Source organism: Schistocerca gregaria, chromosome 1 (assembly GCF_023897955.1).
Source record: "Schistocerca gregaria isolate iqSchGreg1 chromosome 1, iqSchGreg1.2, whole genome shotgun sequence".
Classification (NCBI taxonomy): Eukaryota; Metazoa; Arthropoda; class Insecta; order Orthoptera; family Acrididae; genus Schistocerca; species Schistocerca gregaria.
The window spans coordinates 731,613,090-731,757,268 of NC_064920.1; the positions used below are offsets into that span (position 1 = coordinate 731,613,090).

Genomic DNA, 144,179 nt, shown 5'->3' on the forward strand with positions numbered 1-144,179 from the left:
GACCGCACAGTAGGTGGCCCCACTGTTGTTGCATTTTGATACTGTCAACACTGTGGTAGGGCAACAGCATAATGCCACATTGTAGACGCACACAATAGTTAGGTTGTGACAGTGGTTTTTGGCGCACTAACCTAGTGTGTTTGTCCAGATGTTGACATGGAGGCAAGGAAAAGAGAAGAGAGGTGTGGTTTGTTTTCTGGTGGCTGAGGGTGCTGGTGTACAGGACATTCACTGTCACATGTCTACTGTGCATGGTGAACACTGCATGTCCCTGACATGCCGATACATGCACAAGTGGCAGAGGAGATGCCAGGAAGGGTTCACATAAGTGCAAGACAATCTGCACCTGCGCATCAAACTATTACTACTGATGTGATGACGTGAATTGATGACCTAATCCTGGTAGACCAATGATTTCAGTCAGAGCGGGAAATGCAGGAGTGAGTGTGATTGTGGATCTGTCAGTGGCTGACTGTGTTCTACAGAACAGAAATTGATTGTTTTGGCTCCCAGTCATTTAACTGCCCCTCTTACTAATTTTTATCACTACCCACTTTATCTAAACTGTACTTATCTTAGTCTTTCATTGTGCTATCCAAAAATTCACTACATTGGAGGGTAAAGTGCATTATCCTCTGGACTGAGTATTTAACTCTATTATATATCTTTGCAGACATCTTTTCAGGACCTGACCGTCATCTCCTGTAAACATGGAAACTTTCCTGACATGGGGACTGAGATTATGACGTGATGGGTATTGTTTATTCGGCATCTTTTCAGGACCTGACCATCATCTCCAGTAAACATGGAAACTTTTCTGACATGGGGACTGAGATTATGACATGATGGGGTATGGCTTATTCATTATACTATAGGAGTTGATCTTTCTACTGGGGCTAGTAGCAGCATCAAACCACCTCACATTGTGTAACAGCTTGCAACATTGCACTGATGGTGCTGATGGATCATAAACTGAGAACGTTTAGACCATACACTAAATGGCTGCCTGTGATAGACGGTAGTTGTCTCAACATTCACATGATGAGATCTAACACACACAAAAAAAAATTACTGAAATAGTTAGTCAACATTCATAAAAATCCTACAATTCAGAATATTCCAAACAGAAGAAATGGGCTAAAATGAATATATAAAAGATGTGAAAAGATACTGATAAAACTTCGAGCACTTTATCATATTTAGGCACATAGGTGGTGTAACACAGTAGAAATTACTACTGTGTCTGAAAGTTAATGTTCAAACAAATCTCCATCCATTGTTAAGTTACTCAGAATGTAAATTTTTAACTGGAGTTTGTGACAATCTGGTACAAAACAATAGAAAACTTGGAAGCTATTTCAGTTTAGTCAGTGGCGAGTTGTGAAATGAGCAAGGTCTATGTCTATCAGTATGGGATAATATACTGCAGTCAATTTCATAGAGATTACAAGTTGGAAAATGTACCACATTTTATCTAAATTTCATGTCTGGGCATTTATTCAATAATTTAGTGACTGTTTTAAATGTACTGGACTGTTAATGTATAATTATTCTCATGTGAACTGTGTTAAACTTCAGCAAAGATTATCACAAACAGTGATGCTGGAGCTAGGTCATGAACAGTGTGTTTTCGAAATCATAATTACTGAGCACATAGTTTTCATACTGATATGACTATTAGATCTGAAAGGCAGTGCTTTACAAGTTTTATTCAACTACTGTGTCAATTATTTATTTGCCATATGTAAAATTTGTGATTTATTATATTATGGATAGATTACTCCATTTGAGCAATATTATGGGAAATCGACCAAGTAGTTACTCATTTAAATATAAATAGATGAGACTTAAAGGGACCACAAACAGTAGTTCATTCAACATCATAATGCAAGTAAAGAGTTTGTACTTTGGTTTTGGTGTGGACTACATTATTAACAGTAGATTATTCCTATCACCAACTTTCAGCTGGCTTTGACGGAGGTGTACCTACCAACGGCAAATCTGTACAGGTAAAAATGGGTAAGCCACAACTGCAAGGAAATAGTTTTTGACATCGTTGTAGAACCACAGTTTTTATAAAAACCAGTTGAAATCACAGTACATGATGTGAGGAGATAGTTCACAGACTTGCTGAGTACTACCTACTGGTACCTGTAGCAACTGACATCGGAAGTTCACTGAGGCTTTTTGCAGATGATGCTGTGGTGTATCGAGAGGTTGCAACAATGGAAAATTGTACTGAAATGCAGGAGGATCTTGACGCATGGTGCACGGAATGGCAATTGAATCTCAATGTAGAGAAGTGTAATGTGATGCGAATACATAGAAAGATAGGTCCCTTATCATTTAGCTACAAAATAGCAGGTCAGCAACTGGAAGCAGTTAATTCCATAAATTATCTGGGAGTACGCATTAGGAGTGATTTAAAATGGAATGATCATATAAAGTTGATCGTCGGTAAAGCAGATGCCAGACTGAGATTCATTGGAAGAATCCTAAGGAAATGCAATCCGACAACAAAGGAAGTAGGTTACAGTACGCTTGTTCGCCCAATGCTTGAATACTGCTCAGCAGTGTGGGATCCGCACCAGGTAGGGTTGATAGAAGAGATAGAGAAGATCCAATGGAGAGCAGCGCGCTTCGTTACAGGATCATTTAGTAATTGCGAAAGCGTTACGGAGATGATAGATAAACTCCAGTGGAAGACTCTGCAGGAGAGACGCTCAGTAGCTCGGTACGGGCTTTTGTTGAAGTTTCGAGAACATACCTTCACTGAAGAGTCAAGCAGTATATTGCTCCCTCCTACGTATATCTCGCGAAGAGACCATGAGGATAAAATCAGAGAGATTAGAGCCCACACAGAAGCATACCGACAATCCTTCTTTCCACGTACAATATGAGACTGGAATAGAAGGGAGAACCGATAGAGGTACTCAGGGTACCCTCCGCCACACACCGTCAGGTGGTTTGCGGAGTACGGATGTAGATGTAGATGTAGTAGAACTGCAGGTATTACTCAGCAGCTCTGTTAACTGATTCCTCACATTACCTGGAACTCCTGGTCTGAAGATGATCTAGACCTAAACTGGTTACCAGAATCAAACATAAATGAATTATTTTGATTCGGATCAGTTTTCATTAAAATATGGTTGCAAGGAGTTTGATCTGTGTAACAACTCAGGGCGGCGTAGTGACAGGTGTTCTTGACTCCAACTTTGTTGCTCTTTGGCATAATTAGACATTTCTGGACAGGGGTTTGCATCCTCATGTTGTTCCTCAAGGCACCCCAATAACCTCTCAATGCCTGCTGTTATATTTTTGTTATGCCTTGTAAATGGCCGGTTGATCACGTAGTGTTCATGATGAACCTACCACTTACATATTAAAATCTCCTTCCTGCTATTTTGAGGAGGAGTTGTGCCAACTCACAAAACTTTAAAATGCATGTTACACATGTCCCATAATGACTTAAAACGCCAATCAGTAATTTTTTTTTTTTTTATTACTGAGAGCAGTATATTTTGAAGTCCCGCAAGCAGGTGGAGTGTGATTAACACATTGGGATGAGCCAACTTTGTCCCTTACTTGTAGCAGAATGGAAGAAGTGCAAGATCTGGTTTAAGGCTTCACATGTCACAACTTAGTACCCCTCACAGCTAGTCATTCATCATAAAATTAGAAAATCTCTGTGACTTTAGAGCACTGTAATTGTATGCTTCAGGATACAACATTGAGGGGCATTTGGCTCCCATTATATAATAAAGTCCAGTATTTTATGTAACTACCGATGCCATTGGGTATCGACAACTTTTTCCAAGTATGAGTGATGTAAATTCGAGCTTTTGCATTCATTTTTTATTGATTAAATAATGTCGATACCAAATTATTTCAAAACAAAATTATGTAAAACTTATACTAGAAGTTACAATAATATTTTCTATTACTTTTATACAAGGGGCACTCAATAAGTGAAGCAACAATTTCTTTTCTGAAAGCAGGTTGGTTTTATTCAAGATTCCAATGCACCATATTATTTCCCACTCTTTTGGCTACATAACCCCATGTTTCAACATAATCACTGTTCAATGCGACAACCTTACATTACCTACTGGGAAGGCCTGTAAGCCCACACACTACCACTCTACTAATTGACGTCAGAGCCAATGTCTTGCTGCATCAGTAACCTTCCTATCATCCAAATACTGCTTCCCATGGAGTGCATCATTCACTGGACAAAACAGATGGAATCGGAAGGTGCTTGATCCACGCTGTACGATGGATGAGGGCAAATAGTTCAATGGTGTCTTATGAGCTCTTGGGTGTGCAGACTTGTTTGAGGTGTTGCGTTGTCAGGAAGTAGTTAAAAGCTCGTTTGCATTTTTTTGGTGATGAATATGCTGAAGTCGTTTCTTCAGTTTCCTGAGGATAGCACAATACACTTCAGAGTTGATTTTTGCACCATGAGGGAGGACACCAAACAGCATAACCCTTTCAGAGTCCCAGAAGACTGTCACCATGACTTTACACGAGGGTATGGTTTGAACTTTTTCTTCGGAGGAAATGTGGTGTGGTGCCACTTCATGGGTTGTCATTTTGTTTCTGGACGAAGAAATGAACGCATGTTTCATCGCTTGTCATGATGTTTGACGAAAAATTGTCACCATCATCCCTGTAACATGCAAGCAATTCCACGCAGACGGTCCAATATTGCTCTGTATGATCAAGGAACCCAGTGGGCACACACCTTTGAGTATCTCAAATGGTGGATGAGTGTATTAGCACCATCAGCACAGACATTTAGTTGTGCAGCGAGTTGTCCGATTGTGATCTGTCGATTACTTCGAATGAAAGTGTCCGCATTTTCCAATATTGCAGGAGTCACAGCAGTGTGCAGTTGGTGTTCAAGTGGGAGATGGGACAGGTTTGTGTGAGCTTACTGTGATGATGACAGATGTCTTGCCCAACAACTCACCCTGCTTTTGTTCTCTGCCAGTTCTCTGTAGACATTCTGAAAGCACCTATGAATATCTGTGATGTTACTGTTTTCTGCCAAAAGAAACTCAATGACAGCTCTCTGCTTGGAAAAATCACCATTACAGATTTCATTTTGAAGCCTACATATAGCGTCACCACCTATTGGAACTTCATGAAACTATAGGTGCTGAAGCGGGGTTATTCCACACTGCCCCACTACAAATTCTGCATTTCCTCAACCAAAACTGGCCAAGAAAAAAATGTGTTAAAGGAAAAGGAACTCTCCAATTGAGAAGTTCAGAGAGTTCTGTGTTCCTGTTTCGATCTGCTTCCTTGACTATAGGAAAGCCTTTGACTGTGTTGTCCGGGAAAAGCTGTAACATGTGCTCACAGTGTTTGGTGTCCCATGTCATCTGACAGCACTGATCAGAAGTCTACACAATAATCTCATAAATGTAAAGACAAGTGCCCCTTCTGATTTTTTCAGCATATCAAAAGGTGTCAGTTGTAATGGTTGTTAACAACCACTACCAGTCACAAAATTTTTTAACTAATTTGTTATTTATTTATTGTGTGGCTTGTTTCGAGGGGTTCATCACCAGGCTACATGACATTACAAAAACAATTTCACATAAGGATCAGATGTTAAAGAGTCTGTTCATAAATGCTGTGGTTATCCTGTGGAAGAAGAGAAAACCTAGTAAAAGGCAATGTGAGTTTGTAAGCTGGACTGGTGTTTGCATGAAAATGTTTTGTAACAGTCACTCACTTTGTTCATGTGGCATGGCAGTCTCATTGTGACAAGCTGAGGTGTTTCCATTTCTGTGGCTCTCTTGATCACTGTTCACAAATTTACACAAAAGTGCCAGTAACTTGGAAACATGGTCACAAAAACAAATCCATAGTGCAGTGGACAAGACGGCAGTCAAAATACAGCTTGTTTCGATTTGGCTATCAATCTGTCGATCTATGTGGTGTCAGATTTTTTGATGTTTTATGTTTTTAATTTTGTTTCTGAGCCTGCCAATGTCAGTGTCTCTACAATTTGGTGATAAGATAAAATACTAATAGATTACTTGGGGATGGACAGAAGCAGAACTGGAGCCAATTATGGGTCAGTGTTGGATTGATTGGTGATCAAGATTGGCATGTTACATGCCCTTTCATCAGGGAATCCCTGCCCCTAAACAGTGCCAGTCACAACATCAAAAGTGCAGATCTGTAGATTTAGTTCTAAGCAACTTTTCCTTGTTCCTGAAGTAGTGGGGAAAATATTTCAAGGAACTGATTATTGCCACCAATGAACATTTCACGTACTCCAATAAAACTTATTGTATTTATCCTTATTTTTTTTAACGGATTATCTGCATGCATGGGAACATCACATTCGGTTGGGTGTGCATATGTGTAAGGGAATAAAAGTGACCTCCCACATATCTTTTTGAAAATATGTGATAATGTATTTAAAAAAAAAAAGCTTTTAAATAACAACAAAACTTGGTCAGTCACAATCAGTCTGTTTCCATTTTCAAATTCTTTTCGTCATTGTTTTCAGTTTTTTTGCTTGCAGTACCTTCTTCTTCATCTTCCTCTTCATCATCCTCATCCTCATCCTCATCTTCATCTTCATCCTCCTCCTCTTCATCACCACTTTCATCCGATTCACTGTCTGAAGCAATCCATTCTTGTGTGGCTAAGTCACTTGCTATGAGGGTTTTCCATTCATCCAGCTTATGGAGGTCTGAAAAATTAGAAAGAAAATGTATCATGATCCTAGTTAATTCAATGAAATGATGTAAATGATATTCTGAAATTGATTGAAGGATCAGTTTTTACATTTTACAGGTTAGAGAACATTCCATTTATCATAACTATTGAACATCATGGTACTATAGTACTATAATCTCTAACTGCTTCCCAATCAACTAATCATTACACAGACCATTCATACTGTTACTTATCTAGTAAATTAACTGCAATGGCTGTGTAATCATCAGACAAACAAGCACAAAATAGAAGATTAGGAAAGAATATAACAGTGAAATGGCAGGTAAGGTTACCCTAAGTGTAGGCATGCCGTTAAATGTAGGGTATTTTCACTAAATTACGGCCTTACCGGTAGATTCTCTGACTCCTGGATGGCTGTCACACTTCAGTAGCACATTTAACTGACAAAGAAACTACACTTTTTTTGTCTGAATTACTTTCACAGAATTCACAAATACACTAACCTGAAAGTCCGTGGCCCTGGTACAATGGTACCTTCAATCACGGGTTTCACAGAAGATATGAACAGAAGAAGCAGCCATTTCTATTACATTACTCAGCCTTTTCTGAAAATAAGCTGGCATTAGGGATATTATATGTACCCATTTTTGGATGCCATTGTTTCATTGGTCCTCCTGCTATGCTCCCAATACAAAGTTTAGTGAACAGTTTACGTAAGTAACTGTTTCCTGTGATACAAATATCTGATAACAGATACACTGTGTTCCACAATGGTAATGCCTTTGCATATGCACTGCTCATGTACAAGACGATGAACAAGCAGATGAACCCCATGCCCAAGATTTTGCTCTTGCTACAGGCAAGAAATTTCTATGTAATGATCTTTTATTTATCTTTTCATTTTTGCTATCTGTGTAGACCATTTTTAATATTTTCCCTGGTTTCTGTAATATTTGTTTAAAACCATGAAGATGGAGCACAAGCACACTTCCAGAAGGAAATCAGCTATGTCCTTTTCAGAGGAATAATCCCAGCACTTCCCTTAAGCAATTTAGGGAACACATGGAAAATTTAAATCTGGATGGCCATATGAAAATTTGAACAATGGCCTTCTAGTATGGAAGTTCAGTGTTTCCCAATGTCACATTACTCAGTCAGAATAAGATGATTCCATCTTCAGAGAACCATAAAGGATAATCTCCACAAGCTAAAATTCTCTCAAAAAAACCAAGTTGAAAGCATGCACACTCATAACTAGGGAGTACTCTGTAATACTGCTTCAGTCAATGAATTCAAACACAATGAATTCACAATTAGTACTACTCTCTTCAACACAGTGTAAAAATAGAGGATACTCCATGTTGGAGCAATAAGTAATATTAGGGAAAGGCAACCACTTGCCCATAGTGGATCAATGCATGGGGCACAGGAAAACATAATTAAAAAAAAGAACAGCATTCATACTAGCTTTCAAGCACTAGCTCTTTTTCTAACAATAGTACACACATTCACTCACACCACCACACAGACACCCAAGGGAACACTCAGCAGTGTCTATTTGGGTGTGTGCACACACTTGTGTGTGCACACACTTGTGTGTGTGTGAATGTGTCAACACACTTGGGTGTGTGTGTGTGTGTACTATTGCTACAAAAAGAGCTAGTGCTCAAAAGTTTGAGTGAATACTGCTTGCTGTTATTTCTTCCTGTGCTTTTCAACATAGGTAACTTTTACGGGACGAATGTTACTATTAGTAACGAAACTGGCAGTGATCCTAGTACAAGATGGATACATGAAACTTTTCTGTTTTCTTGTGAATTCTTGATTACTATGAACACCTGTCTAGATGGAATCATACAATTCAGACATCAATTTCAGTAGAAAGTCAATTAAATAAATAAATAATCGTCAATAAGTCCCAAGGACCATGCAATTCTGACCAGTTTCCATTTTGTCATTTGACAATAGTCTCATTCAGATGCTGTATGAATGTATGGAGTGGATGGGGTCAGCACACCATTCTGACAGCTGCAGTAATCTTCCAGACATTGGAGCCACTAGCTCTTATGCAGTTCACGAGCCTGTTCCAGTCCTTGCAGCAAGGAAAAATCCTGACAGCAGCGAGAACTGAATTCGCATTTTCCACACCGAATGCTTTGCTATGCATGCAGATGTATAAGAATAGCAGAATAAATAAAACAGCTGACAGGAAAGTCTACTTTTTATGCAACACAGAATTAAGTGAGGATGGAGATGATAAACACCTGTAGACATCTGTCAGAGGTAAGGCAACTGAAACTGATGCTGCATCTATTCCATTCTATACTGAATATGCAGAAGAATTGGTCCCTCTTCTAGCAATAATCTACTGTAGGGTGCTAGAACAACAGAGTATCCATGTGATTGGAAAAACGGTGCAGATTATTCCAGTATTTAAGAAGTGTCACATGATATATGTATTAGTGATGTCAAATTATGGAATATATTTTCTGCTTGTGTAAGAAAATCTTTTTCAAAGCAACTGCTCAGCAGAAACGTGAATTCTACAAGCATTAATCATGGCTAACCAAGCTTCCTTTGTTTGTTCAGGAGATCCGGAAGGTTGTAAATAATGGAGCCCAAATTTTCGTAGCATTTCTTCACACCCAGAAAGCCTTTGGACTGTTCTGCACCTTAACAAATACATGCTCATGCAATATGACAGGAATAAACTATTTACTATTTAACCAGTATTTTATTTTTAATGGGAAGACAATGCCAGAAGTGAAAATAATCTCCAGTGTTATATATGAAAGTATTGTAAAGTAAAGCAATTACACACACAGATTTGTGATATATTGTTACAAACATCTAAAATACTTCAAAGTAAATCCCTTTTGGTATATATACCAGCTCAAGATTAGGCAGGCTAGCATAGCATCACCAAGCTGCAATTGGCCAGAAACTCCCTGACATGCAGAAATACATGTCGTGGTTTACCTGCAAGGTTATGGCAATTTCCATTTTGCAATGAGCAAAGAGCTATCTCAAATAATAATAATTTTTCTTAATCTTTCCAGCACACACATCTGTACTAGGCAAAATTGAGTGACTGACCTTTGCATAGAGTCTTATAATGAACCACACACTAGGTTTGAAAAAGACAATTAGCACAGTTTTCAATTTTTGATTGCTAATTCTTGCCTTCTATAGATGAGGGTAATGATATCAGCTGATTGAAATTTTGTCTTGGGTGTGTTCTCAAATACTCATATTTTATAGCAATTTTTAAGAAAGATGTCCAGTTTGCAAACCTTTCATAAGTTCATTTGCAATCACCACTTCGTTGTTCTTGTGATTGACAGTCAACAGTTTGGGAAGCAGTTGGGCATACTTCCCACGTGTTCAAATTGAGAATAATTATGTTGGTCACAGTCATTTTTAAAATACTGGGAGTCTCTGTTGTGATCCACATATTCATTCCAGTGTTCAAAATATATATGAGACACATGTTTCCTGGTCGACTGTTGTCCAGAGCAGTATTTACTGCCTTTTCTTCCTAGCCCAGCTCGAATGTCTTCTTCACCTTGAAACCAGAGATTCCAACAAAGCAGAACACCTGTAGGCTTTCTGGATTGTTTAGTAGATTTCATCCTTTTGAGTTTTGAATCCATTACGCATTGTGGCTCTTGAACTATCAGGAGCTTCATGAAAATATCCGCCCTGATGTTCCCATAGCTCAGAGTGTACTGAGCTAACAACATTGAAAAACTAACATAATTTTACAATTACATTTTTAAATGAATGCTAACAAAAAGTTAAAACATGCAAATATTACCCATACCTAAGGTGTAAAAATCTGACAATGTAAACTCCTTATCTCCATCTTCCACCATGCCACCGTACAAGTAGAGCACACTTCGCTTAATGGCAAGGCCACAATTAATTCTAGGCGAAGGAAAAAAAGTGTTAGTTTCATTAACAATTGTTTCTTCTGTTGTACTGTGAACAGAGGGCACAGGTTTCCCAATAGTAACTTTGAAAACGCCATCATCAGCAACAGTAGTGCACTCCTGAAACATCATTATTATTATTATCATCATCATCATCATCATCTTACAAGTACAGATTTTTCTTTGAATTACTACACAGAACATTAATGGAGGGGCTACCTCATTTACTTCTGTCTCTGTTGGGGAAACATCCATTTCTTCTGCACTCTCTCCTTCACTTTCTACTTCATCACCACCAGCAACATCTTTTTCCTTTTTTCTTCTTCTTTTTGATGTTGTCATATCTTTCTTACATAAAGTAACTGAAATACAAAATAGTTGAAAATATAAATATTTCTTTAAATTAGAGATGGGAAACTTAAATGTACATCTTGGTTTCTTTCACTACGTGAAACAGTACAACAGGGAACACAACTGCTTTCGTGGAATTCTGATTGGTGCAACTGGTGATAGGCAGTACTTTTGTACTCATAGGGTCCCCTAAATTGGCCAGGTGTGTACTACCCATCAGACACTGCTACCCAGGCAGCTGACTCTGTGTGGGTGCATACATAGCTTTTTTTCTTTTTTTATTAAAATTCCAAGGGGTAACATGCTGAAGCATTCACAACTAAGTGCCAGAGTTTGAAGTGTTCCTGAAAAGTAGTCAAGCTCACATAATGCTAGGTACAGAAATCTGGTAGCAACCTGAAATTGATAGCAGTGAGACTTTTAGGGAAAATTACGTGCATGTAGAAAGTATAGGCTAATGGGAAATGGAGGTAGTGTAATTTTTGCAGTAGGCAAGAAACTCAAATCCACCAAGATAGAAACTAAAGCTGCATGTAAGATTATTTGGACAGGACTCAGTATCAGGGGTGGACATAAAATGATAATTGGATCCTTCTATCAAGACTAATCTTTTGACGTAACTGAAACCTTTCCAGGAAACCTCAGTTTGTTTGTACTTAAGTTCCTCAATCATACTGTACTCATCTGTGGAGACTTTATTCATCCAACAATCAATTTGGAAAAATATAGTTTTGTTAATGGTGGGCATGATAAGACATCCTGTGAAACATTACTAAAACCCTTCTCTGAAAACTACCTAGAACAGGTAGTTCAGAACCCCACTATGAAGGAAATATATTTGATCTAATGGCAACAAATAAACCTGACCTCTTTGAAGATGTCCACATCGAAACTGGAATCAGTGACCATAGCGTGGTTGTGACAACAATGATTACCAAAGAAAAAAGGACAACTAATACAAGCAGAAAGATTTATATGTTCAGTAAAATACAGGTAGATAAAATTTCAGTAGTGTCATATCTCAATATGGAACTTCAGACTCTCAGCACAGGCCAGGAGCATGTGCTCATGTTTAAAAGAATAGTTGATCATGCACTGGATACATATTTACCCAGTAGAACAGTTCATAATGGGAAGGACCCTCCATGGTATACAGTTATTGTAAAGAAACTTCTAAAGAAACAGAGACTACTGCATAATATGTGTAAACCAAAAGATAGGACTATAGATAGATGAGATGCAGAATGGAACATGTTTGGCTGTCATGAGAGCAATGCATAAAGTTTTCAATGAGTACTGTAGCAGAATATTGTAGAATGATCTTTCATAAAACTGAAAGAAATTCTGGTCATATGGAAATGCTGTTAGTGGTACCAAAGTTAGTGTCCAGTTCCTAGCAAAAGAGACAGGAAGTGAAACTGAGAGTAACAAAGCAAAAGCTGAATGCTTAACTACATTTTCAAATATTCCTTTACAAATGAAAAGCCAGGAGACTTGCCCCAAAATCTTTGTACTACTGAAAACATGAGTGAGGTAAGTATTAATGTTGGTGGTGTTGAGAAACAGTTGACATCACTAAAATTGAACAAAGCTTCAGCGCCTGATGGAATCACTGTCAGATTCTATACTGAATCTGTGCCTGAGTTAGCCCCTCTTCTAACTATAATCTACCATAGACCCCTTGAACAAAGAACTGTGCCCAACAGTTGGAAGAAAGCACAGGTCACTTTTATTTAAAAGAAGGGTAACAGAAGTGATCCCACCATACTACTGTACAATATTCTTAACACTGATTTGTTGCAGAATCTTAGAACATATTCCAAGCTCAAACATAATGAGGTATCGTAAAGAATAACCTCCTCCTTGCCAACCACCATGAATTCTGAAAACATTGATCATGTGAAACCCAACTCACGCTTTTCCCATATGACATATTGAAAGCTTTGGATCAAGGCACTCAGATAGATGCAGTATTTCTTGATTTCCAATAAGTACCACACCTACACTTACATCAAAAATTCAATTTTATGGTGAATCAAGTGAAATTTGTGACTGGATTGGGCCTTTTTGGTAGAGTGTATGCAGCAAGTTATCTTGGATGGAAAATCATCAGTGGTAGAAATAACTTTGGGTGTGCCCCATCCTTGCTTTTCATGTTGTATATTAATGAACTTGCGGGTGATATTAATAGTAACTGCAGACTTTTTGCAGATGATGCAGTTACCTATAATAAAGTACTGTCTGAAAGAGTACCTGCATAAATATTCATTCAGAATTTGATAAGATTTCAAAGTGGTGCAAAGATTGGTAACTTGCGTTAACTGTTCAGAAATGTATTGTGCACTTCACAAACTGAAAAAAAAACATAGTATCGTATGAGTATAATATCACTGAGTCACAGCTGGAACAGGCAAACTCATACAAGTACCCGTTTGCTAAATTTTGGATTGATCACACAGGCTCAGTTGTGGGTAGAATACTGGGGAAGCAAATCAGTCAACAAGGAGATTGTGCTTATTGCGAGAAACGATAATGATGTAGGCCACAGCAATCATTTAAAATTTGTAGCAGTGCTGGGATTTGAACCCATATCTCCCACTTATGAAGCAGATGCTTTATCCATTGAACCACACTGGTACCATAGATACCAAAGAGTGGCCTAATGGACAACACATCTGCCTAATGAGCATGAGACCTGAGTTCAACTCATGGCGCTGGTACAAATTTTAATTCACTGCTTTGGCCTACATCATCAATAACGATGACACTCAATATGTCTCATGAATACCAACCAATAACATCTCCAGAAAATCTAATAACAAAGTTTCAAGGGCCAGCTTTAAATAATGACTCTGTGAATATACTACAACCCCCTACATATTGCTCACACATGTATTGTGAGGACGCACAGAGACATTCAGTCATTCTACCCAAGTTCCATACATGAATGGAATGGAAAGAGACCCTAATAACTGGTACAATGCGATCTACTCTCTGCCATGCACTTCACAATGGATGCAGATGTAATAATATATTTCCACTGATTGTTTACTAATACTTACAACACTTTAAAAAGGTACAACTTTGATAGAAATGTACCAGGCAGCTGGTTTCACAACTTTACATCTAATCTGAGCAACTAACAGGAGATCTGCTATAATCTGTAGCAGTTGGATGGGTACAACTTGTTTTTGTTTCTTGGCCTATTATTTAGATTAATAACTACTAAAAAAAATGGACTGAAGAATGCCAAACAAGGTTTTGTCTTGACTGAATGTGGCAAACAGGTGACATTCTAGGTGTATTCTAGAATTTTGAGTAAAGGGTGTCTTACATTTGGTCATGAGTTGAAAAATTCTTCTGAAGATGTAATTAAACTGCAAAAGCCAATGGTGAATATAGTGTTGTGATCAGTGTACTTCAGGAGACATGCTGCTCTGAACTAAGAGTCAGTCTCCACCTGACATAAAATGAAAGATCACCGGAATTTCATAGAGATATTTCAAGCTCTGTCACCAGCAACATGTGCCTCTTATACCAGTGGAGCGACATGCTTGATAAAGTGAACAGCAGTAAACTATGATTCATTCACTTGAGCAAACTGCAGGTGCCATGCAAGGTGGACAGAAATCTAAAAATCTTCTATTGAAGTTAGTGTCCTTGACTGGGACAATATATGGGGTAGGTAACTTCTACATGAAAAAAGTAGCTTGCACAAAAGAATTATGCAATTTATCTTTGAGGATTACTTTACTGCCTGGAAGCCTTATGAAGTTAAATCTGTAAACAATTTCAACACGACTTGTGCACTTTATCATAGGTACATTTGGATGAACACTATCATGGTGATAACATTAGTGAGGATGGGAAAGGAACAAATGCTGCAGTTTAGTATCACACTGACAATGCTATTACCTACAGAAAGCTCGCTCTTTTGGATAATGGTCGGTGGAAACGGGAAGAAAATTGGTTGTCATCTTTTCACAGGAATCACAAAAGTATCTGCCTCAAGAGACCTAAATGTGGATAGCCATACAGGGATTTGACTCTCCTCTTTTGCAATACGGATTCAGTGTCTTATCCACTACACCACCTGGCTTGGTAGCCCTCAGTGAGATGAGGGCACATACCAACACTCCTGGCAGTCATTTTCCCTGTGCGTCATTTGTGAATGGACCAGACGAGAAACGGAGAGGGGTTGGATTAAAGTAACACTAATCAACTGTTTTCAATACACTGTTCCATTATTTGCTGAGTATGGATGTACATGAATATGTAAAATAACCCAAATTATCTGATTTTGTGGCTAGTGTTCCTTCTAGGGGAACAGTCTAGGCATGCCCCAATGATAGAGCCAAAACTTCCACCTGGAAATGAAATAAGTCATAATGGGTTCGTCCCTAGAACTGATGAAAGTTCTCATCTGTCAGCAGATGGCACGGATCCAGATTCACAGTATACTATAATGCTCATGTTTATGTAATTTGTTTAGGAACACGGTCAGGTGAACAGTTTTGATTTTAAAAGTTCTGGTGTGCATTTCAAAACATTATGATGAAGATTCCTTGTTTTTATCGATATGTGGATGACAAGTATGTTGTAAAAGTGAATTTTTTGTCTAGAAACAGCATCCACAGTCAATGTGTGGGAATCCTTAATGCAATTATGGGTATAGTGATTTCTAGGTTAACCAGGAATTTGATAATCACCATTAAGAGAGTGCTCTGTAAGATACAGAAAACCAGCAGAAATACATCTAAGAGGGATTGCTAAGTCATGTTAAGAATGTATCCCATGGGTTCCACGTCATAAGGGTTATCAATAATGTATGTGTCATATGAATAATTTGCAAATCACAACAGACATGACATAATTCACTACGTAGCCCAAATACAATTTTTGAGGAAGAGTATCAGTTTCTGTGTTGCTTATGATCTATGGGGCGTATATGAATGGTTTTTATGCAAAAGTACTACAAATGACATGCAGCTGGCAGTGCTGGAGTACAGATCAGATGCCCAGCTCTAACATGTCACAGGTGTTCCACTTGGTTAAAATGCTAAAAAACAGGATGTAAGTGCTAGTTTATCTCCTATGAAAGTACTTGAGCCTAAATAATTATATACAAACTGTTGGTGTTACTAGTTATGTAACTGACAGTCACTTAATATTTCACAACACATCAGGATAAAAAATAATAAAAAAAATATTAAAATTGCACCAGCCTGATATGCTCTTAAAGTTATATGAAGTATTATTGGCTAGATTTAAATTTTTGTGAAAGTGGATGACTTCATGTAAGATTACCTTTCCTCCATGACATTTTCTCAAGATCAATTGCATGCAGATCATTGTAGAATGTGCCAGCCAATTCTTCCTCTGTTTCTTCAGTATCACACACACCACCAAATGTATAAGCCTTATTTCCTGTGGCCATTGCAACAGAGACACCACATCTCATAGGCACTGATCCTGATTGTTTTATTGGCTGCCACTTCCACTTTGTGCCACTTTGGTCATGTTCTAGAAAAACGTGCTTGGTCTTATTTTGAAGTTTGTACATAGTCTTGTGATTACAAACTTACAAGCACACAGTCTTCACAGAAAATAAACAAACATTCACACACACTTTCTGTAGACGTTACAACTGCATGTCATCCAGTGTGGTATTGTACTGCTCACATTAAGAAATGTGAATATCAAGAACAGCTTGAATTAACCCACCTGGCATTTTATTTCATGCTTATATTAGTTTTACAGAGAAATAAAAATTAAAACATGCCAACAATAACATGGAAAAATACAACTGTATCATACAGAGGTAAACTGTCACAATGCTACTAGTTATGAGGTGTATACAGAGATCTCAGCAACATGAACCGATGGCCATCGCTTATGAATATAAAACAATGTACATGAATTTTTGAATGTTCTCATTATTAATGCTCGATGAGTGATTTTTAATGTAAAATTCCCTTTCTTTTTCAGCTTGAGTAGTAATACGAGGCTTTTTTTTTCAAGTACCATTTTGAAATTAAAAAAAGACGCACTAAGTATCTCAATAATTTTGTTTTTTCATGAAAGCCTGTACCTTAATCTATGCACTGACACCATTACAATCTGATTCTTCCTTGTTTACGTTGTGTACTGAGTGTTTAAGATGCCTCCAATAATCGTGAGTCCCACCGACTGTGAAGCACGGGCTGTTATAAGATTTCTTAGTGCTAAAGGGCTAAAAGCAATCGATATTCATCGTGAGATCTGTGCAGTTTACGGAGAAAACATTAAGAGTGATGGAATGGTAAGAAAGTGGGCGAGAGCATTTAAAGACAGTTGCACAAATGTGCATGATGAACAATGGAGTGGGCATCCATCGGTCATTAATGAAAGTTTGGTGCAGGAAGTGGACAATAAGGTGGGAGAAAACAGACGCTTTACGATTTCCTCCTTGTGAGATGACTTTCCTAATATGAAACTTCCTGGCAGATTAAAACTGTGTGCCCGACTGAGACTCGAACTCGGGAGCTTTGCCTTTCGCGGGCAAGTGCTCTACCATCTGAGCTACCGAAGCACGACTCACGCCCGGTACTCACAGCTTTACTTCTGCCAGTATCTCGTCTCCTACCTTCCAAACTTTACAGAAGCTCTTCTGCGAACCTTGCAGAACTAGCACTCCTGAAAGAAAGTATATAGCGGAGACATGGCTTAGCCACAGCCTGGGGGATGTTTCCAGAATGAGATTTTCACTCTGCAGCGGAGTGTGCGATGATATGAAACTGGCAGAAGTAAAGCTGTGAGTACCGGGCGTGAGTCGTGCTTCGGTAGCTCAGATGGTAGAGCACTTGCCCGCGAAAGGCAAAGGTCCCGAGTTCGAGTCTCGGTCGGGCACACAGTTTTAATCTGCCAGGAAGTTTCATATCAGCGCACACTCTGCTGCAGACTGAAAATCTCATTCTGGACTTTCCTAATGTTTCTCATAGTGTTTTCTATGGCATTGCGACCAAGCACTTGAATTACGGAAAATTGTGCGCATGTTGGGTACCGAAAATGTTGACAGATATGCACAAAACCAAATGTTTAGACAGTGCATTGACTTTCCTTGAGCGGTACCACAATGACGGTGATGATTTCTTAAGCCAAATTGTTATGGACGATGAAACATGAATGGCCCCGTCACACCAGAATCAAAGCAACAGTCCATGAAGTTGAGCAAGGGCATCGTTTTGCTGCAAGACAATGCTCGTCCACATGTGGCGAATCAGACCAAAGATCTCATCACGTCTTTTCAATGGGAAACTCTCTTATCATCCTCCGTACAGCCCCGATCTTGCGCCCAGTAACTACCATCTGTTCCTGCACTTGAAGAAACACCTGGGTGGTCAGCATCTTCAAGGTGATGACCAAGTCAAAACAGTGGTGATGCAGTGGTTAACAAGTCAGGTGGCAGACTTCTATGAGGAGGGTATTCAAAAACTGGTACAACGTTATGACAAGTGCCTCAATAGTGACAGAAATTATGTAGCAAAGTAGATTAAGGAACAGGCTTTCATGTAAAAATAAAATTTCAAAACAGTACTTACTTAAAAAACACGCCTTGTAGTAGTATTAGCACTGTCAGAGGATATAATAAAAAAAAGTTGTAACCTGGATATCAAGTGTGGTCAATCATAAATGCAAACAGCCTCAATGTGTTGTTGCAATTGGTTTACACAACAGTAGCTATTAATAAGGTATTAACACAGGAAAAAACTGGAATGATTTTATTGGCTATGTTAATATATGAATACAGCAACAACAGAAAATATTTTAGAAAAAATCATGCTCAACAACACTGCATGAAAAGGCATCAACATTCCAGGTTATTTGAAAATGTTTCAAAAAATGTGTGGTTCATAGTAGAATCTAATCAGCTCCAACTATGATACAAATTTGGTTTTTCATTTTTTACAATTCCAAATGAAGCAAAAGTGAAGGCTCTGACAATACATCTATTGGTGAGAAGATCTGCACATTTTATAGCAGAAGAAAACAAAACAAATAATCATGCCACCAGTCGATTCCTCCCCCCTCCAAATCTCTCCACAAGACAGGAAAATAAAAGACCACATGCACTTTTCAAAAGTGAATACCTTCTAGTGCCAAAATAATCCCATTTATTTAATCTTTATTTTTAGAAGGAAATCTGCTACTGTAAGCTATTCGTACCAGGAGTGGCACACAGTAAGGTATATACACACAAAGAATGTATATTGTTTATGAGAATTACAGATGTTTAATACAGATATTATAATTTGTTTTGTTGGTGTATGGAGAGACTTCTTGTGGTAGTGACGAGAACCAAAACTTGGTTGGCTACAGAGGTAGCCGTGTATGTTGGTAAGTAAAGAAACCAGCCCCTGTGAGAAATGAAGCTGGACCAGAATATTATACAAGGTGTATCATAACTAATGGCATAAACACATACAGTTGGAAGTACATGATACTAGAAGCAAAAAACTCTCGGTAAACACAGGGTTGAAAATGCATACCTTAAGAGTTACGAGTAATTTTTCTATCTTCGATACTGTGAAACAAATCACTTTTAATGAAAGCTCTCTGCTTTCCATATTTTAGGAAATGGTAATGTTGACCAAAACAAGAAAAAAATGTCCAGTAAACATGTGCTCTAAAATGCATACGTTAAGAGCTATGAGCACGTGCTCAACTTCACTACTTGGAAACACAACTCTTCTAATGAACTCTTGCTAATAACTTTTAAGGTATGCATTTTAGAGCAAATGTTTACTGGACATGTTTTCTTGTTTTGGTCCACAATGTGGAAAGCAAAGAGATTGCAGCAGAAGAGATTTGCTTCACAGTATCGAAGATGACAAATTGCACATAGCTCTTAAGGTATGCATTTTTGACCTTATGTTTACAGAGACTTTTTTCCTTCTAGTATTGTGTACTTTCAACTGTATGCATTTACACTATTAATTATGATACACCGTGTATAAATCATGAATTGGCTTGACCGAAAGTAACACTTCATTTGTATGATGTTACAATAAAATGTATTGTTCTAATGGGGTCAAAGCATTTTTCAATTTGACCAAATTAAAAATTAGTGGTTATTTATTGTCTGATGTCTGGAGAAGACCTGGACCGAGCAAGACTCACACTTCTGTAATATTTTTGCAGTAATATACGGCAAACTAAAATGGTTTGCCTATCCTGAGGTCCAGTGGGTAACATTTGAACTGAATAGTTTGTACTTCAATTTTGGGATGAGATTAGACAGATTGCACCTGAAGCAGAACGGTTAAATTTTGTTGGGTGGTTTAAAAGTGGCACCTCTGATTAGAATTCATTTATGCTAATAATTTCCCTGTATGGCAGCTATGAGGCAATAGGTTTAAGTGGGAATACAATTGTTAGGTTGCTCAGAATGACACTCTGTGGTTGTAAGTAACAGAAGTAATGAACATATTTTTTGTTTAATGTAGGAAATCTGAATTTTTAATAAGAGATAGCAAACATGGACATTTCATTATTGACTTCTTCAGAAATATGGGCTGTGAGATGACACTTATATTTTAATTAATTCTGATAGTTTGATCTAAAATATGAGAAAAATTGTATAACATTATTACCATTATGAGCCTTTATATGATGAAATATTAAAAAAACAAAATTAAATTTGCCCACTGTAACCTGGTTTAGTTGAAAAGGAAACGAATGTGTGGAAAGATAAACTCTAATATCTACTTAAGTGTTTTTATACACAAAAAAATGTTTATTAATGAAACACAAGATAACGATTCATAAAAATTTAGTTGCTGGTAAACAACATCATGAAATATTTCAGGTTCTTACAGCAAAATTAGTTTCATTCAAATATCTGTGTCAACTTTTACAAAAAGATTAGCCAGATACATTTTTCTTGTTAGGCTGAGTGGACTTAGCTTTAAAATTTTGTTATGTACAGGGAGGAAGTGTCAGATGACGATTGCTGGTGTGATATTTTAATGATAAGAGTGCAGCTATTTGAAATATTGTTACCAATTGATCCAATATTATCACTGGCTTGTGTAATGTGCATATAATTACATTGTACATGTACATCGACAAGTAAAAAAAAACTTAGATAGCAGTCTTAAATAACCATAACCAGCAATTAGTTCCCCTGACTAGTGTTATAACATATTCGTGAAATATTACAATGGCAGTGATACATTTCTATGTCATGTAATTTCTTGCTGACTAAATTCACAAAGCTTAGCTCCCATGACACATTGGATTAACTTTGCACACTAAAAATAAAAATAAGAAATAGAGGGTCCAACAACATCAAAATAGTGAAAATGAATCAACTGTTTATTTGCAGTTTTTTCAACAGTTCTCCAAGCCGTAAGATTTCATAGCCCTGGAAATTCCACTTTTACTGTAGTTTGTCACCATTCCATGTTACTGGGCTATAACCTCAAGTACACGAGAATTCCTAACAGGAAAATGCTTCTAACTACTGTCACTGCAATATAATTTCAATAGACTTTCATAATAATGAGGCATCAAGTTTCAAACTGAATGCACTATGGTCATTATTGGCTTGAAGAATGACACTATGAGAAAGTCAGCAAAGTATTACTTTGCACTGAAGTAACTAAAAAAGAACCAAAGCCTGAATATTCAATGGTTATCTACGAAATGTATGTTCAAAATATGGATATGGAAATCAAAAACCTGCTTTGCTTTTGTGCAAATTAAGAATTTACAGCTGCATGTTAAAGACTGACATGGGCCTTACACTCTGTCACACTCAGAATCATGCAATAAGAAACAAATATGGAGCCCAAGAACTCACAGACAATAAAAAATATTCCTCCAGTTCGGTGAATGCCCTGAAGGTAAATCTGACTGAGAAACAAACATTACAACAATTTATTGCCCTTCTTCATTTTTCCTTACGTGACTCTGCAAATGATTGTTTCTGAAGCATAATGTTAAGAGTGATTTGTAACCATAGGATTCGGCACTTTTCAACTCCCCACAGTCTCTGAATTTTCCTGGGAAAATTTGTTTCTCTGAGAATTCTCAGTTTTCCAGAGAAGTTGCTACCTTGCATAGTAAGGAAATGGACAAGGGTGTTGAACATGGCATAAAACAAGTATACATGAAATACATTGAATGAGGCACCCCGACAGAAATATTCGAATGGGACAGAAATCAGTAGATGTGAGATGTACATGTGCAGACAAATGATTGTCATTTCAGAAAAATTGGATGTTTTATTCAAGACAAAGAGCTTCACAAATTGGGCAAGTTAACACGTTGGTCCACTTCTTGTCCTAGTGCAAGCAGTTATTCAGCTTGGCATTGACTGGCAGAGTTGTTGGCTGTCCTCCTGAGGGTTACTGTGCCAAATTCTATTCAATTGGTGTGTGAGATCTTGAAAATCCTGAACTGGTTGAAGGCCCTGCCATTAAAGCTCAGAATCTGCACGATTGTGGAGAGACCCAGTGACCTTGCTGGCCGAGGTAGGGTTTGGCAAGCACGAAGACAAGCAATAGCAACTATTAATGTGTGCACACAGGCATTATCTTACTGAAATGTAAGCACAGGATGGCTGGCTTTGAAGGGCAACAAAATGAGGTATAGAATATTGTTGATGTGGTGCTGTGCTGTACGAGTGTCATGTACGACAAGCAAAGGAGTCCTGATATGAAAAAAAATGGCACCCCAGACTGTCACTTCTGGTCGTCTTGTCCATTTCGCTGGCCATTGGGGCTAAATTTGAAGTGGGACTCACCACTGAAGACAATTCTATTCAATCAACGAAGGCTGAAGACGAAGCTGGGGATGCCCTGGACAGCTGTGGGATATCAACCCGAATATCACCCACAACATGGCCTGACAACCAAGAGTGATGGTCTGGGGTGCCACTTCTTTTCCTATCTGGATCCCTTCGGTTGTCATCTGAAACCTTTAACGTGCAGTGTTAATTCACCACCTGCTGACTCCATCTGTGTGGAGACTGACATGCCATTACCTATTAAATGAAACTATGTTTCAGTTTTCCTTTCACTCGCATCCATGAGGACTATTTCACTTAGGATCTGTGGAAATATATTAGCATAGCTCTCTTATTTTTAAAAAATACACACGAAGGTAAAAAATGGTGCTCCACAAATGACAACATTTTACATTCCATTTTGTTGCCCTTCATGGCTAGCCATCCTGGGCTTCCATTTCAGTAAGATAATGCCCACCCGCACATGGTGAGAGTATCCAGTGCTTGTCCCTGTGCTTGCCAAACCCCACCTTGGCCAGGAAGGTCACTTGATCTCTCCCCAACTGATAGTATTTGGAGCAGTAAGGCAGGGCCCTTTACAAAGCTCCAGATTTTGAAGACCTATGTGGCATCTGTCCACCTCCAAAGCGTTCTTCCCCGGTTTCAGAATGGGGACAACAAGACTTCCCCGCCATTGCGACGGAAACTCACCCTCGACCCAAATGCAGTTGTAAAGATCGAGGAGGCGTCGTTGGCAGTCCACTGAAAGGTGTTTCAGCATCTGAGAGTGGATGCTATCTGGCCCAGGAGCGGTATCAGGACAAGCGGCGAGGGCACTTCGAAATTCCCACTCACTGAATGGAACATTGTACAATTCAGGATGGTGAGTGCGAAAAGAAAGACTCCGACGTTCTATCCGCTCCTTAATGGAGCGGAAGCCCAAGGGGTAGTTGGCAGAAGCGGAATTCATAGCAAAGTGCTTTGCCAAGCGGTTTGCAAAGACGTCGGAGTCAGTACAAACTACTCCATTCAGTGACAGCGCAGGGACACTGACAGGGGTCCGATAGCCATAGAGGTGGCGAATCTTGGCCCAGACCTGCAATGGAGTGACATGGAGGCCAATGGTGGACACATACCGCTCCCAGCACTCCTGCTTGCGTTGGCGGATAATGCAGCGGGCTCACGCACACAGCCGTTTGAAGGCGATAAGGTGGTCGATTGAGGGATGTCGCTTGTGACGCTGGAGCACCCGCCGGCGAGCTTTAATCGCTCCAGCGATCTCAGGCGACCAGCAAGGCACAGTCCGCCGCCGAAGGGACCCAGAAGAACGGGCAATGGCAGATTCGGCGGCAGTAACGATGCCGGTGGTGACCGATTGAACCACTGCATCAATGGCATCGTTAGAGAGAGGCTCAATAGCGGCAGCGGAGGAGAACAAGTCCCAGTCAGCCTGATTCATAGCCCATCTGCTAGGGCGCCCAGAAGACAGACGCTGTGGCAGTGACAGAAAGATCGGAAAGTGGTCACTACCACACAGGTCGTCATGCACTCTCCACTGGACAGACGGTAAGAGGCTAGGGCTACAGATGGAAAGGTCAATGGCGGGGTATGTGCCATGCACCACACTGAAGTGTGTGAAGGCACCATCATTTAAGATCGAGAGATCGAGCTGCGCCAATAAATGCTCAACGATGGCGCCTCGACCTGTTGCCACTGACCCACCCCACAGATGGTTATGGGCGTTAAAGTCGCCCAGTAACAGGAAAGGTGGAGGCAACTGAGCTATCAGAGCAGCCAGGACATGCTGCGCGACATCACCATCCGGTGGAAGGTAAAGACTGCAGACGGTAACAGCCTGTGGCATCCACACCCGAACAGCAACAGCCTCTAAAGGTGTGTGGAGAGGTACAGACTCTCTGTGAAGAGAGTTCAGGACATAGATGCAGACACCACCAGACACCCTTTCATAGGCTGCCCGGTTCTTATAATAACCCCGATAGCCACGGAGGGCGGGGGTTCGTATTGCCGGAAACCAAGTTTCCTGCAGAGCAATGCAGAGGAAAGGGTGAAGGCTGATAAGTTGGCGGCGCTCAGCTAGATGGTGGAAGAAACCGCTGCAGTTCCACTGGAGGATGGTGTTGTCCATGGCTGAGAAAGGCGTGACGGGACTGGGAAGGAGATTACGCCACTGGGTCACCTGCTGCCTCCGATTTAGCACCTGTCATAGTGCTTTCCATGGCGTCTGATGGACCGGCGAGATCGAGGTACTCAGCGGACGCCAGAATCTCCACCGCATCCTCAGCGCAGAGCTGGAAGGTTGCGGTGTGATGGCTGCCACCGTGAGTTCCTTGGGCTGAGAGCTATTCTTGGGTTTCTCACGCCGTTACTTGTGTCGCACCGGCTGGGAGGGCTTCACCGTTTCAGTCTCCAGGACGGAGGAGGATCGTGAAGCCTACGACCAGCTGATTGCGGGCACTTACGCCATTGTCGGTCGTCAGGCTTCTCGCTGGCGGAAACCTGGGAAGAGAGGGACCCAAGGGACCCCTTGCGAGCGTGAGAAGCCGAAGAAGTTGGACACTTCTCCGGCTTAGAAGTGGGGACGGATGTCCCCGATGGGTGGGATGGTGTTGCTCCTGAGGTAGGTGGCGCAGGAGCAACCCGGTGGTTAGAGCCCCCCACTGGCGAGGGGGCAGGAGTAGTTGTACTACTCGTCGATCCGGCCACAATTGGAGAAACAGACGGGGCTAGCACAGGTGTTGTAGGAGCAGCGTAGGAAGATGTCATTCTCACAGGATGGAGTCGGTCGTATAACCTCAGTATAAGTTAGTCGATCCAGGGTCTTGTATTCCATGATTTTACGCTCTTTCTGGAAAATTCGGCAGTCTGGTGAGCAAGGTGAATGGTGCTCCCCGCAGATGACACAGATGGGAGGCGGGGCACATGGAGTATTGGGAGGAGTATCTCGACATGTGAGGCTGGAAGTGCAGCGAGAAGACATATGGCCGAACTTCCAGCACTTAAAGCACTGCATCGGGGGAGGGATATAGGGCTTAACGTCACATCGGTAGACCATCACCTTGACTTTTTCCGGTAATGTATCCCCTTCGAAGGCCAAGATGAAGGCACCGGTAGCAATCTGATTTTCCTTCGGACCCCGATGAATGCGCCGGACGAAATGTACACCTCGGCGCTCTAAATTGGCGCGCAGCTCTTCATCAGACTGCAAAAGAAGATCCCTATGGTAAATAACTCCCTGGACCATATTTAAACTCTTATGGGGTGTGATCATAACGGCAACATCCCCCAACTTGTCACAAGCGAGTAACCGTCGTGACTGGGCAGAGGATGCCGTTTGTAGCAGGACTGACCCAGAGCGCATTTTTGACAAGCCCTCCACCTCCCCAAAGTTGTCCTCTAAATGCTCGACGAAGAACTGAGGCTTTGTGGAGAGAAAAAACTCCCCATCAACCCTGGTACAAACTAAGAAGCGAGGCGAATAACTGCTACTGCCATCCTGAGACTTACGTTCCTCCCACGGTGTCGCCAGGGAGGAGAATGTTTTCGGATCGTACTTCTGAGCGTTAAACTGAGCCGGAGAACGCTTAGAGACTGCTGGCGGCTGGCCACCAGCGAGAGACGATGTACCACGCTTCATTGCGGGTCATCCGCCCTGATGCCACCTACTCCGACCAAGGGACCTCCCCACGGGCGCCACCCAGCCACGGCAAGAGCCACCTGGCAGGATGGACGTTGCCGGGAGTCCCGATACCCCAGGAGGATAGGCATCTACTCCTTGGCATACGTGGGGAGTTAATGGCGCAGGCATCAGTAGAGCGATCCCTGTGTTGTCAGGGGGCTACAACCAACAGGGTACATGGCGGCCCCACCACAATGGACTGGCTACCATGCTGGATGTTAGGTAACATGTGGTCCATGGTCGCCGTCGGTGCAGAAAGAGGCACTGCACAGTGCAAGGTGTTATCTGCACGCAGAAAAAGAGTCATGCCCAAGAGATGGAGAGCGGACAGGACTGCAGTTCAACGGTGTATAAGCTGGAGAAAGGTCTGATCGCAAGATGGACACAATGCACCAAGTAAGGCACCCTTCCTCAATCGGCTCACTCTTCGGAAAATTTTGAGAGATAGAGGTCAAACCCAACAGGGGACCATCATACAAGGCCGAAAAGTTTGAGACTCCTTTTAGTCGCCTCTTACGACAGGCAGGAATACCGCGAGCCTATTCTAACCCTCGAACCCGCAGGCGGATTCCTACAAGTCAGTCAGGGGGCCTCAAGATGGTGTAATATAATGCAAAAACTGGTTGTTCAATAAAATAATGATTTGAAAATTTAGACAGCTGATAGGTGTTCTGATTCAACATTCTGTAATAAAAAACTTGCTGCAAACATGTAAATGTATATACACTAATAATTCTTATGCTATCTCAGTCAGACATCATCAAAAAGAAAGCAATTTTGCTCTACTTTTTTACACCAATTACATTACCATACTGAAAATTGCTTCCTCTGTAATATTTACACAATGTTTAAATAAAATGTCCAATATCTTGATTCATTCAACTGTTCTTACTATTCACATTTCTTAATATAAACAGTATATTTAATGGATTTAACGCTCTACATATACCAAATGGTCTACTAAGAAACTTACAAACCCTTTAAGCTCCTCTTAAACTTCACTTCATTAGCAGCTAAAATTTATTATTGCTCTTGGTAAATTACTGAAATGAGTATATTTGAATAACCTTTCTGGACCGAGATATGCAACTAAATTTTTATATAGATAACTCTTATTTCTATTATTGATTCCATGAACTTAGCTGTCCTTTTCAAAAGAGATATATTATTTATAATGACAGTTTATGAAAAGACAGGTACAACAAAGAGACTGCTAAACAAGTAAGCTTTTGGCCTTGTGTGTGTGCGTGTGTAATATACCTTTTTACGGAAAGCTTGCTTGTTTAACAGTCGTTTTGTTCCATCTGCCTGAGACTCAATATCTTCACTATACAGTGAGTAGCAATCTATCCTTTTCATAATATTGTCATTGTTCCATTCAAGGTTTTAAATTATTTATAAGAAGCTTCTCCATGGAATAAACATACTGGGAAGCAGTAGTTAATATTGCCAGTAAATTGAACAGACCTCTGTAGGACACTCTTGAGTTCATACTATCAATAATTTGTATTACACATTTTTGGATTCAGAAAACTAGTTTAGCTTGGCTTGATGAGGTGCCCCAAAAATAATTCTATATGACATTACAGAATGAAAGTAAGTGAAATATGAAACTTTTTCTAAATTTTTAATCACCAATGCCTGACATTTGAATTTGGTTACACACTTCAGCAGTTCTGTAGGATGCTCCCCGAAAATTGTATTTATTACAAGTCACAATACCAAGGATTTTCCACTGTCAGTTTCATATTTTAGACACAATATTGGGATGGCAGGAGGGGCAGGACACTTCTTTCCAGCTCTGTACTGCATACAGTGTGTCTTTTCAAAGGTTAGTGACAAAGTATTGCCTCCAAACATTTATTAATATTTGTGGAAATTTCATTAGCCACTATTTCTAAAACATGCTTTGCTGTTTATTGCAAAGTTTGTGTATATAAAAGAAGGCATCTTGTAATGTTACTGATGAATGGTCACTAACACACACAAAGAAAAAGTAAGAGCCCTAAGAAGGAGTATTGTGTGACACCACATCAATTACTCCCCAGCTGGATGACAGCTGATAGCTCAATGCAAGACACTTTCCTATTGTAACCGTATGCTTCCTGTCAGAGAGATAAGATCTGAACAATGTGATGGCATCTTTTGCTACACTATAATATTGTAATTTATTTAAAAGGACATTGTGATTGACACAGTCAAACCATCTTTAACACATCACGCTATGCCAGCAACCTTTAATTTGTTGTTCTATGAATTAAGTACATTTTCACTGCATGTGTAAACAGCCTTCTCAGTATATGAACCCTTTAGATACCCACGCTGTGACTTTAAATGTATTATTTGCAGTCATGTTGTTAAGAGGGCACCTGTATACTACCTTTTTCAAGGTGGATAAAAGATGTATGGTACGTCTATTTCTCCTTTCTTATACAGAAGATTAACTTTAGCTTATTTCAACCAGTCGAGAAATGTTTCAGTTTTAAATGACTGGTTACACAAATAACTGTGTGTGTTACAAAATTCATCATTACCACTAGTTTTTTTAAAAGATATTGTGGATATTACTTTTTCTGGTGTAATGAGAGTCACACTCATACCAGTAAAGTTACTGTTTGTAATGGCCTGTCAGATTCCAGGGCAGTATCTACTGAACCCTATGTGATGACTATCTTTTCAGTAAGTCATGAAATGCTTGTTACACAGTTTTGTGACATTGCACACATCTGTTACGAATGTATCACTTGCTCTTAAAGGTATTTGCTTCTCCTCATCTCTGGTTTTAACAACGTCCTTCTCTGCTGTATCCTGTGGTGTTAATTTATGTGACTATCTTTTTCTCATAATGCATTTGATTTGAAGTCTGTATTACTACCTTCAAAATTTGCAGTACATGTTGTAATGAGTTATAGTATGAACACTGTCTCTGCCTGACATACACAGTTTCCGTTTGTCTTCAAGATTCTTTCATTTCTTGAGAAACTATGGTTTCTTTTGTAGACTTTGGTCTAACTTGAGTTACTTTTGGTGGAAAACAGTCTCCAAACAAGTTGTGAAATCAGCTATTTTTTAACTAAATGTCATGGAAAATAGCATTTTTCCCTGCTCCTCGATAAAAAAATTGTAAATCTGACTTGTCAGGGCCAATTGTTGCATATGACTTAGTTTAAATTAATAGTTCATTTCCTGTGTTAAGAAATGAGACTAGAGGTATTTTGTGTCTGCTTGCTGCCAACCTTAGTGATTAAACAATATTGTGTGCAATGGTAAGGTGGTAGTCATGGTTGAATGGTATGTTTTACTGCTGTTAGTGTGTATTTCTATAACATTTTCAAAAATTTAAATATATTATGCAATTTATATTTCGATTAGATGAAACCTTTCAGCATTTGTTGCTTGATTAAAAGCAAGACAAACTCTTATCCATCACAAAGTAAACTCAGCTCATAATACACTCCTGGAAATGGAAAAAAAGAACACATTGACACCGGTGTGTCAGACCCACCATACTTGCTCCGGACACTGCGAGAGGGCTGTACAAGCAATGATCACACGCACGGCACAGCGGACACACCAGGAACCGCGGTGTTGGCCGTCGACGGACTTTGAGCGAGGGCGTATAGTGGGCATGCGGGAGGCCGGGTGGACGTACCGCCGAATTGCTCAACACGTGGGGCGTGAGGTCTCCACAGTACATCGATGTTGTCGCCAGTGGTCGGCGGAAGGTGCGCGTGCCCGTCAACCTGGGACCGGACCGCAGCGACGCACGGATGCACGCCAAGACCGTAGAATCCTACGCAGTGCCGTAGGGACAGCACCGCCACTTCCCAGCAAATTAGGGACACTGTTGCTCCTGGGGTATCAGCGAGGACCATTCGCAACCGCCTCCATGAAGCTGGGCTACGGTCCCGCACACCGTTAGGCCGTCTTCCGCTCATGCCCCAATATCGTGCAGCCCGCCTCCAGTGGTGTCGCGACAGACGTGAATGGAGGGACGAATGGAGACGTGTCGTCTTCAGCGATGAGAGTCGCTTCTGCCTTGGTGCCAATGATGGTCGTATGCGTTTTTGGCGCCGTGCAGGTGAGCGCCACAATCAGGACTGCATACGACTGAGGCACACAGGGCCAACACCCGGCATCATGGTGTGGGGAGCGATCTCCTACACTGGCCGTACACCTCTGGTGATCGTCGAGGGGACACTGAATAGTGCACGGTACATCCAAACCGTCATCGAACCCATCGTTCTACCATTCCTAGACCGGCAAGGGAACTTGTTGTTCCAACAGGACAATGCACGTCCGCATGTATCCCGTGCCACCCAACGTGCTCTAGAAGGTGTAAGTCAACTACCCTGGCCAGCAAGATCTCCGGATCTGTCCCCCATTGAGCATGTTTGGGACTGGATGAAGCATCGTCTCACGTGGTCTGCACGTCCAGCAGGAACGCTGGTCCAACTGAGGCGCCAGGTGGAAATGGCATGGCAAGCCGTTCCACAGGACTACATCCAGCATCTCTACGATCGTCTCCATGGGAGAATAGCAGGCTGCATTGCTGCGAAAGGTGGATATACACTGCACTAGTGCCGACATTGTGCATGCTCTGTTGCCTGTGTCTATGTGCCTGTGGTTCTGTCAGTGTGATCATGTGATGTATCTGACCCCAGGAATGTGTCAATAAAGTTTCCCCTTCCTGGGACAATGAATTCACGGTGTTCTTATTTCAATTTCCAGGAGTGTATGTATTAACTTACAAATATATTATATAGTATTGCCATAATTATTTGAATATAGCTTTTAAAAGTTGTTGGAACAGTTTCTGAAGTCAAATCAAAACTATGCAATTATTTAGTCAGTCATAATTTGTATTGCTAGACACTTTTGGTCATGCAGCTGTTCACAGATGTTCAAAGTTGGCAGCTATTGATACTATCCCTTTCCTGCGAAATCTTGTGTGAGAGCAAATGCTGGCTCTGTTCTGTGTATCTTAAACTCAGTGATGAACACATGTGCTTAAGTAATTCACAATTATGAAAATGCCAAAGCCGCTGTGACCAGTGGCGGATACAGAAGGGGGGGCGCGCGTCCCCCCCCTTTGCGGGGCCACTACCAGGAAGAATGGGCACACCGAATTCATCGTTCAATGAAGAGAATCACAACTGTAACCTTTTTATATCATAAGATGGCATTGTCCTGTATATGTGTACAATCAGTTTAAATAAAACTTTCTTAAACTTTGCACGTGACTATTATTTTTTATTACAGTAAAAGTAAAGGTACCTCAAGATATCTTTAGTGTCCCCTCCTTGAGGTTTTTCTGTATCCGTTACTGGCTGTGACTGCTGACCATAGAGCATGGGAATTTGGAACTGAAGCATTTTATGCTTCTTATAAATCAATGACTTTTTATAAATACTGTGATAGTAGAATTTCATGGTAGTGTAAAAACAGTATTTTGTCATGTGCAGAATGAAAAGCATAATGACAACATAAAGAAGCAGTCCAGTTTGCCAATAAAGTGGTAATTTTCAATTAGCAGCAGCTTTGAAGCTACAAAAAAGAAGAAAAATGTGTGTGGATACATCACCCAGAGGACTGTGAAAAAATTTTTGAGGGCAAATATTCCACCCAAAAAATGGAATATAAAGATTTTTGGCAATGAGTGAAGGAATTCACTGAAGGTGAGCACTGTTTTATTAACAGTAAAAATACAGTTTGACCTTCACACTATCTTTTTAATAAAGTAACAAACAACTGTTTGAATGGATTCAGTATACTACAATTATGCTGGTCAGTTTCTGTTCTCCCTAACCTAAGGTAGGTGCTGTGCTGCTGACATAACGCAAGTATCTTCCCTCTTCTAAATAAAGCTGTTACTTACTGTCCATGGACAACAAGAACATGTCTGTATGGATCACTCCTTTATCAACATCTTTTTTGAGTTTTTCTTTATGATAACCTCCAAAGATCAATATTCTGTTGTCAAAGAGTGCAAGCATCTGACATCCTGATCGTGGAACAGGAGCAGTACCTGTATAAAGAAATAATGAGTTTAAACAATGTATTGAATAGGCTGATTAGTTCTTTACATAAGTGACATTGGTTATACTATTAGAAGCTGTACATTATTACCTGATGGTTCTAATTTTTTCCATGTGTAATCCTCCATATTAAAAGCATAAATATCATTAAAATATTGGTAATCTCTTACATTGTCTCTGAAACCACCAAACACTATGAGTTTTTTCTTCACATTTACCATTCTATGTCCACTTCTAGCACTTGGTCCTCCAGGAGCACTAAAAGAACCAAATATTTATTGTGTCATGTCTGTACACGTGAAAACAATGTAGAAATAGTTATTGTACAAGCGTAAGCACTACTCATAGTATAAGTGATGGAAGATCAACATTTAATATTCCATCACAGTGACAAGATCATTAGAGATGGAACAGAAGCCTGGATTTCAAAGAAATCACTCTGGAAATGGCGCTAAATTACATAGGAAAACCATGGAAAATCTAAATCAGGATCGAAAGAAAATAAGAATTTGTCACGTGAAATGGGAAGATGACAATTTGGATACAGAGTCTGAACAACAATAGTAAATGGATAGAGATGGTCATTGTCAGAATGAGGAATAACCAACATTTATTACTGGAGGATTAGGTAGAGTAAAGGCATGTTTTATAGGTAAGTGCAAATTAAAAAAAAGAAATAGTTCCAAGGAAAAGCTTAACTCAAATGAAATTTCTTGCTGACATGTGGGAACTAGTTATGGAATGACAGGATATAGGGAAAAATATGTGCATAACGAGTGATAATGTTCACAAAACTGTTATGCAATACATTTTTAGCTGAACTTCATGCAGCAGATTTTTCCCCATTCGTATGTTTTCAAGACAAGTGATGAAGCGTATATTAACAGACTCTGTCCACAATATAAATTATAGTGAAGCTCTATAACAACATCTATACATATAGTAAAATTTTAACTGGCCAGTGCCTGTACATAGGAGATATTTCATAAAACTTAATATGGGGCACTTTATAACAGCAACAGAATCAAAAACAATTGCTTTTAGAATTTTTGTTTGTCTGTCCGTGTGTTTGTATATAATGCAAGAACTACTCCACAAAATTGGATGCATTTTTCACAGTTAAGTTGTTGGAGGTCTAACTTAAAATCTGGTGCACATTTTACCTTGTTATGCCACCTAGAAGCCAACTTATCTATATATAAGCAGTATTTTCTTTAACTGGGTCAGTATGGAGAAACTGCGACCCACGGGAGGTAAAGGGAAATTCTCTTAGGAAATTTAAGGTGCTTTTTTGTTAAGACAAATATTCAGATAAAATGAGCGAAATTGGCAATTTTCTTCTCTCTTTTTTATGTGGACCAACTCAGTTTTGTTTAAGGATCATTTCATTACACTGGAAGGAAAAAAGTCGGGACAGCGGAAGTTTTATAAAGCTAAACTAAACAAACCAGGACAGAATTGATAGAATCTGTAAAAAGTTGTATTTTGGAACATTTTATCATAAAACAATAATGTTAACAGTTTAATTCATACTTCAAATGCCTGTATGTGTGCTTACAAACACATCAGTTCTTTACTCTGGCATATTTTTCACAGCTTTGCCTTCAGTCTTTTATGTCTCTTTTTCTCACTGATAATAATCTTAAGGAATTTTTAAAATTCACGCGTGTTCAAGATCCGTGTGGAAGAAATGGTGGGCAAAAGCTTTTGTTAGAATTATTTCAGACAACCAACAAAAAACAATACAGAATGTCTGCAAAGGTGATGAGGACCAGTGATGGGTCTCTCTCTCTCTTTTTTTTTCTTTTTTTTTTTTTTTTTTTTTTTTTTTTTTTTTTTTTTACAATAGACATCATACAATTTTGCAGTGAAACCAAATTCAAAATCTTAAGAGAAAGAGAGAGAGAGAGAGAGAGAGAGAGAGAGAGAGAGAGAGAGAGAGAGAGAGGGTGGGGGGGGAGGGGCATCTATAATTACTATCGTGCATGCTTACATATTAGAGGCCATTTTCTGTGCAATCCCTGGTAATATCAAAACAGTTCCTTAAACGAGTAACATTCAAATTCCATCCCCAATCTTGTCAAAGTGAGCTAATTCTATTTTTTTAATGGCCTTAACACTGATTCATTAACTTCTACAATTCTTAACCTTCCTCCGTCAGTTTGAAGCAACATTATAATCAGTGTACTGACATTCAGTTGAATTAGTCTTTTTATATTCAGCTTGGTATACCTGAATAAATGACCCTAAATGTATGCAGTGATTATGTTAAGATATGAAGGTTGGTATTTAAAATGGAGAGAGATTAAAAATGATTAAAATAATGTAAAGTAGCATAGATTATATTGATTTCACCATGAACTAAATTAAGAATCAAGCCAGCTTTGAATTAATGGTTCACAAAGTGGCTCATTAGTGTTACTCATGAAGTGTAATATTTTATAAATAACACATTTTGGTGTAGCTCAAATGCTGATGTAATGAAGAATTTCAAGATCAAGTATAATGGACACTGAAATTAAGCTATCAATTTTTGTTAAAGGATTATATACCAGCTGGATGCAGCTACTGAAAAGCTGAATATTAATTCTACAATTTGTCTCAATGACACCGACAATAGAGCTTGAGTCATAAATCAGAGTACAATCTTTTGTGAAAGAACATTTTTATTTTTAAACAGTCAGTTACTAAGTTATGAGTATGAAATGTCTGCAAGCTTTAGGGGATGCAAAACAATGTTACACAAATCATGTTTTATTAAAAGTGTATTCCAATAAATGCACCCAATATATCCCTGACACTGCTATGCTTGGACAACATATAACGGATTCATCATTTGGGAACCAGAGATTGCTATACGCAGAAAATAGTCTTGTGTCCAGCTGTTACGACTCTAGTGAGCAGAAAATGATACTTGGAAGAAAAAGGCAGAGAACAAAGATGCATGGAGGCAGAGTGTTGTAGAGGCCTTGGCCCATCAAGGGCTATTGTGTTGAAGAAGAAACTGAAAGTAACTGATAAGTAAGCAGAAGTACAGGTCTTATAAAACTATTACCAACAAGTTAGATAAGGTAGTCTCTCCCCGTATGTGACATAAGCTGCATTTTAACCTTAAACCTCAGATACATATAAATTGCGTACACTTCGGTCTCTGCTGTGTCTAAGATTGAAACCGATATCCAAGTCGCATGGCAGAGGTTAATAATCTGAATTTCTGTCATTAAGCATTATCTCAATCGGAACCGACATTTAGAGCTTTTCTCATTTATAGCTAAAATCAAGCACTGCATGACTTCATGTATTGGTACGCTTACCATGCGCCTGAAATTGGCCCAGACAGTCCTAGTTCTTTAGAGCTGTCCAGGGTTGCAAAAACGTCTGGGGACAGAGAATGTTTTGACTGGCGATGATTTATTTTAATTTTAGACCTATATGTTTAGCATCACATTTTTAAACATTCTCTTATGGCCGTGCCTCTCTCAGCTGACATTGGAGCAACCAGTGACATCAATGGGAAAGTGTAGCAACCAGTTATGCCACAACTTTTCACTTACTATTAGTCATTCGGCAGCACATTAGGTGCAATGTGTTTGTGCTGTTTTTGTGTGTGAAGTAACTTGTTTACACTTTCTGATCATTTTCTCTCTACTTGTTTTGTCTTATCATGTGACTATGGGTAAAAGAAAGTGTGCTTTTAATTTTAACTTGCAAGTGAAATACAAATTTTTGAAATTGTGTATTGACAGCAACAATGAGTATTGCAGACTACGTACTGGAGAATTTTCTGTTGCATATGAAGACCATGTGAAAACAGCTAAACATAGTAGTGCTATTGATGCTACTACTCCACCAAACATATGATAATTTTTTAAACCGAAGGCTGCGAATTGTGGTCTGGAGTGTATTGCTCACAAGGTTACATTTTCATACCACACTGTTAGGTATAAACTCAAATTTCAAAACATCAGGATGCACATGTAAACTAGTTAAAACATTATATGAACTAAAATTTTCAACTGCTCGAACTGAAACAGAGGTAATTATCACCTTTGTTTTGCAATTTTTTGTGCTCTTTGGGAAACATTAATTATGTAACAGAAGTGAAGTAAAACTTGCTCCGGTTGTTGCATGTCATTTCAGTCTGAAGGAGGGAATTCAAGTCAAACTTTTAAATTTGAAACTTTTCGGTCATAAATGATAACTTGTAAGTTTTGACAATGTGTCAGGTGATACTACTGAAATTTTGATTTGGCGTCTTTTGCAGTGCGTAAAGAAATATGAACCTGAAGAAAAGTTGATTTATTATACTCCTTATAACACTAACAGTAATGATGGTGGTGGGAAGAGAAAGGGGGATGAAAATGTGTTTAGAAAAGTTAAAAGTGATTTAGAGAGACTTGGTTAGGCAGCCCACACTGTACATAAGCCATTTCTGAAAAACACCATGTCTAGTGAAAAGTGCAGCTCAATAAACAAAATTTAATGTTTCAGTAAACTTATTACGCTTTTAAATAATTTCTAAAATATGTTAAGGGTTAGACTAAAAAAAATGGTAATACATCCTGAGTTGGACACACAAAATATGGTAAGCTTATATGTTAGCATTACGCAGGTTACAGTGCAGTTAATCTAATTTCTCTTAAATTCCCAATATTCATGTGGTAGTTATCACCTTTATATTTGGCCAGGTGAAAGTATAATAAATGTTTGAACACTGTATTGTATAATTCTTTGGTAAATTTCTGGATTTGTAGCACTGAGGCCATTTAGTTCATTGGTTCCACAGGAGCACAGGACAAGATATCAGTTTGGCAGGAAGCAATTAGTTTTCTGATCATTACTCACCAATATATTTGATATGTTTTATAACACCTTTGCTTTTATTACACCTTTACCAGAAATGACATTCATTTCTCTCCATAACGTCTGGTTTTTATACAAAATAAGAATTTATCATTTATTACTTTTGCTTAATCCAGTGCACATATTGGAATGATATTGAGATAAGAAGCATCATATATTAGAAAATGGTGATCAGAGAGAAAATTCGTGCCAAGATGTGCTGGCCGTGCACCAAGGCATGTTTAGCCACAGGGTGATCCTCATTACCAACAAACACTGTCTGCCTGTGTCCATTCATGCGAATGGACAGTTTGTTGCTGGTCATTCCCACATAGAAAGCGTCACAGTGTAGGCAGGTCAGTTGGTAAATCACGTGGGTGCTTTGACACGTGGCTCTGCCTTTGATCGTGTACACCTTCTGGGTTACAGGACTGGAGTAGGTGGTGGTGGTGGTGGGAGGGTGCATAGGACAGGTTTTACACCGGGGGCAGTTGCAAGGGTAGGAGCCAGAGGGTGGAAGGTGGTTTGGGGATTTCATAGGGATGAACCAAGAGGTTACGAAGGTTAGGTGGACGGCGGAAAGACACTCTTGGTGGAGTGGGGAGGATTTCATGAAGGATGGATCTCATTTTGGGGGCAGGATTTTAGGAAGTCGTATCCCTGCTGGAGAGCCACATTCAGAGTCTGATCCAGTCCCGGGAAGTATCCTGTCACAAGTGGGGCACTCTTGGGGTTCTTCTGTGAGAGGTTCTGGGTTTGAGGGGATGAGGAAGTGGCTCTGGTTATCTGCTTCTGTACCAGGCTGGGAGGGTAGTTGCGGGATGCGAAAGCTGTTTTCAGGTTGTTGGTGTACTGGTCGAGGGATTCAGGACTGGAGCAGATTCGTTTGCCACGAAGGCCTAGGCTGTAGGGAAGGGACCGTTTGATATGGAATGGGTGGCAGCTGTCATAATGGAGGTACTGTTGCTTGTTGGTAGGTTTGATGTGGACGGATGTGTGCAGCTGGCCATTGGACAGATGGAGGTCAACGTCTAGGAAAGTGGCATGGGATTTGGAGTAGGACCAGGTGAATCTGATGGAACCAAAGGAGTTGAGGTTGGAGAGGAAATTCTAGAGTTGTTCTTCACTGTGAGTCCAGATCATGAAGATGTCATCAATAAATCTGTACCAAACTTTGGGTTGGCAGGCTTGGGTAACCAAGAAGGCTTCCTCTAAGCGACCCATAAATAGGTTGGCATACGAGGGGGCCATCCTGGTACCCATGGCTGTTCCCTTTAATTGTTGGTATGTCTGGCCTTCAAAAGTGAAGAAGTTGTGGGTCAGGATGAAGCTGGCTAAGGTGACGGAAAGAGGTTTTAGGTAGGGTGGCAGGTGATCGGCGTGAAAGGAAGTGCTCCATTGCAGCGAGGCCCTGGACGTGCAGGATATTTGTGTATAGGGAAGTGGCATCAATGGTTACAAGGATGGTATCCGGGGGTAACGGCCAGCACATCTTGGCACAGTGTTACACCGTCCGAGTTATCTGGATACTTCCCACCAACACCAACCTATCCGAACTCCGGAGATGGGACCTTGCCCTTCAATATATCCTCTCTTCTCGTTATCCACCAGGCCTCAATCTCTGCTAATTTCAAGTTGCCGCCACTCATACCTCACCTGTCATTCAACATCATCTTTGCCTCCACACTTCCGCCTCGACTTACATCTCTGCCCCTACTCTTTGCCTTTAAATATGTCTGTTTGTGTGTGTGTGTGTGTGTGTGTGTGTGTGTGTGTGTGTGTGTGTGTGTGTGTGTGTGTGTGTGAGCGCGCGCGCGAGTATATACCTATCCTTTTTTCCCCCTAAGGTAAGTCTTTCTGCTCCCGGGATTGGAATGACTCCTTACCCTCTCCTTTAAAACCCACATCCTTTCATCTTTCCTTTTCCTTCCCTCTTTCCTGATGAAGCAGCCACCGGTTGCGAAAACTCAAAATTCTGTGTGTGTGTTTGTGTGTTTTATTTATTATGCCTATCTACCAGCGCTTTCCCGCTTGGTAAGTCTTGGAATCTTTGTTTTTAATATAATTCTTGTAATGAGTTAGATATAAATGTTCTTTCATCTCAAATCTTCGCCAGTCATCTGGTTTTAGATTGAGGATCACTGTGTTTTTACAAGATAGATATATAATGATCCATATCATTCAGTTAATACTTTTAGACACAAATACATACTCTCAAATATAATATCTTTCGCATATGCTTTGTGATGATATCATTTTTTACCTTCCGCCTGAAAGCTCACCGAGTTAATATTGAAAAACGGGTCACAATTTTTATTTTTATTGTGTATTAACTTTACCTGTAGAATTAAATATTACTTCTTTTCACATACATTTTAAGCAACCAAATACTGCACAAAATTCCATCTTTTAATAAAGAAACATTTACTAAAAAAACATCAAAACTAAATTGATCAGTGTTGCAGCAGTCACCTGCAAGTGGTTGCCTCCAACAGTCAGCTGATCGAGATGCTGGTTTCAATATAATGATGTTATCTATGGTCTAAGTTTGTAACGTGTGAGGGAGACAGCAACACTAGCATTTGAATGAAGAAACCATAGCACAATTTGCTTACACTATAGATAAAATTGATTAGTTTTGACTTAGTCTTCATTCCATACACCCCAAAATGAGATGATTCTCATGGGTGTGGAACATGTCATCAGAAAGTATAACATAAAAAACATAGAACATTTGAACATAATAATCCACTTCCCTGAGCATTTGCCAGGAGATGTGAGTTCATTATAGTAAACTGGAACTGATAATATTTACAGGATTAATACACCGTCAGAATGAAACAGTCATGCACTTTTAATAAATTTATCATACGTAAAATACCTAATCTTGACTGTTGCAACTAAGTACTTTCAAAACTGAAATCTAACAGAAATTTTTCCTTTAAACTTTGCTTTATATGAAGTCAAGCTTTTAATGGTCGTTGGTAATTTACTGAAAATGTTGTTCCTGAATATTGGAGCCTTTTTGGACAAAGGTAAGTGGATTTATGTAGTTACATAGATTGTTCTTATTCCCAGTACTGATACTATGAATCGAGCTATTGGTTGGAAAGAGATTTATTATTTGCAACAAATTTCATTAAGGAATAAATATACTGAGAATCAGTAGTTAATTCTGAGCTGTGTATAGTGGGTATTTTCGAAGTTTAATGACAGTGAATTAGCTTTAACCCATTTATTAATGCCAGCGAAAAATTGATTAACTGCCATTTTTAAATATGTATGTGACTTGCTATTTACTGTAATGTTTGCATCGTCTGCAAAGAAAACAAACTTAGCATCTAGTAATGTAACAAACGAGAGATCATTAATGCACAAGAGAAAAAGCACTGGACCCAAGATGGAACCTTGAGGAACACCACATGTACTTAATTCCCAATTAGTTGAAGACAGATTGCTTACTACACAGGTATTTCCCAAGGGCACCAACTTTACCTGTTCGGCAGGTAAGAGCTGAAGCATATTGCAGCACTGCCAGTCACATCATAATATTCTAATTGACTTAAAAGAATTCTGTGATTCACACAGTCAAAGGCTTTTTACAGGTTGCAAAAAATCCAAGTAGCCTCTAATTTGTCATCCAATGAATTAAGTACAGTACATTCTCACTGTGTGAGTAAATAGCCTTCTCTGTGTTGGAACCTTTAAGAAACCCAAACTGTGACTTGGAAAAAAACATTATTTGCAGCCAAACGCTTAAGACAATTCTTGAACACAACTTTACAGATATTTTTGAAAAAGCTGGCAAAAGCGAAATTGGTCAACAGTTTGATGGTATCTCTGTATCTCCCTTCTCGTAAAGAGGCTTATCTTCAGCATATTTTAGCCATTCTGCAAATGTTCCACTAATAAAGAGATATATTTCACAAATAACTTCGATAGAACACAACTTGCATGATCACTCTTTGATTAACTTTGCTGATATGTTATCATAACCACAAGAATACTTTGATTTTAAGGATTTCACAATGGGTGCTACTTCTTTGGGAAAAGTGAGAGTCATTTCCATATTACTGAAGCAATTTGTAGAGACTGGTCTCAGACATTCCATTGCATTGCTTACTGAGTCTGATAACACCAACTTGTCAGTAACAGAAACAAAGTACTTGTTTAAGATGTTTGCAACACTGCACACCCATGTTACCAATGTCTCATTTATTTTTAGAGCTATTTGTTCCTTCCTGGTCCCATCTGTCTCTGTCTTCAGTATATCCCATTTAGTTTTTATTCTGTTGCCTGATGTAATGATCTTTTTGTCACAATAAAGCTGCTTAGATTTCTGGATTCCTTGCTTCAGTATTTTGAAGTATTCTTTGCGATGTATAACAATGTTAAAATCAGAGCTGTTCCTAAATATTAGATAGTTTCCTTTTTTCCACGTATCTTTATTCCTTGTGTAATCCATGATTTATTTTTAGACTTCTGTTTGAGTTGAGTAACCGTTAGGGAAAAACAATTTTCAAATTAGAAAGTAACTTTATAAATGAGTGGTTGTATTTTTCATTTGAGTCAGAAGTATTGTAAACATCTATCCAGTTCATGTTTTTGAGTAACAATCTAAAATTCTCAATTTTTGACTACTTTATTATCCTCCCATGCTCAGATTTAATAGATTTTATATCCTGACAAGTTTCCGCAGCTCGCGGTAGCGTTCTTGCTTCCCGAGCATGGGGTCCTGGGATCGATACCCGGCGGGGTCGGGATTTTTCCTGCCTCGAGATGACTGGGTGTTGTTGTGTCGTCTTCATCATCATCATTCGTCCCTATTATGGTTGGAGGAAGGCAATGGCAAACCACCTCTACTAGGACCTTGTCTAGTACAGTGGTGCGGGTCTCCCGCATCGTTCCCCTACGCTCCGACTCGGAGTATGGGACATCATCATCATAATCATCGACAAGTTTCAACATTTAACATAAGATACTACATGTCAGATGAGATAGCCCATTTACTGTTTCTTTTGTGATTTGACTATTTCCCCTTAGATTTGTCTACAGAAATATTATCAACAGCAGTCTCAAATTGTTACTGATGGCAATAATTGCTCACTGACAGAGCTTTCCAGTAACTCTCCATTAAAATCACCAGCAACCACTACTTCCTTGTTTTTTTACTGTAAGTTGGGATAGTATAGCTTCCAGATTTTTTACGAAGAGGCTAAAGTTTCCTGAAGGTTATGTGTGTCTATTTACAAACATAAAAACTCATCATGAAATTGTGGTTCCTTTGCCCAAGTTCGTAAGTGCTGCTCTGAGCAAAATTTATTAATACAGTGTTCTTAAAATTAAAACAGTTTCTGACAAATGTGGCAACTCCTCTTTCTCCACATTTTCTCTATAGATGTAAGAGGCTAACATAAATGCTGTAACAGTCACATATCTATACCAATGGTCATATGATGTTTGGAGAAGAGATTATATTAGTTGGTTTGCACAAATCTAATTCTTCAACACAAATAAGCAACTCATTAAATTTATCCCTAAGTCCTCAGATATTATGATGCAATAAGAATAACTAATTTTGTGCACTGGCTCGATTACAACTGGAAGCTCCTAATTTTTCTGTCAGTTTCTGAAAATCTCCAGTTTCAATTAGAGGCTGTTTGCATGAAATGTGTATATTAAAATTTGCTTTCTGGTTGCCTGTTTTCCAACACCAGCATGTCTTGTTGCTGAAGCTATCTTTACCAGGTCAGCCTCAATTGAATAATTAGGGTCCCTGTCTATGTTGCTGCCCACTTGCCACAATTACCACAGTGTCTTCCTTTGTGAATGGTCCTTGTACATGAAATTCTTGAAGGTGATAGATGTTTAGGTTGTATACCTGTATATCTTACAAATATTTTTGTGTCTTGAGCCCATGGCATGTGCAATACCATGCATATTGCTTACACCTTCCCTTAGAAAATTAACTGAATACAAGTGTGTATATTTTTATAAAGTTTGTATTAAGACAGACGAATTGTATAAATTCATTAAATGCTAAAATTGGATCTGCTTGACCAACATCCACAAAAAAGTCATTGAGTCACAATCATTCTAAAAAGCCAATTTATCAAGGGTGAAAGTATTAGGAAACATGGAAAAACCAAAAATGTGATAGTGATTTCTTCACCTTTCATTTTTTATTAACTGCATTTTATTTTGTAGTTTCCTCTAGCCTCTCATGTGTCAGGGTCTCTAAATTTTAGGATAGAAATGACTTATCTATTTCATAGCTTTTTGTAGTGTCTTGTTAATACGACTCCCGCCTCGCCGCTCTCCCCCTATTTTAATGGCCCAATCTGTATTCCTGTTCTGGTCATTAACATCTGATTGCTTTTTAAGTAAGTGAATTACCTCTGTTGAATAATGTGGACCTTCATTTACAGCATGCATATTTTGAGTGGACATTTTCTAAGATACATTAGATTCCTTACTTTCAGTTTTTCCCCTCACTGCAGTAATAAACAAAATCTGAATTTTATTGCATGCAACTGATTGCTACATTTCCTTCATGAAATATATCTATTAACTCTGTTACCTTATCTTCTCCCACTTTTTTGTAGCTAAATGGTAAACCCAAAGGTCTCTGTAATGATAGAACTGAGACTGTGAAGGGCTGGCATATTCCCCACCAAAAATCCACAGCTGCCCTTTCCCAGCTGCTACAGCAACAGCCTGGTGACCACTGCGTGGTGGAGGAGCTCCTGGTGACTTAACTAACACCCACTCATTGCGTGGGATGTTGTAAAAGAAGAGATCATTGTACATCTCCGTCTGGAAAATTAAAAATTGCGGACATCAGAAAGATTGTGATAAAGATAAATATTCATATAATAAGTAAGACACAGCATTCACATTACAGTCTTATGTATTGAAATCTAATCAAACAAACTGTCATAATGACAATGCACTTAAGATGATAGCGTCAGCTTCAGCAATAAAACTGAACCAGAAATTCAGCAAAGAGCAAATGAGTTAGAAAATATAAAATGAACAAAGAATGTTTCAAAATACGGGCTTTCCTCAAATTAAGGTTTCTGACAGTTTACTTACACTATATGTTAGGTGCAGAATCGTTCTTTCAGCCCGCTATATACATAATGACGTGCTGTTTCTGCATTCTGTGTTTGTCAGTAACTTATAATTTTCCTATAATATCTGTTCCATGCAATATTTTAACAAGGGAAAGAAAACACTAGCAGGTACAGAACTATCAGGTACCATTTTAATTTGGAATGTGCTAGACAAGCTATAGATCTATCACTTAACTGAATAAAGTGACGTGACAGAAGAAATGTGCAAAATTGTGCACCCAGTTAATGGTAATTGTTGAACATCAAAAATAAATTGCAAGAAAATAATGTATGATGATTTGCTCATTAACAAAGCAAGCTAGCACAAAAACCAGTGCTTAGAGTAATGGATAGGAATGATACTACATATGTTAGACTTGATATACATGGCCTAACAAATAAAAGTGAAGCACCTAGAAGAAGAGGAGGAAATGAAATGAAACTTCATGGGTTGAGAGGACACATGATGTTATTGCAGTGATTACAAAATCAAGTCAAATTTATATAGAACAAGGCAGTATGGGCTCACTTATCAATACGGCGTTGCACCCCCTCTAGCTTGGATGCACGCACTGTTTTGGCAGGGAAGGGTGTTATAAAGCTATTGTATCCTCTCCTGAGGCAAGCTGACCAACAACAGTTGTAATTCGTCCTAGATATCCTGGATACTGGCACTGGAGTGGAGTTGATTCCTGAGTTGGTCCCACATATGTTCTACTGGGAGCAGTTCTGGGAATCTTGCTGGCTGTGGCAGTACCTTAACATTATGCACACAGTTCTTAGAAACATATGATGTGTGTGAACAAGCAACGTCTTGTTAAAAATGGCACTTAGTACTGTCGCATGAGGAGTAATGTATGAGGACATAGGATGTCAATGACATACTGTTGTGTTGTGAGAGTTCCCTCAATCTTTACCAGGCATGACCTGAAATAATATTGGATGGCTCCCTGTTCTCCACACCATGATATCAGCAGTTACACCATTGTGCCTCTCCAGACCATTGGAAGAATAGGATCTCTCCCGAGACCACTGCTGTACCTGCTGATATGGTCATTTAGTAGTGCAGAACCACGATCCAATGCTGAACACTATCTGAGGTCATTCATCAGCATTTCATTCTTCAAAATCACTGCATCACTCCAAAAGCTGCTGCATGGAATGGCAATTCTCTAGTCTGCCAGCTGCTAGTCTCCAACCAATGGTGCACAATATTAAGAAAGCTGCAGGGAGTCTATTACTCTGGCAGACACAGATGTGAAAGGGTTGCAATGAACAATGGATGACTGTCACAACTGAATGCTCCACAAATCTGAATATTGCCAAAGTCAAGCAGTCAGCCAAATGGATTCCACTTTCATATTCTATTAGGTGCTGACCATGCTGTCTTACATGAAATTGTGGTATCTCCACGTACTAGATGTTCTATTTATCTGATGACCGTCTGAGTGGCGTAGTAGATGTTGTGAATAGAACATTCCATTGCCCAGTGATCAGATGCTGTGTCGCCTGTCTACTGGTACAGTACGACATGACAACATTTAAAATATAACCAAATAAATTTTGTACTCACCCATGTCAAGCAAGGAGATGCTGGAACACTCTGCCATTATTTTCCACACATTTATATCTACTCAAGAAATTATCAATCACATGATGTAATTCTCTACGAGATATTGAATTAATTGATTCCTTGAGTTCCTCTATCGTGTGAGGATTTGTTGTGTACACTTTGTCCTTCAGTGCACCCCAGAAATGAAACTAAGCAATAAGGCACAATTGTATCAAGTGCCTTCTGGAAGACAAGGTACATGGCATCAACATAGGAACCATTATCTATGGCCCTCTGGATCTTATGGACAAGAGACTTTTTCCTTCAAAAAGGTTATAATATGAACGCATAAAACATTTTCCATCAGTCTACAACAGACTGAAGCAAGTAATATGGGGCTGTTAGATAATATGAGAACTCAGGTATATAGGGGCAGTCTGAATGCTAAATAACAACTGGCAATTATTGTTTGTAATCAGCAAGCAAACTGATCATTTTGAACTCTGGCTCTGAGATTTAGAAGCACTCTGACCTCCATGGAGAATGCTTCCAGTATCTCTCTGTCAGGGTGCAGATTCATTGCAAATTCTTCATATACTGTCAAGGCAGTGTACCATTGGTAGCATTGTAGGAGGTCATACTATTACGTACATATTTTCTGGGATGTTGGTATTCCATCTGGGCTGAAAGAATACCAGGAGTAGTGGATTGTGGGAGATCAGCAATGGCTCAAGCCCATTGGGCAGGAACAGTAACTTCTGTGACCACACTTGGCAATAAGATGATTGGCTAAGTAGTCAAGTAATCGAATCTTGGAAATCCCATTGTTTCTACAACTATATGTTTAAAGGCAATAAACAGCAGAACTTTTGGAGCTGAAGATATATTACGGAACTGGTAGAGGAGCGCAATATGGAATAATCTTTCTTATGCTTGGATCTAGACACTAATAAACAAATTGAAAGAAATCATTTTCCTCCATCACCCAGTTTTCATATCAAACAATAAATAAACAGACTTATCGAAGCAGGAAGGTGCTCTTTCAAGACGATCAAATGGGGTGTACTAGGAGTATGAGAAGTGTGAAGAAGAAGATAAAATAGAATTATAATCAGGATTTACACGGTGTATTAAAAAGAGTCATGGGAATATTGCAATTTTGCAAGCTGCATTAGACCAATTCATTGATTTCTTTGTTGTTATGTTAGCAAACTTATCTGACAAGCATGTGCACAATGTTAGCATGATTAGATGTTTAATGTGTTCTCAGCTATCAAAACGGTTACATGTGTTTTGGTGATATCAGGGACTATTTAGTGTGTATGAAAATTGATCAGAGAATTCACAATAAATTTTTCTATAAGAACTGAATTAAGTGCAGCAAAGTTTTAGAAAAGTTAAATACAGCTTTTCGTGAGCGTGTTGCGAGTAAGAAAGTGTCGATGTGTGATCTAAACATTTTGAAAAAGGCCATGAAGATGATGATGACAGCGAGCACCCTGGATCCCTCTGCGCATCAACAACAAATGAAATTGTGGAAAAACGGAAAGAAATGGATTATGAATGACCACCGAATAACAATCAGAGAACTCTTATATAATACCGGCATATCAAATGCGTGAAATTTTTTCAGAGGTTCTGAATTAAAACTGTAACAGCAAAATCTGTCGCACAGTGGTTGACTTTTAGACAAAAACAGCAGTGAAAGCAAGTTATCTGCGATCATTAGATTAAATCAATAATGATGTCGAACTACTAAAATGCCATAATAGGTGATGAAGCATGCATTTACATATATGACATCGAGCCCATGGTTGACCAGTCCCAGCAGTAGCATTCTTAATCCCCCAGAAAAAACAACTTGATAAATATGGTCAAATGTTATGCTTATACTCCCTGTATGTTTTGATTTTAATGGTATAGTGCACAATGACGTCTGACCCAAGGTTGAATGACATATAAGAGGTACTACTTACAAATTCAAATGCACGTGTGAAGCAATGTGGGAGGGGAGAGAGGGGGGAGGGGTGAGGCCAGGTTTTCAACAAAACAATTAATTGAATTTTCTCATTAGGAGAGTGTTGATGGCTGATCAGTTTTGATCGTTAAAAACCATTCAAAAGCCAAGATCGTACAAAATATTTTTTTATTCAAGACAACCACTTTCAACAATCTGAACTGTCGTCTTCAGGTCTTAAACATTTTTTTGTAGTAAAATATGTTCATTTTATGCTGAACCTCATGCACAAGGTGTCAAATGCTACGCTTTATCCAGTTAACATCTTGTGCATGAAGTTCAGTGTAAAATGAACATATTTTCCTACAAAAAGATCTGAAGATGACAGCTAAGACTTATGAAACCAGTTGTTGAAAAGAAAAAAATACTTTGTGCAATCTTGGCTTTTGAATGGTTTTTAAAACATTTCATAGCTTTTGCACAAAAATACTGCACCTGCTCAAACTTTGTTGCTTTTTTGTGAATTGTTGATCAGAAACAATACTGTAATGAGGAGTCAGCCTCTATACTCACCAGACATGGCCCAATGTGACTTTTTTTCTGTTCTCAAAAACAAAGGATTACCTTGTTTTAAGCATAGATGAGATTAAAGATGTATCAGTGAGAGAGCTAAAAGCTATCTCAAAAATCAAGCTCCAAAATGGTTTTGAGACTCGGAAAAAGTGCTGGAGTAAGTGTAACATCTAACACGAATTGTTTTGAAAGGGATAACTTTGATGTAGATGAATTAAAAAAAAAAAATCCCTCAAAAAAGAATTCTGTTACATTCTCAAAGCACTACATAACTTTTATTACAGAGGTACAGATGGTGGAATAAATTAAGATGATAACTATGCTGTAATCAAGAAAATTAAAAACAATATTACAAATAGTGAGGGAATCTTAGATAGGATAGCAACACTTTTCTCAAAAATAAACAAAATATGCTCCATGTAAATTATCCAAGTCTGCGCACCAATGTGCTCACACAAACCTTTATGGTGAGTTACAGAAACTAACACATGAAAGCAACTCCCGACACAGCGATAATGTGGTATTTTAAAGCACAAGTAGGACAAAACAAAGTATTATACTTTGGTAGGAAACTGACTTGGCAAGGACAAAAACTGTACATAAAACTGACTAACTTTTAAGTAACAATACAGAAACTGTTCAGGATAAGCTGATTTTATACCAACTGGAAACTGCAAGTGATCAGAAACTCTGAGGTAACACACAGATACAAAGATGAAAAGAAACAGACTCATCAGTCAGGAAGCCGGAAGTGCAGATTATGAGAAAGTATTTAATTCTTGTGAGGTAATAACAATAATAATAATCCCGTTTATCATCCACTTCTGGATACAGGCCTCTTCAAGAATTTTCCATACATTACAGTTTTCAACTTTCCACAACCAAGTATGTCCTGTAATTTCCTTAAGGCCATCCTCAAATTTTTTTTTTTAGTCCACCTCCCATCATTTCATCTCACTACTGCCCAAGTCCATCTCCATTGCACACATCCTCAACAGCCTTCTTTTCTCATAGCTGTGTCTGTTTTTCTGTTCCATTTTTGTACATTAACTTTAATTAAACAAGTTCAGCACATTAAAAAACGCATGTTATATGTAGAAAAAAAGTGTATTTTTTTTAAAACAAAGGCACTTACGCACCGCCAAAAGAGTTGTAAGCAATAAGAAAACGAAATAAAGTAAAATGGACCAAGGAAAAAGTTAAAGAAAAGGCAAAAATTGGAAAGAATAATAGGAATATTGTACAATAGGCTGAATTAAATGAAATTATTTGGAAACTTCTTGGAGAGGATAAGAGTGAAGGATATCATAAAAATATCTATGGAATGTCAGCAGAGGAATACGTCCTCGAAAGTGGAATATTTATGCAATTTTTTTTTTTATAGGGTATTCTAACTGCCTTATTTAGTGAAAAAATGCAGTGATCTGCAGATATTGTAAATGATTTTGTAGGTACACCTGAAGTGAAAATGGATCGATTTTAGTCTTGAAACAAACATTTAATTATTTTCCAGTTGCACTGGACAACATTGTCACACATGAAAAACGATTTGTCTGTAGTACGCCTCGTGAAATAAAGCCGCACATAACTGGAATAGTGCACATTGGCAGGCTTTATTGTAACGTTCTTCATACGCTCATTAATTTATAACAAGCTTTTATAATACTGTAAAAACTATAGGGAATTCCAAATAATGCACAATCCACGAACATAAGAATGCCAAATGACGTCTTACATCTCTCTGAAACAAAATGCCTAGTTTCTTACATATACTTGGGATAGTTTGCATGCTGAAATCTTACTTTTTGTCCATTATAATATTCTCCGCCAAATAAAATTAGTTCATCCTTTTCAGGATGGGGAACAAAAGAAAAGTTCACTCTTCTGCTTGGTGGGCCGACACGCAGTTCCACAGTTTGCATTTTCTTCTGCTCTTCTTTTTCGATTTGGGCAACAATTTTTTCAATATCATCCTAGCAAGAAGATATATTAAAAGTTATTTCAGGAAACAGAAACGTTTTTATGGCGCATAACTGAAAATGAGCTTTTAGCGGCATTACTTCACCAATTGCAGCGAGTTCTTTCTTCTGTTTCTGAGACAGCTTCTTCTCTGTCTTCGCAGCGGTTTTCTCAGCTCCCTTCCCCTTTTTCTTATTTTTATCTTTCTTGCCCATGACACACGGTTATTACTGTTACTATTCCTCAAACAATTTACGCTACTACACTACGATTGCATACCATGTGGGCCATAACAAAACATACACAAACATAACACTCACGTTTCGCTATTCGATTGTTTCATGTCTGCCACTGGTCTGCTAAACATACAAGCAGATCGGACGGAGCGACGGTGTTCTTTGAGTGACTGACTTCCGTATGTATCTACATCTATACTCTGCAAACAACAGTGAGATGCATGGCAGAGGGTACGTCCCACTGAATCGGTTAATAGGACTTCTTCCCGTTCCATTCACGTATGAAGCGCGGGAAAACTGATTGTTTGAATTCCTCTGTGCGTGAATTCCTCTGTGATATAATTTCATCGCCACGATCCGTATGTGAGCAATACGTACGGGACTGCATAACCTCGGTTCCGAGTGTTCCAGGAACCTATACGGAAAACGGGAATAGAGATCAACATAAACATCATTTCCGACCTTTTTATTGCTCAAGAAAACCACACATTGCATGTTGTACCACCATACAGCGAGACCTTCATGGGTGGTGGTCCAGATTGCTGTACACACCGGTACGTCTAATACCCAGTAGCTCGTCTTCTTGCATTGATGCATGCCTGTATTCATCTTGGCATACTATTCAAGACACTGTTGATCCAGATTGTCCCACTCCTCAACGGCGATTCGGCGTAGATACCTCAGAGTGGTTGGTGGGTCACGTCGTCTATAAACAGCCCTTTTCACTCTATCCCAGGCATGTTCAATAGGTTTCATGTCTGGGGAGATGCTGGCCACTCTAGTCGAGAAAAGTCGTTATCCTGAAGGCAGTCATTTACAAGATGTGCAAGATGGGGGCGCTTATTGTTGTCCATGAAGACGAATGCCTCGCCAGTATGCTGCCGATATGGTTGCACTATCAGTCGGAGGATGGCATTCACGTACAGCCATAATGACGGCTTCCATGACCACCAGCGGCGAACACCGGCCCCATATAACGCCACTCCAAAACGTCAGGGAACCTCCACCTTGCTACACTCGCTGCACAATGTGTCTAAGGCCTCCAAACACGTCTCCGACGATTTTCTGGTTTAAGGTATATGCGACACTCATCGGTGAAGAGAATGTGATGCCAACCCTCTGTGGTCCATTCGGCATGTTATTGAGCCCATCTGTTCTGCGCTACATGTTGTCGAGGTTGCAAAGATGGACCACGCTGTGGGCGTCGGGGGTGAAGTTGAGCATCATGCAGCCTATTGTGCAGCCTGTTGTGCACCACGACGTCCTGTGGTTGCACGAAAATCATCATTCGACATGGTGGCGATGCTGCCAGGGTTCCTCCGAGCCATAAGCTGTAGGTAGCGGACATCCACTGCAGTAGTAGCCCTTGAGCGGCCTGTGCGAGGCATGTTACCAACAGTTCCTGTCTCTCTCTATCTCCTCCATGTCCGATTACTTCCCTTCTTGATAACCCTTCCTGACACAAAGTAACAATGCGGACGCGATCGGACCGCGGTATTGACGGTCTTGGCATACTTCAACTACAGACAACATGAGCTGTTTGCTTCCTTCCTGGCGGAATGACTGGAACTGATCGGCTGTCGGACCCTCTTCGTCTAATAGGAGCTGCTCAAGGATAGTTGTTTACATCTTTGGGCGGATATGGTGACATCTCTGAACGGTCAAAGGGACTGTGTCTTTGATACAATATCAACAGTCAACGTCTATCCTCAGGAATTCTGGGAACTGGGGTGTTGCAAAACTTTTTTTGATGTGTGTATGTTCCTAAGTTATCATTTAAGGCCAGTTCTTGAAACTTTGTTAATAGACTTTTTCGGGATAGTTTATTCCTGTCTTCCAGTTCAGTTCCGTCAGTATCTCTGTGACACTCTCCCACGGATCAAACAAAACTGTGATTATTTGCTCTACCCTATTCTTTATACATTTAATACCCTGTGTTAGTCCAATTTGGTCAGCGCCTATACACTTAAACATATTCTAGAACTGGTCACACGGGTGATTTGTAAGCAATCTCCTTTCTAGGCTGACTGCACTTTCCCAGCATTCTGCCAATAAACCGAAGTCTACTACCTGCCTTACTGGGCCTATGTGATAATTCCATTTCATATTCCTACAAAGTGTTACACCCATGTATGAGTTTCCCGATTCCAACAGTGATTCACTGATAGTCATAGGTTACTACGTTTTTTCGTTTTGTGAAGTGCACAATTTTAGGTTTCTGAACATTTAAAAGCAAGTTGCTAGTCTTTGCACAACTTTGAAATCTAAAAAACGCGTATGTGCACCCTACACTCAGCCAGCTATCTGAGTAGCAGCTTCTCATATGCACAGCACATCTGACCCATTTAGGGGGCCCCTACAGTTCTCAACCCTGGGATGCAAGTCGTGGAAGTCGCAGCAAGCTTTTCACAGAACCTTCACAGGTTCCTGTCCAGTCTTTCTGCTCGACTCAGAACCAAAGGCCCGAGATCAGTTCTGGGAACAATGCAACAAATTGTGAGCTTTGTTGAAACTCCACGAGCAATGCTGAACTTCTCAACCTTCTCTGCCAATCGATGGAATGACACAAGTATAACCGCAGAGCCCATACGACATGCATCATTTGTTCCAACGCTACAGTATGGAACCGCGAGACCGCTACGGTCGCAGGTTCGAATCCTGCCTCGGGCATGGATGTGTGTGATGTCCTTAGGTTAGTTAAGTTTAAGTAGTTCTAAGTTCTAGGGGACTGATGACCTCAAAAGTCAAGTCCCATAGTGCTCAGAGCCATTTTTGAGCCCACAATTTGAGCCCAGCTGGTTGCACATGTTCCCCCAGTGGCTAGTCTACTGGAATGAGTCCCCCAGGCATACACAGTGAGTGCATTGGGTGTCCTTTCCTGTCTCTTGATGCCATTTCCCTAAGGTGTACCATCATTTGCTGTACATTTGAGCTGCCAACAATTAAAAGATATTTGCTAACGTGCACATACGACCCTTCTGTTACGTGCTACAATTGATAATTCTCTCTATTTGATCGTAGCCAAATAATAAATTGATAATACAGGGTGTTTCAAAAATGACCGGTATATTTAAAACGGCAATAAAAACTAAACGAGCAGCGATAGAAATACACCGTTTGTTGCAATATGCTTGGGACAACAGTACATTTTCAGGCGGACAAACTTTCGAAATTACAGTAGTTACAATTTTCAACAACAGATGGCGCTGCAAGTGATGTGAAAGATATAGAAGACAACGCAGTCTGTGGGTGCGCCATTCTGTACGTCGTCTTTCTGCTGTAAGCGTGTGCTGTTCACAACGTGAAAGTGCGCTTTTGACAACATGGTTTATTCCTTAGAACAGAGGATTTTTCTGGTGTTGGAATTCCACCGCCTAGAACACAGTGTTGTTGCAACAAGACGAAGTTTTCAATGGAGGTTTAATGTAACCAAAGGACCGAAAAGCAATACAATAAAGGATCTGTTTGAAAAATTTCATCGGACTGGGAACGTGACTGATGAACGTGCTGGAAAGGTAGGGTGGCCGCGTATGGCAACCACAGAGGGCAACGCGCAGCTAGTGCAGCAGGTGATCCAACAGCGGCCTCGGGTTTCTGTTCGCCGTGTTGCAGCTGCGGTCCAAATGACGCCAACGTCCACGTATCGTCTCATGCGCCAGAGTTTACACCTCTATCCATACAAAATTCAAACGCGGCAACCCCTCAGTGCCGCTACCATTGCTGCACGAGAGACATTCGCTAACAATATAGTGTACAGGATTGATGATGGCAATATGCATGTGGGCAGCACTTGGTTTACTGACGAAGCTTATTTTTACCTGGACGGCTTCGTCAATAAACAGAACTGGCGCATATGGGGAACTGAAAAACCCCATGTTGCAGTCCCATCGTCCCTGCATCCTCAAAAAGTACTGGTCTGGGCCGCCATTTCTTCCAAAGGAATCATTGGCCCATTTTTCAGATCCGAAATGATTACTGCATCACGATATCTGGACATTCTTCGTGAATTTGTGGCGGTACAAACTGCCTTAGACGACACTGCGAACACCTCGTGGTTTATGCAAGATGGTGCCCGGCCACATCGCACGGCCGACGTCTTTAATCTCCTGAATGAATATTTCGATGATCGTGTGATTGCTTTGGGCTATCCGAAACATACAGGAGGCGGCGTGGATTGGCCTCTCTATTCGCCAGACATGAACCCCTGTGAATTCTTTCTGTGGGTACACTTGAAAGACCAGGTGTACCGCCAGAATCCAGAAACAATTGAAAAGCTGAAGCAGTACATCTCATCTGCATGTGAAGCCATTCCGCCAGACACGCTGTCAAAGGTTTCGGGTAATTTCATTCAGAGACTACGCCATATTATTGCTACACATGGTGGATATGTGGAAAATATCGTACTATAGAGTTTCCCAGACCGCAGCGCCATCTGTTGTTGACAATTGTAACTAATGTAATTTCGAAAGTTAGTCCGCCTGAAAATGTAGTTGTCCCAAGCATATTGCAACAAACGGTGTATTTCTATCGCTGCTCGTTTAGTTTGTATTGCCGTTTCAAATATACCGGTCATTTTTGAAACACCCTGTATACGGTTGTCAACGAGAATCGCTCATAAATTTATAGTCTTGGTTGTCACAAATATTTGGCTGTTTTCTCAACTATGTGCTGTCTCATTTCATGAGGCACACACTGTATAATTTTTCATATATATGTAGAGCATTACGCTGCGAGTACAACATGAAAACTACTAATTTCTGAGGCTGTGGATGGGTTGGACCTAATGGTACAGCTAAAGTATCTATGGGTGCTACGAGCACCAATGAAATTCATAATGTCTACCTATTTTTTTGGAATATGTTGCTATTTACAAGGTGGTGTTAAGGTGAGAACCGAGAGCTAAGCTCATCACAGATGTGTGCAGTTACTTTTATCGAAACATTTCGCTATTTTTCTGTGATAGGTTTATCACTATTTACAAAGCGATGGTTAGGGCAGAACCTGACAGCCAGCTTAAGCTGGCATGAGTGAAACAGAATACTTGCTCAATCATTAAGCATAGGAAATTACGAATGAGCGATGTGATTGGCTATCGACACTCCACTCCTTATTCATCGTGTTCGCCAGTACAATAATGTAATAGAAGTAGAGCCCTTCCACGCCCATATGGTGACCGCCACAAAGAGTTATACTGTCACTTCTGCAAACGGTTTGAAGTCACAGGATGTGGGTCTGTAATGTTGCCCGCACGTCTGGGTGTGCTCACCCACTAATACGGTCCCATCTAGGAGGTAGTAGACATAAAGTGTTTAACAGTAGCAGATTTTATGGGCAGACGAGAAAAAAATGTCATGGCAAGACCCATGGGGAAAGAAACCTCTGTGACAGTATGAACGGGCAGTAGGACTGCTGGCGGATTTGTACCAGCAGCAATAGTTATGTGTGGACGTTGGAAAGGTTAGTAGAGGGGCATTACCCCTTGTAGCTACTGTCTGGTGACGTTTTCTGGGCTACCTGCAGCATCAGACTACCTGTGACATTCCATATCATCATCTGAGTGGTCAATTGGTCGTAAATCGGCCGCTCGTCATGTTGGGTCGTGTGGGGTTTGTTCGTGTTCCGTGTGTTTGGCTTCTCTGTCTGTGCCATTTGGTAAGCTGTATGCATAGATGGGAGAGCCAGTCAGTTTTGCTGTGATACAGGGGTTCGCCGAAATTGCTATGTTTGTGTGTTTAATTTAGCCTGTCATAGGTGGGTAGTATCCCCAAGAAAAAGTGTTTCTGGGCGGTTGTGCTTTCACCTATGGTTGTCGTCTTAGTTCCACAGATTCAGGATGAAGGGATTGTTCGAGTGTCTCGAGTTTTTGTACAGTCTTGTAGCGAGTTCTTTGGATATTTCCTTGAGAGTTTCGAGTCCGAATTCTTTATGTAAATCGATGGTGCACGTGTATCTTGGGGCATTGCTTATAATTCATAGCACCTTGTTCTCTATCATCAGCAGGCGGCACAGACGTATTGGAGCTGCATAGCTCCAGACTGAAACTGCATACTTGTCTGACAAGTGTCATGTACATCGACCTCGACGTCCTCCTATTCACTGTGCCTTGCCTGTTAAACATCTGTTTGAACCTCATGTATGCGTTACTAACTACGTGTTGTATGTGGTCCCCACAAGTGAGTTTTTGGTCCAGCCAGACACCGAGGGATTTGACTTTCACATGGAAACGTATCGGGAGTGTCTGTAGTGTGATTTGTCTACAGTTTGATGTTTATGGAGTTGTTTTAGTCTACATGTGAATGGAACTGCCTCACACTTGGTGTTGGTGATGTCGTTTCTCCAACCAAAGCTCGACAGTTCTGAGTGTTGTCTATAGTCATGAATTTATGTTTGATGGTTTACACTCTTGCAGTGAGATGGCTGTGTCACATGAATAGAAGGTGGCCATCGTGTTGTGCTGGAATACTGGTAATGTAGAAATTATAGAAGAGCGGTATCCTGCCCTGGGGTAAGCTACTCTGGCTTGTATACCATGTTGTGTTGATTGGTTACCCTGAATGCCAATGCAGAAAATTTTGCTTGTGTTGTATAAGGATATGAGATTTTTTGAGTCTCTCTGTATGAGATGTACGAATCTGTCGGGGAATCCTACATTACTGAGTTTACTAACCAGGCCGTTATGCCATAGACGATGGAAGGCTTTTTTGATGTCTAGGAACAGTCCCGGTTGCTTTGCTTGTGTTGTATCTGTCTGTTACGTATTCAATTATGTGGAAGAGTTGTAGTGTTGCGGCGTGGTGATTCCTGCAGCCAAAATACTCCGGTCCAATGTTACTGATACAGTGCCTAGTGAGTCGTTATCGAATCACCTTTTCAACACTCTTTCTGAGCGAACTCAGCAAGCTGCTGGGCTGGTAATTTTGTGGGAGGAAGTGGTGTTTTCCTGGTTTCTGGAACATCAGGATCCCTGGCCGCCTTCCAAAAGGCAGGGAAGTGTTGGTGTCTCAGGATGACATTCGTGATGTTTGACAGATATTCTGTAGCCTTATCTGTAAACTCCTTGAGGGCATTGTTTTGAATGCCCTCAGGACCAAGGACTTATCTAGATGAGTGATTTCATGTATGCTAGCATGTCTGATTCTGCTGCCGGTGGGTTGGGCTAAAAGTCGCGTAACCTCCTCGTCTGTTTCAAGATCGAATGGTGGGTCTGAGGGAGCCAGTCTCGGAGTGAATGACGCTGCTAGTGTTCTAGCCACCAGTTTCGCCTTCTCCTTCATAAAGTGAGTGGGTCTGTCAGGTTCTTGTACAGTGGGTGTTCAGTGTCACTCGAGCTAGATTCTACTCTTCTGGTCAGGTGATAAACAGCTCAGCGAGTTTCTGATCCCAGTGCCTGTTTTGATGTGTTTGTATCTTCTTCTTTATATGTTCAAATGTGTGTGAAATCTTATGGGACTTAACTGCTAAGGTCATCAGTCCCTAAGTTTACACACTACTTAACCTATATTATCCTAAGGACAAACACACACACACCCATGCCTGAGGACAAACACACACACACCCATCCCTGAATGAGTACTCGAACCTCCGTGGGTCTTATTTATAATCCCCTGGAGCTTATTAACGTGCTGTTTATACAACGGTTGTCTGGTGTGCTGTCAGTGTCTCCTGAGACAGTTTCTTATTGTGTTCACCAGATGGGTGAAATGCATCTAGGGATTCCTGGTAACCCGAATTTGGTTCGCTGTCAGGCCAGTTAGAGTGCTGTAAGTTTATCGATCCTAAGTCGTCTCGTTTTCGTATTGGGTGATTTAGTCATCCACTTGTAGTAAACAGAAGTTGGTTTCGTCGCAGTATGTTCCTGTAACGACTTTTTGTGTTTATTGCACTTTCTGAATAGTATTGTAAATATGTTGCTTGTATTCTGCCTGATTTTTGCTCATATCTGTAATATTGGGAGAAGTAAATGATTCCATATCTGTTTTTTGTTGATACAGGGTGACAATTACTGAACTATATGAAAAAAAACTTAAATCAGTTATAAATTATGACATGCACACACTTCATTCAACATGTAAACGTCACTACAGATATTAGGATTTAGATTATGACATGTACGATATGCTAGCCATCATTGGCGATGATCTGGCGCAGACGAATAGCGAAATTCTGCATGACTCGCTGAAGTGTCGGAACATCGATGCTGTCGATAACCTCCTGCATGGCTGTTTTCATCTCAGCAATGCTTTTGCGGTCATTGCTGCACACCTTCTCATCAATATTTTTTTTTTTTTGGTCATCAGTCTACTGACTGGTTTGATGCGGCCCGCCACGAATTCCTTTCCTGTGCTAACCTCTTCATCTCAGAGTAGCACTTGCAAACTACGTCCTCAATTATTTGCTTGACGTATTCCAATCTCTGTCTTCCTCTACAGTTTTTGCCCTCTACAGCTCCCTCTAGTACCATGGAAGTCATTCCCTCATGTCTTAGCAGATGTCCTATCATCCTGTCCCTTCTCCTTATCAGTGTTTTCCACATATTCCTTTCCTCTCCGATTCTGCGTAGAACCTCCTCATTCCTTACCTTATCAGTCCACCTAATTTTCAACATTCGTCTATAGCACCACATCTCAAATGCTTCGATTCTCTTCTGTTCCGGTTTTCCCACAGTCCATGTTTCACTACCATACAATGCCGTATTCCAGACGTACATCCTCAGAAACTTCTTCCTCAAATTAAGGCCTTTATTTGATATTAGTAGACTTCTCTTGGCCAGAAATTCCTTTTTTTGCCATAGCGAGTCTGCATTTGATGTCCTCCTTGCTCCGTCCGTCACTGGTTATTTTACTGCCTAGGTAGCAGAATTCCTTAACTTCATTGACTTCATGACCATCAATCCTGATGTTAAGTTTCTCGCTGTTCTCATTTCTACTACTTCTCATTACCTTCGTCTTTCTCCGATTTACTGTCAAACCATACTGCGTACTCATTAGACTGTTCATTCCATTCAGCAGATCATTTAATTCTTCTTCACTTTCACTCAGGATAGCAATGTCATCAGCGAATCGTATCATTGATATCCTTTCACCTTGTATTTTAATTCCTCTCCTGAACCTTTCTTTTATTTCCACCATTGCTTCCTCGATGTACAGATTGAAGAGTAGGGGCGAAAGGCTACAGCCTTGTCTTACTCCTTTCTTAATATGAGCACATCGTTCTTGATCGTCCACTCTTATTATTCCCTCTTGGTTGTTGTACATATTGTATATGACCCGTCTCTCCCTATAGCTTACCCCAACTTTTTTCAGAATCTCGAACAGCTTGCACCATTTTATATTGTCGAACGCTTTTTCCAAGTCGACAAATCCTATGAACGTGTCTTGATTTTTCTTTAGCCTTGCTTCCAATATTAGCCGTAACGTCAGAATTGCCTGTCTCGTGCCTTTACTTTTCCTAAAGCCAAACTGATCGTCACGTAGCGCATTATCAATTTTCTTTTCCATTCTTCTGTATATTATTCTTGTAAGCAGCTTCGATGCATGAGCTGTTAAGCTTATTGTGCGATAATTCTCGCACTTGTCAGCTCTTGCTGTCTTCGGAATTGTGTGGATGATGCTTTTCCGAAAGTCAGATGGTATGTCGCCAGACTCATATATTCTACACACCAACGTGAATAGTCGTTTTGTTGCCACTTCCCCTAATGATTTTAGAAATTCTGACGGAATGTTATCTATCCCTTCTGCCTTATTTGACCGTAAGTCCTCCAAAGCTCTTTTAAATTCCGATTCTAATACTGGATCCCAATCTCTTCTAAATCGACCCCTGTTTCTTCTTCTATCACATCAGACAAATCTTCACCCTCATAGAGGCTTTCGATGTATTCTTTCCACCTATCTGCTCTCTCCTCTGCATTTAACAGTGGAATTCCCGTTGCACTCTTAATGTTACCACCGTTGCTTTTAATGTCACCAAAGGTTGTTTTGACTTTCTTGCATGCTGAGTCTGTCCTTCCGACAATCATATCTTTTTCGATGTCTTCACATTTTTCCTGCAGCCATTTCGTCTTAGCTTCCCTGCACTTTCTATTTATTTCATTCCTCAGCGACTTGTATTTCTGTATTCCTGATTTTACCGGAACATGTTTGGTTCGCAGGAGAGCTTCTGTAAAGTTTTGAAGGTAGGAGACGAGATACTGGCAGAAGTAAAGCTGTGAGTACCGGGCTCAGTTGGTAGAGCACTTGCCCGCGTAAGGCAAATGTCCCGAGTTCGAGTCTCGGTCGGGCACACAGTTTTAATCTGCCAGGAAGTTTCATATCAGCGCACACTCCGCTGCAGAGTGAAAATCTCATTCTGGAAACATCCCCCAGGCTGTGACTAAGCCATGTCTCCGCTAAGCCATGTCTTTCAGGAGTGCTAGTTCTGCAAGGTTCGCAGGAGAGCTTCTGTAAAGTTTGGAAGGTAGGCGTGAGTCGTGCTTCGGTAGCTCAGTTGGTAGTGCACTTGCCCGCGAAAGGCAAAGGTCCCGAGTTCAAGTCTCGGTCGGGCACATAGTTTTAATCTGCCAGGAAGTTTCATGTTTGTACTTCCTCCTTTCATCAATCAACTGAAGTATTTCTTCTGTTACCCATGGCTTCTTCGCAGCTACCTTCTTTGTACCTATGTTTTCCTTCCCAACTTCTGTGATGGCCCTTTTTCGAGATGTCCATTCCTCTTCAACTGTCTTCAATATAGCCCCCCCCCCCCCCCCCAAAAAAAAGAAGTCGCGTGTGTTCAGATCAGGAGAATATGGTGGCCAATCGGGGCCCATGCCACTGACCTCTGGGTACCCCAGTGACAGAATGTGCTCCAGGACATCAAACACTTTCCTGCTTCATTGGGGTCCAGCTCCGTTTTGCATAAACTACACATTGTCGAAATCAGGGTCACTTTGGATAATGGGGATGAAAAAAAAGTGAAGCATGGACATATATTGTACATTTAGTTTTCTATGCACTATGAATAAGGCAAGTTGGCAAGTTTTAGTGATCAGCGGATCTCATGATGACAGAAAAAGGAAACAGGAACATAAAGCTTGACATCAAGAGATGGAGGAAGCCATTGGTTTGGTAATCATATGAGCCATTATTATTGTGTATACATTGATAATTTTTTTCTCTTTTGAGTTGGCATCTGGTCAATGTGTATGTAGAAAGCACCCCTTGTGCTCTGCTCAGGATAAGACATGTGATACTCAGTTCACTTTTGGTAGTCTTGTTTTGTGCCTCAGAAAAAAGTTCACAGGTAGTTCGGCTGACATACTACGACAAGTACTATGCCGCCAATGGGCTGCCACATGTAGCAGCTGGGTTGTAATTGATAGTTGGGACACAGTTTATGGTACCTCATCAGGTGGCAGTTATTTCTTACTAGGTCTGTACTCACTTTATTGCATGTTAAGTTGTACATTTTCTTATCCCACATTTGAATATGGTAAATAATAAATTAAATTTAATTATTTTGGTAACAGTAATTATTATGTACTAACTAGTGTAACAGCATGCACTCATACTGATTTGGTAGTCTAAGATGGGCCCAGTAGGATTAGTCACGTAACATAAGAGGATTTTTATACTACACTTTCAACACCTTGGCAATAATTTTGTATGTCTATTGTTATATAGTGCAAGAGGTTTTATTTATATACGTACTGTATTTTGAAACAGCATAAAGATAACCATTTTATCATAAGTAATGTGGTAGTATGTATTATTCGCATATTTGTAAAGTTTGGTTTCTTATTTTCTATTTTTTGTATGTTGTACTGTCATTGTACTCGTATTATGTATAAACCACACTTGCATAAGAACTGTGCCGGCCCAGCCCAGAGATGTGAGACAACACGAATGGGACACAGACTGGTTTCTAAAGAACAGAGGCAGGAGCTGGCGCATCTGCAGAGGAATGTACGGGGCAGCCGTCAGCTCATCTGAGCGTGGGAGCAGGCGACCCACATTCTGGTCGGCTTACAGTCGTGTTCAGGCGAGCAGCCGAAGGACGAGAGATCTACCACTGTGGCAGCCCACTTCATGGTAAATTCCAGTGCGGTAGACAGTCTGACGCCTGATCAGATGCTGACAGCAGAAACAGCCCTGCACTTTGAAAGTGTTCGATAACACTACATTTCAAATGTTTCCAGTTTTTTCTCTGGATTTCCGATGGTCCACATTTCGCTCAATGCATTACTATGACAGAGAGAGGTGGCGCAGTGGTTAGCACTCTGGACTCGCATTCGGGAGGACGACGGTTCAAACCCACGTCCAGCCATCCTGATTTAGGTTTTCTGCGATTTCCCTAAATCGCTTCAGCCAAATGCCAGGATGGTTCCTTTGAAAAAGGACATGGTCGACTTCCTTTCCCGTCCTTCCCTAAGTCGATGGGACTGATGATCTTGCTGTTTGGTCCTCTCAGCCAACCAACCAACCAACCACACTGGCGTCCACCTTAGGAACGTATTCCTTTCTCTACACTCACAAACGTTATGAAATTATCCTTATTTTTCCTTCAATTGAATTGTTTCACTGGTACTTTTTATATTCCCCGAGCAAAACTGGCCTTCATCCAGAACGTCTGCAGTTTTTCTTACAATTTTTCTGTTTATTATGCTCGTCATCAGTTCAGAAGAGTACTTGTGACTCAGAACAATCATTCAATATTTTTACATTTATGTAACGATAATATTTCTCCGAAAATTTTATGGTAATCACACGTTTCATCGATCTTTGACACCAACCCAAGTAACCTAGTTCCTACATCTCTCACAGATTTCAGCAACTCCGAAGATATGTCATCGATTCTTTTGAGGTCAGATGTTTCAGTGCTCTGTCAAACGCTGATCGCATTACTGGATCGTCAAATGTCTTCCACATCAACTTGCTCCTCTAGTCACACTTCAGGACGATTCTTTCAACCGCTTAGGCTTTCGATGTACCATCATCCGCCTATCCTGTCAACTGCATTTAATAGAGATTTTCCATCTCCAGCTACAGTACTTCATGTCTGGAAACAAATACTGTGATGGAAGAGCCACATTCCATTGGGGTGGGGTGATGGACAAAATAGGATGACATAGGAAACAGACAGGGAGAGGGAGAGGAAGAGATGGACAGAGAGAAAGAGATGGACAGAGAGAGCAGAGAGGAGGAATGGGACAGAGTGAGGAGGAGATGAACAGAGAGAAGGGGAGGGAAGAGGTGGACTGAGAGAGATGGGACAGATAGAAAGAGGGGAGAGGAGAAGGTGGACAGAGAGAGAGGGAGAAGGAAATGGACAGAGAGAGGGGGAAGGGGAGCTGGACAGAGAGAGGGGGTGGGAACACAACAGAGAGGGCGAGGAGGAGATGGACAAAGAGGGGGAAGAGAAGATGGAAAGAGAGAGATGGGGGAAGCGAGATGGATATAGAGAGGAGTGAGGAGATGAGGAGGAGGAGGAGAGTTGTGCAGTATATTTGACAAATGTATAAGTGGATGAAGTGCAGATAAAAAGCTAGTTCTGTTATAAATATGTGGTATTCCATATCACTTTTTTTTTTCTTTAGGCTGTTAAAATTCAAGACTGTTCGTAGCTACAAGATTACAGTCTATGTCCACACCTGGGCAAGTTCTGCGGTTCAGGATTCGATTCTTAAATCTTTGTCTAAGGGTAATACTGTACACAGAAATTGTGCCACAGTTCTGTGTTTCAATATATTAGTATTAGTGATATGGTATTATAGATAAAAATATCTTTCTGAATAGTTTAAAATGAGAATGACCTACGCCTTTTTTCCAGTTCCTTGGAGTGCTTAATTAATTCATTGGTATACAATAAGCTACTGAAAGAAAGAGAACATTTTCTTTTGCATAATGAGTGATCGTCATAAAAAGAGATGCACTGAGAAGGACCTGCAAACTGGGTCGGTGTGTTGCACACCATCAGTTATGCGGATGATTACTTTTGCACAGTTGGCAGTAGAGTCAGAGAACGAGAGGGTGGGGGGGGGGCATGATATCGTACACACCTGTCGGTATAATAGGGTCCCAAACAGCCATGCCAGCCAGTCAGCCAGTACGGCACTGGTAGCGTCACCAGAGCATCACCTGAATGCGCACTACGCTCAGGCGACTCGTTCGACAGCGAGTTGCCCAGCTAGGCAAGTTAGAGAGGGCCCGCATCATGGGGCTGCAGGAGGCTGGATGGTTCAGTCATTGTACTGCATGACACACCAGTCGTAGAACTGATGTGCAACGATGCTGGTATCAGTGGTCTCGTGAATATTCTCACATCGGTAAACGAGATTCTGGATGTGCATGCGCCAGGATCGTCGTATTTTAAGGGCACCAGTGACAGATCGTACAGCTACCACAGCACGGGTAAGAGGGCTTGTGAGCCCAGACGTGTCAACACGAATTGTTGCGAACTGATTATTAGCAGCGTGGCTACGGGCAAATGCACCTCTAACCTGTCTTCCACTCACGCCGCATCATCGAGGTGCATTCCTTGACTGATGCCGTCACTGCATCACTTGGAAGATGGACTGGCGCGCCATGGTCCCCATAGATGAAAGCAGATTCTGCCTCCATGCAAGTGATGGTTGTTTGCACGTACAACATAAATCTCGTCAGCGCTGCCTCACAGTGTGCATTAGCCCAACTCAAGCCTGCCCCGCCCAGACCAAAGGTCTGGGGTGCGACAAGCTATAATACTTGTTCATCTCTGGTGTTTCTGGAGAAGACGCTAACCAGCCCTCGGTACGTACAAAATGTGGTCAGATCCATTATTTTGGCATTCTTGCAACAGGAAGTGATGTGTGGTTTCAACAGGATAAAGCACGCCCTGACACTGCACGTGAAACTCGACGTGCTCTGCAAGGTGTGCAGTTAGTTCCCTCACCATCATGATCAGCAGGCTTGTCTCCAATCGAGCAAGTGTGGGATGTGGTGAAAGGGAAAGTGACTCGTGCCGCTCATCAACCAAAAACTGTTACAGAACTACCCGAACAGGTCGAGCAGGCCTGCAATAATGTACCCCAGTACAGCATTCGCCATCTGTGCTATCGGCTGGACGGCAGAATCAGTACCTGCATTGGCGCCCTTGGAGGCTACACCACGTACTAATATGGGTGTTTCAGCATGGGTTGGTTCCTGGTATCTCAAAAACGCTTTTGATATTAATCGATAAATGTAATCATTTTATGTGCTCTAAATACACTGGTGCAAAAATAAATCATGAGTGAAATGGAAACCTTTGAAAGGGTGAACTATATATATATTTTGGCAGTGTGTATTCCCAAATTATATCACTGAGAATGACAGTAGCATGGTTCATTCACCGAACGAATGCAGAAATGACAAATATTGCGATAAGCAACCATGCTATAAAAATCAGCTAAAATTTCAGATCAGAGGAACATCTTCATGAGCTCTAAAGATATATGTTCGATTCTACACTGATTGTCATTAAAAGAGCTGCACTCAGAAGAACAAGGAAGATTGTGCTCATTATTGTCACACAAGTAGATGGTACCACACATACGAAATGATTACACTCACAAAACATGTGTGTTACTATGGCGTCGGTCTCACATGGTTCTTAATAAAAGCATCCAGATGTCATTGAATGGTGCTGTATCGGTCATGGATGTAATCCTGTGCTACCCCACCTCATGCTACTTGCACCCGAGCGTGCAGTTCCCTCGTACTTGTGGGTAGAGGTTGATTCCTGAAAACACGATCAATGGCACCCAACTGATTCACGATTGGAGAGAGATCAAGCGATGTGGCTGACCATGGCACACTACCCACAGCTGCAAAGAGCGCTCAGGAGGTGACAGTGGTATTAGGACGGAAGTTGTTCTGTTAAAACATGGCATGGGGGTGGGCATTCATGAAAGACAGAGACACCAGTTGCCGTCTCTCCTCCATGTACCATGCAGCTGTCACAGAGCACTTTTGGAATGCTAACAGTGAATGGGCACCATAAGATATCGCTTCCCACGCCATCATACCAGGCTGGCGGAGTGTGTGGTGGGAGACCAGAAACCACTCTTGGTGGCACTCTCCACTGCACCTCCAGACACGAACGCTGTCGTCGTCGCCCCCAAAGCACAAGCGGTACTCATTACTAAAGATGACTCACTACCTGCCTGCAGGACTCCATGTCCAGAGCTGCCCATGCCAGCCGAGTTGGGTGCAATGCTGCGTGGGTGTTGAGAGGCAGGCATTGCAACAGTCAGTGAGTGGTGAGCCCTGTAACATGCTAACATCTGCCAGTAGTACTATCACTTAGAGGTTGTTGCATAGAAGGAAGAAAATCCCGCTGAATGGCCAGTTCGTTTCCGCTGGATCTGTTTCTACATGGCAGACGATATGTGGGTCTTTTGTCTTTGTATTGGATGTTCAGATCCTACATGTCATGAATACATGCATTCCTCTATCCACTGACATGACAGACCAGTCGTAGGACTGGGCTCACAAGCCCTCTTATCCGTGCTGTAGTAGCTGTGCGATATGTCATCGCTGCCCTTAAAATACGACGACCCTGGCGGACGTCCGTGCCGCATGCGCATGCAGAACCTCGTTTACCGATGTGAGAATATTCACAAGATTACTGATACCAGCATTGTTGCACAGCTGATGCAGCATGTCCAGTTGTATGGCAATTCTCCGAAAGGACCATCCCGCCAGTCTGAAGGTCACAATTTGACCTCCTTTAAGCCTGATCAGTAGGCTATAGAAACCAGGGGTGTGTTTCTGTGGAATAATTACCACTTTGCTTCATACATTTGCACCACACTGAGCCTTCTGGTTTTTTCTTGTGGGTGCTGGTAACGAAGTCCTACCGTCTTTGTGGCTGGACTCCCTTTGTAGATGATGGTCAAGGCTTAATTTTATTTTTATTGCAGTACAGGTAAGAGCGCTGAACTTTGTGTAATTTGGCCCTTATAGTATATAGGTGAAAGGTGAGGTTGGCTAGTCACTGGAGGACTTTGAGGCACCTGACCTTAGTGTCAGTTCCCAGGAGCTACTGATCCAACATATTCTAGGATACATGATGTCGGTCAGAGGGCTTCTATTTTGTCCATGAGCTTGGGTGAGTGTTGGATGATATATTGCTGGATGGTTGGTTGGTTAAGCTCCTCTTGTTCACTTTTGAAAGTCTGGACGATTTTCAAATTAAAGGGCTGTTTGTTCCCTAGGAGGCACACCAGTATAAAACAGAAGGGAGGACTGTTGCCCAGAAAGGGCAAATATTTGTATTGATGTTCCTCTGTGAGCTGGCTGGTAAGCGGTATATTTGGCAGATGAGCTCTTATCCTGTACATGCAGTTTGGAAAGTAACTTATTGGCGAATGTGACTCCAAGATACTTGATGTGATTGCTCCGTGGGATTTCCTGACGGGAATGAATCAGTCTGTCTCTCAAATCTGGGTGGCGTTGGGTAAACGTCATCGCTCTCGTCTTGTCTGCATTGATAGTAATTGTATTTTCCTTGGCCCACTCTTCTTTAATCTTGAGTTGACGTTGTTCAAGAGCGATGACTGCGTTAATCCTCTGGCTATCCTCTGGCTACTGTTCAGCAAGGCTGTGTCGTTCGCGAATTGGGCAAGCACCACCTGTGGTAATAGCGGAATGCTATTGACATAGATAGCAAAGAGCAGTGGAGACAACACAGAACCTCAAGGGATGTCATCTATGAGGATCTGAGGCTAGAGTGCTGTCCCTTGGTCTTCACTTGTATTTGCCTATTGCGCAAAAAGCTGTCGATGATTTTGAGCATGTAGTTCGGGAGTAATTGCAAGTTAGCCAATTTGAGCAGTAATTTGTCCCGCCAGATTCGATCGTATGCCGTTTCGAAGTCAAAATGGTCTGCCACTGTGTAACTGGACACATTAAGGTTGTGTGCGATATAAATTTTGAGACCTGGATGAATTGCCCTCTGCCCTTGAAAGGAAAATTGGTCTGGACGTATAATGTCGTTATCGAGTGTGTGTTGTCGAATTCTCTTCAATAGTAGCTTTCGAGGATATTGGAGAGGGTTGAAAGTAAACGTACTGGAAGGTACATTCCGGGCGTGTCAAGTCATTCCCTGACTTTGGTATTGGGACCAACTAGGCAATCTTACATGCAGTCAGGAAATATTCTTGTAGCATACAGTTATTACACATATGCGTTAAGGGCACAGTTGGCTTCGTCGAAAGATGTTTGAGTTGATTACTGGTAATTTCATCTGGAGCTAGGGCTGAGTGATTCCCAAGCTGAGCGATGATTTGTGATACTTTTTCCAGGGTAGTAAGGTCTGGTTCTAGGCGTCGAACTTCCTGATGGTTCAGACGGCTCTAAGCACTATTGGACTTAACATCTGAGCTCACCAGTCCCCCTAGACTTAGAACTACTTAAACCTAACTAACCTAAGGACGTCACACACATCCATGCCCGAGGCACGATTCGAACCTGCAACCATAGCAGCAGAGCGGCTCTGGACTGAAGTGCGTAGAACCGCTCGGCTACAGTGGCTGGTATCGAACTTCCTCTCAGAATATATGTGCTGGATGTTTAGTCAGAGCCACAAAGTCGTCGTCATCATCCAAGTGCAAAGTGTTTTGAGCCTCACATGTTGCTCCAAAAACTTCTGCGCGGTCCATAGGATCACAGTATTGACCGTTTGGGTTCAAAAATGGTTCAAATGGCTCTGAGCACTATGGGACTCAACTTCTGAGGTCATCAATCCCCTAGAACTTAGAACTACTTAAACCTAACTAACCTAAGGACATCACACACATCCATGCCCGAGGCAAGATTCGAACCTGCGACCGTAGCGTTCGCGCGGTTCTGGACTGTAGCGCCTAGAACCGCTCGGCCATCCCGGCCGGCGACCGTTTGGACCTTGGATAGCTAGCTTCGGTGGTCGAGTTTGGCGTAACGATCAAAATGGTTCAAATGGCTCTTAGCACTATGGGACTTAACATCCAGTCCTCTAGAACTTAGAACTACTTAAACCTAACTAACCTAAGGACATCACACACATCCATGCTCGAGGCAGGATTCGAACCTGGGACCGTAGCGATCGCGAGGTTCCAGACTGAAGCGCCTAGAACCGTGTAACGATCAGACAAGGTGCCACTCATTGCGAGACTTAAGTATGAGGGTCTCCATTTCGTCTTCCTACAATTCCTGCCTATGTCCAAGAGCTCGAAGTGGAGTTCGCATGCCAGTCTCTTCATTTCTCTGTAGTGTTCATGGTTATGGATTCTTTGACACTGCCTGCCAGCTCTGTTTCTGAGAGACTTGAGGTCCTGAGACAGAGGGGAAAAGGTTTCATACTGGTTTAGAGTATGTGTCTTTCTGAGCGACGCCTGTCGAAATGTTCTTTTGATCTTGCCATCACTGTTGAAAGGGCGTCATCGATGGAAGCTGAGGTTGAGACGTCTTTGTCGGTCGAACATTGTTGTTCAGCCAGAAACCGATCTCAAGCCAGTTGGTGGTTACTATGTGGCGGAAGTGGTCCAATGCCTCGCTAATGCAGTAGACGATGGGGTTGTGATCGGATGATAAGTCCTCAGTGGTGACAAACTGGAGATCAATGCGGATATTCTTGAGCATAGCCACATTGAGGAGTTACAGTTTTCTGGAATTTGCGTTGCATCTTCAGGTCCATGAGTGAGTGCCCCCAGGCTACCCTCTAAGTCATCGTGCAGCCTCTCACCTCGAGGGTTGTTACATCGGGAATTCCAAGTGTAGTGTTAGATATTGAGGCTACCACACAGGAGGACCTTGCCGAAGGCGTCGAATATGGAGGTAAAGTCCTGTTCTCGAACTGTCTGACTGGAGTTAAGTAGCGTGAAATCAGTGTGATGACGCTATAAGAAGTCGATATATTTAGCGCCGTTGTCTCAAGGGAAATAAGCAGTGGGAGAGTGACTGGAACGTGTGTTATGTCTGTTGATTAAGATGGCCATACCTCTCCCCAGGCCACTATGTCGATCTGTCTGGTACCCCACCACGTTCTTAAGTTTGTATGACTATACAGAACGCAGGTGTGTCTCCGTCAGGAAGATGATGTCCACTTCGTATCTGTCGATGAAATCCTCCAGTTCTATTCTCTTGTTGCTGATTCCATTGGTGTTGTATAAACTGAGTGAACTTTGGGTGGAGCGGCGGTGACGGCGGATTATTGCTCATGCGCCAGTGCAGCTTGCCTGTAGACTGTGTAAGGCTTCAGGGCTCGTTGAAACGTTGCTCCTTCACAGTTCACACACTTTGGTTTTTGTGCCTTGGCACATTTCTTCGCCAGGTGGTGAGTGGTGAATTTTACACAGCGTGGTGCTGGCTACAGTAGTTTTCCATGTGAAAGAAATGCTGGCAGTGTTTGCACCGCGGCGGTCCCTCTTTTGGCCAGTAAGTTTCAATATGCACCTTAGTGTCTAACAAGTTACGAACATCATAGATAGAGTCACTGGTTGGTCCTGCGAGAAGGGTAACACAGTACATCGGTTTGTTTGTTAGTTTGTCGGTGGTTTCATCCCTCTACTTGAATTGGTAAACGGAGGCTTGATGAAATCCTAGTGTTTGTAGTTCCAGTTCGATATATTTTGCTGATATCTCACCTGGTAGGTATTTGATGACTACTTTCCAGTTCTTCTCTGTCGATGGCGTATATGTTAAAAAAGGTATTTTCGCCCCTTGGAAGAACCAGAGGCGGCTACTAGTCTCTCATTTGGTAGTTTCCTTTCCTCTGCTGAACTATTTTAGTTGAGTTTTCTGTTCTACAATCGCTTACCTCAGTAACTATCATTTGACCGTTCGTGTGATGATTGAAAGCCACAACGAAGCAATTTTGGAAAACAGAATTCAGAATGCCCCCGTTTTCTCTGTCAATTTTCGTTTCAGTCCAAGGACGATCACCAGTGACTCTATAGATTATTTCCGCTCCTTTGGTGACTTTACCCAACTCCAAAACCGCTAAGGATTTTTCAAAAGATGACGCCAAAATTTTACTTCTTAGTTGTTTGCACTCTTCTTGTATTCTTCTTATTAGGCTCATTACTGTGTATTTCACCTTTCATTTGTCAAAAAGAGTTCGACCTCGTTTGCATCATGGACGAAACTCTTTTTGTTTTCATAGCAATGTTCGATTACGACAGAACAACGCTAGGTCATGCCCATCTATAACAGCCTTGCTCGGCATATACTTACCCCAGGCGAAATGCGCAACACTTTTGAAATTTATTCCCTGATACTCCATATCTTCGTCCCCTAATTTGAATGTCTGATGTTTATTCGAATAATCTGCATACTGTTTTCTGTTACACTTGCTAAGAAAAGTATTTTGTTACCTTCCGTAACAATTCTTTTAATAACTGGAGCTATTGTTGGTATAATAAGCTTTATGATACGTGGCAACTGAATTGAAAAAGTTCTTGTCTATGGATTACTAAGAGATCTAAGATGTTGCCTTCAAGAGTCGAGTCTCAACTTTCTCAAGGTAATTTTTATGAAAGAGTATCAAAACATTATCACTCGAATTTCTGTCCCTGGCGCCTATTTTAATCACGTAACAGTTCGCGGGTTGCGATGTCCCCCTGCTACAAAAGAATAATTAGGAAATTTACGCACATTATTCCCTACATTTTCTCTGAAGTGTTCTATCACTACACACCTGAGACAAGTGATCTATAAAATCATCCGAGCACCCTCTGTTAAAGCATAAAAATACTTATTAGTTTCTTTAAAAAGAAGATAATTTAAAAAATTGTTTACTGCGAATAGGTGCCCTCAAATGACAATACAGCATACCTAAAGGTTCTCGATACAGTGAATAATATTATCATAGTACCTCGTCGCTACTCTCGGCATTGCTGGACAAGTATCATTAGGAGGATAGCAAAGGTGTTGGTGGTGGTGTTGAGTCTGTGAACTTTCAGAATGAGTGTCTCATGCGCGTTCAGTCGGATACGGGTCCAGAGAGATAGCAGGCGCGCGATATTCACACATGTTGCAGGAACCCGTCCATTAGGCCAACACTGTCTGGTTGTGCAGTGTTGTCCATCAGATGGAACGTAAGTCCATTTGCACCACGTTGTGTGCGATTTGTCCCTAGAGGCCATAGAGGACACAGTAACCGCAGCAGATAAATACAGTGCTGAATATGCTGTTAACATGTCAACTCTCAGCCTACTTTGTGGACGTCTAATCTCCCGCTGACATGGTCTCACATATCTATATATGTAAACAACCAGAACGGTTAAGCCACATCCGAAGTGGGTTATAGTCAGTGGTGGGATTGCAAACCTATCGGTGGAAGCGAATGTGACTACTGATCGTGCAGCTGTTCCCTTATGCTCTATAAATAGATACGAAGCTAGGGCATGACCACCTTTGGCAAGCTAACATACATCCACAGGCGACAACATCGGGAAGCCCCTGCATAACAACAACATTGACTGGATATGACGGCTGCTATTAAAGCTGACCAACAGGCTACAGCAGGGAAACCGACAAGTCCGCATACTGAAGCACAAACAAACGGACCCTACACTGTGAATCTGATATATGACCTATCGGACACAAAACGATGATGTAACTGTTACAAGTTTGCTGACGCTGACCGAGCAATCAAGACCGGCACCTAACGACAGTTCCCAAATAACACTACAGCACAACAACGAAGGTATCGACCTGCATGATAGCCTCCTATAACAAAGCCTACCTTTGCATGGCCTGTCGCAGGCAGCAAGAAAACCGCTACAGCTCTTAAAACCAGACCCAACCGTAGCACAGGCTTTTTTCCCTTGGCTCTTGCTTTGGCACTTTTTTTTCCTCTGCCTCTCAAATCCCTACCCTTAGTTCAACTTTTGACGCAATCTATCTCCAGACGAGCGTGTATTAATGGTTAACACTAACCAGACGCAAGCAAGCAACGCAGGACCCACATCCTGCGACACCTCACGTTAGTGAAAACTAACCATTCTGCAGAAATGGCAGCAGACCTATTGTGGTGGCCATTAATAGTACGTCTGAGCTAGCACAGCCTGTGTCATATGTTGGGCCTTGGGCTGATCTTCCAGCGAAGTACAGACAAACCCATATGATGAGTAAGCTGCTGTGGACTTTGGCAACTTCAGCGTTGGGTGAATAATGGAGGCCCTCAGGGAGATGGTTGGAATGTCGGAAAGGAAGATCAAAAATCAAATGGCTCTGAGCACTATGGGACTTAACTTCTGAATTCATCAGTCCCCTAGAACTTAGAGCTACTTAAACCTAACTAACATAAGGACATCACACACATCCATGACCGAGACAGGATTCGAACCTGCGACCGTAGCGGTAGCGCGGTTCCAGACTGTAGCGCCTAGAACCGCTCGGCCACCCCGGCCAGCGAAGGAAGATCAGTGTGCGCTCTGTACGTCCACTAAGACACTTACTATGAGATGTGGACGAACCTCTGACGGCAGCTATGAACACGGTGGGTACACTCGGCTACAAATCGTAACTTAGTGGACACGAAAGACGCCTACCACGAAATCTTAAATTCCAAATTGAATATACAGGGTGTTACAAAAAGGTACGGCCAAACTTTCAGGAAACATTCCTCACACACAAAGAAAGAAAATATGTTATGTGGCCATGTGTCCGGAAAAGCTTACTTTCCATGTTAGAGCTCATTTTATTATTTCTCTTCAAATCACATTAATCATGGAATGGAAACACACAGCAACAGAACGTACCAGCGTGACTTCAAACACTTTGTTACAGGAAATGTTCAAAATGTCCTCCGTTAGCGAGGATAGATGCATCCACCCTCCGTCGCATGGAATCCCTGATGCGCTGATGCTGCCGTGGAGAATGGCGTATTGTATCTCAGCCGTCCACAATACGAGCACGAAGACTCTCTACATTTGGTAGCGGGGTTGCGTAGACAAGAGCTTTCAAATGTCCCCATAAATGAAAGTCACGAGGATTGAGGTCAGGAGAGCGTGGAGGCCATGGAATTTGTCCGCCTCTACCAATCCATCGGTCACCGAATCTGTTGTTGAGAAGCGTACGAACACTTCGACTGAAATGTGCAGGAGCTCCATCGTCCATGAACCACATGTTGTTGTACTTGTAAAGGCACATGTTCTAGCAGCACAGCTAGAGTACCCCGTATGAAATCATGATAACGTGCTCCATTGAGCGTAGGTGGAAGAACATGGGACCCAATCAAGACATCACCAACAATGCGTGCACAAACGTTCAAGGAAAATCTGTGTTGATGACGTGATTGCACAATTGCGTGGGGATTCTCGTCAGCCCACACATGTTGATTGTGAAAATTTACAATTTGATCACGTTGGAATGAAGCATCATCCGTAAAATATGGTTCAAATGGCTCTGAGCACTATGGAACTTAACATCTGAGGTCATCAGTCCCCTAGAACTTAGAACTATTTAAACCTAACTAACCTGAGTACATCACTCACATCCATGCCCGAAACAGGATTCGAATCTGCGACCGTAGCAGTAGCGCGGTTCTGCACTGAAGCGCCTGGAACCGCTGGGCCACCGCGGCCGGCCTCGTCCGTAAAGAGAACATTTGCACTGAAATGAGGATTGACACATTGTTGGATGAACCATTCGCAGGAGTGTACCCGTGAAGGCCGATCAGCTGCTGATAGTGCCCTGCACACGCTGCACATGGTACGGAAACAACTGGTTCTCCCGTCGCACTCTCCATACAGTGACGTGGTCAACGTTACCTTGTACAGCAGCAACTTCTCTGACGCTGACACTAGGGTTATCGTCAACTGCACGAAGAATTGCCTCGTCCATTGCAGGTGTCCTCGTCGTTCTAGGTCTTCCCCAGTCACGAGTCATAGGCTGGAATGTTCCGTGCTCCCTAAGAAGCCGATCAATTGCTTCAAACGTCTTCCTGTCGAGACACCTTCGTTCTGGAAATCTGTCTCGATACAAACGTACCGCGCCACGGCTATTGCTCCGTGCAAATCCATACATCAAATGGGCATCTGCCAAATCCGCATTTGTAAACGTTGCACTGACTGCAAAACCACGTTCGTGATGAACACTAACCTGTTGATGCTACGTACTGATGTGCTTGATGCTAGTACTGTTGAGCAATGAGTCGCATGTCAACACAAGCACCGAAGTCAACATTTCCTTCATTCAGCTGGGCCAACTGGTGGTGAATCGAGGAAGTACAGTACATACTGAGCTCTAACATGGAAATTAAGCGTTTCCGGACACATTTCCACATAACATCTTTCCTTTATTTGTGTGTGAGGAATGTTTCCTGAAAGTTTGGCCATACCTTTTTGTAACGTCCTGTATAACACAAGGATAGTCTGGACGTCAATGGTGGCATTGTATTTATTGCGAGATTCTGAACGTTAAATAATGTGGGCGAAGGAGAGCAAGAAACGTGGCTAATACATTGTAATATTTCAGGAGCTGCAGTGGCAGAGAACAATGAAGGAAACTTATCGCACACGAATTTCTTGATCAGTATGTGGTGACAGGGAGAGAGTCAGTCTTGTTAAATATAATGTCGAAAAAAAAAAAAACAACTAGTATACCTTTAAAGGTGGCGTCGATTTTGATTCGATGACGGTATATGCCACTTGGGGGATAACAGATGCACTCATAATGATTTAAAAGTCGTACACCAACAAATAGCTTAGTGTTGTAGCTACCAGAGCGCCATCTGTGTCTACCCTTCAATAGGAAATGCTCACATCCAGAAGGCACACACAGTCGAATGCGCGATGCATGCGAGGATGGACCACAATGCGAGCGCGGCCCAATCTGCCGCTCTACTAATGATGGATCAGGCTTTCACTCGAGAACCACCGCTGTTGATGACGCAAGCATCGAACAGTGTACATTCTAGCACGACAAGAACAGGATACGACAGAGGTCCTAGTCCCCGGCCGCGGTCGGTAATCCCGCGTCCTCCACGACAACAGTCAAGATGTGGCAACAGACACAGCTCCATGAGTAGGAAAGTTACTATACACGACCACGATCCACCCCCTGCCGTTCCCCCTCTATCCATTATCGCACCGAATGTTGAAGACACGCAGTAATTATTCGCCAATCACTAACAAATAACAAATGAAAACCGACGACGACGAGACCAACTTGCCAGACTAGAGCCGCCAGACGTGCCAAACTGACTTCCGATCATGACAATGACGCCTCGTATGGGGAAGACTCGGACGCATCCCACTACTTGGAAATCAACACCGATCCTGATGGAAACGACGTTGATAAGCAACCGTATCAAATTGTGCGTCATAGGCGCTGGGGCCGTAAACGAAAGTATTCACTTCCGACAGAAGACATTGAGAAGAGACAGATGACTGTCCCAAAATCGAATTCGTATGAGTCACTCCAACAGGATTACACACATAGAAGTTACCACTTCATCTGTCACCGATGGGAACACTCAAACATCTGCCCCAGGACCTGTAATTTAAAAAATGCAGGTACTTCTAAAATTCGTTAGATAAAAAAAGACAGAAAAGTAGCTTGCCCTTCGCCTATTGTCACTTTTCAGAAACTTCTAGTCGATAATAAGAACTACTTACGAAATATTTTGGATGTCGAAAGTGTCAATATCGATAACATCGGATTTTCCAAACGTTATTGGAAATGTGAATCAATGGAATGCAAGATCGCTTTTTACATCATACACCAAATGGAACAGACGCCGTATTGAAATATTTTTTTGCTAAAACTAAAGTGCTATGTTTCAAATTTTTTGTGGCCCAAATTTCGTGCTAATGAAACTATGCTGTTTCAAGGCACATTAATGATCTATTCAAAATTCATCTTTTTCTTTTGTTTGTAATTTAATAACCAGACGGGAAATGGCACGTACCGATTAAAAATGTTGCCGTACCTATAGGTTAAAAAGTGTGAGAGGCAGTAAAATCTCCCTAGATATGTTACTCATCCAGAGGCTGAGTGGAAATTACGTACACCATCATCGCTTGTGAATCCCACGCCTGCCTCATTCGAAACTATGCACTCACCCGCACCCACGTCTCGCCTAGCGCATCAGATCTCGGGGCATTAGCGTGTAACGGTCCGACTTTTTTTTACACTGCCCAGACACGTTAACGTGAACATCTGTTCAAAGCCTGAACAACCACCTGCAAGGAGTACAGGAAGAGCCAGCGAGGTTCTGGACGGCACCGACAGGACTGTGATGCCATGCCAGTTCCAGTGGGGATCCGTGGCATGTACATCCCGATCGAGGTGGTCCCACGGTTTCGCAATTGGATTTAAATCCGGAGAGTTTGATGGCCAGGGAAGTAAGATAAATTCATTCTGGTGCTTTTCCAGTTAAGCATGAACACTGCAATTTGTGCGACTTGTTGCATTGTCCTGCTGGCAGATGTCATCGTGCCAAGGAAAAACAAACTGCATGTTTGGGTGGTCATGGTCTCCAAGGATACATGCATACTGATGTTTATCCACTGTTCCTTTCTTAATGACGAGATCACCCAGAGAACGCCACGGAAACATTCCCATGCCATAACGCTCCCTCCTCTAGCCTGGGCCTTCTCGTGGATTGTTACAGGATGTTTGCTTTCGAATGTTTCAAGCCGCATACGCGAGGCGGAGTGGTTGGAACTGAAATTTTCAGAACATATGCAACAAATTTAGTGCTGTGACGCAATATTTATTGTATGTATGGATGGGTATGACTTTGACGAACTTGACTGAGTTCGTTACGAGTTAATGTGTTACTCAAAGCATGAGATTTGTTATAGGGAATGTTAATTACTCTGAGATTGAGCACTTTTTTATATTAAGCTTTATTACACTCGCGGGGCGAAGGATCTTTATCATGCCAGGAGTAACGTGGATGGAGGCAGATGCACATTTAAGGCCGAAGGAAGACTTTTAAACAATTGCCGGGGATCTTGTGTGTCAGGCCCCCTTTTGTTGGACGGTCCAACAGATGCAGAGCAATATCATTTATGAAGCGCTCGGGAACGGGAAGTCGGGCATTTGTTAGCAAAACCCAATTAATTCAGAGCCTATTAAATAAAATAATCGCCTCAACCACTGGTCAGCAGAGACACTAGGAGCTTGAAGTTTGTGCATTGCATCTAGTTCGTGTAGTGAACGCGAGAATTTTGTTTGTGACATCACATAATAGGCAAATTACCAAAGAGATCGTCCCATTTTGGGCGCCAAGAATGTAGAAAACTCGAAAAATTGTCCGTGACATCACATAACATAAAGATTACCGATTAGATCGCCCCACACTGGGAGCAAATAATTATGTGACATCAGTAAATAAAGGAAATCAAAGGCAAACGGTTATGATATTAAGGAGATGATGCATGAATGGAACAGATTACGTAGACAATTAAAACATGAAAGAAATGTATTTATTTCAGTAACGTTTACACAAAAGAAAACAAAATTCCATATCTCAGGGCCGATTGGCTGACTTCTCCCACACGCCTCCCTGTGCGAATTCTGCGCGCTTTATGTACGCTCCTCCCAGCAGCTGTGGGGTGCTGGAACTGTCGACACGTTCTTGCTTTCTAAGGCAGGTAAAACGATTGCTGCCAGGCCAGAAGAACTCACATGCTTTCGCGAGTGCTTTCTTGACGTTCCATGCTAATGACTGCAAGAGTCCATTAGTTTTCGGCAAGCTTCTCATTGTGCGCCAGGCTCCTATGGTAACAGTTAGACAAAAAGTGGAGCATGGGCATATATTGTACTTTTGGTTTTCTATGCGCTAGGAATAAGGCAAACCGGCCGGGGTGGCCGAGCGGTTCTAGAAGCCACAGTTTGGAGCCACGCGACGGCCACGGTCGCTGGTTTGAATCCTGCCTCGGGCATGAATGTGTGTGATGTCCTTAGGTTAGTTAGGTTTAATTAGTTCTAAGTTCTAGGCGAATGATGACCTCAGAAGTTAAGTCGCATAGTGCTCAGAGCCATTTGAACCATTTGAACTATACTCAAGCGAGGCGAGGGCGTCCGCCCGTCTACCATCAGTGTCTACTATTCGTTACGGTAAGCATTTAAAAAAGAAAAAAAACTTTTTTTTGGAATACGAAATTACCTTTTTGGTGAATTCTTTGGTCATCAGAACTCAAACTTCAGCTGCCGCAGGAGATTCTTCTCAGTTGATAAAACAGCTAAGTTTGTAAGCCATTCTGTTCTTTTTGTGGCTGAAAAGATGCTCAAAAGAGAGGCACTGGATACACTAATAGAATAAGTTCAAAGAGTTTTACAATTTCACAGTGTCCAGTCTGAAGTCCATTCAACAATAAAATTCAATAAATCACAAACACTTCTGTGATGTATTTTTCCGGATATATACACAACCACCTGCTGTGATGTTAAGTAGGAAAACAGAACATTACAACCAAAAGACTAAAGAAATTTGTTATTATATTTATATTGTTCAAAATTATGTACATTTAAAAGTTCCAAAAATAACAGAGCCCAAGTTACTGAATCTACCTTACAATTGTCCCATCACTGTGTCTAAAATTTTGCAGTAGATTCTTACAATGTTTGTCTCCATATTGACCCCAGCATCATGCCTAGGACCTTTAGTTACTGATTCATCCACATGCTGGCCGTGAATGACTCTTTCCCATATTCTTTTGCAGCTGTCACATTTGGTTTTCAACATTTCTTGGAATTCACTAATTTTTATTAGACATTTGCCAATGTTATAAGCGCTGGCTTGTGATCTATACTAGTCATAAAACTGCAAAACCTTCGTGTCTGTCTGTTGGTTCACACTAATCTCCAAAACCACTGACGAAATTTCGTGGAGATTTGCAGTTAACTTGAGTGCAGCCTGTTGCATCGTAAAGTGTTTATTTTATCAAAATCGGATAACGCAAAAAAGATACCATGATTAAAAAAGTTTTATGGAAAACTGTCGTGTCTGTCTGTTTGAACACGCTAGTCTCCAAAACTAAGAGACAAATCTTCATGGGGTTTCACAGGTAACTTGAACGAAACTTGAAGCGACGTATAGCATTATTTCATCAAAATCGGATCACGGAGAAAAGAATCGTAATTTAAAGTTTTAAGAGTCTGCTCAGTTTATTAGTTCTGATGTTTACCTTAGTGCTGGCATAGTACATCAAAGAACCAATAAATGGCGCTATTAGTTGTTTACCTCAGTGGATGGAGTATTTACGGAAGATTATTTCAGTGACAGAATTAAGGGCCGCAGTCTCGTCCCTACTAAAACAAAAAAACATTGAATTTACTTTCTTAAGATATTCGAATTCACGGGTTTCGTTTTGTGTATAAAAAATTAAAGAACTTGATTTGCTTTCTTCGATAGGTTTCATTTATATTTGACTCCTTGGCAAGAAAAAACGGAACTGTTGCCAAAGCGATCCTACAAGGGTTCGGTTTTAAGCGATTGAGGTACTGAACTCTAAAAAATGACGGCGTGCAAAGGCCCTTCTTTAACTGTAGTTGCGAAGCACGCGAGTATAGTTCATATATCCAGTAAGGCGTCAGTGAGAGGGGAAACTATATGTAAAAACTATGTAGAACGAAACTGACTTCCATCATGACATCAGATCTAAGAGCAATAGAAGAGGCTTCTTCGTCCCACTCATATGGGTCAGTTATCGTTTTGAAAAGTGATACCATTGGACTGCGATATAAGGTTTTCACCAAACTATGTGCAGAAGTCAACCGTGTGGAAACTTTAGCCAATCGTTTCTTTACTTCCTTAACTAGAGTCCAATTTCTTTTGGTTGACATGGAAAAGCAGTAAGAAGATCATTGACGTGATTTGTGATAGCACTTACTTCAGTTTACAAGTGAAATGGTGAGCGAACATTGCAGTGGAAACGTATTTATCACTCTTGATTGCCATTCATTCGAATGAGCAACCGTAATTGCAGCTTCATCGTAACTCTGAGTGTGTTCCTGTATTAAAAAAAAAACTATTGTATACCCTACCAATAGCTGTCACATAGCGAAGCGTTGAGGAGACCTGCGAGAAATTACATAGATCAATTACTTCGTCTAGAATAACTGTGGAAAAAATCGATTCACTTATCTCCTATCTTATTTTATTCACGAGCATGTTTGAAACAGACACAGTCAAATAATTCTGTATTAGACTTCACACTCCAGTTAACATAAAAGAATATTCTAAATGTCGTTTAAACTTTTCGTTATATTATAAGAAGTTCAACAAAATTGCGTTAATTCACCTTTTGCATATTTGGGTATCCTGAAAGCCAATTGTTGTTATTATAAACAGTCGTACTGAAACGTCATACGCAAGATTTATAGTTCTCATGCACGATACAGTAGTAGGTCTTTCCAATAGTTAATGGTCTTCTCCTGTTGAAAACTGCAGGCAGGAAATATGTGCCACAGAGTCGAATATTCACAATGGTGATGTTATAGGCCCTTTTCTGTTCCTTATCTACATAAACGATTTTGGAGACAATCTGAGCAGCCGTCTTCGGTTGTCTGCAGATGACGCTGTCGTTTACAGACAAATAAAGTCACCAGAAGATCAAAACAAACTGCAAAACGATTTGGAAAAGATATGTGAATGGTGCGAAAAGTGCCAGTTGACCCTAAATAACGAAAAGTGTGAGGTCATCCACTTGACTGCTAAAAGGAACTCGTTAAACTTCGGTTATACGATGAATCAGTCTAATCTAAAACCCGTAAATTCAACTAAATACCTAGGTATTTCAATTACGAATAACTTCAGTTGGAAGGAACACATAGAAAATGTTGTGGGAAAGGCTAACCAAAGACTGCGTTTTATTGGCAGGACACTTAGAAAATGTAACAGACCTACTAAGGAGACTGCCTACACTACGCTTGTCCGCCCTCTTTTAGAATACTGCTGTGCGGTGTGGGATCCTATCCAGATAGGACTGACGGAGTACATCGAAAAAGTTCAAAGAAAGGCAGCACGTTTTGTATTATTGCGAAATATGGGGGAGAGTGTCACAGAAATGATACGGGATTTGGGATGGACATCATTAAAAGAAAGGCGTTTTTCGTTGTGATGGAATCTTCTCACGGAATTCCAATCACCAACTTTCTCCTCCGAATGCGAAAATATTTTGTTGACACCGAACTACATAGGGCGGAACGATCACCAAGATAAAATAAGGGAAATCAGAGCTCGTGAGGAAAGATATAGGTGTTCATTCTTTCCGCGCGCTGTACGAGATTAGAATAAAAGAGAATTTTGAAGGTGGTTCGATAAACCATCTGCCAGGCACTTAGATGTGATTTGCAGAGTATCCATGTAGATGTAGATGTAGATAGTGCTTCCCTGCTTGCATTCTTAAGATTTCGCCCCGCAGCGGTAAGACACGCAACGAGCGTGGTAGCTTACCTTACCATCAACAGCGGCGTGCCTATGCGATGATTGTTATAAACTGTTGACGCTATTTGGGGCCTTGGGATAACATAAAACTATGTACGATGCGTGTGAGTACTCATTTACCTTAATCACGAGTACGTTTTCCGTAGCACGAGTACAGAAACTACGATGTTTAGTTCTTCTAACCTCACACCAAAACGAGCAGTCGGCAGATTGGAGGACCTGGGGAGCTAGAGACTGGGGTTGGCAAGTAGCCGAGCTTTCCGGCGCTCCAGTCGTTTGGTGCTTGTACAACCGGTTCAGAGAATATCTTTCCTTCACTGAACTTATAAAATGTTCAAATGTGTGTGAAGTCCTAAGGGACAAAACTGGTGAGGTCATCGGTCCCTAGACTTACACACTATTTAAACTAACTCAATCTAACTTAACACTAAGAACAACACACACACCCATGCCCGAGGGAGGACTCGAACCTCCGGTGGCAGGGGTCGCGCAGTCAGTGACATGGCGCCTCTAACCGCGCAGTGACTGAACTTATAGTGAACTTATAGTGAGCGAAAACTCAAGAATTTAGCTGAGAATCACTAAAAATCAGCAGCGTTAATCCAAAACTATTGAATAAAATCGCTTTTGTCAGTCCACTTAATTAATACCACTAATCTGTATATTTTCCTATTAACTTTGCCCTTATTTCCACTTCGTGCTGGGTGAACAGAGGTTACCTTTGTGCATTGAATACACGCCACTGCTGTGACTCCTACACCGGTAATTTACACATGTGAAAGTTTTCCGCAGACGGTAAGTACCGCAACAGTGATAGTTGTGGCATGGCGGAGAGAAACTGCAAGTAAAGCGACAACCTGTGCTAGCTGTCGTAACACCGGCTGAGAAGCACATGGTGCCGGGCGAAGGAGCACAGGGAAGTGTGATAGGACCGCTCGTGCTCGTCGATGAAATAACTGGGTGTAACACAGCAAAGCCACAAGAAATGGAACAAGCACTTGAGGCCGAGTGTAACGAAGGCCAATGGTGGACTTCGATTTATTCGGAGGTTTTTAAGAAAAGATAGCTCCTCAACAAAGGAGACCGTGCAAAGGACATTTTAGTGATCCATTCTTGAGTACTTCTCGAGTGTTTGTGATTTCCATCAGTTTGGATTTAAAAGAAGACATCGAAGCAACTGAGACTCGTGCTGCTAATTTTGTTACTGGTAGGTTCGATCAAAACTCGAGTACTGTGGATGTGCTCGGCAAACTCATAGGGGAATCCCTGGAGGGTAGAAGGCGTTCTGTTCGCGAAACACTATTCAGAAATTGTTCTAAGGTTTCATTGACGTTAGTCACCTCTGGGCACTGACATTTATCAGACACACACACTCACACACACACATATATATATATATATATATATATATATATATATATATATATACTCCTGGAAATGGAAAAAAGAACACATTGACACCGGTGTGTCAGACCCACCATACTTGCTCCGGACACTGCGAGAGGGCTGTACAAGCAATGATCACACGCACGGCACAGCGGACACACCAGGAACCGCGGTGTTGGCCGTCGAATGGCGCTAGCTGCACAGCATTTGTGCACCGCCGCCGTCAGTGTCAGCCACTTTGCCGTGGCATACGGAGCTCCATCGCAGTCTTTAACACTGGTAGCATGCCGCGACAGCGTGGACGTGAACCGTATGTGCAGTTGACGGACTTTGAGCGAGGGCGTATAGTGGGCATGCGGGAGGCCGGGTGGACGTACCGCCGAATTGCTCAACACGTGTGGCGTGAGGTCTCCACAGTACATCGATGTTGTCACCAGTGGTCGGCGGAAGGTGCACGTGCCCGTCGACCTGGGACCGGACCGCAGCGACGCACGGATGCACGCCAAGACCGTAGGATCCTACGCAGTGCCGTAGGGGACCGCACCGCCACTTCCCAGCAAATTAGGGACACTGTTGCTCCTGGGGTATCGGCGAGGACCATTCGCAACCGCCTCCATGAAGCTGGGCTACGTTCCCGCACACCGTTAGGCCGTCTTCCGCTCACGCCCCGACATCGTGCAGCCCGCCTCCAGTGGTGTCGCGACAGGCGTGAATGGAGGGACGAATGGAGACGTGTCGTCTTCATCGATGAGAGTCGCTTCTGCCTTGGTGCCAATGATGGTCGTATGCGTGTTTGGCGCCGTGCAGGTGAGCGCCACAATCAGGACTGCATACGACCGAGGCACACAGGGCCAACACCCGGCATCATGGTGTGGGGAGCGATCTCCTACACTGGCCGTACACCTCTGGTGATCGTCGAGGGGACACTGAATAGTGCACGGTACATCCAAACCGTCATCGAACCCATCGTTCTACCATTCCTGGACCGGCAAGGGAACTTGCTGTTCCAACCGGACAATGCACGTCCGCATGTATCCCGTGCCACCCAACGTGCTCTAGAAGGTGTAAGTCAACTACCCTGGCCAGCAAGATCTCCGGATCTGTCCCCCATTGAGCATGTTTGGGACTGGATGAAGCGTCGTCTCACGAGGTCTGCACGTCCAGCACGAACGCTGGTCCAACTGAGGCGCCAGGTGGAAATGGCATGGCAAGCCGTTCCACAGGACTACATCCAGCATCTCTACGATCGTCTCCATGGGAGAATAGCAGCCTGCATTGCTGCGAAAGGTGGATATACACTGTACTAGCGCCGACATTGTGCATGCTCTGTTGCCTGTGTCTATGTGCCTGTGGTTCTGTCAGTGTGATCATGTGATGTATCTGACCCCAGGAATGTGTCAATAAAGTTTCCCCTTCCTGGGACAATGAATTCACGGTGTTCTTATTTCAATTTCCAGGAGTGTATATGGTATGCTGCTCGGTATCCTGGACAACATCATCCAAGTGTCCGGACCGTTCGCCGGATAGTTACGTTATTCATGGAAACAGGTAGTGTTCAGCCACAACTGAAACGTCAACTACGACCTGCAACAAATGATGATGCCCAAGTAGGTGTTTCAGCTGTTGGCGCGGCTAATTCGCGTGTCAATAGCAGACAAATTGCGTGAGAATCGGAATCTCAAAAACGTCGTTGTTGAGAATGCTACATCAACATCGATTGCACCCGTACCATATTTCTATGCACCAGGAATTGCATCGCGACGACTTTGAACGTCGTGTACAGTTCTGCCACTGGGCACAAGAGGAATTACGGGACGATGACAGATTTTTTGCACGCGTTCTATTTAGCGACGAATCGTCATTCACCAACAGCGGTACCGTAAACCGGCATAATATGCACTATTGGGCAACGGAAAATCCACGATGGCTGCGACAAGTGGAACATCAGCGACCTTGGCGGGTTAATGTATGGTGCGGTGTTATGGGAGGAAGGATAATTGGCCCCCCTTGTATCAAAGTCAATCTAAATGGTGCTGATTTCCTACGTAATGTTCTACCGACGTTACTACAAGATGTTTCACATCATGACAGAATGACGATGTAATTCCAACATGATGGATGTCCGGCACATAGCTCGCGTGCGGTTAAAGCGATATTGAATAGCATATTTCATGACAGGTGGATTGGTCGTTGAAGCACGTTCACCGGATCTGACTTCCTTGGATTTCTTTCTGTGGGGAAAGTTGAAGGATATTTGCTTTCGTGATCCACCGACAACGCCTGACAACATGCGTAAGCGCGTTGTCAATGCATGTGCGAACATTACGGAAGGCGAACTACTCGCTATTGAGGGGAATGTCGTTACACGTATTGCCAAATGCATTGAGGTTGACGGACATCATTTTGAGCGTTTTTTGCATTAATGTGGTATTTACATGTAATCACGCTGTAACAGCATGCATTCTCAGAAATGATAAGTTCACAAAGGTACATGTATCGCATTGGAACAACCGAAATAAAATGTTCAAAGTACCGACGTTCTGTATTTTAATTTTAAAAACCTACGTGTTACCTACTGTTCGTCTAAAATTGTGAGCCATATGTTTGTGACCATTACAGAGCCATCCATCACAAAGCGAAAAAAGTGGTCCAACTAAAACATTCATATTTCTTTACGTACTACACGAATATGTAATAAAAATGGGGGTTCCTATTTTAAAAAAGGCAGTTGATGTCCGTTTGACCTTTGGAGCGCCATCTAGCGGGTCAACCATAGCGCCATCTGGTTTCCCACTTTAAGCTAGACAAGTTTCGTTCTTTATAATTTTTTCGTTTGACGCTTATTTCGTGATATGTTTGGCCTGGTCACGATCAATGGACCACCCTGTATATCTACATCTACATTTATACTCCACAAGCCACCCAATGGTGTGTGGCGGAGGGCACTTTACGTGCCACTGTCATTACCTGTCTTTCCTGTTCCAGTCACGTATGGTTCGCGGGAAGAACGACTGCCAGAAAGCCTCTGTGCACACTCGAATCTCTCTAATTTTACATTCGAGATCTCCTCGGGAGGTATAAGTAAGGGGAAGCAATATATTCGATACCTCATCCAGAAACGCACCCTCTCGAAACCTGGGTAGCAAGCTACACCGCGATGCAGAGCGCCTCTCTTGCAGAGTCTGCCACTTGAATTTGCTAAACATCTCCGTAACGATATCACGCTTACCAAATAACCCAGTGACGAAACGCTCCGCTCATCTTTGGATCTTCTCTATCTCCTCTGTCAACCCGACCTGGTACAGATCCCACACTGATGAGCAATACTCAAGTATAGGTCGAACGAGTGTTTTGTAAGCCAGCTCCTTTGTTGATGGACTACATTTTCTAAGGACTCTCCCAATGAATCTCAACCTGGCACCCGCCTTACCAACAATTAATTTTATATGATCATTCCACTTCAAATCGTTCCGCACGTATACTCCCAGATATTTTACAGAAGTAACTGCTACCAGTGTTTGTTCCGCTATCATATAATCATACAATAAAGGATCCTTCTTTCTATGTATTCGCAATACATTACATTTGTCTATGTTAAGCGTCAGTTGCCACTCCTTGCACCAAGTGCCTATCCGCTGCAGATCTTCCTGTATTTGGCTGCACACACACACACACACACACACACACACACACACACACACACACACACACACACACACACTGCGACCAGCAGACATTCTGCGTAAAGATTCCAGAGGGAAGATAAGAGAAATCAGGGTTCGTGCAGAGGCATATAGATAGTCGTTTTTCACTCACTTTACTTGTGAGTGGTATACTGTCTAGCAGTGGTAGAAGGTATCCTTACGCTATGCATCATGTGGTTCCTTACGGGGCATGTACGTAGACGGAGATGTAGTTTTATGGGGTGAATTTATATAGTGATAGCCATTAACGAGATTAGCGAGATCTGTTATGCGTCAGATTTTCGTCGTCTGTACATGGTCCACGCCAAAGAGTTATCGGAAGTAGCACACAATATAGCGAAGGTCGTCCGTACAGCCGATCCTCTGAGAATCCAGAGAAGTAGCGAAAACGCAGTTGGCCAGAGTGTGGAGAGAGCGCTGAGGCAGATGCTCAATCCTCGCGTCGGTTAGCGTCCTTGCTCGGCTCCTGGGATCCACCCTGCAGCCGCTGCGCTGTGCCGCGCTGGCGCAGCCGCCGGCGCACGACCGAGGGGCGGTGCGACTACTCCGTTCTGCGGGATCGCCGGCGTACAAAGAAACAAGTCATACACTGTGCGGGGTGCGCGGTACGGCTACGGCTACGGCGAGTTTCCATTAGGCGGCTAAAGCCGGCGACAAAGCCCCGGAAACACAGCCAGCGACAGCGGCGGCAGCAAATTTTCCGCGTCGCTGGCGATTAAGTCGCGGCCGTCGCGGCGGCCGAGCGCGCTACCTCCATCACGGCCGCCGCCCGCCGCCCGCCTGCACCCCGTGCCGCGCCGCTCGGGGCTCCGCCGCTGCCGCCGCCGCCACCGCCGCCACCGCCGCTCGATACGATCGGCCGCGACACGCTGGGTGCCGCTCCTCCACGACTACAACCGAGCAAAGCCTACCGAAACCGGGGACAAAATATACGTCGCTTAAATAAACTGCGTAGTCGTCAGTCGGCAGCTAAAGCGAAATGGCTTCAGGAATGACACGAGAAAACAGAAAAACAAATAGTAGTCGAAGCGACAGATTCAGCGTATAGAAAACAACCTTCGGTGAATCTAAAAGCAAGCGTCAGCATTAAGAACGCAACAGGAGCTCCTCTGTTCAACGCAAAGGAGAGGGCGGATAGGTGGAAAGAGTGCACTGAATGGCTCTACGACGGGGAGCTGTCCGATGGTGTGTTAGAAGAGGAATTCGAAACAAAGGTGATTCAGTAATAGAGTTTTACAGGGTTTTGGAAGACTTGAAATCAGAAAAGCCGTAAGGGATAGTTAACATTCCTTCGGAGTTCGTAAAATCATTGGGGTGGTGGGTTGAAATTGGAAATTCTAACCAAACGACCAGCGCTGAGGCATGTCACGCCAAGGGCCCCGGGTTCGATTCCCGGCTGGGTCGGAAATTTTCTCCACTCAGGGACTGGGTGTTGTGTTATCCTCATTATAATTTCATCATCATCAGGGCAACGCAACGGGAAACCATCACTCGAATCACTTCCCTAGACTCTCATGCGGTGGACCTCTCTGACGAGGCTTGCCCCGTGACAAGACCTGCCGTAAGGCAGGAAACAAAGTTAGTTATGGAAATAGCTATTCGACATGGTGCAGAATCTATGATACTGCTGTCACAGCATCGGAGTTTCGGAACGATTGCAAGGGCATATAAGTGCGAGAACCATCGCACAATCAGCATCGGAGTTTCGGAACGATTGCAAGGGCACATCAGTGCGAGAAGCATCGCACAATCAGCTGAGTAGCTCATTCATCCAAGAAGCTGACAAGAATAATATACAAAGGAATGGAAAATTGTGGCCGTGTTAGATGATATCAGTTTGACTTTCGGAAGGTAGAGGCATCAGAGGGCCAGCCTGCGCAAATACAGGGTGAAAATTATTTAAAACGACAAACTCTTCAATGTTGTACGCAACGCCAAAGCAAATATTTTTATCTGTTTTGATGATTTCTTGTGTTCTCCGGCAGAGGGAGTATTCGCACTTCAATTGTAATGACTGATTTGTTGTTGCCAAGGTTTCTGTTGTACCGGTAGGAGGCATACTTTGGTCTACAATTGCAATAGTTGTTTTACATGGAGTTGTGCACCTTGATTCAGAACAGTATTTGTCTATTAATGGTGTGATACGCCTGAAGTGTGGTTGGTGCTCTCTACACAGCGAACCACGACGGACGAGCAGCACAACGGATGTATCAGCAAGAATATCCCAGCTGCAGTACCCCGGCGCCATTCGACGGTTACTGCTGTGTACCAACGTGTGCGTGATTTAGCAGATTACCAGGGCAGGTACGAAGTCGCACAGCACGATCTCTGCAATTAGAGGAATTGTCCTGCTGCATTTGGAGCAACAAGCTTCCATCAGCACTCGTGCAATTGCGCGTAACATGGAACAAATCAGACTAATGTAAGAAACGTCATTTCTGAACAATTGTTACATCCATCTCACAGTGTGTGCACTACCTAGAACCAGATGATCATCCACTCCTAGCACATTTTTCACAGTGGTACGTGGAACACTTTCAGATGCATTCTACATTTCCATTCTCTTTGTTTTTCACAGATGAAGGAATGTTCGATCGTGATGGAGTCTTCAACATCCACGTTTTGCATGTTTGGACTAAATTCAGTCACCATGTAGCATTTACTCGCGCTCATTAAGTGGGGTTTTATGTGAAAGTGCAGGCAGCTGCTGTCGGTGACAACTTCATTGGGCACTATCTCCTACCTAGGTCATTAAATTGCAGCCGTTATTGCAAGCTCCTAGCCAGAGCATTGCCAGAGTTGGAAGCCAGCCCATTACGGGGTGTCCGCACATTTCAGTCGTCCTTTGAGTCGATTCTTGAACCGACAGTTTTCACAAAAGTGATCTCACAGACGTGGTCCTTTAACATGACCTTGATTTGACCCCTCTGGACTTTTTTGTGTGGAGAGAGATGCGCAACCTCGTTTTCAAAACCTCCGTTGAATCATAAGAGGATCTGGTTGCCCCGATAGCAGCAGAAGAAGTTAAGGACACTCTTTCTGTCTTTGTCCACGGAAGACAGAATACGACTCGCAGGTCAATGGAGACTTTTTAAACGTCTATTGCAATTGAAATAATTATGTTGTGTTACTGCTGTTTCCCCAAGATAATAAACAATAAAGAGTGTTTGTGTTACATCTTGTCTCGTTAAGTAAGATTTAATGTCCTCGTAAAATGGCACCTCACAGAAAAAACAATAGCAAAAGTGTTTTAAGTAACTCTCGCAATCTTCCAGGGTTTGTTGGTTTCATTAACTTTCTTCCAGAGAAAACTCCCTCTATCGGTTTAAGAAATCCTCACAGGGAAGTATGACATTAGAAAATAATATGTTTTTTTTGGTGTACCAGGCAGCCTTTCAGAGTTTGTAGGTTTAAATAATTTTCACCTTATTCACAGGGAAACGCATTCCAGGGGACTGATGACCTCAGATGTTAAGTCTCATAGTGCTCAGAGCTATTTTGAAACGCATTCCACACTTGGTTGAAGCCACGCGCCGAGTGGGGCACCTGCCTGAGCCAGAAATAATTCGATGTTTTCAACGTGATGACACTCTTTTTCGTGGTTCACTGCTGAAACTTTCCATGCACTTTTCGACCAAAGTGCTGAATTCAACATTTTGCTAACGAATTAGTTAGTTTTGTTTAGGAGTTTGTGATATAAAGAAAGATAATGACTCCTCTATAAGTATTGGTTTGCGTGAAAAATGCTACATGCCTTTTCGATTACATTCAGTACTCTCTATTCATCATTTGATTGTCCGTGCACATCGAAAAATCACCCTGAACTGAGAGAATTGTTTGAAATTTCGACTTCGTTCTGACGAAGATTAGTTGTTCGGTGTTACAGAACTACATGTTTACCACTAGACAACATTAGTGTTTTGGTATAGTACATGATTCGCTTGTGTGCTGTGAGTCACCAGATATGTAACTGAAAATCAGTGACACGCCAAAGTAATTGATGCAGTCGCCCGTTGAGCCTTAACGAACGGAATATGAAGTGGTGTAGATGATCCTAATCATTATGACCCTCCATCACACGCCATAAAGTGACATAAGGACTACTCCTGGGAGGCATGGTGATAGTAAAGGGGAAAGTATGTCAAATCATAAGAATGGTACAAATATTTCTATTTCCAGAGCAACAGCCATCAGCAGGGCATATTTCTGACACTTCACTTATTGTCGAATATCATCCAATTGAGACCACAATCGTAATATTTAATTGTAAGTGCAGTAATAATATAAATATGTTGCCTGTTTCCTAGGATGACTCTGTCTGGGGGTGTGTGGCGCGAAGCGCTGGTGGCCTGTGGCTGGAATGATTCACGTTTCCGGCTAACGGTAGGAGCTGTCCAAATGGAAAGGCTTTTGGGCTGCAGGAATGTAACTGACGTAACCGTGTCATCCTCTAGGCAGCCCAATAGGGAACTACTACTTAGTATGTGTTGGACACGTTTCGTGATCGTGTGGAAATTTGAGGAGTTTGTGCTGGACCATTATTCTCTCCCACGTAAATTAGGTTAGGTTAGGTTAGTGTTGTTTAACGTCCCGTCGACAACGAGGTCATTAGAGACGGAGCGCAAGCTCGGGTTAGGGAAGGATGAGGAAAGAAATCTTCCGTGCCCTTTCAAAGGAACCATCCCGGCATTTGCCTGAAACGATTTAGGGAAATCACGGAAAACCTAAATCAGAATGGCTGGAGACGGGATTGAACCGTCGTCCTCCCGAATGCGAGTCCAGTGTGCTAACCACCCATGTAAATTGTCCGATTGACTGCTTCTGCACAATTCGCGCCTTTATTTGGTTGAGAGAACATGGATCGTGGTGTGCGCATGTAGCATGTGAAAGACGGGTGGAAGACACGTTTGCTGGTTCTCTAGACATGAAAAACACCTTAGTTGATTTTGTAAAATATAAGGATGATTCGGAATCTGTTGTAGCACCGACATCGGTATTCGCGAGTGGAAATATCAGTTTTCTCTATTTTTTTCGAGTTTCCACGTAAAGGTCTTCGCAGAAGGGATAAGTTTCTAGTTACTCAGTGGTTTACAGCATACTCCACCTCGCTAAAGTTTCGGGTTTCTAGAGAAATAACTTCCAGTCTATATCTTCGGAATTATACAGTGCAAACGATCGATAGCATACCGCTATGTGCTTGATATCGAGAAGTATCATCTAAATAGTGTAATATTCTGGCAAACCATATGAAAATACGAGGGTCAGTCAAAAAGTAATGCCTCCTATTTTTTTTCTACGTTTAATTGTCAGGAAATTTAAATGCAATTACATAGGTTGAAAACCACAACATTGAGGATCATTTTGTCATTTTTCAATGTAATCTCCGCCCATCTCTACAGTTTTGGTCCATCTTTGAACAAGGGCATGTATCCCAGCACGGTAAAAATCACAGCTCTGCTTCCTAAGCCATTGACGCACGGATGTTTTGACGGCCTCCTCATCTTCAAAATGAATCCCACGATGAGCTTCTTTTAGTGGCCCGAACAGATGGAAGTCTGATGGTGCCAGGTCAGGGCTGTATGGGGGATGAGGCAAAACTTCCCATCCAATTTTGACAATCTCGTCAGAGGTGTGACGACTGGTGTGTGGTCTTGCATTGTCATGCAAAAGAAGAACATCTGCCATTGATTTTGTTGGGCGAACTCGCTGAAGACGTGCTTTAAGTTTTTTGAGGGTTGTGACGTATTGAACAGAATTTATTGTGCATCCCTGCTCCAAAAAATCAACCAAAATCACACCCTCTGTATCCCAGAAAACTGTTTCCATAACTTTTGAGTACACCAATTGTTTAATAATCGTGATCACACTGCCTTTACTAAGAGAAATAATGCGACACACTTCATCTGCAGTCACCCGACGGTCACCACGAATGATGTCATCAACTTGCTGAATGTTGTGTGGAGTCACTGCACTCACCTGCCTGCCGCTCCGCTTTTCGTCAGTCAACGGTGTTTGCCCTTCAGCTTCCTTACAACGACGAACCCATCGTCTAACAGTGCTGACATCCACTGTCACAACACCATACACCTTCTTCAGTCTTTCATGAATGCGTATGGGCGTTTCACCTTCTGCATTCAAGAATTCAATCACACAACGCTGTCTCAAACGAACATCGATGTCGGCCATCTTACAAACTTCTGCTGTGCTGCCACCTGTTGACACAGAAAGTTACTACTGCAGTGGATTGCAGAAGAAGGTTTGAGGAATGGCGCCAAATTCAAATTTTTCACTTAACTTAATTTTTTTAAGTAGAAAAAAATGGGAGGCATTACTTTTTGACCGACCCTCGTACATGTGTTCTTGTAATACTAGAGTCTGTAGATGGGTGTTGAAAGCAATCAAGCAAGCAAATAGGTCGGGGACAGAAACAGCGATGCCTTGTGCTGAGGGAAGCCAACGCAGCCTTTGTACAACAGTCTTCACGATATATGTACCCGTGCTGGTGATCACTATTTTGTGTCCTATTGTGAGGGAGGTATAAATTCAGCACATCGATAGCCATAAGGGGAGTGATAGTTTTTTTTTTTACGTGGAAAATTATGAGTGATTTAGATACTGAGATTCGTTCCAGAACCACAGTCTTCGAGAGGAGACATTTCCAGTACATTGCTCGGTGTCAATCCTAATATTTAGTTGTGGTTACACTAATAAATATGTGCCCTGTTCCCAATATTCTTGTGAGTCTGGAGATGGCTGTAGAAAGCACAGCAGCAAGCAAGCAGGTTGGGGCCAGAAACACCATATCAGTGGATGTCATTGTTCTGAGCTGGGCTTACCCATCCTTTGTACACTGGTTCAGAGAGTCCGAGAAAGCTTTCGAATTATGATGGTGATTAGGCTGGCAGCTTCCCTGGATGAGTAAATAGCGAACTAATACCCAGTTTGCATTGAGTCACCTTCAGGACTGTATTTGTCCCATGCAGTTTCTGCAGAAATTTGAGAAGTTTCAATACGACGAGTGTTTGTGATGGGAGTATTGATAGCGCCCAAACCCCTACCACTCAGATCCTCCTGGGCTTGGGAACATCAGTAATTTAGTGGATAAATTCAGTAAGATCCAAATCAGGATGCTCCATTCATTCACAGGACATCCTTTGTGCTCGAACATAGGGGTCTCTACAGACTAGTTTGAACAAGATGGAGGGTAAGTTATCTAAGGAAAGTTCCGAGAGTGTAAGGTGATATATTCTTTGTTCAGGTGTTCAAAGACAAGTTGAAGCAGACCATCCATATCTGGCCTGGTGCTGTCCCTCATCCAACATTATGGTATTACGACCTCTAAAGACCAATAGATGTAGGACACCGAAAATTCTAGCCATGCAATGCACACATCTCGCATCTATGCATCAGCCATACTGGCCATTTAGACATGGGCGCAGCCGATGCGTCTCTCTTGTGTGACAGGGTGTCCTGCTAGGATCGCTATGGAAAATGCACGCTGTGCTATTCTAGGAAGCATCGCAATGCATTTCTATAGCGTGTCCAGAGGAAGACTTCGCTGTTATTTAGATAGACATGTGACATCAGTATAACGCTAAGAACTTTTTAGATGTGTCTGAGGGTGAGCCGCTATGCAGACATCTCAATCAGTGCTGGAGTGGCAGGTACACCTCAGCCACGGTGGTTACATGAACATGTGCACGTCCAGAGGGCGACTTTGCTCTTATTAACACAGATGTGTGACGTCAGCATAACACTCGAAGAATTCTAACAGTACACCAGAGTATATATGTGACTTTCACCTACTGGCTGTAGGCGAGAGTGGCCTGAGAGCAATAGCTCACGGCCCTATGCTCGTCTCTCTGGTGGTGGCTCGTGTCCAGAGTCAGCGACGTTGGCGCATGCACACGTTGGAACCTTTGTAGGGAACAGTTTGCTGTTACGTCGCAAGTCAAATATAGTTCGAAAGCATTTTTTCAATGAACTGAGTGTTTGTGTACTGCATTATTTTCGGCTGTTTAAGCGCTGTGAGTGTGTTTGAAGAGCCTTTTATGTGCATAATTTTGACAATTTACAAGTTTTTGAGAGTCTGTACATCATTGTAATGCATTATTTCGGTGACTTACGAGTAGTTTGCAGGTCTGTAGGCCATCTAGTGTGACCCCCAAGCACGTCAAAGCGAGTCTTTTGCATCAGTGTAGTAAATAAATTACGTGAAATCCATCTCTAAATAAACTATTCCAAAATAAATAAAAGAACAGTCCTTCCTATCCAGCAGTCTAAAACAGGCTGAGTCCTTCTCCCACCATTTTTCGCCAGACCGCCATGGGATGATAGCACCCTCTGGCGGCAGTACTGTGTGCTAGTAAGTTTGTTCTCCGGACCTCATGGTGAACACGTTAGATGGAGCTACTGCCTACGAGAACTCAAATTGTTGAAATAAAGACTGACTGGAAAATAAAGAGTGATAATCGTCCTATCCAGCAGCCCAGCACAGGCTGAGTCCTTTTCCCACCAATTCCAAGGAAGAGGTGGTGGTCAGATGACTTAGGTTAGTGGAGGTAGCCCAAGTGACTTTTTTTTCTACAGAAATTTGAACTTCTCGCCATTTTCTGGGTGAGGGGAGGGAGAGATGCGGAGGTTAAGTTAGTGAAGGTAGCCCAGTTGACGTATCTTCTGGCCAAAATTTGAACTTCCCACCGTGATGTCATTGTGATATTGCCACATCTATCGCCACCATCTTCGATCCGCCATCTTGCATAAATTTAGCAACAATGCAGAGTGGGGCCAAATCGCCCTAGTGCCACTACTACTGTACAAGCTGGTGGTGGCTCCATAATGACGTGGCTTTTGTTTGCATGGAATAGACTTGGTGCTCTGACGTATCTGAACCGATCATTCACTGGAAATTGCTACATTAGGCTACTTGGAGACCATCTGCAATCATTAATCATGTTCGAAGGACAGTGCACAATGTCAGCGGGCCACTATTGTTTGCGATTCGTTTGAAGAATATTCTGGACAATTAGAACGAATAATTTGACCACTCAGATAGCCCAACATGAGTCCGTTCGAACATTAATAGGAGATAATAGAGAGGTCCGTTCGTGCATAAAATCCTGGAGTGATAAAAATTCCGCAATTACGGCTCAATATTTCTGCAGGGGATTTCCAAGGACGTGCTGAGTCCATGCGACGTCAAGGTGATGCACTACGCCAGGCAAAAGGGAGTCCGGCACGATATTAGGAGGTATACCATGACTTTTGTCATCTCAGTGTACTGAAAAACAGTCAAGGTAGACAGGTCCAACAAAAGCAACGACAAGGCCCACTGGTTAGACATAATAAGAGCTCGCATTCAAATACTGCTTGCAGTAATATAAGACCATCCCCCTCCCTGCCCGTATGGTCTAATTTACTGAAATCTTCAACAACTAAGACATATTCCTGTTAACACTCGCCGCGCTGAGTGACCGCGCTGTTTGAGGCATCATGTCATCGGACTGCGCGGCTTCTCCCGTTGGAGGTTCGAGTCCTCCCTCGGGCATGGATGTGTGTGTTGTAGTTAGCATAAGTTAGTTTAAATTAGATTAAGTAGTAGTGTGTAAGCCTAGGGGCCGATGACGTTAGCAGTTTGGTCCCTTAGGAATTCACACACATCTGAACATTTATCAACAATCATGGATCTTGCAGCGGTCCCAACGTTAAGAGAGGAGTAAACAGGAAAACACTGAACCCTCCAACTCTAGCACAGCTCGAGTGTGAATCGCAGGCAAAATGCTAGCGACTGCACAACCAATGTTTTCGTCAAGCACCACCGGAACGACTTCTTGTGCATTGCCGCTTAAGAGGACAAACCACGAGAAGAGTAGAGTCGGTTGTGGTCAGCGCGGCCTCTCTGGAGTCAAGACGCGTCACTGTGCGGCCAACCGGAACAGGAACCGACGACCGCACGCTGATAACAAGTTCCGTTGCCCGCTAGCTCAGGCCCGGCCTCCACCAGGCTGCCGCACTGCTGACCACGTCAACCTGCAGCTCTCTCCGTATTGCTTATACCGGTCTCTGTTGCCCCCCTGTCATTCTTCCTCGGCAGCTGTTCGTACACTGTCCCACGTCTCTGACTAGGCTCCTTGCAGCTCGAGCGTGGCGGCGCTGAGTATATACCGCCCTTGAGGCGACCTGTCTTCGATTACCGACAGGGAACAGCTGAACCCGCCCCATCGTAGCGGGGGGGAGGGGGGGGGGGGGAATGCAACTTGCTGCACGTGTTTCACGGCACAAAACAGAAGTTCATATACTTAAGAAGAGCTAACGTCACCATTACAGTGAAGCTGGTCATCAGAAGCGTGACTGTGTTCACATAATGGTGGGACCAAAATGTGTTCTTCGTTTGAAAAACACGTAAAAGTTGTTTTAGCTAGGTTAATACAATCTATGTATTTTTTGTCACTCGAAAGGAGAGTGCACGAGCTGAATGTAACTAAGTTCCCCACAAAGGCAGAAGCACTAAACGGAACGGTACATATTACTAAATGACAGTTCTATCAAAGATAAAAGGTGAATTGATGAAGACAACGTTGTCTTTGCCGAAACATCGTGCTTATTAGACACCACGATACCGCTGTACCCTTGTGAATTAATTTATCATCGTCTGCGCCAGGAGAACCTGGGGAGTGGTAACAGATGCCACCAAAAGCAGCTTTTGAACCTGGGAAACGAACATTCCACTGAAAACTACCTCTAGGAACTGTGCAGTTGCCATTGTGGTGACCACTGTAGGATCGTATAAGAACGTCTGTTTACCAACAGTGTTTACTGGATGAAAAGATCTCCAACCTGCGAATCGCTTTTATTGCTCCACTACAGTAAAGGGCTAAGTGCTGAGTGATAAGCTTGCCGATTTAAAAAATCAAATGTGTTACCAAAATCCATCACCAAGATTCTATCTACGGTCCAAGGTTTTTTTAAAAAAAGTTCAAATGTGTGTGAAATCTTACGGGACTTAACTGCTAAGGTCATCAGTCCTTAAGCTTATACACTACTTAACCTAAATTATCCTAAGGACAAACACACACACCCATACCCGAGGGAGGACTCGAACATCCGCCGGAACCAGCCGCACAGCCCATGCAGCGCCTCACACCGCTCGGCTAATCCCGCGCTTCTCCAAGTTTTTAAATTTAACAGCCGAACTCTTGCTGGTCATGTTGCGTAGGAAGTGCGATGTACATAGAATCGTCTCACATAGACTACAGAAGATACATTGGTAGCGATTTCCGAGAATATGACATTGAGCTAGAACACTGAACATACAATAGTGCCTTTCATGCAACCTACTTCATGCTATAAAACACATTCAAAGTAACTAGCAATTTTACTCGGAAATTAGAAAAAATTGTCATTACTCAAAATTTTCAGTTCTTGCAGAATCACAGTTCATGGGGACAAGAATCCAACGAAACTGTTACATGAACACCAACCTCGCACATAAGTGCACCTGCTGTCGCTTACCTCACCCCCGACCACTACCGCTACTTCTCTCTTCGTAGTCTAGTCTGACTCCGCTATTACGGCCAGCATCAACGATGCTATCAAGAAAAGCTCCAGACAGCCCACGGAAGCCGCGTATTCAACCCTCGAGGCGCCACCAAAACCAGCCCTGACCACCGTTCCAGCAGCAACCGACGCGCCATACAACTTCAGTCGCAGGCCAGAAATTTCTACAGTACCTGCGCCTCGAGGAGTTGAGACCCTTGTCAGCAGATTTCTCTCTTCTGGGCCCCGCATCTCCTTCCAAGCTGAGTGAGCCTTTCATCCATAGCGATGCAGATGTTCTGAAACCATCGTCGCCTCTGGATAAGGAGACGTTCCTTGTTCTCCAAGAAGTGACAACAGATCCACATCCCTCGACATAAACTCCGCCATTTCTCTCCATATGAACAGGCTCCAGGGAGGAGTGACGTTGCGACTGCCTCCTACACCAATAGTGGCAACATGGATATGGTGATCGATCGTCTCCAATTGCAGCGCTGCGATCGTCAATAGAGGCGCCGATCGCTGCCATAAGCAGAAACTTTAGGAGAAGCAGCTGTCAGCATTTTTTTAACAACTGGCAGCCGAAATTTTAACGAAACATTATCAAGTCGTCATATAGTATATTATAAAGTACACAAAAATGGTTCAAATGGCTCTAAGCACTATGGGACTTGCCATCTGAGATCATCAGTCCCCGACTTACAACTATTTAAACCTAAGTAACCTAAAGACCTCACACAGATCCATGCCAGAGACAGGATTCGAACCTGCGACCGCACCAGTAGCGCGGTTCCCGACTGAAGCGCGGTCGAAAGCGACAGATTGCATTGTGATAATGTTCTTCACGCTGTTTTTCACTGCTGACACCCACCGGACGATTCTACCCTACTCTAAGGACATCGTGGGGCCACAGCTCCATTGAATGTGATCTGGCTCCTGTGGAGTGTATTGTTCACTATAATGTCATCTTCGGCGACGCTTCAAACAGCAAGGTGTGAATACTTGCGAAAAAAAAAAAGCCATAGCTCAAAATTTCATGTGAAGTTTAACATGGTTCAGTGACGTCTCATTGGCACCAAACTTCGTCACAATTCTGCGAAACACCATCGAGAATGTGTCACACGATGGGAAGGTTGTCACACCTCCCTCTTACCCACGTTTCACCCTTTCTCTTGACGCATCTGCTATGGAAGTCAGAACTGCAACACCCAGCATTGAAATCACGCGATTTTCTTATGTGTGGCCGAGGAAATGTTTCAGCAGCAGGACGATGTTCTTGACAACATTCGACACTGCTGACACCATCCAGATGATTCAATCTTACTTTAGGGACACTGTGAGGCCGTAACACACTGTACGAAGTTCAACCCCTTTGGAGTGCAGGGCGATTGCAATTGTTCTCTGGTGTACAGGGTGGAACCACTAGGTCCAATCAAAACCATTCGACGAAATTGGAACGCAACCCGAAGGAGCCACCCACACAGCTTCGTTGAGCATGTTAAGAATGTAGCTGTGGAAGACTACGGCAACGATTCCGGTGAGTGGTTCCTGCAGTAACTGTAGCGCCTGAGGGTAGGCAACCCCACCAAAGGGGTGACAAATGGGTTACCTGTCCTCAGGCAGTAGAGCCGCCGTGAGGCATCGATCAACTGAATGGATATTGAAGTCTTTGACAAGTATATTTTTAACGTGGTCAACAAGGGTGTGTGAGCGGCACTGAAGGTGTTGCTGAACGCGGGGGTCTTAGAGGCACTCTTTGCCATTTTATTCGTGCACATATTAGTGTTGCAGCCATCCGTGATATACCACAGGAGGGTGCAAAACAGGAGAGTTAAAAAAGCATAAACTCCCTTTGCTGCTTCGGATCACATTCAGATTTCGTTGAATAGTTTTGAATGGGCCTGAGGGTTTCATCCTATATACAAGAGCAAAAATTCCGGTCGAACTACACTCCAAAGGGTTTAGATCACGTTAAGTGGGGTTGCAGCCCCACATTGTCCCTTGAGTAAGGTTGAATCGTCTCGATGCTGTCAGCAGTATCGAACGTTGTCATAAACGTCGTCCTGTTGCTGAAAGCTTTCCTCGGCCATCGGTAATAAAACCACATAATTTCAACAGTGGGTGTCGTCGTTCTGATTTCCATCTTAGACGCATCAAAAGAAAGCGTGAAATGTCGGAAAAGCATGTGTGACGACCTTCCCATCGTGTGACACGTCCACTATGACGTTGGGCAGAAGTTTGATGAAATTTGCTGCCAATGAGACATCTTCAACATAAGATGAAATTTTGAGCTATGGCTTTTTTTCGCATGTGTCGACAACTAACTGCCTTCGAAGAAGTGATACTTTTTTGCACAGTGAATAACTTTATGTGGTCGTTAGAGTTTACAAGTCGGTTGGGTGCAGTACAAAACGTGGGAGGAAGTCAGCATAGTTGCTCAATATTAGCATTTAGATTTAATTAACTTTATACTGACATCATAAACAGATTATTCCAGATATAAATACAGTTGATGCAAGTTGTAACTGTAGTCTTTTTAGGATATGTTAAAATGAGAATATTTGTTATTGGTGTACTTGGAGTATCTGTTTAGTCCGTTGATTTTGCAGTCTGTTCCTTATAGTAGTCGTTATGATGTATAGAGCAGATGTTTTTCCATTGCAGTAGGATACTCTTGTTCCGATTCACGACTGTTGGGGTGCCACATTACGTTTTATTTGTTTATTTGTTCCAACAGCCCAAATAAAGTTTGTAGTAATTATTTGTGGGCTACATATAGGCCTTAAACAATAAGATCACTTTTATTAACATGCTGCACCTCCTACGTATTTTCTTTGATTACTTTAGATCTTTGCTCAATAGGAAGTGAATGATATCTTTACTTAGCGGATTTTCTTTGCTTTGTAAACAATAACATCGAATGTGAAACGCTTGTGTGAAATTCAAACTGTCATGAAGACTATTAAGAAGTGTGTTTTAGGTGTCAAAGTGATTGCTTTTGAATGTGTGTGCTGTTCGCACTCCAACAGCTTGCACGTTGTCCTGGTGAAGCATATGCCCCACGGAAACACACAGCACCATCTACTGGAACATATGTAAATGTATGCAACTGTCTCATCTATAGCTAAATAAATTCAGGCAGATTGGCAAATTTTCACTATCGAAGCAACATACAGAATTTAGACGCATAAATGCAGATATTTCTATTGCTGACTGACGACAGTGTACTGAGATTTGGAACTTAGGGGAAGCAGGAAAGGTGTGAACGGGGCCTAATCAGTTACCGTTGGTTGCACAGAAAACGCATACACTTTATTTTTTTAATAAAACTCTCAACAATCATTTTTTAAAAATTTTACTACACTGGCGGCTGAAAGCGTTATGAGAAGTATAGCAGGTTATTGTCGGCTGAATGCCACAAGCAATGTTACGCACACTCAACGGTTGAAGGCCTGATTAAGAAGGTTCAAAATTATTGGTCGACTGAAGGCCAGAAGCAATTTCGAAAATACACAACGGCTGAAGGCCTGCATTACCAATAAGGTGGACATTTACACGGCAAAAATATCAAAAACCCTTTTAACAATCTTAATAACTGTAACAAGTTACAGTGACGGCTGAACGCCTTATCAATACAGAACTGAAACTATTTGTCGGCTGAAAGCCACAAGCAATGTTACAAACAGTTAACGGCTGAAGGCTTGTCGACGGATGTGGTTCCAGCACGATGGAGCCGCACCTCACTTTGGACTGAGGGTTTGTAAACACCTGGATCAGATATTCCCTGAAATGCGGATAGGTAGACGAGGTCTTGTTTCGCAGCCAGCACTTTCTCCTGATCTTATCCCACTTGGTTTCCTCTTGTGAGACCACGCGAAAAGTTTTGTGTATGGGATGACTGTCGAGATTGAGGACGATCTGCTGGCAATAATTCTCATTGCCTCCGACACAGTTCAAGCGATACCAGGGATTTCGAACGGGTAGGACAGAAGTTTGTGTGACGATGTCATGCCTGTATTTGACACTGAGGGACACCATTTTCAACAGCCGTTGTAAATGTATCAGCTTGTGAAACTCGTGCAGGCAAATGGAATCTATTATTACTGTAATGTAGACTTAGGATTTTCGGTCTTTTTGACATCAAGTTACCTGCACCGTTACTGCTCCATCAGCAGGGTATTGGGGAATTCTGTACATCATCATCAGGGTCCAGAAGGTGGGGCCCTTAGTTTGAGTGTTGTGCCAGGCTAAGGCGGATTTTCGCTTGTCCTTTTCCGTCTCTCGTTTCTAGGCGGGCTCCCTTGCCTCAGACTGAGACATTTACCCTTCTGCAACTTCCTTGAAAGTTTGTAACGTCTTCACGGAAGCAGCCGTTACGAAAAAATATTATACATGTACAATACGTCTTAGTTTTGTTCGAGTAGTAGTGTTCCTTGCTGTCGCCAGATAACCGTAACCTATGCGACTTAAATTAATTTTTGTTGAAACAAAACTCTAGTCTAGTCAAATAAAAGAAAAATCATGTCTATTGTGTTGGTCTGAGGTGAACAGTTGGTTATGGTGACTGAATCTTATGTGAACGTACCTTCTTGGGTAGTAACTTCAAAATAAGTTGATTGTCACCTACAGCATGTCCATCAATGTACTATTCAAATAATCGAGCTGAAATTTTGATCAGTTTTTTCAGGGGGAGAACGTTAATACACTACTGGCCATTAAAATTCCTACACCACGAAGATGAAGTGCTACAGACACGAAGTTCAAACGACAGGAAAAAGATGCTGTGATATGCAAGTGAATATCTTTTATGAGCATTCACACAAGGTTGGCGCCGGTGGCGACACCTACAACGTGCTGACATGAGGAAAGTTTCCAACCGATTTCTCATCCACAGACACCAATTGACCGACGTTGCCTGGTGAAACGTTGTTGTGATGCCTCGTGTAAGGAGGAGAAATGCGTACCATCACGTTTCCGACTTTGATAAAGATCGGATTGTACCCTATCGCGATTGCAGTTTATCGTATCGCGACATTGCTGCTCGCGTTGGTCGAGATCCAATGACCGTTAGCAGAATATGGAATCGGTGGGTTCAGAAGGGTAATACGGAACGCCGTGCTGGATCCCAACGGCTTCGTATCACTAATAGTCGAGATAACAGGCATCTTATCCGCATGGCTGCAACGGATCGTGCAGCCACGTCTCGATCGCTGAGTCAACAGATGGGGACGTTTGCGAGACAACAACCATCTGCAGGAACAGTTCAACGACGTTTGCTGCAGCATGGACTATCAGCTCGGAGACCATGGCTGCGGTTACCCTTGACGCTGCATCACAGACAGGAGCGCCTGTGATGGATAATCAACGACGAACGTGGCTGCACGAATGGCAAAACGTCCGTTTTTCGGTGAATCCAGGTTCTGTTTACAGCATCATGATGGTCGCCTCCGTGTTTGGCGACATCGCGGTGAACACACATTGGAAGCGTGTATTCGTCATCGCCATAGTGGCGTACCATCCGGCGTGATGCTATGGGGTGCCATTGGTTACACGTCTCGGTCACCTCTTGTTCGCATTTTGAACAGTGGACGTTACATTTCAGATGTGTTACGACTCGTGACTCTACCCTTCATTCGATCCCTGCGAAACCCTACATTTCAGTAGGATAATGCACTACCTCATGTTTCAGGTGCTGTATGGGCCTTTCTGGATACAGAAAATGTTCGACTGCTGCCCTGGCCAGCACATTCTCCAGATCTCTCACCAATTGAAAACGTCTAGTCAATGGTGGCCGCGCAACTGGCTCGTCACAATACGCCAGTCACTACTCGTGATTAACTGTGGTATCGTGTTGAAGCTGAATGGGCAGCTGTACCTGTACATGCCATCCAAGTTCTGTTTGACTCAATGCCCAGACGTATCAAGGCCGTTATTACCGACAGAGGTGTTTGTTCCGGGTACTTATTTCTCACGATCTATGCATCCAAATTGGGTGAAAATGTAATCACATGTCAGTTCTAGTTTAATATATTTGTCCAATGAATACCCGTTTATCATCTGCACTTCTTCTTGGTGTGGCAATTTTAATGGCCAGTAGTGTATTTACTTTTCGGCTTTCTTTGTACTACGCTCTCAGCTGCCGACGTAATTCTCGAATAACACGCAGTAAATTCACCTGGCGCCGTCTTTTCCGGAAACAGAAATGGTTGCTCCGTACACTGTCCTTTCACATACTTAATTTCATACGTTCAAATTCAAATAGCTCTGAGCACTATGGGACTTAACATCTGTGGTCTTCAGTCCTCTAGAACTTAGAACTACTTAAACCTAACTAATCTAAGGACATCACACACATCGGTGCCCGAGGTAGGATTCGAACCTGCGACCGTAGCAGTCGCGCGGTTCCAGACTGAGCGCCTAGAACACCGCGGCCGGCTAATTTCATACGTGCCCAGCATCACTCGATCAGTGACAGATGTTGCGTACTGTGGAACAACTGTCTTCTAACGATCAAAATTGCCCGCTTATGATACTCCAAGACATCTTTCTTTTAAGAAGTTTTTCCTTTGAATTATAGTTATCTTTTTCGGTAATAGGGCATCTCAGTTTGTAATATTGAAGAAGTGTAGACAGATGAAAAGAGAAGTATAGCGGTAATAAGAGAAAATTCCTGTAAGGGCCAGGCTAAAAGGAAAAAGAAAAGAGGTCAGTTGTCACGCAGTGGCGGCGGCGGCCCCTTCCGTCTGACGGATGGCGCGAGCTGATCCCCGGATGAGCGACGGCCGCGACGCGCCTGCCGGCTTTGCATAATGCGGCCACCGCGTCGCCACGTCCAGCCGCTCCCGGCCTTATTGCCAACTTCCTCCCGAGCCCTGTAGGCGCGAATTATGGCACCCAACGTCCACGGCAGCACTCTACTGCTCAGAATCCAGAACGCCTGTCTGCCCCCTTTATCAGTTCTGTACATTATGACAGATTATCTAGAGTGGCGTGTATTACGCAAAGCTGTAGACGCGCCAGAGACTTGTCTGGACTCCACACAGGCATGATACTTGTCATCTGGCTGGCTAGTTGAGACATTGAAGTCTTATTCCAGACAAATGGTGTGCCGCTAATCGCCCTGTGGTTTCCCTAAATCAATAAGCGAATACGGGGATGGTTCTTTCAACACGTTCACAGAATATTACCGCACGTTTTCTTTACCAAGTGAGTTAACCCTCTGTCTAAATTGAAAATAGTGCCGATGCTGAATTCTTTCGAGGAAAGCACCAGAAGAAACTCGCAAACTTTTAATTTTGAAACACTAAGAACTTACAGAAAATTAACGAACGATAAGATAAAGAAGGAATTCTATAATTTAAGATCTCGGTGTGTCGTTGTCATTAGCTTCCTTATTATATATAATAAAGAGATCACCAGATAAGAGACACTATGAGTCCGTTGATTCCAGACAGTTGTTCGAGAAATTTACGTGTCAGTTGGATTTCCAAGAGCGGAAGCTATCATTCCTCAGGGTATTCCCTTTCTTCATAATCTCATGAGAGCTCTATACGAAAAGTGATTAACTACCAATTGGATCAGAGGTTACTGCCACGCTCGGGACACAATTTTTGGCATCTTCACCAACAGAATAGTTCGACGTGACATAGATATGTCTCCAGACTTTGTAAAGTCCACCCACCTCCGTAACATTCGCTTGCAAGTAGATGAGTTACTAGATGTTTGTGCGGAGAGATCTTACGTGCCGAATGGTTAGTTGAATCTGATGTATCTACGACGATGACCGCTTTATTAGCCAATCGGACAAAAAAATAATTCTCCACTGGCTATTTGTGCAGTGCCGGAATGGCACTTGTAGGTTACACATTGCTCTACTACACCTCAACTGACTGGCTCAGTGCTTACTTCCCAGGCGGTATAAATGAAAGCAGAGTTCCCCAGTTTGTGAGCGGGGTAAATACACACATCAAAAAACGTTTTGCATCACCCTGGATTCTCAGAACTCCTGCAGATAGACGTTGACTGTGGATACTGATTGTATCACAGACAAAGTCCCTTTGATTGGTCAGAGGTGTCACTAAACCCGCCCAAAGATATGAACAACCGTGCATGATCAGCGCCTATTAGACGGAGGGGGTCCGACAGTCGATCAGTTCCACTCGTTCCACCAGAAAGGAGGTCCACGGCTCGTGTTGTCTGTAGTTCAACCATGCCCAGACGGTCAATACCGCGGTTCGATCGCGTCCGCATTGTTACTTTGTGCCAGGTAGGGCTCTCAACAAGGGAAGTGTCCAGGCGTCTCGGAGCGAACCAAAGCGATGTTTTTCGGACATGGAGCAGGTACAGAGAGACAGGAACTGTCGATGACATGCCTTGCTCAGGCCGTCCAAGTGCTACTACGGGTGGATAACCGCACCCTACGGATTATGGCTCGGAGGAACCCTGACAGCAACGATACCATGTTGAATAATGCTTTTCGTGCAGCCACAGACGTCGTGTTATGGCTCAAACTGTGCGCAATAAGCTGCATGATGCGCAACATCTCTCCCGACGTCCATGACGAGGTCCACCTTTGCAACCACGACACCATGCAGTGCCGTACAGATGGGCCAACAACATGACTAATAGAGTGCTCAGGATTGGCATCACGTTCTCTTCAACGATGTGTGTCGCATATGCCTTCAAGCAGACAATCGTTTGAGACGTGTTTGGAGACAGCCCGGTCAGGCTGAATGCCTTAGACACACTGTACAGCGAATGCAGCAAGGTGGAGGTTCCCTGCTGTTTAGGAGTGGCAGTATGTGGGGCCGACGTACGCCGCAGATGGTCATGGAAGACGCCGTAACGGCTGTACGATACGTGAATGCCGCCCTCCGACCGATAGTGCAACCATATCGGCAACGTATTGGCGAGGCATTCGTCTTCATGGACGACAGTCCTCGCCTCCATCGCGCACATCGAATGAATTACTTCCTCCAGGATAACGACATCGCTCGACTAGAGTGGCCAGCATGTTCTCCAGACCTGAACCCTATCGAACATGTCTGGGATGGATTGAAGAGGGCTGTATATGAACGGCGTGACGCACCAACCACTCTGAGGCTTCAAATGGTTCAAATGGCTCTGAGCACTATGGGACTTAACATCTGAGGTCATCGCTCCCCTAGAACTTAGAACTACTTAAACCTAACTAACCTAAGGACATCACACACATCCATGCCCGAGGCAGGATTCGAACCTGCGACCGTAGCGGTTGCGCGGTTCCAGACTGAAGCGCCTAGAACCGCTCGGCGACACCGGTCAGCCACTCTGAGGGATCTACGCCGAATCGCCGTTGAGGAGTGGGACAGTCTGGACCAACAGTGCCTTGATGAACTTGTGGATAGTATGCCACGACTAATACAGGCATGCATCAATGCAAGAGGATTGTTCCGATGTGTACAGCATTGTGGACCACCACCTCTAAAGGTCTCGCTGTATGGTGATACAACATGCAATGCGTGGTTTTCATGAGGAATAAAGAGGACGGAAATAATGTTTATTTTGACCTATATTCCAGTTTTCTGGAACTCTCGGAACCGACGTGATGAAAAACTTTTTTGATGTGTGTATTAATAGTCCGTTGGGATCTCCGTGTTAATTTTCGATCCAGTATCAGACCGTGGAAAAGCATTAACTTACAACGAAACCCGTGAGTGCGTGGACGCTAAGGGCCAATGATGTTTGCGGCATTTGACGCCGCACGTATTGTCTACCAAGCAGCCACAGTATTGGCTGCTAATGGCAACAGGGGGCAGGACTTGAGGTATCCAATGGTGAGCACAACTTGAGACTATGGAGCGAAGTTGAACTGCTTAGTTGACGAGTAACTCACAATATTTCTTCAATGCTAGTGGTGTTGGTACAAAGTAGAGCAATGGCAACGATAAGCAAAGCAAAAATTGCATTATATCTACAAAAAAGTCGTCGGACATTTCATCAGAAAGGAACCTAAATAATTTCGCAGAGTGAGAAAGAAGTGGCAGCTGGAGTATTAGTGTTTCTGCAAGATGAGACTGTGAAATGTAAGGTGTCGTATACAGTCGACTGTGCGTACAATGTACATGAGAGGTACAGTGATGACGATACGTGCTTACCAAGTGAAAGTGATATTGTAACAGGTGTCGAGCTATGTAGTTCATGATCCTCGAGGGACAGGGAGCCACAAATCCCCTCTCCACTAAAACGTAGCAAAGGACAATCGTTCTCCAAGGAGCAGATACCAAACATAATTTCGTTCATGGAAGATCATCTGCAACGTAGTAAAACCCAATTATGAACATATTTCGAACAAGTCCAGAGCAATACGACCGCGTAGCGCATAAGAGAAACTACGGATATTCAAGGGATAACAATGTGTACTTGTAAAAACTGATGCTCGATACAATTTACAGGGTGTGTGTGATAGTGACCTACTACGTTATGTATATCAGATTGCGCGCGACATAGATTACAGCGATTTCAAGAGAAGTAGTGGATGGTCGCATAAATTCAGACAGTGCTACAGACCTGTAAGGCACTCGCTAACTGGGAATCAACCAAAAATTTGCAAATAAGATAAACTTATCTCGTCGCTCAGTAAAGAATTTGTTTTCAACTCCGATCAATCGAGATTTGAAGAGGGAATGCATTTGAAAGGAACCCTCGAAATTTAAGGTATCAAGAGAGTTGTAGCAAGAGCAGCTAACGTCAGTGCCTTAACACATTCATACTCAGTCATACCTGCAAGACTACACTTGACTTGCGGTTATTTGGAGTTTTCATATAGCTGTAAAGGGAACAACACGTTTGTCATGGACATTGTTATCTGGGTGGCCTGAACGTTACCGAGTGTCCGACAAGGGGCACCGGCTAAACTAAGAGCAGTGCTTTTGTATTCCAACATAGAGTATTTCACAGCTGCCATAAATGTTGCGTTTTGTAGGCCTGAAGTTTCCCAAAATACTCTGCAGGCCAAGGGACGTCGTAATGCATTGACACGGTGACCTAGATTTCTCTCACGCCCCTGGTCTCTGCTGTAGCAAGAGATGCCTAATAAGTAGGTCCAGGTAGGCTGTTTTTCCGCCTCATCGACTGAACACGTTCTCTGCACAATGTGGGAGGAATTGTTGGTGCCAGCATTCTGTCCCCAGTAAGTGCTTCGAGATGTTCCTTTCCCTAATAGCTGTATGTGGCTTTCAAGCACCAAACATCCACTGCAAGGTTTCACCATAAAGACCCCGCATACATTAACAATGTACACGCTTCCTTCAGTGCCTGCTCATGCTGATAAATTCCTGTCGTCTCTCTCTCTCTCTCTCTCACACACACACACACACACACTCACACACACGATGTCGTGGGTAAAAAACAACATTAAACTATACCCTAGGATATGGAGAATAGTGAGAGAGTGACTCGTCCTCTCTCATGGTGACTGTTAACCTGGATTGTTGGATGGTTATTTACTGTGCTTTAAGAAGTCGGAGGAGCTCTGCCCTCTAAGATTCTTTCTCTTGTGCGTGATCTTGCAAGGGCAGTAGGGAATATTTACGTCACAGAAAGCAAGAGTAGGAAAGTGGGTATAACAGAACTACAACTAGGATATGAGCACCGATTTTGGCCAATAGCTGATAGCCATTTTCCCGATAAGCTCCACAACAGAATGTTTCACATTCGCTTCATGCCATCACATTCCATCAGTTATCATCACCCCGTTATAACAATATGATTCTATATGCATTCTTTAAGAGTGGATGCCTAGCTGATCGTCCTTCACAGTTTGTAACTCACAATGCGTTTGCCTTCGATCCTGACAGTGCTAATCTTTGTGATAGCCGGCCAGAGTGGCCGAGCGATTCAGAGCGCTACAGCCTGGACCCTCGCGACCGCTGTAGTCGCAGGTTGGAATCCTGCCTCGGGCATGGATGTGTGTGATGTCCTTAGTTAAGTTTCAGTAGTTCTAAGTTCTAGGCAACTGATGACCTCAGAAGTTAAGTCCCATAGTGCTCAGAGCCATTTTGTGATCAATGTCGCACGCCGTTTTTCATCCGGTATTCACGGTGCAAGTTAATGGCTTGTTTTGAACATTTCTTGAATGTCGACGATGTCCCATTTGTGAAGTGTAATACCTGCATCCCATAGAAGGTTGATCTCCGCACCTCTTGGACACTCATTTTCTGTCGCTCTCCTGATGCACATGATAAGTCATTAGCAGTTAATATTTTTCCTGTGGTAATTGTTAACACAACATTTTTCAAAAGAACGGTATTAAAGATTTAACTTGCGACCTCGCACTCAAGGGGTTCCTTGTTAGTCCCTACTTGCAATGTGTAAGCTGTCGGTTTTAGGTTTATTGGTGGTGGTGGTTCAAAAAATGTGAATCTTTAGTTCGATATACTGAAATGGCCCCGTGTATCTGACATAATTAAATCACAGACCCACCAAAACAATGATCAAGGAATTTGTTATCAACAAAATTAAACAAGAATCTAAATTAACTCAGTTTATTACATGGAAAAGCAAAAGAAATGGTTTAACAATCGTTTACAGTAATAAGCTAATGCCATGGTAAATCTGGTCATGGGATCTTGGATGTGGTTTAAATGAACGTGAAGTTGGATCAAACATTTACATTTGCGTAAGTCGAACCTTGTTTTGCGGGATGTTACTGCAGCAAGACAGGAAATACTACAAAACGGTCTCATCTATAACAGGAGTTGAAAGCGTGTTCACCCTCTAACTGCAAGCATACCTTCAGATAGAAGCTTGAAATTATTGAACATTGTTGAAAATGACTTGACTTTGCTTAACTTGACCTTGCCATTTCGGATGGATCTTACCATAATCACAAACTGCAAGCTGCGTCTTAATTGGCTACAGAATCAGTCTCTGGCTCTGAACGAACAACTTGTGAGGAAGTTCAGATCCGCCGGATGAAAGCCTCTCGCTGAAAATCTGAAGTCTGTCTGAGGTAGCGCCTGACTTTTGAGTAACATTCTGCAGTCTGCTTCGGACAAAGAAAGACACGGCATCACGTAATTCTGATATTTTGATCGGCTGAATGATAAATATTGAGAGCGCCGACCACTAAGAAGCTGTCTTCGAAAAGCGGGTTTCCCTCCCTTACTCTCGTTTCAGGTGGCTAACTAGTTACAAAACTCATTTTATTTGGCACTAAAAAAGTTGTCCTACTCTCTCCCAATCTCTGGCTGTGGTCGTGTGCCGACCAATAAGGGTGGACCTCTGTAAGCATGGCCATGTTTCTACTCCCACCCTAAACTGTTTTGATTGATCAAAACAGCTCATTAAACATTTCCTTGCAGGACCTGAGCGTACTATCAATTTCTCACATTATTCAAAGGTACCCTAAACTTTTCTGTGCCCATTCCGCTCTCCAAGATGTTATCTTAATGGCCTGTGTGTTTCGGAGAGTTCTGACTGACTGCTGTACCGTACATTTCTTCCGGAACTCTGCTAAAACAGCACTCATCCCCAGACCACACACAACTCGCACAGCCTAGAAATACGAGGGCTATTCAGAAAGTAGGGAACGATTTGGCATTAAAAAAAAAGAACAGAGTACAAGAAATACATTTTATTGTCTACATCTGAAAGAGCAACTGACGTATTACTTTTTCACATAGTTATAAACACATTGAGGCACTTATCATAATGGTGGACAACCTTCGAAAGACCTTCCTCGTCAAATTCTGCCGCCGGAGACTTCAGCCAGTGAGTCACACTCGCCTGGAGTTCCGCGTCCTCATCAAGGCACTGCGTTGCAAGCCAGTTCTTCGTCTTGGGAAACAAGTGGAAGTCGCTTGGTGCAAGATCGGGGCTGTAGGGAGGATGAGGGAAAATTTCCCATTTGAATGAATTAAGGAGTTCTTTAGTGCTGTTTGCCGTGTGAGGTTGGGCATTGTCGTACAAAAACAAAATTTTGGACGTCAGCTTTCCTCGGCGTTTGTTTTGAACTGCTCTTCTAAGGCTGTGCAAAGTTTGACAGTGCCAGGCAGAATTTATGGGTGCTCAACGTTCGAGAAAATCAACAAAGAAGCACTCCTTGCCTATCCTAAAACACTGTCGCCATCAGCTTCATTGCTGACAAGGTTTGCAAATTTGTTTTGGTTTTTGGGGAGACGTTGTGTGTTCCCACTCCATGGACTGTAATTTTGTCTCGCAATTGACGTGTTTTACCCAAGCCTCGTCACCAGTAAAGATTCGATCCAGTAATGAATCACCATGTGCGTTGTAGGCCTCAAATGATTCAAATGGCTCTGAGCACTATGCAACTTAACTTCAGAGGTCATCAGTTGCCTAGAACTTAGAACTAATTAAACCTAACGAACTTAAAGACATCACATACATCCATGTCTGAGGCAGGATTCGAACCTGCGACTGGAGCGGTCGCTCGGCTCCAGACTGTAGCGTCTAGAACCGCACGGCCACTCCGGCCGGCGTGGTAGGCCTCCAGAAATGTCAATGTTGCCCCCATTCGCTGTTCTTTATGGTGCTCTGTAAGCATTTTGGGCACCCATCGTGCACAAAATTTGTAGTACGCTAGTTTTTGAGTGACAATTTCAAACAACAAAGTCCGTGAAATTTGTGGAAAAGAAAGCGAGAGCTCCGTTATTGTGAAGCGACGGTTTTCACGAATCGTTTCATCAACTTTAGTGACAAGATTTTCGGTCACAATGCTCGCGCGTCCACTCTTCTCTTCATCATGAACGCTGGTTCGGCCATTTTTAAATCGAATGCATCATTTTCGGACGGAACATTCACTCATTACGTTGATTCCGTACACTTCGCACAGTTCACGATAAATTTCTATAGGTTTTAGGTTTCTTGTCAACAAAGACCGTATCACAGACCGCACTTCACAACTTGTGGGATTTTCGATTGCAGCACACATTTCAAATTCGAATATCGAAAAAACCAGACGCGCAGAGACGTTCCAGCTGTCACGAATGGATGCCGACTGAGCTACAGAGCACGCAAGTAGAAAAATATACTAATGTACTAATGTTTGCACGGAGCTCAATCCCTTTTCCGGACTGCTTTAAAACTTCGTTTAAATAGTCGGTATCGTATGCGCCGTGTTCAATTTCCACAATTTCGTTTTTACCATTATCTTCCAGATGCAGTTTATTGCTAGCCTCTGTTTTATTTGGGATGGTGTTGTATGTCTACAGTCCAATCCGCGGGATACTCCAATCTCCAATGCTTAACTCAGTTGATGGGAAGTAATTTGCACGTAATATGGACGATTGTTCTTTTAAAGTAAGAGTATAAGACATTGCATTTAAATCTCAACTGGTGAATGAATGTTTGATGTCCGGCCTTGTATATCATTCGTAAACGTCAGGAGGAACATGAGGCACAGTTGACAACACTGGAATGTATTAAAGTCTCGGTAGCGTCGAAAATTGTAAAACATATATCTTCTGCCTGTGGTGTATCGTTGCAGGTCACCGAATGAGCCGAAATAGTAGACGTTATTTGTATTTCTTTTTTTAATATATGTTACCCAATAAGTTCTCGGTCCTCCTGTTACATCTACATTCACAATTACTCATCCTCCTGATTTCCACATAGCCTTTGGTAATAGATTCTGAATAAACACACCTCCGAATGTTGAATTTCTGTATTTGTTAGCTCCCTGTTTGTTGTGACTGCTAGGGCGCTTTGTTTTTTGTTTATAAAGATATCTAGTCCTTCCTTATATGGTTTCAAGTATATTCAAGTATAGTTCTTTCCCAATGGCTGCTGACTCCATCATGCGGTTATGCCTTCGTGCCTCCTGTACGTTTTGTGCATTTTTTACTTTCCTGGCAATAGCCGCAGCACCCCCAGCCAGTGAAACCACCACCAAGAGACCGGCTTGAGCAGGAATGAGAAAGGGTATAATTCCACCCGACGTCTTGGGTATTGATAGAACCGTGTGTGGTTTCATAGATCTTCTTTTTCTCGCTCCTTTCTACTTCAGGAGGCTTTTAACTGCATACATCGCTGTCAGGATGCAGTTTTTCATGCACCATTTGGTTGTCATCTTCTTCCTTAGCACTCTACGTGGAGCGCTCACATATTGGCTGAACTTTTTCACACCCAATCACAACTTGGCTTTACCATGCATAGATTTTTCAGCTGCTAATGCTCCATTGCATTGACCTATACTAATATCCCCTCTCGCATGTATTGCCTTATCTTAAGCAGCTAAAATTCGAAAGGCGGTATGACGTTCTTCATTTGCTGCCCATGCGATGTTGTGTTACATATACATATCTTTGAGCAGATTTTTCCTCTTTTCAAGCATTTTCCCTTGTTTTAGGGCCACAGTACTTATATCCAGGAATGTGTAACTCGACTGGTGGTTTGTCGAGAATACCGCCTCCTCCTCTAATACGTCTCCTATCACACATGTTATGATATTGACGTGGTTGTGATCTGCGCACCCTGTTATATAGCAAATCGTCAGCGTCGATCCAGCTGTCTTGTGATGCGGGAAAACCAAGACATTTAACTAACACTCTATTCCCTCGACGCCTCATGACCCTCTTCATGAGGTACACATCTGGTTCCGAGCTCTTCTGCTTAAAAGCATCCTGCAATTTCAGTACCACTGCTGCCCTTAAAGAGGTAGGTTCTACGATTCGCTCTGTGCACTTTGAAAACTGTGAGTATCTCGGTTGACCAGTTTGGCATGTATGACTTGTCAAATGCTGTCTTGTGTTTTGAAGTATGTACTAAATCACCTACATTAAATTGCTGTTTGGATGAATTTAGCAATTTAATATGATTTCATACTGTATTTAGAAGTCTATTATCATGAACATGGATTGGTCTCATTTTTATTGTGCAATGTTTGTTTCGATTATACTGTGCAATTATTTGCGGGAGGATATCGGTCCATTTGGGCTTTCAGTAACCAAATGTTGAATGACACTCGTCTTCAGGTAGGTGAATGTGGGGTAGTTATCTATGCTATACCGCTTCATAACAGTCTTGAAATATCTATTGTAAAATTCGCCGCCATGATCTGTTTGAAGGTTGCCTGGGCTTCGATTCATACCAATCTGCAGCAATCGCTCAAACACATACGCGGTCTTCTTCCCTGTTTTCGCTTTCACGAGTGATACCCAGGCAAATTTAGAATAAGTATCAATAACCATCAAAATATATTTTAATCCGTTATCACGCGTGAATATTCCCTCCTGTCCACAAGATCCACCTGCCACAGGTCGTCCAAACCTTTAAACGTAAGATATCTGCTGGTTTGTGTAGTTCTTGATCTAAAATCTCCATACTTATTCGATGATACCTCTCTCTCTAAGCTCAGAAATTACTGTAACAACTTCAGCGGAATGAGCTGTATTGCCAGCAGCAGCTGATGCTATGAGCAGATGTAGGCAATCTATTATCTCACTGGTGTCGTCGTAATATATATAATGCGGGAGTCAATTGTTCACTCTTTTATGCTGAATATCAATGCCATTGCGCTGCTATTTTTTTCACCGCTCAATATAGGTTTATAAAGGAACTTAGTAATTTTTTCTTATTGATAAATGTATAGATAATTATTTGACTCTTATACCAAAGATCCATTTGAAAGGTATTTAAAACTGACGGACAATAGAATATTTACGCACTTCGTTTATTAGTTTTAGTAATAGTTACCTTTCGCTGTTCTCATGTCCTGGTGATAAGAAATGCTGTGTAACTGTTAGTGAAATTGTGCTACATAATGAAAGCAACTGCTGAAACGAAGCGACTTTCTTATTCACGATACCATGGATCCCAGCTTCTGTAACTCTGGAAGATTATTATTATTATAATTTTATATGGAAAATTTGAATGGAGGCGACGATCTTCACGACGGCACTGCTCAACAATAGAGGTACTTGAATGTGTTCATCTATTTCCCTTCGTGGCTGCCAATGTCAGTTTCAATATTTAGGTCATATTTGCCGCGACATTCAGAACCTGCAATCTTTCTTTCCATGTAATTACGAAGTCCGATTATTTTCTTTCTTAGATGAATAAATGCATTTTTCCACAATTTTTTTTACGCAGGCCACGGGGAATGATAGTGATTAGAACGTACTTGTCTCTGTCCCGATCGTGCGTTCTCATACATTTGAGTGTATACCAAAGTAACTATACTTATGACCCTCTCCTTCACCGTATTAATTCTTATTTTGAACCACTCGCGAATGTACGTGCCCTCTTATTTTGTGTAGTCAGTCGGGTGTATTCCTTAACAACGTTACCTTTAATATTCAGTGGCTTAGTTTCCATAATTGACCTTCGCCTGTGTCGCAACGGTGCTTCCCATCGAGATATTCATAACAACTGTCATTTCAAAATTACGACACTGGCCGACTAAGCTTCTAACAATTTAACTGGGCGGTTAGAGGTTTTGTAATGTATTTGCATTTTACATTGCTTCAGCTTTTTGCATTCTTATGCTGATCAGTAGAATTCGATATTTCACGATACATTTCCAGTTCTTTAGGCGAATAATTTACAGTTTTTCTGGGTCTTGGGAAAATTAGGTTCAAAAGACCAGGTGATCTTTGAAACTATCGCCAGCCTTTCTTCATTTAAAGTTGCAGGCTGCGTGCTCAACATGTATGGTTTTTCACCACTGACACCTGATGTTTTGTGAAGATGATGATGATGATGATATTTGGTTTGTGGGGCGCTCAACGGCACGGTTGTCAGCGCCAGCACAAAGTTCCAAACTTTACACAGTCCATACTCGCCAGTCGAGGGGCACGAAAAGTTGCAGCCTATCCCCGATGTTATTCAATCTGTAAATTGAGCAAGCAGTAAGGGAAACAAAAGAAAAATTCTGAGTTGGAATTAAAATCCATGGAGAAGAAATAAAAATTTTGAGGTTCGCCGATGACATTGTAATTCTGTCAGAGACAGCAAAGGACCTGGAAGAACAGCTGAACGGAATGGACCGTGTCTTGAAAGTAGGATATAAGATGAACACCAACAAAAGCAAAACGAGAATAATGGATTGTAGTCGAATTAAATCGGGTGATGCTGCGGGAATTAGATTAGGAAATGAGACACTTAAAGTAGTAAATGAGTTTTGCTAGTTGGGGAGCAAAATAACTGATGATAGTCGAAGTGGAGAGGATGTAAAATGTAGACTGGCAATGGCAAGGAAAGCGTTTCTGAAGAAGAGAAATTTGTTAACATTGAATATAGATTTAAGTGTCAGGAAGTCGTTTCTGAAAGTATTTGTATGGAGTGTAGCCATGTATGGAAGTGAAACATGGACGATAAACAGTTTAGACAAGAAGAGAATAGAAGCTTTTGAAATGTGGTGCTACAGAAGAATGCTGAAGATTACGTGGGTAGATCACATAACTAATGAGGAGGTATTGAAGAGAATTGGAGAGAAGAGATATTTGTGGCACAACTTGACTAGAAGAAGGGATCGGTTGGTAGGACACATTCTGAGGCATCAAGGAATCACCAATTTAGAATTGGAGGGCAGCGTTGAGGGTAAAAATCGTAGAGGGAGTCTAAGAGAATACACTAAACAAATTCAGAAGGATGTACATTGCAGTAGGTACTGGGAGATGAAGAAGCTTGCACAGGATAGAGTAGCATGGAGAGGTGCATCAAACCAGTCTCTGGACTGAAGACCACAACAACAACAACTCGCCACTTTCATGAATGATGATGAAATGATATGGATAACACAAACATCCAGTCCCCGAGCGGAGGAAATCCCGGAACCGACAGGGAATCGAACCCGGAACCCCGTGATCCAAAGGCAGAAACTCAATGTTTTGTCTGTCCTAGTGTCACTGTGACGGTTAACGAAACCGGCAATAGTGTCGTCGTCGTCGTTGTGGAATTTCGCTGAGAGTTCATCGAGAGATTCAGTAACTCAAAAAATGTTCAAATGTGTGTGAACTCTTATGGTACTTAACTGTTAACGTCATCAGTCCCTAAGCTTACACACTACTTAACCTAAATTATCCTAAGGACAAACACACACACCCATGCCCGAGAGAGGACTCGAACCTCCGCCGGGACCAGCCGCACAGTGCATGACTGCAGTGCCTTAGAGCGTTCGGCAGATTCAGCAACTGGTTTGAGGATTTCTCGCAGTGTCTGCTCCCGTTTCAGATGCCCTAATCTCAGCAACCATAACTTCTCTCAAACGGCCTTCTGCGCCTCGATGACTATATGCTTGTTCGACATCTTGTTGTTCACTAATCGGACTTCTGTGCAGCGTGAGGTTTATATATCCGCTCTTCTTCTTCTTTCTGCTCCCTCTTCTCGCCAACAACTGTTTTCCCTTCAATTTTGTTGCCTATTTTCACTTTAGTTGTCGGCCCTGATAGCTGAGTGGTCAGCGTGACGGATTGCCGTCCTACGGGCCCGGGTTAGATTCCCGGCTGGGTCAGAGATTTTCTAGGCTCAGGGACTGGGTATTGTGTTGTCTTCATCATCATTTCATTCCTATTCGGCGTCGAATGTAATAAGACCTGCACCAAGGCGGCCGGATCTGCCCCGCTAGGAGCCTCCCGGCCAATGACGCCAAACGCTCATTTCCATTGCCATTTCATTTGCATTAACCCGCAAACAGCCGAATAACAGTTATTTCCCCTTCAGTTAAGTTGTTGTCTTTCTTTCGATTGCATTAACCCGATCATTCAGTGTACTGTTCATTCTCTAGTTTCTTGCCTATGCCTCCGACTTTGCATTTGAGAATTTGAATTTTTGCTTACATTTACAAGCGAATATTTGGTCCATGCACACCCATCCTATCAGACTAAGCACCTGGCATGCATACAAATTTATCCATGGTAATGCATATACTGATGTACTCACCTCTTTCCATGGCTTATGTATAGGAACTCCTGGAAGTTCTATCTATACTTTGCTTCATTCAGTTTTCTTTTTTTATCAGTAACAAGAAACCCATACTGGGAGTGATTCCAGCAATCTTGTGATATCTTTGCAAAATCACTGAACGACGCACTGGTTCCTACATGAGCCTGGTAAATGTGTTTTAAATTCATATTGTCCTATTTGAATGCTATAATTAGGTTTGCATTATCACTCACTAGCTGTTTTGTGATTCTGAAATGTGTGTGACTCAGGTAAAATACATCAACAGCCGTATGAAGGCCAAAAAGGAAATATCGTCTAATTTGATCTTATATCTCCTGCAATGTTTGGTATTTGGGCTGAAACAGTATTTTTGAAAATACACATACATGCTCAAAGCATCCGGATGTGTTAGCAGTGACATGAGAACATTTGTCTTGGAACAACTGGATGGATCTACAATTATTGCACGTATGTTTGCAAGGAAGGAGTACGCCATTCTTCTTCCGGTCTGCTTGCACACCGTCACAGCTCCAGTCGCTTACAACAAACTTTTGATGCTTCACCCACCCTGCCATGACACCTACCACGTCAGGTACTGGGGTCCAAGGGTTTTTTGTAGAAAATAATGAACACTTTACCCTGCCAAGCTACCGACTATGTAGGGCACAGGCGTCCAATGGGATTTTATAGAGAATTTAGTCAAATGACATAATTTTCTGCTGTTCCATGTGTGCAGTGAAAAAAACTGGTAGCACTACATCAACAGGTTCTTTCTTTATCTTAACACCAGACAGAATATACAAAATGAAGCCTTCTTGCAAGCACAGAATCCGGCATGTATTTCTCTCAAATTTATTGGCAATACGTTAGTTTCCGTTGGCACCATACTAACCCACTAACCCCCTGTTCGTAGTTGTTTACGTGCACACTGCTGATACGGAGGTACTCTGCAATGTCCCTATACTCAACTTTAACACAAGGCAGCCATCAGTTCAGTCTTTCCAACGCAATGAATAGCACCATCGATAGACCGAACAAGTTTATAACGGTGGAGTGCTGTAGATAAATAGCTATGTCAGCCGATTTCACAAAGCGTGCAGAGGGATCGTAAACTGTTGTAATGGATAGTTAGAGCAGCAAAGAAAATGTCTAGAGGAGGACGGCTTGGATGATAGTCGGCGGTCAACTGCTGCTTGATGTATGCTTTTTTATGATACAGTTCATCCCATTCCATCTCCATAAACTGCACTTTAACACTTATAGTTGCATTCTCAATCTCTATCACAACGCGCCAATCTCTGGCTGTGGGTGCTTCTATACCAATACCTGTATGTAAATGCTTTGAACCACTAGCAGTTGTCGGCCGGTGTGGCCGAGCGGTTCAAGGCGCTTCAGTCTGGAACCGCGCGACCGCTAATTAGTTAGGTTTACGTAGTTGTAAGTTCTAGGGGACTGATGATCTCAGATGTTAAGTCCTATAGTGCTCAGAGCCATTTGAACCATTTGAACCACTAGCAGTTAAATTATACTCTGAAGTGAGCAGTAGTGGTGCACAGGGCTTAATTGGTATCTTCACATCCACTACATCGTCACTTTGTCCATGCTGTATCACTGGAATATTCTATGATGGCCCTTCTGTTAGGGTCCAGCAGCGATCTGCGTCACGCTGATTAGTATCCCTGGTGCACTTCTGCGAGTCAGGGAATGGCTGGGCGTCTTCAACAGACAATAACAGCTCATCGTCCTCCCCAACAAGCTGACCAGGTGGGCGACAGGACCCCATGATGCCGCCACTGCTGTGGGTCCTGATGGGCTGGGTCATTTTGGTGCTGTAGACCTGAACAGGCTAGAGGACATCACATCTACAGATGATCAAAGAAGATATACCGTTAGAAGCCGTAGTAGCAGCACAAAGACTTCATCTTCCTCACACAGCAGTAAACACAGGCATTAAGCAAGCGGTACTTACTCTTCTGAGGCTTCTTCCTATTCTACTGCTGCTGTGGCTGGACAGCGCTGGATGATCTCGGCTGGCGCTGCATGCTGACTGCTGCAGAGCTGCTGGGCCCATCTTATATCCCCTATCTGATCGGATGCTGCGTTCCTAATGGCTACTCCAATTTCAAGCGTCTCTGGTGACATAATTGTGTCTGGGGGGCGGGGTGAACTTGGGCTTTCCATCCAGAAGGACTGAGGTTCGAGTCCCGCAAAGAGCATCGCCATTTTGAATGTCCTGTCAATTACGGGGGGTGGGACGTCTGCACAGTCCTGAGACAACAAAGAAATTCCCTCAAAAATTTGAAATTCCCAGCAAAATTAAAAATTCCATCGAAATTTGAAATTCATGTCAACATTCGAAACTCTAGCCAAAGTTCGAAATTCCCACCTGTAGAATAGGTGGGGGAGAGGAAGGAATGGGGAGGGGGAAGGAGCTGGTCCCACATGCCCGCTGGGGAAAACCCATGACGTCACCTGGGGTGGGGATGGGGGTAATTAATCGATCAGTTTAATTAATTTTCATATCAATTTGATGTTAATGGGTCGGATCTCCATTACCCTACTACTTACATTCTGTATATAAGGAATACTAAGCAGTTTATTACTCTTTCAGAAATCGCATTTGAATGTTGTCAATGTGTGAGAAGGTAATGTTATACCTCGCATAAGAAAGAGAAACCTCTACCAGCATGTGTTGGAATTCAAAAGCAGCACTGCGGTTTATCGCTCTGCCATTTTGCCGATCATGTTGTTTAGTATCTAGCGACTGTCATGCAAATGAGGAATCGATGGGTTCAGGAGGTCCGTACTCAAAGACATACAGGATCTCAGTGGCTCTACGTGATTAGCTCCCGAGAGGACAGACGTATTGCACGCTTGGCCGTGCAGGATTGTACAGCCGCGTCACGCGCCTTAGAGACTGGGAATGGTATTGTTTGCAGCGAGACAAACGTACATTCGGATCGAGTGCCAAGGTCTGCAGCACCACGAGGTTTCAGCACATCGGCCGTCGTTGAGCTTTCCCTGATGCTGCAGCAGAGGCACGCTGACAGTGGTGCACGTAACAACAAGACTGAACACAATAAGAGCATCGTATCGTCTTTCGGACGGGTACGGGACTTGAATACAGCATCACGATGGACTTATATCCGTATGTGAGCGCCCTAAGGTGAATGAACATAGATTACATCCGTTATCGTCATATGGGCCCAGCATCTAGCATGATGGTGTGGAGTATTTATTTGGTTGTACAACATGATCACCTCTGAATCGCGCAGCTAGTTATCTGAACCACACCAGCAGTTGCATTGCTGACGAGCTAAGGCCGATGACTTGAGGCCTATTTTCGAGTTACTGTGACGTTACGTTTCGAAAAGATGACGGAATATCATATGAAGTTCGTTCGTGGTTTTCTGAGTTACCTTGATACGGAATGTGTTCGACTGTTCCCCTGGGCATGAAGTTCTCTAGATCTCTCACTCTTGAAAACATTTGATCATGAGTTGCCAAGACATGGGTTTTCTGCAGAATTGTAGAACATATTCTGAGGTCCCATACAGTAAATATCATAGAGATCAAAAAGCTTATGTCCATGAATCAGCACTATTTTAGAAAGGATCACTCGTACGAACGCAGCTTGCCATTTTTCCTCACATGATAATCGGGAATCTACGAATGAAAGGTAGCAGGCAGATTCCGTATTCCTAGGTTTCCGGAAAGCATTTGACACAATGCCCCACCGCAGATTGTTGACGAAGGTATGAGCACATGGAACAGGTTCCCAGATATGTGAGAGGCTCAAAGGCGTCTTAATTAACAAAACCCAGTATGTTGTCCTCCATGGAGAGTGTTCATTAGAAGCAAGAGTGCTGCTGGGAAGTCTGGTAGGATCGTTATTATTTTCTATACATGATATGGCGGACAGAGTGGGCACCAATTTGCGGTTGTTTGTTGATGATGCTGTGGCGTTAGCGAAGGAACGAAGTTAAGAGACTGTAGGAGACTACAAAGATGATTAGGACAAGATTTGTAGTTGGTTTGATGAATGGCAGCTAGTTCTAAACTGAGAAAAATATAAGCTAATGCAAAAGAGTAGGAAAAAAGAACACCGTGATGTTCGGATACAGCATTACTAGTGATCTGCTTGATAGTCACGTCGTTTAAATATCTGGGTGTAATGTTGCAAACCGATATGAAATGTAACGAGCATGTGAGGATCTTGGTAAGAAAGGTGAATAGGTGACATAGGATTATTGAGAGCATTTTAGGAAAGTGTGATTCACCTGTAAACAGACCACATATAGGAGACTAGCACGACCTATCTTTCGCTAATGCTCGAATGTTTCCGATCCGCACTAGCTCACATTAAAGGACCATATCGAAACAATTTAGAAGTGGGCTGCTGGATTTGTTACCGGTAGGTTCGAACAACGCACAGGTATTACGGAGGTGCTTCTTGAGCTCAAATGGGAAGCACTGCAAGGAAGGCGACATTCTTTTCAAGCAACACTATTGCGAAAATTTAGAGAAGCGGCATTTGGAGCTGAGTGCAAAACGATTCCACCAATACGTGTAAGGACCACAAGAGTAGGATGCGAGAAATTAGGGTTCATATGGAAGCATATACACTACAGGCCATTAAAATTGCTACACCACGAAGATGACGTGCTACAGACGCGAAATTTAACCTACAGGAAGAAGATGCTGTGATATGCAAATGATTAGCTTTTCAGAACATTCACACAAGGTTGGCACCGGTGGCGACACCTCCAATTTGCTGACATGAGGAAAGTTTCCAACCGATTTCTCATACACAAACAGCAGTTGACCGGCGTTGCCTGGTGAAACGTTGTTGAGATGCCTCGTGTAAGAAGGAGAAATGCGTACCAGCACGTTTCCGACTTTGATAAAGGTCGGATTGTAGCCTATCGCGATTGCGGTTTATCGTTTCGCGACATTGCTGCTCGCGTTGGTCGAGATCCAATGACTGTTAGGAGAATATGGAATCAGTGGGTTCAAGGGGGTAATACGGAACGCCGTGCTGGATCCCAACGGCCTCGTATCACTAGCAGCCGAGATGACAGGCATCTTATCCGCGCGGCTGTAACGGATCGTGCAGCCACCCGGCGTGATGGAATGGGGTGCCATTGGTTACACGTCTCGGTCACCTCTTGTTCGTATTGACGACACTTCAAACAGTGGACGTTACATTTCAGACGTGTTACGACCAACTGCTCTACCCTTCATTCGACCTCTGCGAAACCCTACATTTCAGTAGGATAACGCACGACCGAATGTTGCAGGTCCTGTACGGGCCTTTCTGGATACAGAAAATGTTCGACTGCTGCCCAGGCCAGCACATCGTCCAGATCTCTCGCCAATTGAAAACGTCTGGTCAATGGTGGCCGAGCAACTGGCTCGTCAAAATACGCCATTCACTACTCTTGATGAACTGTGGTAACGCGTTGAAGCTGCATGGGCAGCTGTACCTGTACACACCATCCAAGCTCCGTTTGACTCAATGCCCAGGCCGTTATTACGGCCAGAGGCGATTGTTCTGGGTACTGATTTCTCACCATCTATGTACCCAAATTGCGTGAAAATGTAATCACATGTCAGTTCTAGTGTAATTTATTATAATATATTTGTCCAATGAATACCCGTTTATCATCTGCATTTATTCTTGGTGTAGCAATTTTAATGGGCAGCAGTGTATCAATGTCGTTTTCTCTTCGCTCTGTTTGCGAGTGCTACAGGAAAGGAAATAACTAGTAGCGGAACGGGGTACCCTCCGCCATGCCCCGTACGGTGACTTGCGGAGTATGTACGCAAATGTAGATCCGTCACCACTCGCTAGCCACTACAGTTGAACATAGCCATAACGTTGCTACTATATGACGTATCCAAGCTCACACTTGATGCTCAGCTGGGTTGCAGCAGTTGTTCAAATGGCTCTGAGCACTATGAGACTCAACTGCTGTGGTCATTAGTCCCCTAGAACTTAGAACTACTTAAACCTAACTAACCTAAGGACATCACACACATCCATGCCCGAGACAGGATTCGAACCTGCGACCGTAGCAGTTGCACGATTCCGGACTGCGCGCCTAGAACCGCGAGACCACCGCGGCCGGCGCAGCAGTTGTTGTTGCTGAACATAGCAACATTGTACTCTAAATTTTCGCCCTGTATACCTCGGAAAGACCTAAAAATTTAACCATGTAACCATTAGCATACCCAAGCGTGCCTAATACTTCAGGACAGTTTGAAGTTTGTTGCAAGCCGCTCTCAAAGTGTTGTAATTTTGATGACTCGCAGTGTAGTAGTTATATACCAGCGTAGACGTCCGCTGCTCGGGCCTTTTCATAAAGATTCTTCAGGGTATGTCACTTCACCATGATACGATGGAACCATCGACGTTTTGGCTACTACTACACAATCTTCATCAGAGTGATTGTACGGTAGCTACGAAATAGTCGGTAGTTATATCATTTCCTGGTCACACACCCAGAAGGGTCTTATTGAAATATGCTCGAAAAGTTTACGGGTGTGCTTCCGGTGCATAGTGTCCAACAAGCGCAATAAATCGTCGATCAGAGACGTCACCGTCGTCAGATGTGCTGACAATCCTTGAACACTACGACACGCTATGGACACTTAGAACACTGTTCGATCAACAAATATGCCGGAAGAAACTGAGCAATTACTTGCTGTAGTAGGTTAATGGTTTGTCCGGAAACTATTCGTGCAATTGAGAAGTTTAACATTAGCTAAATGGTACAATCCGGCTCATATAATGTACGGCACTAATGTAACGCTTTCCGCGTGATTGCGTGACGGTGTTGCAGCGTAATTGGAAGCCTGAAAGCTGGAGGCAGCCCATTTGCCGGTACAAGACGGTTTCAGCCTGCGACAAAGGCAGTAGGTTAACGGCGGCGAGCGCCGGACAGGTGTGGCGGGCGCACCGCTGCCGGTAATGAGCTAAGTCGCTTGCGCTGTCGCCAGAGTGCGCCCTAATTCAATCAGGCGCCGGAAGAGGCGCTGATCGCTGGCCGGCTGCCCGTCAAGGCTAATGGCGCTGACCCCGGCCTCCCTCTGTCTGCGGCCGAGAGGGGCAGAGGAGCCAGGAAATGTGTTACTGCGTGTCTTCCACAAGCGGGAAAGGGCGGGGAGAGTCAAACACATTTGTCTCTGTGGGTTCTCACAATGACCATCTCGAATTTCTACATCCGGGTGAAATGTAATGGATTGTGCGCATATCTAGTCGACATCTCCGCTCTGTAAACATACATCGACAGCGGTGTAGGTACGTCAAACATACCGAACAAATCGCCAACTGTACTATGAACACACTAAGCAATTTACTTATACGTACACTTTCATATTTTTCTACCTAGGACACATTGTTCGGAATCACCGGGGCATTGCTGCAGCTGATATTTCCGTTTGAGGGCGTTGCTGCAGTTGATACACTGACGTAGAAGAAACGCAACACCAAGGAGTTGTGTGACATAAACGAAAGTTGTTGGACATGTTTATACATCTGCAAGATGGCGTCTATTCAAATTACGCGCCAGTGGCATGAAAGTGGCGCAAGCAACGCTGTATGTCTGTTGTGTTTTCTGATGAAAACTGGTTCTCCCTCTGTACCAGTGATGGCCGTGTGTTGGTTAGAAGTAGGCCAGTTGAGGGCCTATGACAACGTGCGTTTATTTCCTCGACCTAAGATACATTGCATTCCAAAGACAGGTCTTGATGGCGCAGTGAACCAATGAGACTGTAGTTACCATCAACCAATGACAACGATCGGTGCAAATTGACAGGGAATTAACTTCTGATGTTTACAGAACATTTGTGTGTCAGTAAATCATTCGAGGAAGAAAAGGAATATTCGTCACAAACCGGCTGGAAGGTGCTAAAACCACTATTTGTGCCAGTTCGGCAAAACGTGAAACTTTGTGTTGCCTCCCTTTATCCCCACAAATCCAGGATTCACTCTGACATTGTATCTTTCGTGTTTGTTAATACTGTATTGTGGGTTTCGTTGACTCTGTAAATATGAAGTCTGTTGTAACGTAAACATTGTGCACCAATGAAACACAAATGAGTATTCGTACCCCCACAAATCCAAGATTCACCCCGAAATTTTATATTTTGTGTATGTAGTCCTAATTTGATTTTGTGTTGTGGAAGTCATTAAAACCGTGAACATAAAGTGATTGCAGCGTAGCTTCTCTTTTTTTATTTTTTTTAAACTGTGTCCTCCGTGTGGCTTTGACGAATATAATAAAAATCTAATGATAAAAAAATCTTGGACAGATACTTGGTTAATTACAACTGGTAGTGAAATGTGTGTTGTTGTTAATGTTAGAAATTACCAGGTATTTAGAAAAGTAAATACCAGTGCATTACTTAAGACACTTCCAATCACACACAACCACCATAAGATACAGACAGAACAAAGAAAAAAAGAGAAAAAAATCAGAGATTTTCACGTGCAAAAGAACAAAGAGAAAACAAGTTAAAGTATAATTATTAAATTATCATTACTTGAACATGCGTGCTACCTATTCATTACAGAAAAGAGCTTTACAGATCTTAAAACAAATAAGGGAGCTGCGAACATTTGCCAAGTAGAAAGGTGTATTGTTTATAGGAGGCATGACATCTGCAACACTTGAGTATTTTTATATGCTTTTGACAGGGTTAGCAGACTCTGAAACCCCAAAATGAGGACACTCAATATGGGACTCTTCACCCTGCTTTTAGGACAGTTCTAGTATAGATCTCGATAACAGAGTAGAGTAACGGAAAGCTGTTGTAGAATGGTTTTCTTTTAAAAAAATAAATAAATAAAGAAGTGTGACTGCGAAACCCAGATAATCGGTGTTACAAAACAGTGTCTGTGATGTTCGGATCGAAATACAGACTTAAGTGCAGATTGAAACATCGTTAGTTTAGTTTTATGGTGATGTTATGTGGCTATATTCGATATGAAACAAACAAAATACAAATATTATAGCCTACACATCATGCATACTTACTTTACTTTATGTCCCATGTCTCTTGCGTATTTTTCACTGGACTGAATCTTGTTTAACAGTTCTTTTGTTGACACAAAAATCAAATTTTAAGTAAGTTATACTGTAGCATAGCAATCCATTTTACAGAGTCAACCGTCTGTCTATTTCTCTCTTTTGTCTACTGCGCCTGGCACTTCAAAGAAAAAAATGCTCAGTGTTAATTAATTCTCTAAACTGTTCTTCAGTACTACACGAATCGATGTACTTGCATATCTTCCGGCTTGGTTCAGATTTTCCACCATAACTGACCATGATTACTTTTTTAAATTTGAAAACTGATAAAAAACACTTTTAATCATCAGTTTCAACACTTTTATCAAACAAAGATTTGATGTATCCTTCCACATAAGTCCATGATGATGCAATTCAGTAACCTAGGTAAAAAGCATGTAAATGTTGTTATGAAAATGTTCAGATGTGTGTGAAATTTTATGCGACTTAACTGCTAAGGTCATCAGTCCCTAAGCTTACACACTACTTAACCTAAACCATCCTAAGGACAAAGACACATACCCATGCCCGAGGGAGGACTCGAACCTCCGCCGGGACAAGCCGCACAGTGTAATGAAAAGAAAAATCAAAAGATCTTAATTCCCAAAAGTAAACGAATATGAACATTAGCAGAAAACTAAAAAAATATATGCGGAAGCTACATTAAATGTTTAAAAAAATGCAGATGAATGCTAACTTTTGGAGCAGCAACACATTTATAAAGATTTGATGTAACACTTTGGGCAACAATTGAGTTACTTTTGCAGTTTTACGTTTCCTTGCTAAAGTTTTGAGACTTTTCTATAATAGTAGCTATGATTGGTACACCAAAATGTTGCATTTCAATTTTGTGTATTGCTCATGCTGTTTTGTAGCTCTGATCAACAATAGAACCTCTAGCGCTGGATGTAGTGTGCAAAACAAGAAGTGACTGTGATGGATAACAGTTCAGGAATGTAAAAGTTTATTATAAGTGAGTTTTCATGTTTTGGCCTAACTTGGTACTGGAGTTTTAACTAAGTGAAGGCACTAGTCACTAATCAGTGATTGTATTAATTATATGTCACCAAGTGTGATCAGTAGGCAAATAATCACAGTTCCACAATCTGTACGTTCTTCTTAAGATATCTTTATTTTTGCTGTGTTATGTTATCTAATTTAGAATGGACTGAATCTTTTGAAGTGTATCGATTACTGTCTTCTGTGGATTACATCCTCAGTCACCTACTTTTATGGTACTTCGGGCACAGACTACTATGGACAATATTTCTGTGCTGCCTCCTTGCAGCCTCTGATCCTGTTCTTACTTTTGGCACACAAAACAGATAGCCTCATGTTTCAGTCTAAGTGTGCACGTGTAAATCTCATCTAGAACCTACATTCCACAAAAACATGTATAGCTCAAGAACTTGAGACAGCAGATCTTTTTATGTATACCTGTTATCTACAGAGGAGTAATTGCTTGTCTTCAATTTTTGTTTTTGATGTCAGATTCTAGTAATTTGTAATTGACTGTACATTTAGATAACAGACTAATAACTAACAACCATCATGTGTTGGCGGCAAGTGCAGGTAGAGAAGACACAGAGAAGATTATTGCTTTCAGACACTTGAGATCACAGTATTTTATGTTGGAATAAAGAACCAATTGAAAGCAGATTCATATGTTGTACAAAAATCCCCAAAGCATCAAACCTGATGACGATTCAAATGTGTCAGAAAGGTATATGCAACTGCAAAATTTCATGCAATCGTAGGCTACCATAATTTTGCTGTTACATGTGGTTGATTTCCTGTGGCTCCACTCCAAAGATCATGTAATGTGTAGTTGTTTCGTAAGTTGAAATGGAAAGCTTGCTAAACATATATCACATATTATACAAAACAACAGAACTTGATGATACGCAGTTTTATAGCAGCTAAGGATCCTACCATTTAAACATTCCTTAGAAACAACCATGAACCTGTGGCAGGTGTCGTAAGCCTGATAAAAAATTAGCTCATATCAGATTTGTTTAGTATGGTCATATTGTTCCTTTGATAGTATCCAGGTATGTAAATGAAAGTTTTCATAGACGGCAGTATAGAATTTTGCTTAGAGTTCTGTGTTGCGGGAATAGTAACTGATGGCAATTTATACAGACACAATTTGTCCTCATTATACAGCTCTCATTGCAAAAGAATTATTGCAATACTCTCTCACCTAAACCTGATGTTATGATTTGTGTAAAACTTGGTTGGCACAGAACCCTATCTTGAGATTCTCAGACATTATCTTCCATACGAAAATACATACGTTATAAATTTTGGGCTGTAAATTACTGTTTCCTTCACCTCAAAAATTTCTGAGGAGACTTTTTAAGTTTTTTTCCTTACACTGAAAAACAATTACAGATAAGCTTCTTGTTCACATTTTGTTGCAGTATGCGCTAAGCAAACTCCCTTCTGATGAAAATAACAAACTTATGAGTAATGCAGGTATTGTACATGAAGAATACTAGCAGTGATGGACAGATGTCTCAGAATAACGACCAGTTTCAGAAAGTTATCTTACCTCAAAAAAATATTGCTGTCTCTTCTTCAAGAAGACAGGTCATTCATTATATGCTATTGCTTACCAAACAAATCTGAAACTGTGTGGGCTGGCAATTAGAAACTCTGTGAACTAACCACAGTAATTGTCTAGATTTTCTCACTGCATGACAGATCAGTCTATGCAAACCTGTACAAAAAAGCCTTCACATGAGAATGCAGAATTCGCCTCCATAGGTTCAAAGTGTGAAAAGAATAAGTATTTTGTTTCAGGAATGAGCCAGTCACATAGAAGCTACAGAAGCCTAATAGGCGAAAAAGAGACGGAATTCAGTTACGACGTAGCCCATTAAAGTAATTATTTAGGCAACATTTGTTGGAAAACCACAAGATTGTCGACAGTCAGGAATATGATTCAGTCTATGCAGAGGACTGAGCAATGATATGTTGATATATTACTTGGTGCCACCATATGCACAACAGGAATAAAACTAAATTTAATGCTGTACAAAACAACTGAAAACTGTGTGTTATAAATAGCTCATTATATGGTTTTGCTTAAGATTATTCTCTCTCTCTCTCTCTCTCTCTCTCTCTCTCTCTCTCTGTGTGTGTGTGTGTGTGTGTGTGTGTGTGGAGGCGCGCATCATTACTCCTCCCCCCCCCCCCCCCCCCCACCAAAACAGGGTCTTGTGCGTATTTTTCATCATTTAAGCCTTTCACATGTGCACACACACACACACACACACACACACACACACATACATGGAAGAGACGGAGAGAGAGAGAGAGAGAGAGAGAGAGTTAAGTGGCAGGTTCGAATCCTGCTTCGGGCATGGATGTGTGTGATGTCCTTAGGTTAGTTAGGTTTAAGTAGTTCTATGTTCTAGGAGACTAATGACTTCAGATATTAAGTGCTATAGTGCTCAGAGCCATTTGAACATTTTTTGATAAATAGATTGAACAATTGAGAAGAAAGAGTGTAGTCCTTCATTCCGTCTCTTTTCACTTAGGCCTGTATTATACTTACAAGGCAGGATCTTTGAGAAATCTATTATAAAAGCTAGCTCTTATTCTTGTAAAAGATTCGTAAGAGGACTTCGTTATACTGTCAAATATTTTATAAAACTTTTTGTTTATGAAAGATTTTTGCAAAGGTGTTTTGCAGTGCAATAACGGCCTTAGTCGAAAGAAAGATCAGTGTTTAACGTCCCGTCGACAACAAGGTCATCAGAGACAAAGCACAAGCTCAAATTAAGAAGAACTGGGGACGGAAATCGGCCGTAACCATGGAGCAACTTCCTGGAGCGATTAGAAAAAACCATGGAAAGCCTAAATCGGTACAGTTGGACTCGGATTTGAACCGTCGTCCTCTCGAATGCGATTTGCTGTACTAAGCACAGCGCTCATTGACCTGGATATGAACTATACTGAAAAACAGATACGAGAGTGGTTTGATAAGTCTAGTATAAAAGCGAGAAAAATGTTTGTTTCGTAAACAACTCACGTTACTTTTCGACATAATATCCATTGAGGGATATATACTTCGTCCATAGATTTTCCAGCTTTTTCATCCCATTGGAAAAACAGGTTCTGTCAAACTCTGCAAAATACTCGTTGACTTAACTGTTACCTCCTCATTTGATGACTATTTCTACCTAGCAAGCTGACGTTTCAAGTTAGGGAACAGGAAGAGGACACTTGGGGCTTAGTCTGATGAACAGGGTGGATGAGGAACCATTTCGAAGCCCATCCACTTTCGTGATCGTTATGGGTGTAGGACTGTGCATTATCCTAGTAAAGATCCATTTTTACGTTCCAACCTTGGTCTTTTTTCAGCCAACACAAGGTCCCAAACGAACCAACAGTGAAGCACAATAGGGTCTAGTTATGGTTTCATCAACCTTTGTCCATTTTTTTGAATGCTGTTTTACCTCTGCTGTGTAATGGTGGATCCAGGTTTCATCAACAGTCATAAATCGGCGAAAATTGGATTGCGATTAAACATCGCCAGGTATTGTGTTGAAATGCATCAGATACCCTTTTGGTCGATTATGAGCAGTGGCGGTACCCGCCTCGCACGCAACTTCTTCATAGCCAGTTCTTGATGCAGAATATTAAGCAATCGTTTAGTTGACATGCCTACAGTCTCAGCAATCTCACACATTTTTATTCCACTGTCTTGCATTACCATGTCATGGATTTCGTCAGTGGTTTCCTTTGTGGTGACCTCAGTCGAACGGCCGAATCGCACTTCGTCTTCGGTCTTGTCCGATCACGTTTAAATTCATTAATACCTAAATAAATGGTCTTCAGTGATGACGCAGAGACCTTGAAATGAAAACGTTTAATAACAACAAGAAACATGGTTTTCTCCATTTACAGTGGCAGTCGACACAATGACCAATTCATATGGCTGTCAACAATGAACTGTGCGCTGCACATTGTTGAAATTATGTGTAAGATCCTTGGAAAAATCAAGCTTACCAACAATCAAGGCGCTACAAAAATGTTGCATTCTTCCATGGAAGTTTACCAGACTTACCAAACCACACGCTTAGCTTACCTCGCGTCCTATAACTGTGCAGATAATTGGATGCACGTTTAATTTGATTTTTTTTGGGCTCAAAGTGAAAACAGCTAATGGCGACCGCAAGTTTTCACGATGAGTGCCTCAGAGATGTTCGGGCGTCTCGTGTATTTTTCAGCGGATTTATTTCACAGCGTCGTGCTTCGACAGAGATAAGGGCAGGCACTAACACTTTTATTCAGCGACGTGAGCGTAACGATGGGCCGCTCGACACGGCGCTTTATTCGGCGAAATGGCCGGGCGGTATGGGGCGTGGTCTAAACGTAACATCTTGCTTGGCTCGGGGACAGTGGCGGCTCCCGGCTCGCGGGGATGCCGCACCCCTGGTTTTCGCACTCTTCTTTTTTACTTTTATCTGCCGCACTACACATGAGTTATGACGCTGTGTAAAACTGCTGATAGCGAAGGACGGCGAGTCGGCGGCGGCGGGGACGCGCGTGTCGAGTGCGGAGTGCGGCCCCGGCAGAGCAGGGGGTGGGTTCGGGCGGCAGAGCGCGCTGCGGCCGCCTCCAAAAGAGGAAAAACATTTCGGTGTTTAGTTATGGAATGAAAACGAGTGCGCAATAAAAGCAAACACCGGCGCTTACACGGCGGGCCCGTATAATGGCGCTGTGCGAAGCAGCCGCCTGCCCCGCTGGGGCGCGCTCTGCTGTTTTGTTTGTTTGTGGTGATTCATCGCTGACAGTTTTTAAATTACTGCATTTGGCGGCGCTTCTGCCACCGTCGCCGCCGCTGGTGCTGCTGTTGTTGCGGGCCGTATCTATTTGAGAGATATGTTTACATTTTTTTCATAACCTAAAAGGGCTTAACCAAACAATATCACGCTCGCCCATATGCATGAAATTGCGCTTCACCGTTTTCCATCCAACCTCCGCTTTTTTCCCCTTCTTTTTTTATCCCGGCCGTTCGAGCCCTGATGTATCGCCGTTGTCGCTGGTGTAGCTGCGCTACAGGATGGAAATGCGCAACTTGGCCGGTTCTAGTAGGCGCAGAGCTATGCGTACGAGGTGCGGCAGCCTCTGCTGGCTACGTTTCCTACTTCAAGATAGTACTTTTTATTCTTCCCTATTACTTCGTGTCACCTTCTGATATTCATTTTCAGATATAAAAGACATTGAAATCATTTGAGGTCTTAGCCCTGAAAGAAACATAATTTCTTCTTCTTAGCTTAAACCTGAACACGTTGCAGTATGGTTGTATTGTAATACCGTAATGAGTTATTTTAGCGCTCAGTTCCACATACGGTTGTCTTTGTGGTTTTTGATGGTAGAAGCTACTTTTTATACTGCTCCCAAAACTAAAGCAGAACGGCAAGAAAAATCCCATGGTCAGAACGTGTACACCAGGAAGAGCAAGAAAAACAAATGAGGAACACACAATGACATAGAAATTTTGTTGTTCGCTACAAAATCATATACAGGAGCAAACATAGTAGATTTCTGGCTTTATCAGCCGTCGTATCTAGCTCCGAGATTCTCTTCTCAGAACAGTTGAGAATGCAGCACTAAGCAGATGACTTAGTAAGTATTGTGAGGTACCAGTAACAGATAGTATGGCCGCTACCCCTTTAGTGGCAAAAATAGCCCGATTTGCAGTCCATCAGTGCGATTGGCTGCTGTGTTCGGAAGCAGCCTGCCAAAACCTTAATTTTCTACCATTAATATGATAAAAACTATACATTTAATTTTAGTGATATTCAAATATAAGCGTCTCTAAAAAGTAGGCTATTGCTCGCTTATAGCAGCGTTGGTAATAATAACAAAAAATAAGAGCAAAAGGTAAACGAAAACGCACACGAAGCACTTCGGGGATCTTCCAGTCCCGCCGAAACTGCGCGCCCATGCGATGTGGTTTGTGCTGCTTAATCACTCCGGAACGAGCCGGGCAGTCATGAGGCACAGACGCGTTGCATTGCGCGATCGGTTGCAATTCAGTTTTGTCAAGAAATATGAAGTGTACAACAGTCAAAAGAATAAGTAAATGTGTGATCAAGTACCGCTGTTTAGAGAGAGAACTTGGGAAATTATTACCGACGTATGAATTGTTAAATAAATAGCGGATAAAGATGCTAATTCTTAGTTTCTCGGGTTCTGCTAGAATAAATCCAAGTGGTATTCCAAAAAAATTGAAAAATCAGTAATTTAAGTAGTATTAGTTCCTCGCTACCAGTTCAATACAGCGTAAGACAACGGATCTACGACCTGCGTGCTGTTTCCTGCACAGGGACATCTATAGAAACCTCCAGGTTGGTGAACTTCATCAAAAACCACATGCATTTCTCTTAGAGCGGGGGTAAAAGCAACTAGACACATCCTAAGCGCTGCATTCCCAGTACGAATAGGAACAGTAACACATAATCTGAGGTAACTCTGAGGAGGGTGATATTTAGAAAGACACACATCTTTCTCAAAGCAAAATTCTTTTAATTTTAGCGTTGGCTAAAACTAAAGAGAATAAAAATGGACGTAAAATGTGACATCAACATTTAGTTAAATCATTAGATTTATTCCAAAGTGTCATTGTGTTCAACTATTCACGTAAGCAATAGCGTCGGTTATTAGAATAGAAAAATAGCAGAGGTAAAATAGGAATTAACTAAATCATAAGCATTATATTTATAATACAGATGACAAAACCTACGGGTAACTGAGAAAATGTTGCAGCATATTGACATAGGTGGCAATGCAAAGAGGTAAATGAGTTACAAGAAGAGGTAGAAACTTATGCCATTTAGGGATGAAGTCAACAGCAGACACAAAGAAGCAAAGGAGCAATCGCTTAGAAAAAAGAAGACAGTGAATGAGAATTGGTTGTTGAAGGAACATACGCCTCGTAAGAGTTGTTGTTGTGGTCTTCAGTCCTGAGACTGGTTTGATGCAGCTCTCCATGCTACTCTATCCTGTGCAAGCTTCTTCATCTCCCAGTACCTACCGCAACCTACATCCTTCTGAATCTGCTTAGTGTGTCCATCTCTTGGTCTCCCTCTACGATTATTACCCTTCACACTGTCCTCCAATACTAAATTGGTGATCCCTTGATGCCTCAGAACATGTCCTACCAACCGATCCCTTCTTCTGGTCAAGTTGTGCCACAAACTTCTCTTCTCCCCAATCCTATTCAATACTTCCTCATTAGTTATGTGATCTACCCATCTAAACTTCAGCATTCTTCTGTAGCATCACATTTCGAAAGCTTCTATTCTTTTCTTGTCCAAACTATTTATCGTCCATGTTTCACTTCCATACATGCCTACACTTCATACAAACACTTTCAGAAATGACTTCCTGACATTTAAATCTATACTCGATGTTAACAAATTTCTCTTCTTCAGAAACACTTTCCTTGCCATTGCCAGTCTACATTTTATATCCTCTCTACTTCAACCATCATCATTTATTTTTCTCCCCAAATAGCAAAACTCCTTTACTGCTTTAAGTGTCTCATTTCCTAATCTAATTCCCTCAGCATCACCCGACTTAATCCGACTACATTCCATTATCCTCGTTTTGCTGTTGTTGATGTTCATCTTATATCCTCCTTTCAAGACACTGACCATTCCATTCAACTGCTCATAAGACACAAAAATACATGTTTTAACACATAAATATGCGAAACATCTATTAAATATCGATCAATGAAAGAAGAAAACGGAACTGAAATTCTGTACAAATAGAAAGAACTGCCCAGAAACTTGACGAAAGTAGAAGATTAGTTTGTTGAACAATTTTAGAGATACCGTTTCATGATATGAATCTGACACGTCATAGAAATATTTCGGTTCGCGGAAGACTACAGCTGTCAATAAAAAAGTTTTATAAGAAGTTGGAATTCTGAAGACTGTCACCAGAAGGCAGCCGGCCGATGTGACCGAGCAGTTCTAGGTGCTTCAGTCTGGAACCGCGCGACCGCTACGGTCGCAGGTTTGAATCCTGCCTCGGACATGGATGTGTGTGATGTCCTTAGGTTAGTTATGTTTAAGTAGTTCTAAGTTCTAGGGGACTGATGACCTCAGCTGTTAAGTCCCATAGTGCTCAGAGCCATTCGAAACATTTGAACCAGAACGCATGAAGTACACCGAAGCGCCAAAGAAAGTCATATTCAAATACAGAGCTATGTAAACAGGCACAATACGGTGCTGCGGTCGCCAACTCCTATATCAGAAGCAGTTGTTAGATCGATTACTGCTCTTCCAATGGCAGGTTATCAAGATTTTAACGTGGTGTTGTAGTCGGCGCACGACCGGTGGGTCACAGCATCTCCCAGGAAGCAATGAAGTGGGAATTCTCCCGTACGACCATTTCACGAGTGTACCGTGAATATCAGGAATCCTGTAAAACATTAAATTTCTGACATCGCTGCGGCCAGAAAAATGTCCTGCGAGAACGAGACCTACGACGACTGAAGGGAATCGTTCAATGTGACAGAAGTGCAACCCATCCGCAAATTGCTGCAGATTTCAATGCTGGGCCATCAACAAGTGTCAGCGTGCGAACCATTTAACGAAACATGTTCGATATGGGCTTCCGGAGACGAAGGCCCACTCTTGTACCCTTGATGACTGCCCGACACAATGCTTTACACCTCGCCTGGGCCCGCCAACACCGAAATTGGACCGTTGATGACTGGCCGGACGATTCTCGTTTCAAATTGTATCGAGCGGATGGACGTGTACGGGTGTGGAGACAACCTCATGAATCCAAGGACCCTACATGTTAGTAGGGAACTGTTTAAGCTGTTGGAGGCTTTGTGATGGTGTGGGGCGTGTGCAGTTGGAGTGAAGTGGGACCCGTGATCCGTCTAGATACGACACTGACAGGTGACACGTACGTAAGCATCCTGCCTGATCACCTGCAACTATTCATGTCCATTGTGCATTCCTACGGACTTGGACAATTACCGCACGACAATACGACACCCCACCCGTCCAGAATTGCTACAGAGAGGCTCCAGGAACACTCTTCTGAGTTTAAGAGGAGTGATCCGTGTATACCAGGGGATACCTTAAAATCTGTCAGTTTTCTAAACAGTGTAGCTCAAAGAATAAAATTTGTAAGGTGTCAGGCAAATCCAACACCTTCCATGAAAACCCTGACATAATAAACAAATCTAGTAATATGTCACATAGCTCCGAATAAATCGTGACATTAAATTAACCAAAGTAATACGAGTAACGAGTGAGCAAATGGAATACCACAGACTAACCAAGAATACCTAAATGCCTGTTGTACCTTCCTACCGAGAGACTGGCGCAGTTCCGAGGGGAGAAACGAGAGCAGAAGCCGAGAGCAGAACCGTGTTAAGCTAGAAGGCCCTACGATAAGGGACGGACTCGACACCCACGCCGCCTGCCTACCTGTACGACTACCACCCGCAAGTCTTAGCGTGAGACTTTTTCGCGTCTCAGGTACTCAAGGACCACCCCCCCGCCCATGTTAAAAGATAGAGCCCTCCAGAAGAACAGTATAGATCTTACGGTAACGCTAAAAGGACAACACCAGCTGCACTTTTTAGCGTGAGACTTTTTAGCGTCTCTGTTACGTTTTCAAACTTTAAAAACATTGCCCCCCACGAAAAGTATAGCGTTTCTCATTGGATAGACAGAATTTTTGTAGGCGGAGCTTAAGGTTAACATTGAGAACCTGATTGGTCAGATGAAAACACAGCCAGATAGTTTTCTTAAACGAACTTCGGTAAATTGTAGTAAGGAGAAGTTAGAGGAGAGTTAGTTCCGAGACGGCGAGCTGGATGGCTGGTGCGCCGGCCGCTGTCGCCCTGACGCTGCCTAAACATCGACAAGGTAATGAACGCACGCGATGCCGCATTTTTGAGCGCATAAGGCTTCACTCAGAACTGCAGAAGTCTCATCTGCTACACCCCTTTTTTGCGTAATACTAGTGTCGATCGTTAATTAAAACTCATGGTGTTCATATTTGCCACTTGAAGAAAAGATCTGAAACGCGATGATTTTTCTTTTATATAGTTATTGAGAAGCCACATCAGCCACTGTAATTTACGACGAGTTAAATAAGTAATTAAAGATAATTGAGGGTCACTGTAGACCATTTTGATAGTTTTCTCTTTTGTGAAACTTAAATTAAACCTAGATTATAGATATGATATGGCATAGGTCATCCTTCGATCCATTGTAGAACTTGGAAACCCATTCAGGGAATATTCGTTCACATTTTTGTTGAACGCAGTTGGTTTTTACCATCCTGTATTAAAACATTTCCTTTTATCAACAGTGCAATTTATAAATGATGTTTTGTGAGTAGAATAAAATTTCCAATGGTAAACTTAACTGCTTTTTCGACGTTATTTTACCAGCTAACTAAAAATAGGAAAGCCTTGAACCCTTTCCACTATATTTAGTTAGTATTAAGATTCTTTTACAGGGAGTGCAGTGGAGCTGACGCTGAGATCATATGGTATTTGGTTATATCATCACTAGTCTCACTGAACTCTTCTGAATTCTACATGTCATGTGTGGTCTTACCAGCAACAGGTCCCAGGTTCAAACTAGTTAATTCCATAAAAAACACACTCAGAGCGTCGTTGCGCGAAAGTGGTAGGGAGACACGATATAGAACAAACAGACACCACCATGAATGTTTAGAAAATGGCGACCCTACCAGGATGGTAAAATACCATGATTGAAGGTCGACCACATGCCTAACTAGGTCAGAAAAATATCCTGCTAAAAATTTTTCGTAGTAAAATTTTTTTTTCTGAAGTTATACATAGTCGAAAACAGTAGCTGCAGCGGAATATAGTAATAAAGTATTCAACAAACAGTGAAACATTGTAGTAGTGGCAATAGCATAATTAAGTTATGAATTTTGAAAATTGTTAGAATTAAGTTTTCTCTCCAATACAAGCGCACAGGCGGCGGATACATCGTTGACTAGTTGGTTCTGACCCAACAAGTAAGTGAATTGTTTGTCAAATCGTGTGAACAAGAAGTTTATGAAACGGGTGAGATCGTATGAGCGCATGTTGACGCGAAGTAGGGCGCGTGAATTGCTTTTAAAACAGAAAATAACGGATTCGGAAAGATTAGCAATGGCAGATCGAGACCTTGACCGAATTGAGGTAGAGACGCAGCATCAAAATGGACAGAGAATAGAGGTCAGTACAACAGACGATGCAGTATCGCGAGAAATAGGACAGATAACGTAACATAACGAGGATAATGTTCGCCAAGGCACAGAAAACCTAGGTCAGCATACGACAGAGGAGCAGGAACGTAGAGAGACAGGCGATGAGGATCCTAACTTGCGTCTTGAATACGTAGAACCCATAGCACAAGTAATCAGAGCTCCCTCACCACAGAGTATAAGGAATTCGAGCAGAAACGTGTCACAGCAGACGTCAATGCAATCGGTTGCGATCCAACACTTGGGCGAAAACGCAGAGCTTAGAACGTCGGAAGAAAACGCAATAGGACCCAGCAGTCTGGCAGAATTATTACAACAAATTACGAAAACCATGACAAGGCAAAATAAAGACATAGCGAATCAAATTCAAATTCACAATGCAGAAACCACGAGACAAACGCGTGAGATTAAAGAACAAAACAAAAAAAATCAGTTACACCTAAGTCATATAGAAGACGAGGCAAAAGAATCTCGAAAAGTGATAGGACACTTAATAACAGGTCACAATCAATTGAGAACAGACACTGACAAGGTACAAGCGGACGTACAAACATTGCGTAATGACATTCAGGACGAGATCAAAACATTACGTAACAACACCCAGGGAGAAGTCAAGAATCTAAAGAAACAGATAAACGAAATTACTAGACAAGCAGCAGGTACAGCGCGTGAAATGGTTGAAAACAGTGTTTTACACAAACGTATCACAAAAGCAGCGCTGAAAAGATATGATAACCGCATAGTCAAAATAGAAGCGCAAACGAAGCGACAATTTCAGAAATTGCGAACAGAGTTGTTGCAAACCATTAAAGAGCGTGGTGAACAGGATAGAACAGAATGAGATTTTCACTCTGCAGCGGAGTGTGCGCTGATATGAAACTTCCTGGCAGATTAAAACTGTGTGCCCGACCGAGACTCGAACTCGGGACCTTTGCCTTTTTTTTTTTTTTTTTTTTTTACCGGCAAAAAGTACCAGCTTTGCATCTTCGTGAATATAGCATGGCAAGTCATTAATATATGTTAAGAACAGCACAGGACCCAAAATCGAACCTTGCCGCACCCCATTCTTGATTTTACCCCAGTTTGAAAAATCACCAGTTTTTTGCACTAAAACATGGTCACTTAGATAGAGATGTACAGTGCCAGACTGTTCGGTAAGTTGAAATGATAACTAAATAAAACCCTTAGCTGTCGACAGCCGTTGATATACATCAACGGGGACAGTTGAAAATTTGTGCCCCGGCCGGGACTCGAACCCGGGATCTTCTGCTTACATGCCAGTTGCTTTATCCATCTTTCTTTTTTTTTTTCGTAGCAGTCGCACGGCTCCGGACTGCGCTTTTTTTTTTTTTTTTTTTTTTTTTTTTTGGGGAGGGGAGTGGGCTCGACGTGGGATCCGAAGCACGGACCCCACGTGGGTGCCTGGCATGCGCCACATGCCAGGGCAGATGGACTTTTTTTTTCCACCCATCTAGCCTAAAAACAAAAACAAAGATAATGCCACCGCCACTTTCATCCTACAGTTAACTAGGACGGCCGTTCGCCACCACTTTAGATTTTGCCAACGAAACAAAAATTAAATATGCCTCTGAACTTTTAATATAAAAAAATAATAAAAGGAGAAAGGAAAGGGTATAATACGTTATTATATTTGATTTGTTGTTCATTTTGTTCTTAGTTTGTTCTTGTGTATTTATTTGGATTCTAAAGGCAGGTCTCCTGCCCACTTTTTTTTTTAAAATCTGTTTTTTAATTATTTATATAGGTATCAATGTGCGAAACAGTCATAGTTAATCAAGCCTGGAAAACTAAAATAGAATGAAGACACCATCGAAGATATTAAACGTAAATAACATGAAAAGAAAGCTACCACGTCGTAGTTAGGCTTCCCACTGACTGCGCCCACTGATAAAGATTGTTCAATATATGCTCGTTTGCAGTTTGTTCTGACCTCATCTGGCATTGTCTGGAACATTCCAGCTGCACGGGGGGCTGTGAAAGGCGCTCCATAGGTAGTTTGCGAAGCATTGTCGATATCTGATATGCCCGGAAATAGCATGATGTCTTTCTTGCAAATAGAGCCAGAAGTCAAGGAAATTCTTGTGTCCGTCACGACAGAGGTAATGGACCGCCTGTCCACGTATCCAGGTGACGGAGTTGGTTCGAGTCTTGGGGTAAAATGTCTCATCCGGAAACAATAACGTGCGTGCAGATATACACT

General features: G+C 42.3%; 1 protein-coding gene across 2 annotated transcripts; it reads right to left on the minus strand.

Annotated features, from left to right (window-relative positions):
* Positions 1 to 6,410: 6,410 nt before the first annotated feature.
* On the minus strand, positions 6,411 to 50,952 carry LOC126267191 (kelch domain-containing protein 4). Of its 2 annotated transcripts, XM_049972163.1 has the most exons (9): positions 50,590 to 50,952; positions 50,332 to 50,502; positions 43,913 to 44,148; positions 32,582 to 32,748; positions 32,331 to 32,480; positions 16,293 to 16,508; positions 10,854 to 10,996; positions 10,526 to 10,754; positions 6,411 to 6,715 (listed from the first exon to the last, which is right to left on the minus strand). In XM_049972163.1, the coding sequence occupies exons 1-9, from the start codon at positions 50,701 to 50,703 to the stop codon at positions 6,486 to 6,488; spliced, it is 1,656 nt and encodes a 551-aa protein (XP_049828120.1). In that variant the 5' UTR covers positions 50,704 to 50,952; the 3' UTR covers positions 6,411 to 6,485. The 2 variants fall into 2 exon arrangements, with proteins under 2 accessions (XP_049828120.1, XP_049828128.1); XM_049972171.1 differs by lacking the exon at positions 50,332 to 50,502 and having other exon boundaries at positions 50,809 to 50,951.
* Positions 50,953 to 144,179: the final 93,227 nt, after the last annotated feature.

Coding starts and splice junctions, on each gene's coding strand:
- LOC126267191 (XM_049972163.1), bottom strand. CDS start 50,703: ATGGGCAAGAAAGATAAAAATAAGAAAAAGGGGAAGGGAGCTGAGAAA. Junction 16,509..32,330: donor GTTCTTGTTGTCCATGGACA/GTAAGTAACAGC, acceptor ACGTTTTTCTAG/AACATGACCAAAGTGGCACA. Junction 6,716..10,525: donor GTCAGATTTTTACACCTTAG/GTATGGGTAATA, acceptor CTAATTTTTCAG/ACCTCCATAAGCTGGATGAA.